This window comes from Archocentrus centrarchus, chromosome 14 (genome assembly GCF_007364275.1).
Source record: "Archocentrus centrarchus isolate MPI-CPG fArcCen1 chromosome 14, fArcCen1, whole genome shotgun sequence".
Taxonomy (NCBI): Eukaryota; Metazoa; Chordata; class Actinopteri; order Cichliformes; family Cichlidae; genus Archocentrus; species Archocentrus centrarchus.
In genome coordinates this window covers 21,763,432-21,907,610 of record NC_044359.1, presented here as the reverse complement: position 1 = coordinate 21,907,610, position 144,179 = coordinate 21,763,432, and the positions used below count along the sequence as shown (strand labels likewise).

The following is a 144,179-nucleotide window of genomic DNA, read 5'->3' as shown; positions in this document are numbered from 1 at the left end:
TTCACTGAAACTCTTTCTATAAAAGCAGAGCGAATGTCTCCTGACTTTCAGCCCTTGTTACACTGCTGCTTCTCACTCGACTCATCCTTGAATTTATGGTTAGCGGTGGCTCCATTTCCTTCCAAAGGTCAAGTTAAATTACTCGGCAATATTTGCAACCAGTGCAGGTTATTTGTGAGGTGAGCGGCGCAGTAATTTGACAAGGGTGTTTATTTACCTGCTTTCTTTTCTTTTTTTCTTCTACACCCACAGGGTAGGAGTACTTCAGAGGAGTCCGCAGCTTTTAACAATAAGAATCAAACTGTCTTTAGTATATTTCTGTGATCACTTGCCACTTTGTTTGAGGCAAAGATCAAATACGAAATGTTACTGAAAGTTAGTTTTTTTATGGTTCAAAGAGATGCGCGTGATGATGCTAAAGTGCAATTTCATGTATTATGAATAGCAATAAACTGTGGCAGCTTTGGACTGTATGCGTTTTATTTTGTTTGTTTGGTGTGTGGTTCAAATTTAAGGACATCATAAATTATTTGTATTTTTTCTGGCAGCGGAAGGTTTTCTTGTATCTGTTTGTAATACTTCCTGATGCGCCCTACAGCCAGTCCTTATGTAAACTACATTAAGTGCTGGTGGCTGTGGCTTCATATTTCCTAAGCACATAAACGTGACATTACTCTTTTCATCAAACTATCAATAAGAAAGCTAATAAGCAGATCTGCACATGTATTTGATGGTCAAATGCTCAAGGGGTTCTCATTTTCTATTTATTAAATGCAACAGTGTGTAAACACTCCCAGCTTCTAATTTGGTGTCATCCAATTATCATCCCCAGTGATACAGTTTTCCTCCCAGCAGTGTGCATGAAGCACTAAGGTGATTCTCTTTCTCTTCACACGTGTTACCTTTTGTTACTGAGGTTCTGTTGTAAGCCATTGTTCCCTCAGTAAATACAGTTTGTGTTTGCACCCAAACATAAAGCAAAGATGATTATTTGGTAAAATCATAAATGGAACACCCTGGTGTTGTTTTTTGTGGGCATCTGTGTTGCTGTTCCAGGCTCTCAAGCACTAGTAGTGGAATCCATATTTTCCACCCTGCACAACAGTGTCCCGACTTCAAATGTATGTCATGTTGCAAACAGCACTCTCTCGTCTTCTCCCAGCTTTATGAATCTTACATTTTATCCCTTCTACTTTTTCCTCAGTACTTTTTTTTTTTTTTTTTTTGGAGCCGGTTTCATTGGAATAAGTCAATCTTTTATGATGGGCACGCACTCATCTATAGTGGCTGATGTAACATGAAACTTTAATTACTCATACATGACATCCAGTCCTTTTTTTTTTTTTTAAGATGAGAATGCATCAACTTTGGCATCTGGGCTAAGGGAGGGACTTGAGCTGTTTCATCAGCAATGAGGGATTGCCTATTTTTATTTTATATGTTAACAAATTGTGTCAGTGTTGCAGTGTAAGTCTATGCAGCTGGCTATTGTCAGTGATGAATCAAAAACTACAAGAGATGATGCTACCCTGGTGGGATGGCCCCCATTTAGTTGCTGGTTCTGCATCTGCTGAGTAAAAAGATGAATTGATAAACAACATGGTTCCTATCAGTACTTGTAAGAACTGACTCAACTGTGGCCGATCAGGTGCTTCTCCTATTTTTAACCTAATTTTAGATGGTTGTGTTAACATTTCAAAGACAAGGGGTCAGTGGCTGTCTTGAAAAATGTGACATAATTCTCAAATCTATAAGGTACACTGATTTTAAAATGAAGGAATTTTCCATATTAATTTTTGATTTATGTTTTTTCTGAATTTTGAGCCATGCATTGAATTTTAGCATTTATTATTTAACATAAACATCCATAAAAATAAAATAAAAAAACAGAGAGAGAGAGAAAGATGTACTGGCAGAAAATTACCAGGAGATTTTCCATTTTTTTTTATGGATTTCTTATTTACAGTGTAGATATTCAGCGGCAGCAGCAGGCTAGCTTCACTTTAGTACAAAGCCTGGAGCAGTAGTTTTCTGGAGTCTACACAGTGGCTGACAGTTTGCAAAATAATTTTCTACAGTTTGGTTTTATACCGACTAAATGCAACATGTCTTTTAGGGGAGCTTGAGAGAGAGAGAGAGAGAGAGAGAGAGAGAGAGAGAGAGAGAGAGAGGGGTGCTGGAAAGAATATTTTGTTACTTCTGAAAAGAGCCAGAGTAGCCATTTTCCACCTGTTTCCGCACTATGTGGTAAGATAAGTTAGCTGGCTGCTGGCAGGAGTTTCATATTTACCGTAAAGACATGAGAGTGCTATCAATCTTCTCATCTCACTCTCAGCAAGAAAGCAAATAGGCAAAGCATTTCCCAAAGCACTGAACTCCTCCTTTAATGCAGCTGCACTGGGACTTTGGTATGCATTCTGTTAAATGAAAAATATTTTAGAGAAAAACATGTTTATACTCCTCAAACAGAAATATTGACAAATACGTCATTCTGGATTTTGGACCAACCTGAGCTTTCACATTGGCTCCTTTTCAGCCGAGAAAGATTTGCTATTGAGTTTTTGTTTCTGTGTATTTTGCTTTCCCTGTATTTGTGGAATGCTTTTTTAGTTCAGCTGCAAGCTCAAGAGTTATAATCACCACCCTCATCAACATCTGCATCCACGCAACGGTCACCCTTGCCGTTAGGCATATACTCTTCATCATCAACAAGACCGTCATTATCCTCATCTTCATCAACCACTTGATCCTCTTGTTGACCATTCACTCATATCTCTGGCGTCAGCTGTTATCCCCACGATTTATATGTTGCATAATTCAAAGAGATGCATAAACCTTCCCAATTTCTGCAGTGCAAAAAAATGAGATATTTGTGGCTGCTTGTTCACACTGTGCGCTGCGCGAGCCGCTTTTATCTGACATGAAAGCAACCTTTTGAAAATATTGATTTTAATTGTAAATATTCCACAGAAACAATCAAGCCACTTTTGTAACATTTATAGTCATAGTCATGCTGTTGCTGTGCCCTTATTTTTCTTCACAATCTGCCAATTTGTCTTGCTGGGAAAGCTCTTAGAGACACAGGCCTAAAGAGAAAAAAAACCTGTGTTTTTACTGCACCTTTAGATTTAAGTGTGATAAATATGAGCAGATATGGGCCTTTGGCTTGAACAACACTCAGGTAGAACAACCAATTTAAGGTATCTATCTACCTGCTGGAGCACTATGTAGGCCATACATACTGGGTGCGTGTCAGCCGAGCATTAGTTTCCCCTTGTCTCAGTAGAACAGGGCCTGTAGCAGATGACATTTTCACAAACCAGCAAGCCAGGTAATTAGGTAACTAACTATGTAACACTAGCTACAAGCATAAACATGGTACTCTTCACAGTACCCTCATTAAGCAAATGTAAATGTACTGTAGGCGTAGTAAGGATAAAATCCATGCACATCTGCTTGCTCCACTGCTGTAACTGTAATGCCATTTGAAATGCTTTCCTCAGAGATGCAATTTGCTTGGATTTCCACAGCAAGAAAAAAAAAATGTGATTTAAATGACAGGACAGCAGGCATATTCCAGCTTATTCGCTTACATGCAGCAAATGAGCCTGCATCACTGTCTCCGTCTAACCAAGCAGGATCAGAGCAACACCTTTATCACACACTAAGGTGGAGGTTGGGTCATGGCTATGAGAGGCTCAGCTCAGGCAAGACTCCAGAACATCATTAGACAGATTTTCGTCCTGACATTTCTTCTGTCAACATTCAGTTCTTTCACTTATATCTCAGTTTTTGGAGAGAAATGGCAGTTCCATATAAGACTGTCTCAGAACAGACCTATTTGTTTTAAGCTCTATTTTATTAAAAAGACTGAAATTCTCCACTCGCCACCCACTCCACGCCAGTCTGAGCATACAATGACATGAGTGATGTGTGTGGACGAGCAAAGAATGGCATAGAGCGCCATTTAGTCAGATGCCGTCAATCTCACACAGGTAAGCTAAAGTATAAATGAGTGGGAAAAAAATTTCAGCTTATTCTGATTGAAGTATTTGATTTTCCTGTGATAGTTTAATCTCTCCCTGTTCTGACATTTTAGGAAAATGGTTGACGTCTGAGCCAGTGTCGAGAACAAAAAAATCTGTCCCGCATTAAAATAATGTAAGGGCACGTGTTGGTGAGGATGTGTTTGGATTTCTGTGATAACGGTGCATATATATATTTTTTTTTTACTCCAGCTGAACATGGAAATTTTAAAGACACCAACAAAGGCAAAGTGGCTCAAACTAAAGGTAGCAGGAGCTCAGAACCGGCCACAAGCCAGCAGCCTCGGTATGAGCAAAGCATCAAAACAGTTAGGAGAAAAATTACAGAGACGATTAGAAAAGATGAAAGGATGAATGTCCTGTTATCTGGTGAAGTTATAAACATACTGGAAAATGATGTAAGTAACCAACATTTGTTTTGTTATATAAATCTGTTGCACCTGGTTTTGTTTGCTAATGTAAAATATGTCAGTTAAAGGTTTGTATACAGCAGCTCAATTTCAGTTAATTACTTAGTACCACTTTCCAGAAGTAGAGTTTTTTATTTTCAGTTGTTTGTATATGCTGGAAACTACAGTTCTTAGAAAGAAATCGGCAAAAATCAGCAGGTCACACTTTGAAAAAATTTTTTTTCCTCCATCATCGATGGAGAAAATTGCAATCAGTGCGTCTCTATATTTTAAAATTCTGGATAATACTCAAAAAACAACAACAACATAAGCTGCAGCCTACGAAGAAATACTCCTAACCTCTGCAAATGAAAACATTTCTGTGGCCAAAATAATTGGACTGACAAACTGTATTTTCTATGAAGCTATACCAGCACTGGTGATAAAGGGCAGCACCATGAATTTATATAATAAAAAACTATTAAATTAAACAATTGCCTTGTTGATTAACATGTTCCAAAGCAAAAAAAAAAAAAAAATCTAAATCAAAATACTGACAGCATTCAGTCATTTTTCACCAACGTGCTAACAAAGAATAAGATCTCACTGGGGAATACCAGAGCTTTCTAAAAGCTGAACTTTAATTTAATGTGCCCAAACTTACACTGATCCAAAAGCAGTGAAGATAAAATACACTGTCAAGGAGTTAACAGATACGACACAAATATCAAAGTCCTTACTGTGCAACTTCATGAATTTCCCCATCTTTCTGGAGTGCCTCTTCAAGACTCTGGATATGCAAATACTCTTAAACACAACCCTCATGAAAGTAACCCCAGAGATCTTTATTATAAATGACGGACCTTCCCTCTCAACTCTGAAGGAAGACTTAATTTGCCGTCGAGATTTGGTCCTCTAGTGGAACACTGTGTAAAAATGTAGGTTGTGTAACTTAGCTCCTCATAAAGACACTTCCTGAAATATATGCACAAAAAAATTTAATGAGACAGCGAAGTCCCTCCTGTGTTTCAGTGACATTACCAGGAGCCATCATTCAGCACTGCACTTGCTTGTGGAGCTCAACCATTTATACAGCATACTACTAATGATGAAAATGTTTGCCCTTGAAATCGCAGTTAATAAGCAGCTATACTATGACATCCGTGATTAGATCATCCAGTGCTGTCACATCTCATCCTGAGAATGATGCCACCAGACAAAATGGAGAGTGGGAGCAAGAAAGGCTCCTACTCACTGATTCTAACCTTTTACACGCACACACACACACACACACACACACACACACCTCTCTTCTTCACCAGCTATGCAGCAGAGCAACCTGGGTTAAACTTGGGTAACAGCTTCTTGGCCAGGATCAGAAAGCTCCACTAAGACCCAATGAGTGCTGACACTGATGTGGCATGGAGCTTCCTCATACAGGTAGGACGCAAGAGACAAACTCTTTTATAGAAGAAGGTGCCTCGGGCAAGGATAAGATTGATTTTGCAATGCAGCATTAGATGAGATTTCCGATGCATACTATAACAAATTAGCATGAATCTGTTCCTCATGAGAGACGCCCGAAGACACAGATTGAATTGAAATAAATGACTGTCCCGGTGTTTACCACACCATCCCTGATGCTGCAGTCCGCTGGTCATCTAAGTGTGACAGACCTGGTTCGGGCACAGCAGAGATCAGCGTGATGGATGGACAGTCAGGCCGCTGATCAATTGCCTCCACATAAATCTGTCATCCACCTTAATGTGAGATGATAAGGAAGGAGAAACGAAAGCTTGCAGGACTTTGCTCTTTTAACCTGAACTCTTACAATGCAATTTACTATGGTTGGCCAGGTTTCCTGCTCTTATTTTACCCCATACATAAGCTACCTTTCATCATGAGTGCTCACAGGCCTTCCAAGCTAGAGTCCTGTGGATATTAGCTTGAAAAGATTAATGCTTGTGCTGGTGAGAGTAATGTCTGGTATGAAAGAGAAAGATTCATTGAGCAATCTGAAACTAAGACAGTATAAGACCTCAGCAACCCCATCAGACGTCTCTGGCAACAGATCTGATACAAGTTCAATCAAAACATTTCAGTTTGCTATACTGTAGTGTTTTTTTTTTCTATTCTCAGTTTCAAAGTTACAGGCTGGTGCAGTGATGAAGATAATGTGTATTACTGTACCAGACTGACAGTCAGCCAAGGTGAATGTTTGACCTTCCACATGTCATCACTGTTTTAGTGGAAGAAACTGGCTTCCGCACACACTTCTTTAAAGATGGCACTGATGTAGTGTAAAAGCAGCTAACCCAGTGAGCTCATGAATAATGCATGTCATAATCCAGTCTGTTGTTGGGCCTTTGATTTATTTTTTTTCTTTGACATTCATTACTAAAGCATTTAAGAATGCAAAACCGAATATGAAACTTGTCAAAGTAAAAGATCACACTAGTTTACAATATAACAATATGCAGAAATGTGATCATATTCGAGGAATTACTGGCTCTTTGCAATAAATAAAAGATCCACAGTTTGGGGACACTGGACTGTAAATACATTGTTATTTCAGGATTAGGAAAACATAGACCCCTCTAATAATATTTCAATATGCCTGCTAAACAGCCAAACATCATGTTAGATAGAAAATGCAGATTTGAAATGATACAGTAACTAGAACACAGAGCATAGTTTTTTTTCTTTGCTCTAGATTTCAGCAGGATCTTGTTGCATTGCTGTTTTTTTGAGCACCGTAACTGCATCATGTACTGGCGGGGTGATATTGTGTTTTATATCTCAAAGGGCACTGATTATGCTGCCTGGGCACATTTTGGTTAACAGTGCAGTTTCCTTTTCTCATGCTGTCACACAGTAGCAACGATGGACGAGCTGAAATACATTTGCAATGTAATGCAACACTCCTGAACATGCAGAAGACACCTGAAAGGAGCAGCATAGCAATCCTACTTTCTTCACCTCATGGCTCATGTATCCTAAGTTTAACTTATAAATATCACCTTCAGGGATTTTTATATGCACTCCAAGAACTCATTATTCTTTATGCCATTTTCATTTGCCAAATTACTACAGTGCCATGCAAAGTTAAACTGCGAGATTCTGAACACTTACTTCGTTTCTGTTTTCCTCTGCTATTACTGCAATACAATAGCCTCTTAATCAAGGCCAGAGGCTGATTGGAGACTGTGGTGTCAACCTTAGGAGCTCATTAATTACAAAAGTTGTCTGCTCCATGGGGTGGGAGGAAGTACTTTTGTACAGGAACATCATCATTTAAGTAGCAGAAAATGTGCCAATATTCCGAAATGTGCTGCTATTTCAAGAGACAGTCTAGACTTCATAACTGATCGCATCATAAGTTTGAGGTTTCCCCATTCTTCTCCCTGAGCTGTTAATCCCCCTAAAACAGCATATAAGCATTTTAAAATTCATTATTTCTTAACGCATGGCTAAAAAAAAAAAACTGATTTCAATCTCACAGCATTTAATTAATGAGAAATAACAGCAAGAAACACACAGCAAATGTCATTCCTTCTCCATAATGGCTGCACCGTCTTGCTAAAATTTGATCTGGTGCTTTTTTGTCATGCACATATTTAATGAATTACAGCTGAGCTATTCAGAAAACATTTTTGTCACAGCGCCTCCCAGTATGACAGGCCCCAGCGTACCAACCTTTTCTGATTCCTGAGTAGCATTCTGCTTACAGAAAATTACAGACCACCTTCCGCTCCATTCCACCTACTGTACCACCTGTGGTGAAAATAACGGGCAATTTCACTGTCACTTATTTCACAGATATATAACAAGACTAATCAAGCTTTCTAAATCAGTTGCCACCGTATATGCAGATTATTATTTTTCTTTTCAAAATTTCAGTGTCCATATCTGGACTTTAATAGTGTCTTGCAGCTACTCTTTAAAACAAGTGGCACAATGACCCAGATTGTAACTTAACCAACAGTGCTGCCGGTGCCACAACTCTGGCTATAGGACCCCTGGCTATATGGCTTGTATTGTGTGTAGGATTTTAGTTATTTTAAACATTTTGTTTCAGTTATTGGAGCAAAGTTTGTTAAATATAATGCACAAATAATTAAATAACCCAAACTCCCCAAAGGTGTAGAGAGACAAAGATCTCAACTGTGACCTTTTTTTTGTCTTCACCATCCAGGGACATAATCCCTGTTTGGCTGCGCAGCTGGCATGCAACTGAGTCACGCGTCAGCCCTGATTAGAAGCAGCAGTGGTCCGCGGGCCCCGTTCCTCTGCCAGAGCCAGAAGTGGAAAAGGCCAGGGCCACCACTTTCAGTCTGTGGATGTGACCTTGATGGGGTATGATAGAGAGGAAGCGACACGATTCGCAATGCCGCACAATATCTGTAAACTTCCACTTCCCCAGTATGCATGCTGAAGCTATTGAGCTGTGACACACACACACACACACACACGCACACACACACAATGTCAACTCTGCCCTGTTGTTATTTCAAGCAGTCTCCTCCTTCACGTCACCCAGTCATCCATCTCTCTTTGCATATTGGCTGGTGCTTTAGGCATGACATCTTAATTCTAAATTTCCTTTTCATACTTAGCCGCCGCCATGCTAATGTAAAAAAAAATTCAAATAAGTGGAGCTTTAACAGATAATGGCTCAAATAAATTCAAGCATTAAGCTTAAATGTGAAGTAATGTGATGCAGCTTAATACTATTAAGAGCTATAAAATAATTTCTGATATTATTTTCAATTAAATGAACACTGGTTGTATTATGTGTGTCTTAGCAGCAGTGACGTCAATTTTTAATATTAACTCTGTCCAAACCCTCAAGTCTCACCGGAAGCAGCAATGGAGACAGATGTCTTGTGAACCAGATCATAGCAACAAGAGTGGGGTAAAGATGACACTGAAGGCCAAAAAAATATATATTATACTAAATGATGAGCAAAATATTGCCAGTGGCATATCCTGTGTCAAAACAGAGCTGATAACTTATTAAAAATAAACACAGGAAATTTGCTGTGAGCTGCAAATACAAAAGATGAAAAAGGGAAATTAAAACGGAAAACAAAAAGGCAAGACTGTGACACACCCTGCTGTTGCTGCCTGGACATATCATCACAAAAAACACCATATACACAAAAAGTCATGCTCTGCATTGCATAAGTCCATTGTTCATGTTTGGAGCACTGCAAACCAAGCCTTCTTTGTTATCAACAAAGCTCTCATTTAAGAAAACCAAGTGGCTTACTAAAGAATAACATAGCATTAAAAATGAGTCTGTCAGCCAAAGCAGCAGGGATTTAAAAGCGTTGATGAGAAAATGTGCAATCTGAGATGCAACACTTGTGCGCTGTCCACAAGCAGGTGCTAAAAGATTGCATGCAACCATAATCAAACAGAGATGGTCACTTACTTTAAGTGTAAAGGGATTTTTGAGGCAGCGTCCTGATTTGCAAACACCGAGATTTTAGAGAACTAAGTAACAAAATGGGTTGGATTACAGGTGGAGTAGAATTTGCAAAGCAAATTGGTTTCCAGGGTGCAGGGAGGGCAGCAGCACTCCTGTGAAATGTGCAGCAGTGTAGCTGAGAATCTCGGGCACCTCCCCTCTTTTTTTTTTGATAAATTAATCTAATTACTGGGGCTAATATCCAGCTGTGACCTAGACTCGTTACCATTTTAAGCAATGGCACTGAAGACACTCAAAAAAACAGAACGATGATGTAATTAAACTGAATTACAACACTAAGATTTTAAACTACACCAATTTATGCAATCCAGTGAACAATAGATGATGATTAAGTAGTGTCTCGTTCTGTTCATTCACATTCATCCAAGTAATATATGCAGTGTTGTACATTAGTAGTGATGATTTACTGACAATTGTGTAAAGGATATTTTATATATATATATATATATATATATATATATATATATAATTTTTTTTTAAAACAGGTTCCAAATTGAACCACACCGCCTCATCAGCGGCCAACCCTTATTAATTGGAACTACATAACCTGCTGTGTGGCGGCTGCAGATTCCCGTGGGAGCATAAATAGGCCTAAAGGGCTACAGGTTTTAAGAAGCACTATCTGATCTCACAGATTAAAAAATAATTTGCAGTTCACAACTTTCTCAGATTTTAAAGATAATATGCCCGTGTTGCAAATGATGTGACAGCTGCTTTACTCCACTCCACCCCCCCTCCTGTCTGTCTCTCCTTCTCCTATCTTTAAACTGGCCAGTCCTCTGGCACAGAACATGAAATCCCTCTCAATAATAAATAGGCTACCTCAAGCATTTCGGAGACAAGGGCCCTGCGTGCTGCATGACTCAAAGACCACCTTAACTTCACTTTTTATATAAAAAATTAATACCTAGCCATCCCGGCATGTGGCATCTCGCGAAATTAAACAATAGCTTGTGTGTGCGTGTTGTGCAGCCTTTATTCAAAGGAAAAGCCCCCACTGCATGTGCTGTAGCCTAACCACAGGGCATGTCTGCCGGCACGCAATTAAGCGACCTCAACCGCAACCGTGTTGAATTTGGAAACCATACCTCTCCTCCACCCACCCTCAACTGACTGTAAACACTGATTAAAAAAAAAAAAAAAAAAAAAAGCAGCTTGGTTATCTTTCGTTGCTTTAAGTGAAATCTCCAAAAAGAAACCTCAGGAGAAGTGTCCGTAATTGGTGAGCAGCAGCCCAACATCATCCGAATTGAAATGCAAACAATTCCAGACCACTGACATTGGGGGAAAAAAGACACACACACACGCACACACACGCACACACACACACACACACACACACACACACACACACACACACACTGATACAGCGCGTCTTATCTTGTAGCTTTCTACTGCAGCACGCTTTAAAGCCAATTATCGCCGTCCATAAGGTCGTTTCTGTGTAGGAGGTGTGCGGTGTCATTTAGCCTACCTGTGCATCATCCAGCGATCCGACACATGGATACAGGGAGGGTTTGATTATTCCAGCCAGGCACAAGAGAGGGAGAGATAAGAGGAGGGGGGGAAAAATCCTAAATTGAGCAGAGATGAATGCGGCAGATGAATAAGCGACCTCTGTCTTCAGAAAGGATATTCTTATCTTCAGATGTTGCTGTGTCGATGGAGGCAGGCAGGCAGGGAAGCCCAGAGCTTCTCTGTACAAACAAAGATGCTTTCTCTCCTCCGCCGCACCGAGGGCAGCAGCAGCAGCAGCGGCAGCAGCAGCAAACCCGTCATTCCCCCGACACTTGATGGTAATAGTTTGGTAGGTAGCTTATATGGGTTGAGGGCGCGGTCAGCTGCTGTTGACCAATCCTGCTTCCCATCAAACTAACAGCAGCGTTGCCATGGAGGATTAAACGGCGTTTAACCACAGAAATGTAACCTGTGGTATTTAAAGCAGGTAAATTTGAATTTCCATCACAAGTATCATATTAAATGGAATATCTCAAGAAAGGAGTGGCATCCTATGTAAGGAGGCAGTTCAAATTATCAACCAGGACCCTGCCTCAGGTCTCCTCATGCTGCCAGAGTGTCCTTGAGCAAGACAAATGATGGGGATTGTGTTCAAACCCCCCCCCACGGGTTTTGCGGACAAATCCTTCATTCTGTAAAAACTAATATGGCTACAAAAAGTAGTTCCCCTGCTCCATTCTAGTGTTTACAGTTCCATGTGTGTCTTAATGAGTTGCTTACTCATCCAGTTGCCATCTTTGTTTCATATCATGTAACAAAACACACCCTCGTGTCATTCCTACAGTAGCAGCCCCCTCCATATTCAATCTGTCCAACTGAGCATTTCAAGCAGGAAAACTTCCACAGCTCTGCAGAAAAGTGCTCAAGTCTCAGCATGCATTCTGTTTGAAGTTGAACAAAATATAATTTATCTGACCCCCGTAACTTTTTAGAAAAGATTCTCCAAAATTAACAGTGACACCACTGTACAGTCTGGAGTATAATACTTCCAGCTGCCATCATCACTGTAGCAAGTAAGTGAGTATGGATGTGAGCTTCATTTAAGCTGCATATCTTAGTTCTGCTCAATTCATGTTAAATTGATGGCAGGAAAGAGAACAAAGGGGAGTTCTGAACTTATGAATGGTAAAAGTTAGAATAACAGTTTAACTTTTGAAGTTCATTTTTTGTTTAAAATTATACAAAAAGGTAGCCGAATACATTTGATGCACAAAGGAAAGTCAACTTGCTTTATGTAAGAAACACAACGACCCCCCCTCCCAAAAAAAAAAACAAACAAAAAAAAAAAAACAAAAGAAAAGAAAAAAAAACAGAAATAAATTGGAAAGACTCCACATAGGTTTATAGAAGTCTTGTGATGGAGAAAATCAACATTTAACCTCACTGTGTTGGACTGAGATGTACATTTTCTGGATGATACTTCAAGCTCTTTTGTTTAATCGTGCTGGTTTTCCGTGCTGGAATTGGATTCTGGGAACCTGAGAACATGTGCATTTGTGTAGTAAGAACTGTTGAGCTCATCTCACTCATATGATCTTTCAGTGCCTACTGATTCTGTATTTACTGTCCTATATAAGGTCTATGCAGCATGCTGTAAAGTGTAGAATATCTGACTTATTGGTGACGGCTGACTCACCCATTTAAAACTCTAAAAGCCTGTTAAGGTGAGCCAGTATGGGACTAAGCCTTCCTTTTGAGGCAGATCAAATCAAACCAATCTTGAATCTGAGGATGACGAATGAATGTGCTGAGATGTTTTTACCTGTAATACAATGCAGTCCTACTGAGTAAATGGGATTGAATATTTTTACAGTTGCATTTCAAAAAACCCTTACTGCTAAAATCAACAATATAGTGTTCATAATTTAACACAGAGTGAGTATATATATATATATATATATATATATATATATATGGAAATCTTGGATTGCATTCTCAACCCATTTTGACCTCAGGACTTCCAGGCCACCACATTCGGCACAGATGTAGTATGCCAGCCACTTGGTCATGGTGTTCCATGTTCCCTGCCTGCTAGCATCTTGCAGACTCACTCACTCACTCACTCACTCACACACATATATAATACAGAGAGAGATAACACTCATGTTATGTGAAACCTTGATTTATGTTGAATTTATGGTTTTCTGTAGGATTTAATCATCTGTATGATTTAATCATCAACTTAATGACTGCAAGGTGCCTGTGGCTGCGCAACAAGCCCAAATAATCACCACCACCCCCCCTTCCCACCACCACCACCACCACCACCACCACCATGCTTCAAGTGTTTGTGCTGGTATGCTGTGTTTGGTTTTCGCCAAACGTGGCACTGTGAATTATGGCCAAATATCTCCATTTTGGTCTTGTCTGTCCAAAAGACATTGTTCCAGAAGTCTTGTGGTTTGTTCAGTTGCAACTTTGTTGCTGCCGTGTTCTTTTTAGAGAGAAGATGCTTTCTCATGGCAACACTTCCAAACAAGCCACATATGCTTTGCTTTTCTGCAGTTTCTCTGAACACTGAATGGTCTGACCTTGGGTTAATTCACCAGGATGTCCACTCCTGGGAAGACTGGAAACTGTCTTGAATGTTTTCCACTTGTGAATAATCTTTTCCACTATAGAATGATAGATTTAAACTTGTTTGAAAATGGCCTTATAACATTTTCCAGATTGATGGGCAGCAACAATTGCTTTTCTCTCTTGTTTCCCCTTGGCATTGCGTTAGCGCACACCTCAAGGCTCCAGAAACTGCCTAAACTTCTGCATTTATAGAGGTGCTCACACTTGCTGAAGATCAATAAATGAAGTGCTTTTGATTAGCAGCATCTGGCTGCTATTTACTCTCTTAATTCCTGTGGAGGGAGTAAGGGTGGACTTAGTTTTTCATTCACTGCTTCAGCATTTTGGCTTAATGTTTGCTAAATAAATAATGAGACGGTGTAATAAGTCATGTGCTGTTGTACATCTGAGGATGTATTTAAATAATGTCAGAACCCTGTAAGGATGATGGTTTTTTATGTCCCACTACACAAAACCTTAGCATTGGAGGAGGGTGCATTTTCTTTTCGTATATATCAATGTATTAAAAAAATAATGGATATCTTGATGAAAAATACCCAGAATAAAGCAAATGCAGCTTAACTAAATCTGAATTAAAAGCATGGCCACATGTCACCACAACACATCTGCCTGCCAGTCACATAGTCAAGATGGTGCACTGCAATCCAAACAATGTCCTCATCAGAGGTCTGATTGTTTCGAATCCTCTTTTGAAGAACAAAGTTCACTTACGTTTTGGAGGTGAAGCGTCCACGGATCATTTGCTGCTTCTACATGCACGTGGCACAGCAGCTGACCAAAAATATCCATCTTGTTATCTTCCTGTATTACCTTCAGCATATCTTCTTAGCCTTTTTAGATCCTGGATATGACTTTTTTTTTTTAGCACTGCAGGGACTTTTCTTGGCAGCTATCGTTTATGCTTTGAGTTGCTGCTTTGAGTTTAGTGGCATGGCTGGAGACATGTTGTTTTTGCAGCAGGAAACATAGTAAGTCTTATTTTACTTTATTACAGTAAATCATTTTTCTGTATTATCATCAAGCTGCTATCTGTCTTTCCCCTATTTCTGAGACATAATCAGTGTCTGATCAATAGAGGCTTTTATTGTAAACATCTGTGGTATTTCTGTCTGCAGCACACCTTAGCAAACAGCGGTGTATATTTTAGTGACCCGTCAAAGGCAATTATTGATTTTTGTTCTGGTCTAAGGCAGAGTGAAGCTCTGTGGCCTCGATGAGGAAATGGAGGTGCGCATCTCTTGTGCAAAGAGCTACAACTGCAATGAAATATTGAGCAACTTTCATAGGAGAAAGCCCTCAGGGTTTAAGTAAAGTATGCATATTACTGATCCTGCTTTCTGGGAGTCAGCTGCAAACTAAAAGTTTATTTATTTATTTATCTGTCTTTTTTTATTTGAAGAATGCTCATACACTGGCTCACAACATTCCTGTGGCTTGTGCGATCCTTGTGATACACCGTGGTGCAGTTTAAGTACTTTTCTTCAAATAAGCAGTAAATATTCAAAACAAGCCAGACAGCCGACTCTCATAAAAAAGTGTGGTGCAAGTACAGTTAACAAGGCCTCCTAGTAAGTGGTAAAGTAGCCAGCCAATTAAAAGCTGCAGTGTATCTAAACTGTTTTGCAATAGTGCATAATATTCATTATGTATTAGAAGACATATTAATAGATAATGAGCCATTATGCTAAATTTGTGAAGCAGGTCAAATTTTAAGTAATACCAATGCATAGCATTATTTGTATTATCATAATGCACGAACAACAGTATTATTACCAACTCGGCTCATTGCTTTGGAATTGTTATGGGATAATATGACATGCCAGATACAAAGACAGGAAATCAATAGGCCGTTTCACAGAGGACATTTTGACATGCCACAGTTGGAAAATTACAGGTGTGAATGATATAATTAATGATGGCTGAATTCTGTTTAGCAGCTTCATTCTCAGGTCCCGGTGTGCTGGCACTTTGACTCACTGTTCAAGGCTTTATCAATTTATTAAAATCTGGACTTGTACGGCAAGAAGGAAAAACAGATTTTTATTTTACTTTTTTTTTGTTAGAACAAGTAAAAAAAAAAAAAAAAAAAAAAAATTGAATATTAAGCAGTAGACCTATGCGGTCCTAACATTGTTGGAATATTGTTAAATGTTCCTCAGGGGAACTTGTACTAATAATCTTCGCATACCAATGTGTGATTATTCTCAGTAGCAAGTCTAGGCAAAATTTCACAGGGGGGCACTTTGAACCAGTGCACACATTTATTTAATAGATAATGTGACACCAACAAGGACAACAACAGTTCTAAAAAACTGAGAGGTAAAAGAATATTCTAGATATGGCAAAGACTATGTTTAATTCAGTAATAGACCAAGATGACTGGTTATATAGTGTCAGTTCTGTAACTACAAGCTTCTACATTTCTTCATCCTGGTAGCTATGCCAACAAGTCGACTGTGTACACTTGAGTCACTCACACTAGGGCACACCAGGCTGCTCTGCTAGCAAAGTTAACTTGTGTTAAATGTGAAAGTAAGCAAAATAAATAATGTGAGGCTGCTGAGCGTCTCTCCCAATATTTAAGGCTAGGCTGTGGCTCAGGTGGTAGAGCGGGTTGTCTACCACTGGGAAGGTTGGTGGATCAATCCCTGATTCCTTTATTCCTCCAGCTGAAGTATCCTTGGGCAAGACACTGAACACCAGTTTGCCCCTGATGCATCCACTGGAGCGCGTGTGAGTGATGTTAGAAAGCACTTAGGCACAGATAAATTTGTGTGATTGGGCGAATCAGACTTGTAGCAGAAAGTGGTTTGAATGCTCAACTGAGTGGAAAGGTGCTATATAAATACCAGCGTATTTACCGTCTTCTTTGTCTTTTTTCACTCCCAGAAGGAAAACTCTTTATTTCCGTTGAGTGGCTTTTGTTGTTGCCATTAGGTGTGTTTAAAGGAATCACGCACGCCACTTGCAAAGAGAGTGAGTGAAGTCCAGAGGTGGCAAAAGTACTGACATTCTGTACTTAAGTAGAAGTACAAGTACTTGTGTTCAAAAATACTTTGGTAAAAGTCGAAGTACTGGTTCAACTTCTTTACTTAAGTAAAAGTAAAAAAGTACAGGCTCTGAAATGTACTCAATGTAAGAAAGTAAAAGTAGTTCTTTGGCAGACATTTCTACCTGCTATTTTTGTGTAAAGCTAAACAAACCTCATTATTATATATTATTGTAATTATATAAAATAAACATGAGAACACAAATGTTATTCTAGTCTAAATTTTAATCCTAATGAATGCACTCAGCTTGAATCTGTTATGTAGGACACAAACTGTGAAAGGCAATTTAAACACAGCTCTATTCTCATAGTAGAGGGTGACTGTGTCTCCACCTAAACACAAACATGAGGATACTCAGGGGTTACAGTGGGATTCAGAAGGTGGAGGAACCCTAAGATCAGCTGTAGTGGCTCTGCATGGGGAGAAGAATCACAACTTTCTATTGTGAGCTGCAGTAAATGATGTTGGTGTGCAGGCTGTGATCAGCTGACCTGCTGCTGCTGCTCCGAGGTTTACTGCTCTGTGTGGATGAACTGAATTCACAAAGATGTAACCCAGTATTTCACAGCTATCTGAGCTGATCTCCATTCCTATTAATGTTGGATTCAGTGAATGAATCTCAGCATCAGCAGCTTTGATTCAAACTCATCTCTGCTACACTGATGTAACCTGTAACTCTGACCACGAACACAGCCTCTGTGCACCAACACAGAGCTTTACTGTAAATACAGTACAACACGCTAACCTGTTTATCACACACTAAACTGCAGTATTTTCATACAATATTTGAATTACACAAAGTCAGGAGTGCAAAACAAACTCAGTTTGTTTTGACTCCTTACCTTTAAATCTAACCTCTCTTCTTCCTCTCCTGTCCTCTTTCTCCATCTCTGAGTGAACTTCTCTCTCTTTGCTCTCCCTGTAAATACAGCAGCTCTTCTTTTAGCTAGCAGACACACTGTGTGACAAACTGCACACACTTTGTGTGTTTGCTGATATTTGTTGAGCATTTAGAAACGTTGCATTTACTTGCCACACGTTACTCCCTTTATGCTCGCTCCTCTTCTGTAGCGCTAGCTAAGCTGTTTATGTGCCGCGAGCACAACTTACGGACTCGGTCCGGCCCCTGATTATAGGGCTATAAATGAGACATTAATTATATGGGTTTACGTATTTAATCTCTTTGTACCCGATAAGCCCCGGGGATGGAGGATACGCCAGTACGATTGTCTCTTATCTGTTATTATTCCTCCGTTTAGCCTCAGATCGTTTGTTTGACTGCGCACTGACTGGAAATGCAAACTTCTCCCTGACGTGTTAAAAAGCAGTCCCGTCGCCAGATCTCAGTCTTAAGGGGGGCTTATGAAGTCCAACAGGGGGGCACCACTATTATTAGCTTGATTAGTGATCTGGCTTGGGTGGGCGGGCCAGGGCGGGCCCAAGTGTATCAGTGGGCGGGCACGGCCCCCTAGGGCCCGCCCATAGCGACGGGTCTGTTAAAAAGTAACGAGTCTGTTTGAAAATGTAAGAAGTAGAAAGTACAGATACTTGTGTAACAATGTAGGGAGTAAAAGTAAAAAGTACTGAGAAAAATAAATACTCAAGTAAAGTACAGATACCTAAAAAATCTACTTAAGTACAGTAACGAAGTATTTGTACTTCGTTACTTCCCACCTCTGGTGAAGTCAGATGGAGCCCCCTTAGGGAGATCAGGTGTCACTGCAAACTTTTCACATTCTCGCTACTGTAGTTTAAAGTTTGTCAGGCCTTTCTTGCTTGGGGTCCCACTGGCCTGGGACCCCAAGCAGTTGCCTGCTCTGCCTAGTGGCAAGCGGCACCTCTGATTATTCTGCATGAGTAGACATCCACTCAGTTTGACAAAGGGTGGAGCTTTATTGCAATATATGCGATCAGGGTGCAAGCTGGAGTTCCTGCCTTTACAAGTACACCAGGTGAGCAAAGGAGCTGTCAGTCAAGCAGTGTGAACATGCTCTCACAGTCCAGGTGAAGGACTTCAAAGAGAAGACGAACCAAAAAAAACAAAAACAAAAAAAAAACACCTGGGTGTGAATCATGGCTGTAATTTTTCTAAAACCAACTTAATACATTTTAATACCGTCATCAAATATTGCCTCCACATCCAATAAATCTTTCCAGGTGTTATTGAAAGGTGTATGTAGTGTGTAAGACAACTTTTTCTTTTTTTCTTTTTTTTTTTTATCATCACAGACTGGGATAAACACCCAAAATCCTGATTCCTACCCTATAGCAAATGATGTTTTCTCCTTGTGGGATCCAGCAATAGATCTGTTTTTCACACCTTTTTGATGAACAAACTGAACCAGCTCTCCATTAATTCATCAGGACTTTTTTTTTCTGGTTTTGTTTTATTTTGTTATTCTTTGTTTTATTATATTTAGCTGTTTTCACTGCCTTAAGGCATCGTAAACCTACACTGCTTTTATGCTGTTATCGTCTGTGTTAAGCGCATTGATTTTGCATGTAATGAAATGTGATATATAAATGAGATTGCCATTACCACTTTTCCATGTGTTGTGTGGGAGATATATATATATATATAATGAGCTGATAATGCTCGCTCCACATTCATAGGTGCAGTTGCTGATACTGCCAGGTCCTCTCCACACTACTCACTATGACATTACCAGATTTACCACCAGATGACACTATTCCTTCTGTTCTGTCCCGGCCTCATGCTGACAAGTTCACGAATGAACAAGGGGCGGAGGGGCGGGAGAGAAAAAAAGCATTTCACCTGAGTAAAACACTTAGCAACTTAACAACGTCCCCTATGAACCCACTCTCTCGTGATTCATTGCCAGCAGGGCAAATCAGATGATTGGTGTTCCATTTTAACGCAGCACAACAGATATGCTCAGTGTGTATGCAATTAAACGTCTTTTCAGCCATCTGAGATAAAACTGTTTTTCACACACACGCACGCACGCGCGCGCGCGCGCACACACACACACACACACACACCCAAGTACTTATCTTGCCTGGCACTATTAAAAATCATTGCAGGAAGACTGGAGATAAATGATGTATGAAAATTAATTGAGCAAGTTCAGATTTTACAGTTTAGCAGAACATATTTTAAACTACGTAACTTAATTAAAGTCAATGCATTATAATAACAAAACCCTGAGGCCTAGTAAGGATTGCTGGTTGCAGTCTTGTGTGCGAAAAATGACGGTGTGCCAAGTAGTAGGTGTTGTCCTTAATTTTCGGTGAGATGTAAACAAAGATGCTTACGCTCACCAGGCTACCACGGACTCAGTTTAACAATCTGGATGTAAGTGTGTGAATGGGGCAAGAGAGTGAATAATGGAGACTCACAGCCAGATTAACATCAGGTTTTTCATATAAACTATTTGGCTGTTTAACTGCTGATTTGGGCGGCAGGGGTGGTGAATGTAGACATGCAAAAAGCATTATACAAAAAGCAACATTTTAACTGGAACACTGCAGTACCCCCTGCTACCCATTACTCATTCATTTTCTCTGTGCACTGAACTAATGCAGTCTCTGGTGAACGCAAATCTTTAATGCGAGATTCTGATAAATCTCATATTAAAAGTTTGTGAAAATGGAAAAAAAAAAAGTGCTTAACCTAGAAGAGGAGAAGTCAGGCAAATGCAGAAATATAAGAAACACAAAGGTGCAAGACACAGATTGCAACTGAAAATGTATCCTATCGTTCTTTGTGAAAGTGTTCAGGCATATTTATAACTGTGTGAAGAAAGGTTTTCTTGCATTGTCAGCTCAGACTTTCGAAAAATAAAGTGAAAAAACAGCAATCCCCAGGAGCTATCAGAGCCAAAAGGAGAGACTTAATCTGTGGATGATGATGGTCATAAAACATTATTTGAAATGTGTTTTAAGAAATCAGTTAACATTAACTGGTAAACCTTAAATCAGACACATTTTAATATTAGTGCTGCTGATTCCAATTGCTGAAGTCAGTGTTGCTCTCAGCAGTCACTCCATTAGCTGCCTCACTTGAAGGTTTGTCAAACACCCTAATAGCTGCAGGTGCTGCTGGCCAATCAGAGCTTTCATTAAGATCAGATTTAACTCACTTAATATTTCCAGTGGAATAATATTTTTATTTTAAGCTAATTAAATGTTCACATGCCTGATTATTACATGGTGGGGAAATCATAAATAACAGCTGAAAAACTAACAGATTTCGAGGAGCTTTTTAATTTTATTTATCTTTTTTTTTTTTTTTTTTAATGCTCATGCTTTGCTGCCACGTGGACCTGTTTCCGTAGCAGACTCAGTGCAAAGCGAAGGCATTTGCTGTTGAAAATTTGGCTTCTCATCAAAAAAGTCAGCACATTCATTCAGTTTAGTCTTGAAATGCTTGATGTACCATTTGACAGAAAAGCCAGTAGACATGCAAGAACATAATTTGCTCATCATTGTGGATAAATCAGGGGTGCGCCAGCTTCAATCTGTCAGCTGCTTTGTCATGTTCTGGCGGGGTCATCTGACATATAGGAACATTAAAATGGAAACAGCAGATGTAGACAGCATTTACTGTATACTGTATGCTGTGTGTGTGTGTGTGTGTCTGTCTGTCTGTTTGTGTGTGTTCTGAAAATTCTTCAGTTGATGCAGAAACGACCATGAAGCACTGCCAAGCAACTCAACTACCACCTGCAACTTGATTTCTATTTAGCTGCTGTCTAACTGCTGTTGTGCTTGACAGCAACAACAGCACCTTTTTTTCCCCTTTCTTTCTCTCTGCATCTAGTCCAATCAGTCGACAGAGTGGGGAATGGTAAGAAAGACAAGATAATTTAATTTTATTCCCAATACTTTTCCTGTCAACATTCATCCAATGTGCAGTTCAATTCGGTACAACTTGACACTGAAATAGGAGTTACTCTTTCATCCAGCTTTTAAACAATTTTAGTCCACAGGCAGAAGCCCTCTTTTAACAAGATGATGATAATCATGCAGCACCGCATCCCACTGAAAACAGCTTAGCAAACATTGCTTTCCCCCCTTTATGCTGTGGTCCATCTACTAGCAATATAGCAGTGTTGTCTACTTGGTCTTGCTGACATTAACAGGATACGCCTTTCAAATATCATGGCCTTTGGGACTGGGTCAGAGTTGCTATTTATAGAAGGTCAAGACTTTATGATAGCTTGGCAAGCTAGAGTGATAACTGAAAATAGAGTGGGTTTTAGTTGCTTCTCTGCAGCTGATTTTGTGTCTGTTATTGCTTTAGGCTTTGGAACAGATGTGACCTACACATGCATGCACTGGATTACTGGTTTGTAACAACTAACAGTGCAAATATGTACAGTAGTTTGAAATGACAGAGCAGCGGGACAATTTTAAACTTTGCAACAGAGCAAAGTGGAGAGACAAACTGCAAGTGAGGCGACATCCAGTGTCCAAAATACCCTGTAAACTGCCCTTTATTGCAGCAGCTGTTAAATAGAGTGTCACCCCACGGTGTGATTATTAACACACTTTGCAGTGCTTTGCTTTCAAAGTGTCACAACAAACTTTTCCTGAAAAATATCCTGTGCTAGCCAAACAATTTTGTATTCGGTCTAAATATGGGGAAAATAAGCGAGCTACAGGAGGTGCGGAGGTTATCGGTAAGGGGTTCTCAAAGTTTTGATGCCTGAATCCATATTTAGAGAGACAACATTTGATTCAGGGCTGCACAAATTAAATTCATTTTGTTTTTGTAATGTGCCTGGGTGGTAATTTATGTTGCTGCTCTGATGGTTAGAATAGGAAAAATATTATGGTAGAGAATGCTCCTCTGCTTTGTTCTGTGCTGCTATATCATAGTATGACCTGAACTGTGGATTCCCAGGATGCTTGCGGGGCGCCCAAGATGTTACCAAGGGCCTCAGCCTGTGGGCTGCACTTTGAGATCCTTGAACATAATACTAGGCCAATACTTTACAGCTAGGCAATTTAAAATAAAAATAAAAATGAACAAATATGAACTAGGAACAGATACTATCCTGATTTTATGATGTTGGATCAGAACATTAAAAGCAAACATGTCAGAGAGTAGATTATTTGTACAGCTTATTTAAAATTATTTGATCATTTTGACTGGAAAGTATTCATTTTGTGAGTGTAACCTTAGTAAAAAAACATTGCTCAGTTAGTTAATTACCATACTATAGTGTAAACAACACTGATTTCTATAATGATGCCAGCAGCACATACAGTAATAGATCCCAAATGGGACACTTAGTTATCCATGATTGACATAACTGAGAAGTGACATCCTCTGTCCTCAGCATATGCTCCACCCTTTTACTTTAAACAGGCACTCTGCTCCACCCTCTGCTTAATATTTATAGCTACGTCTTTAAAATGGTGAACACAGGGGCTGTGGTTTGGGTGCCTCTCTTGTTGTGTGCCTGGGACTGGTGGTGTACACCTGCTGTCAAACTGTTTACATTCTTCCAGTTTCAGAGCCCTGAGCTGCGACCACTTGCGCCACCATGTCTAAACCCTTGTCTGACCATGACAGAAAGAAACAGATTTCAGTGCGAGGCCTTGCTGGCGTCGAAAACGTTGCAGATCTGAAGCAAAACTTCAACAGGCATCTCCACTTTACTCTGGTCAAGGACAGAAATGTGGCAACCAGAAGGGATTACTACTTTGCGCTTGCCCACACGGTGCGCGACCACTTGATTGGCAGGTGGATCAGAACCCAGCAGCACTACTATGAGAAAGATCCCAAAGTAAGTTCTAATAGCTCTAGGTATGACGGCATCAGAGACACATGATTTAAACAAACGTGAACTACTGTTAATATGTATAATCACCTAAAAATAAATCAACAAATTAGAAGCTGCTGTCTTTATAATGGCCATATCAGTATCAACTGTATTGCATCTTACATTTTTGAGTGGTTATAGAGTAAGAATGGTATAAGGGAAATTCTGGCTTCCAAAGATGTTTTGGGAAGTCTGTTTCATTAGGATCATTACAGTTACTCTGGATCTTATACTGTCTTACAGATTAACAGATTATTTTGCATATATTAAAGTAAACAGTGGTGCAAAGTACTTACAGATATTTACCCAAGTTTATTTATAGTAAACACCTGTTGAAGGTGTAAACAAATAACATAATCCAATATTTCATTAAAAAAAAGCAAAGATTAGAATTTTTTTAAAATCCTTTGTTTCCTCTTTCCTTTCACATTGGTCTTAATTGCTCGATCTCTCAAAACTGATCTCGTGATCCTTGAAAGGAGCCTGATGCCTTTGTTGGGAAATTCTGGTAAAATCCACTATTATTATATACAGTTAAAACTCAACCTGCTTCTATGCTGATGCATTAATATAAGCAATCCAATGTATGTATCTATAAAGTAAATATATCAGTCAAAAGGACCACTTTTCTATGGAATGAGCACCTTTTTAAAAAAAAAAAATTTGATATTATGATGTTTCCATTTCCTAAAATCATCACTCCATTGCATTAGCACTTTTATTATGTAGTAGGAATGTAAATACTTCTTCCTCCGCTGTGAGCCAAAGCTTTATATTCTCCAACTGTACCTTCAGCAGCTTGATATCGGTGTAATGCCAAGTCATGACATTTAAACTTCACTGGGGGTTCTTAGCACTCTGCTGGTATGCTGCAGTGCTTATAGTGTGTTGAAACATGAAACCACCCCAAGACCTTCTGTTCCCTTCCTGTCTGACCGTAGAGCACATGTGTCATATGAGCAAATGCCTCTGAGGATGTTTGAGTTCACTTAAAAGCAGTTACAGTGAAGCTGTATCTCAGCAACTCTGCTATTATTAACCAAAAGCTGTAGAAAGAGCCTTAGAAGAACAATATGAAGCTGCCATTACCAGAATATAGTGGCAAGACTGCAGACTACACCACATTATTGCTTGAAAATGTCACACCAAACTGTGTGTAATTACAACAGAGGGTTCAGAAGCAGAGCAAAACTCAACTCCAATTTAATTTACTTAGTGGGAAAAAATATTTCTGGTAAAATTATTAATAATCCTACTGAAGGAAGGAGATAATTTTTCCTTAATAGAGTTAAGAAAATTTCCCTGTACGCCATGGCTTACACTGCATGGGTTGAGTTTATAACATGCTGCTTCTCACAATAAGTTGATCGACTGGGTGTTCGAACGTATAAACCAGCTGAAACCTCTTTCTGGTGCTCTACATTGAAAGGTCAAAGGTGAACCTTTTAAAGGTCTTGCAGAAGGCGGGAGGACATCCAAGCTTGGGAGCAAGCATGGCTTTGTGCAAAGATCATGTCCTGCAGAGTTACTATTACTACAGGATTGCTATTTAAACACTAATAATATTAATTCTAGGAAAACCAGAGCCAATCAGCACAAGGATATGAAACAAAGATAAGATCTGGAACACATTCATATATAATTCAAGAGATCCTGTTAGCTCCTCGGTGACACAGCTCTGTCAGTTGTATTCATTATTATTTTACACATCCATCTGAAACACTTCTCCTATTTCTCCAGACTTGAACTCCACAATGAAAGGTTATCAGCTTGGGCTGACCTTTACAGTGACCTCTACAGGAGCTATTTTTGCCCGAGCCCAAAATGTTGGTGTTACGTAATATCCAAAGCAATCTGTCCCCCCGCTGCCCCTACTCCTGCCTCCCGTCCCCCTGCTTTACCTCTATAGCCTGTGTCCACCCTTCCATATCAGAGAGAGAGAGGAAAAAAAAGCACACAACTAAATGGCAAAGGCTAAACAGGGGCTCAGGTGGCATATTTCTACGCACTCTCAACCATGAAGTCAAATGATGAGACTCACAGATTTCTTTGACAGTCTGGGGTGGGTGTTATTGGGACCTTTCCGCCACCATGATCGTAGAATGCCACTCAAGTATCTCTGCTAGTGTTCACAAGACAATTTTGGGCCATTCTATTGTTAAATGTGACACCGATTATTTCTCCTTTTCTTTTCCACAATGTAGCGTGTGTACTACCTCTCCCTTGAGTTCTACATGGGCCGCACCCTCCAAAACACCATGGTGAACCTCGGACTGGAGAATGCCTGCGATGAGGCCATGTACCAGGTGAGACAAACAAGCTTATTTTAATCCTCTTTTAAGTGTGAAATTTCTGCTTTCAAATACTGTGACAGCGGGGGAGCATCCTCAAGTCACTGGTTTGCTGTTGTATTCTTTTGTCTCCTTCAGTTGGGTCTGGACATGGAGGAGCTGGAGGACATGGAGGAAGATGCTGGTTTGGGTAATGGTGGCCTGGGCCGCCTTGCAGGTCAGCATCTTTTCATGCTTCATATTTAATAAATTCAAAGATTTTTTTGTTGGCTGTTGGCTGAGTTAAATAATACATTTCTTTCTTTTTTCCCTTGCTTTTTTTTTTTTTTTTTTTTTTACTAGAGCTATGATATTGTTTAACCTTTTATCATGTGCTGCCTCCGGTTTTCAGCCTGTTTCCTGGATTCCATGGCTTCACTGGGCCTGGCTGCCTATGGTTATGGTATTCGCTATGAATTTGGTATCTTCAATCAAAAGATTGTCAATGGCTGGCAGGTTAGAAGTTCAAACAATAAATCCCTTTCAGTGAGTGAGAACAGCTGCTTTTTTTTTCTTTAAATAAAACCAGCTTTGATTCACATCTGCTAGAGGAGCTTCCTTTTTCATTATCCTGATCTGGTGTCCCTTTATACCCGGCTCAGCTCAAAAGCCACCAGCTAATGAGTATTTTTCTGCCTCTATATAAATGTATGGCATTATCTAGGTTGAGGAGGCTGATGATTGGCTGCGCTATGGCAACCCCTGGGAAAAAGCACGTCCGGAGTACATGCGCCCAGTTCACTTCTATGGTAGGACTGAGCATTCCCCTGATGGCGTCAAATGGGTCGACACTCAGGTGAAAAATGTGAACTAAAGTAAATAAAACTGAGAGATCTTTGCGTTGATGGCATAGAGTTTTAAATCGTCATGTTACGGTACTGGCAGGTAGTGCTGGCTCTACCGTATGACACCCCCGTCCCAGGCTACAGAAACAACACTGTCAACACCATGAGGCTGTGGTCTGCAAAGGCACCGTGCGAGTTTAACCTGAAAGACTGTATGTATCCAGCAGAAATCACATATTTTAAAAGAATACACCTGTTAAATAACAATTAAAATAACTAAAATAATTATTGCTTTTTTCCCTCATAGTCAACATTGGTGGCTACATTCAGGCTGTTTTGGACAGAAACCTGGCTGAGAACATCTCCCGTGTGCTGTATCCCAATGACAACGTGAGGAAATATGGTTATATTACCTTTTAATCCACCACCGCTGCACACCCAGCATACAGATACTGTATGAACTTGGATCAGAGGAACTAGATGAATGTGAATATCAAAGCGATCTGTGTATGACTGGATAGACTTTAGCTCAGCTCAGCTGAGTGATGGAAGTCCATAATTTGGACTTCTCCTGATGTCCTTTCTGTTCAGCTAGAGCCAGCTTACTCTGAAGCTGTTTTTTAAATCTGACAAAAGATCTGACCAACAAGCGCCAACTTCTCAAAGGCTCCAGGAGGAGGATTTAGGAGATAGCCATCTAGCTTGAGTTATAGCTCATGCCAAGTGTGGTAATTTATGTCTGTGCATTTCAGAACAGTAAGTGTGGTGGATGGACTTCACAGTATAGTTAGTGCTGTTTGATTTGTGCTAATAATATCAGGTATATATATATATATAATTATTCCAAACTGCTTTTATGAACTAATCTGCCTAAAAATGTCTTTCCAAATCTTCTATGTTTGATAAATCAGTATTGCACATATACAGTATTTTCTCTTTCACTCTCTCAAAAGCTCATTCTAATATTCATAGCCAGCAACACTGCTGGGAATACACTGGCTTTTGTCTCTACTTCTTTGTTGGAGGCATAAAAAGTGTGAAATTAAACAGAAAAGCTGAAAAAAGAAAGGCTTTTCCATATTCAAGGAAGATCTGATTTAAACGCTGATTAACTGCACGGTGGACAGCTTCCTTAATGTAATTGGAAATGCACATTTATACACATGCAGTACACTTGGCTATTAGCATAACATTTCTGCTTAAGATATCAGAAACAGATCTATTAAAGCTGCACTAAATCGTTTCACACATGGCTAATATGTGATTGTTAAATTAAAATATTTTAGAGGTCTATGAAATAATTCACTGACTGATATACAAAAGGCTATGTTTAATGAATAATAATAAAAAAAAAAATCATCTTTGACTGCAGAACAGAAAAAGACAAATATGTGTCTTTACCCACAGTTCTTTGAAGGAAAGGAGCTCCGTCTGAAGCAGGAATACTTTGTGGTGTCTGCCACCCTGCAAGACATCATCCGCCGTTTCAAGGTCTCTAAGTTTGGCTCCAGGGAGATTGCTCGCACAGACTTCAGCAAACTGCCTGACAAGGTGAAGTGAAAAACTCAACAAAATAGTTTCTGTCAAAAATGAAAAGATTTCCTTATGATGTTCTCCCAGGGTCTTCATTAAATTGCCTCTGTCAGTTTTTTGAACAGGTTGTAGGTGGGTTTTATTGTACCTTAGGAGAATAGTTAAAAAGAATCATATCTACAAAGCACTCTGTGGCCTATTCGAATTCTGTTTTGACTTTCTTTAATGTTTTTGCATATTCAGGTTGCCATCCAGCTGAATGACACTCACCCAGCCTTGGCTATTCCTGAGCTGATAAGGGTTCTTGTTGATGAAGAGAAGCTAAACTGGGAAATGGTGAGGAAAAGCAACACAGCCCCAAACAGGTCTTAAAGGTTTATGTTTGCTTTATGTTGATTCAGAGCTATAATTTATCACAATTGAGTCATTTTATTGCACAGTATAATTGTTCTAGAATAATGACACAATTGTATCAAAATTCGCTCACTGTAGGCCTAACTTTCTGGATGCTACCAGGATAGAAATCTTCCAAGATGAAGGTTTGAATGCATAAAACAGGATAGCACTTCTGTTTTTCCCAGTAGCTTTCCCTGGGCAGCTGAAATGCTGGACACTAGCATAGCTGCAGTAACTGTGGACACTCTTCCAAGCAAAAGAAACAGAGTTCAGTTGCTGGAAGGGCATCAAACAAAAGTGAAGCTCAGAAGGCCTTTCAGTCAGTTTGGAGATCTCTGCAACCTGAGAGAGTTCAGAAGCAACTGTTGATTGATTAGATCACAAAACCTGGATCTTTAAAAAGGAAAGTGACCTGGTCTTTCAACAGGGAGCTGGGGTTTAATGGTTGTCTATTGTCACTTTAAAGTCTGAGACTTTTGTCACTTTAATAATGATGGAGGGCTGCAGGGACATGATAATGATAGAAAACAGCACAAAACTGTATGTCTTCTCCTGCTGTTGGTTAGGCCTGGGATATCTGTGTGAAAACCTGCGCCTACACCAATCACACGGTTCTCCCTGAAGCTCTGGAGCGCTGGCCAGTCGAACTGTTTGCTCATCTGCTGCCCCGTCATCTGGAAATAGTCTATGAAATCAACCGCCGCCACCTGGAGGTTAGTTCTGCACATTGCAACATGTCATAATATGTGGTGTGCTGGATGCACAAACCCTCATGGCTCTGAATTACTAAAATAACACAGGAAGGACACACTGCCAGTGTCCTCTGTGGTTACATACAAATATAGTTCGTGGATTGGCATTGAATATATCTTTGGATTTGAATCTGCCTGTTAGAGAAGATAAGGCACAAGTTAAGGAAGACATATAATACATTTATGGCATAAATATAGCATGAAATTAAAAACCTGAAAAGGTAAAGAAGCAGAAAAAATGAAACAATTATTTTTTTATAATTTTGTTTTAATCATGAATTTTAGCTTGCTACTGTGGAACGAGACAAAGGAAAACCTTATTAAAATACATGGAAAGACTTCAAAGATTGAAAATGCTGTAATGTAAAAGTCAAAGGAGAAAATGATCCTGACTGGCTTTTAATTGCAGCATCTGTCAGAATGGACTCCCTCATTCTTCGTGAACAGAGGGAGACTTATTTCTGACATAAAGTGGTCGGCAGATTTTCATGAGCTTTTGCTCAACCAGATAACACACAGACTTTCATCTACTTAAATCCTGACTGAAATTGTTCTACTGGTAGTTTGATATAATTTTAGAATAGCTGTATTGACCCTGCTGTGACAAGTGTGACAATTAAAATCAAATTCAGCAAGTGAAATAAAGAAAAATGACCTATGACTTATTTTATTTTTGCTTCTCATGCGCCTTTTAATTTTGCAGAGAGTTGCTGCTAAGTATCCCGGCGATGTTGATCGTCTTCGCCGCATGTCCCTCATTGAAGAGGGCGGACAGAAGAGGATTAACATGGCCCATCTGTGCATTGTGGGTTCCCATGCTGTCAACGGCGTGGCTCAGATACACTCGGACATCCTCAAAGCTACAGTGTATGTCCCTAAAATAAAAACTAATCTTCCAGAAGTCCTTTGTAGCAGTAAATCATAATTAATGTCGCACACAGATGCACAAGTATGTGCAGTATCTGTATTGCTGTCTGTTTCATAAATCCCAATCCTCTGTCATTTCAAGGGCTGCACATCATCTCTGTGTTCTGATATATGTTATGCTTCCCTGCAGCTTCAAGGACTTCTATGAAATGGAGCCACATAAGTTCCAAAACAAGACCAACGGCATTACTCCTCGCCGCTGGCTGGTTATGTGCAACCCTGGGCTGGCTGAGGTCATTGCAGAGGTAAGCTGTGTTTCAAACACACCAATAACACAAAGCTTAAATTTAGAATATACTTTAAAGGGAACAGTGGATTCATTTTATTTGCTCATTTATTCATTCACTTATTTTTTGCTCATCAGAAAATCGGGGAGGACTTCATCCGTGACCTTGACCAGCTTAGGGATCTCCACAAGTTTGTGAATGATGAGGCCTTCATTCGTGATATTGCCAAAGTGAAACAGGCAAGTAATGTGTTATTTTGTCTAATATAGATCTATTATTGTGCTCAAAAAGGTACAAGAGTGCTTGTGAATATATATAATTATGTCTGATGATGGCTGGAAACTGAAATCCTGCAAAGAAGTGGCAAATATATTTCCCATTAAGCAATCTGTGCCCATTTCAGATTGCATGCACAAACATTTCCATAAAATATGATGATGAAACATCCTTTTTTCAGACAGCCAACCCGCTGAACTATTTGTTCCTCTGAGATCAGTGTCAAAGCTTGCATTAACAACGTTAACTGCAGCATCTACAGTCAACAAATACTGTGGTTTACCACTTCAGTCTGGGAAAAATGCCATTTTATGAATACACTCCAACCCTAGATGGCTGTTGTCCTTGGGGCTTTCAGAGTGTGGTACTGTGCATAAACAGTAATAGCACCAGGATAGAGAGAGGCCTGGCTGTCAGTTCGGCATGAGTCAGTAGGCTTACCTCAAGGCCTTAGGCACAGTGCTCCATGGCTTCTGACACACGCGAGATTCAACAAGCGACGTTCCCCTTGTGTTTGAGCTCACAACACTGGACCACTGGACCATGCCTTCAGTTCATTTGGTTGCATAACAAAGACAATATTTTACAGCAAATAGTTTCACAAAGGGGAATGAGTTCTAGGAAAAAAAACAAACACTGACAAGATAACTGATAAAGACATTCCAAAGATCCACCTCTCTACTCTGACACGTGACAATTCATTTCAGTTTTTTTATATATAGTCCCAAATCACAACAGTCACCTCAAAGAGCTTTATATTGTAAGGTAAAGACCCTACAATAATTACAGAGAAAACCTATCTGTCAAAATGATCCCATATGAGCAAACACTTGCCAGCAGTGGAAAGGAAAAACTCCTTCTTAACCGAAGAAACCTCCGGCAGAACCAGGCTCAGGCGCACTCAGTCATCTGCCACGACTGGTTGGGGTTGAGGCAAGGGAGACAGGAAAAAAGACATGCTGTGGAAGAGAGCCAGAGATTAATAATAACTAATGATGAAATACAGAGTGGTCTATAATCAGAGTAAAAAGGAGGTGAATGAAAAGAAAAATGTGCATCATGGGAACCCCCCAGCAGCCTAGGTCTATTGCAGCATAACTAAGGGATGGTTCAGCATCATCTGATCCAGTCCTAACTATAAGCTTTATCAAAAAAGGAAAGTTTTAAGCTTAATCTTAAAAATAGAGAGGGTGTCTGTCTCCTGAATCAAAGCTGGGAGCTGGTTCCACAGAAGAGGGGCCTGAAAGCTGAAGGCTCTGCCTCCCATTCTACTCTTAAGCATCCTAGGAACCACAAGTAAGCCAGCAGAGAGAAGTGAGAGTGAAGTGCTCTATTGGGGTGATACGGTACTATGAGATCTTTAAGATAAGATGGGGCCTGATTATTACCTTGTTTGTGAGGAGAAGAATTTAAATTTCAATTCTGGGAGTAGGGAGCCAATGAAGAGAAGCCAATATGGGAGAAATCTGCTCTCTCTTTCTAGTCCCTGTCAGTACTCTAGCTGCAGCATTTTGGATCAGCTGAAGGCTTTTCAGGGAGCTTTTAGGACAGCCTGATAATAATGAATTACAATAGTCCAGCCTAGAAGCACAAAAGGCATGAATTAGCTTTGCAGCATCACTCTGAGACAGGATGTTTCTAATTTTAGAAATATTGTGCAAATGATAAAAAGAAGTTCTATATATTTGCTTAATATGTGCATTGAAGGACATATCCTGGTCAAAAATGAAAAGATTTCTTACAGTGTTAGTGGAGGCCAAAGTAATGCCATGCAGAGTAAATATCTGGTTAGATGCCATGTTTCTAAGTTTTGTGGGGCCGAGTACAAGAACTTCAGTTTTATCTGAATTTAGAAGCAGGAAATTAGAGGTCATCATTCTAATTGACAAATAAAATTCAATTCAGTTTAATTCACTTTTATTTATACAGCACCAAATCACCACAAACAGTCACCTCAAGACCCTAAAATGAATACATCCTTAGCCCTCAAACCTCAAGGCTTATAGTAGTGAAAGCCTATGGCCACAACAGCATTCATGGCAGTCAGTGTTTTTTTTTTGTTTCATGTATCTTGTAGCGTGGGTTACCTAAAGCAGTGAATATGCATTTTCACAGCATACAAATAACTACAAGTTCTAGTATAACTTGTTTTCTTTTTTGTACTTAAATAAATGTTTTGAACATGTAGGAAAACAAAATGAAGTTTGCTGTACACCTGGAGGAGCACTACAAGGTGAAGATAAACCCCAACTCCATGTTTGACATTCAAGTCAAGAGAATCCACGAATACAAGAGACAGCTGCTCAACTGCCTGCACATCATCACTTATTACAACCGTAAGTATGCATTTAAAAGCCTCTGCCATTTTCATTTGATCTGACATTTTCTCAAAACCAAATAATCTGTTACTCCAGCTCTTCACAGACTGTGTGTCACAGCCTGAAAAGGATTTTGCTGCGCACCTCAGTTTTGTCTCTTTATATCTCTGCCAGGCATCAGGAAGGAGCCCAACAAGCAGTGGACTCCAAGAACTGTCATGATTGGAGGAAAGGTTTGTATTTCAATTGAATGGGTTCAAATTTATGTAACAGTTCAGCACCACTAGTTATGTAGGATTAAATCCATTTAATGTTTTATCTCTAACTGTGCCTCGTTTTGCAGGCTGCTCCTGGATACCACACTGCCAAGATGATTATCCGTCTGATCACGGCTATCGGCGAGGTGGTCAACAATGATCCTGTGGTCGGAGACCGTCTGAAAGTAATCTTTTTGGAGAACTACAGAGTCACACTGGCAGAGAAAGGTAATTGCCAAATCACTGCAGAGCAATGAAAAATCTTTATTCATATTTCTTCTAATAGTTCTCAATCCCCTACTTCTGTCATTTTTTTAAGCCATCCCTGCTGCTGACCTATCACAGCAGATCTCCACAGCAGGAACCGAGGCCTCTGGTACCGGCAACATGAAGTTCATGTTGAACGGCGCTCTGACCATTGGCACCATGGACGGGGCCAACGTTGAGATGGCAGAGGAGGCCGGTGAAGAAAACCTCTTCATCTTTGGCATGAGGGTGGAGGATGTTGATGCACTTGACAAGACAGGGTAAAGAGAGACTTACCATTACTTACTTACCATTCCTTGCCTTGCATTTGTGTCTAAATCAAGCCTTTTTTGTGTGTGTAGCCAGTTGGATCTTTTCACCACCCATCTTTCACATCACAGTAAATTGAGAGAGCCAAAAATATTTTCCTACAGCCTCAAAAATAATTTGATCTTGACATAATCCCATTGGGGGAAACACAAGAAAGCAGAGGCAGGATCCGTGTTCATCCGTGTCTTTTTAATTTGTGTAACTACTGTGTGTAATATATTGCCAAATCTGTTGGACAAATATCTCCAAGGTAGACCAACTGTCAAGATTTTTTGGTGTTAAAACAATGTGTACCCACGCTCTGACAATCCTTCGTGCAGTCTACCAGAGACTGAAATGTGTCCAAACACTCTTATGTTTTCCACATTAAAAGGTGTGGCCTTGGGGAACCTGCTCATATTTTGTATAGGCACTAACTACTATTCCCTCGTGAATGAGCCAGTTACTACAGCAACAAGCTGGTCCTTCTGTTTTTCTGAATGTGTTTATTATTTATTTTCTTTCCTGCATAGATACCACGCTGAAGAGTACTACAACCGTCTGCCTGAGCTGAAACAGGCTATTGACCAGATTGCTGGAGGCTTCTTCAGCCCAAAGCAGCCTGACCTGTTTAAAGAAATAGTCAACATGCTGATGCATCACGACAGGTAGAGACATATCTACAGTAACATTAGACGCCTGAGGCACAGGCGTGCATACACACATACAAATAATGTGTATGAACTTGCATGTTGATGCTGGCGCATGCAGTATTCAGTACATCTACATGTGCATTCATTCACACCATGTGCAGTTATATTGTGTTATTCACCTGTTGTGCATGTATTTTTTTTTTTTATTTAGCTAACGGCATTATTTTCTGCATAGGTTTAAGGTCTTTGCTGACTATGAAGACTACATTAAATGTCAGGAGAAAGTCAATGCTCTTTACAAGGTATGCATTAAATACAAAAAAAAAACATTATCGTCAACATAAAAGTTTAGCTATTGCTGGCTTATGTTACTGCCTGCTTATCAACAATATTTATACTTCCATCAGAATCCCAAGGAATGGACCAAGAAGGTGATCTACAACATTGCTGGATGTGGCAAGTTCTCTAGTGATCGCACCATTGCCCAGTATGCTCGTGAGATCTGGGGTGTGGAGCCCACGCTTGAGAAACTCCCTGCCCCTGATGACAAACATTAAAATGTCTACGTGGCAGCCAACACCACAGCTTGCCCAATAGGCTCAAATCCCACATGTCTTGCCAAAGCCCCCACAAACCTTTGTCCACAGCCATTTATCTGTGTCGCATATAAGCTCACGTTTACATTTTTCATACCTGCATATTCACAGTCCAGGTTACAGGCTGGTGAAGTAGAACCACTGCAGCTGTCATCAGGGAAGCAGAAACTGCCCTTTAGCTGTTGTAAAGTGGATAAAAGAGGTTTGTGTTGAGGTTTGCTGAGTTATTAGTGGTATTTTTTGTATTCCAAAATATAAAGTCTTGTATTTCCACTCAGACCCATTTAAATAAAAATTGTCTTAAAAGCCATAAAAATCTGACTCTTTTGTTCAGCTGTTTCAGCCATGATTTGTAATTGCAATACAGAATAAATCTGCACATGCATTTAGCTGCAAAGATTATTATTATTATTGTAAAACACTTTTATTTTCATCACACTCATGCAATGTTTGCTTCATTTGTAGAGTAAATGTATTGTAATAACTGTCAGACAAAAATGTTCTTTTCTTGCAACCACTGACACATACAGTGGCAGAAAAAAATGAGATTCTGGACATTTGTTAGAGGTATGTTAAAGGCTACATTTACCTTCAACTGTGAACCTACAGCTGTCTACTGTTATCTTTTGTGACTCTACAAAAGATCCCAGAATCAGCTTTGATAGACACTGAATGCACCAGATGCAAAATAAAAACCTTAACTGATCCGACAACAACAAAAAAAAAAGGCAATGAATTTCTCCAGCCTGTAGTCATGCCATCACCATAATTTTACAGCTCAAAGTGATAGCTGTGATTGTACGCTTACAGCTGTTAAAAGGGGTGGGGGTGGGGGGTGTAACTGATTAATGACAACAGCATCCACTGAAAAACACAAGAGACAGAAGTTTAATTAGATAGTTGTGAATTATAGAGTATCAATCATCCACAAGGCCTAAAAGTCTATAATCTGTAATTTGAAAGAAACGACATCATGCAGCGACGTCACGGTTTTGTTGATGTTTGGGTTGCTGTTTAGAAAGTGCACAAATTGAGACAAGCATTGCATTCTTTTCAGCTCAGTTTTCCGATGTATTTGTGTAGGTGTTGCACTTCAGTGCAAAGGGCAATAAATTGAACTTAAACAAAAATAGGTTAAATATAAACTTTTCAAAATTTTATGTTTGAAATAATTAATGTGTCATGATGTGAATACGTTTGTCATGGCACTGTTTCTTGGGTGAGTTCGACAGGCTTCAGGTACGTAGGTTAAATCAACTAATGATAGCAATGCCTTACACAGATAAGCAGGGTAGCGCAAACACAAAAACAGCGATCAGAGTGTCTGATAAGTCCGAGGGTCTCAGCCCCATGCATGACAATACCAGCACAAGGCCCACTGGCACTATATCAGAGAGGACAGCACTCTGGTGATAGGATGCAGTTAGAGGCTGTAAATTCTCAGTCCAAGCTGTTATCATGGGCTGTTACTGATGACATTTGTTGTAGTGAATAAATCCATTCAAAACCTTTATTCCAAAACAATGAATCAAAGCATCACCATTAAAAACAGCAGCTCTTTACTTGGTGTTGCCAAGAAACCTTTGGCTGCTTTTTCTTTATTTTTTAGATTATTTCAATCATTTCTTTGCACACACTGAGATTGTATTACAATCTATTTGTCAGCTTGTCATGCTGGCTGACAAACTCAAATCTATCACCCGAGAGCATAAATAAAGGGTAATAAATTATCTACCAAATGCTACAGGTGTTTAGGCACAGATGTCTCTCCATGTGTGATGTTTATGTAACGTGTATAAAGCAGTAATACACGCACTCACTACTCTAGATCCTAAAGGAGGAGTATAGGTGAGATGAAATCAGACAATTGCTTGTAAGTAAACAAAGCCGGCATTTATTCAACAACCAAATGAATACCAAAAAAATTAATAATTTCTTTCTTTTCCTGCAACCCTTTGTTTAGTTCAGTTCTTGTAATTCAGTCCTTACACTTTATATATTCACCATGTATTGTCCTTTAAATCCTTCTTTACATTTGTTTCAGTCTTTTACCCAAAAAAAAGAGGATCCAAAAATGGATTATAAAATGTCCACAAAATAATAAAAAAATAGCTCAGAGCTCCAAAAATATAAAACTACCCGGGTAGTGTGATTTTGTGCACAATGGTTCAAGCTTATCTGTCTGGGATGAGGGCTGGAATACGAATGGGTCCACTGTGGAGATATTTTAGGGCATCCAGTACGTCAGCGGCTCGCGGACACAGTCGTGGCTCCACATCTAACCAGTCCCAACTTGAATCAGGTAAACAAAAAAACCAACCTGCACAAGCAGGTGAACATTAACATCAATATCACTCTTTTCAGACAGAAATTAATAACACCAGATCTGGTAAAACTCATTCACAACTGCAATAATCTATGCAGCAGTTTACAGGTCATTACACAGTGTCATACTACTGCATCACGTTGCACACATAGCACTAGCATGTCATGCGGTAGTGTAACTGCCTGCTTATGATCATTTCTTGTCATCAAGTTCTGTCCTACACATAGTTTCACACTTTCTCCGATTGGTTTTAAGTAATCATTTCACAGTATAATGCAGACAAATACAATTACATCAAAACTTGTGGTATGGTGACGCAAGTCACCATAGCATCGCTAGCTTGGTTTAACTAATCGCAGTACTCTGATACACAAGTCATATACAACACTCACCGGAGAACAGAAATCAAAAGAACTGGACAAATCCTCGTTCTTCAGTACCTCTTGGGATCAGGTATGTCATCAAATGCCAAAAACTACCACTCTAATAACATTTTTCTTTACACGATCTCATCTCTCTGTACTCAGTGCTCTCTCCCGTCAGTAATGCGTTGGACTGACGTTTTTCCAAGATGGCGGTAAGTGTGTCAGTAGCACATACATCCCATCTACTGGTGAAACACAGATACTACACCATAAAACAAAGAAAATAACTTTAGACCTACAATGCACTGACTTAGGTGGGTTACATCCTCCCCCCCTAAATCAGCATGCATCCTTGCATGTTGCACACAGCACTATTTTAAAGGGAAAAAGTGTTGATAGCTATTGGGTCAAAATTGAAAGTGTCAGTCAGGGCTTGGTCTAATCCCTGCAAGATTGAATGCATAACAGTCACTAATGGGTTCCCCAGCGTGGGGTAGGTTAGCCTTCGTGGGGCTACTCTTTCTCTGGAAGATCTTCTTAGTTCTGTTTCTGTGTCACAATCACTTTGTGTCAAATCTGCATGCTCATTTCCACTGTCATTTCCACTGGCATCTTCCTTTCCATTTTCCACCCCTTTGCAGTGACTATGATTTTCGCTTGGAGTATTTACCGGCGAATCAGGAAGACTACCATCAGTTAAAATAGTTTGATGGACAGGCGTTGGCTCATTTTGTTCAACTTCTGAAGGTAGCATTGGTTGGAAAATTGTAGCCTCAGGGTTCAATGAAAATGACTGTGAACCTGTGCTTTCAGTTTTACCTTCTGATTGTTCAGGTGTATTCTCTCCATGTAAAGCAGTTTGGGGTGGTATTTCAGAATCTGGATTTTCTGCTAACCCAGCATCCTCCAAAACTGGGTCTCTTGGTTCATAGTTTGTTTGGGTGTTGTTTCTCTCATGCTGGTCATAAGAAGAATAATACTGAATTCCATCCTCAGTATCAGGTGGGTCCAGTTCCTCCTCATACCCCAAATGAACAGGAAGCTGGGACTCTTTTTGTACCACTTTGGGTTTTGAGTTACCAGGGTTCACTTCCTCAAAGGTAGATGGCAAAAATCCACAAGGTAAAAGCAAATCCCGATGAAGGACTCTCTCAGGCCCATTCCCATTCTCGGGGACAACAACATAAACTGGTGAGTCCGGTATCTGCTTAACAACACAGTATATTGTCTCACTCCAGCGATCTGCAATCTTATGTTTGCCTCTGAGGCCAACATTCCTCACAAGGACTCTGTCACCTACAGCCAGAGTGGACTCTCTCACTTTGTTGTCAAACCTTCTTTTGTTTTGTAAGGCTTGCTTTTGGCTATGCTCTGTAGCTAGCCGATAGCTTTCTGTTAGGCTTTCTGTTAGTTTTTTGACATATTCAGAATGGGACACGCTACTACACCGATCTGGGTTTAGCCCAAAGGCTATGTCTATGGGAAGGCGCGGCTGACGACCGAACATAAGCTGATAGGGGGAAAAGCCGGTGGTATCATTTTTAGTGCAGTTGTACGCATGCACAAGAGGCTGCACAAAATCTTTCCACCTAGCTTTGTCTCCCTCTTCTAGTGTTCCCAGCATTTCAAGAAGGGTTCGATTAAACCGCTCCACGGGATTGCCACGTGGATGGTAGGGTGTAGTTCTAGTTTTTTTAACATGGAGCAGCGAACATAAGTCTTTAATGAGAGCGGACTCAAAGTCACGGCCCTGATCACTATGTAAGCGCTCTGGGAATCCATAATGAATGAAGAAATTGTTCCAGAGGGCTTTTGCCACGGTTTTTGCCTTCTGATCTGCTGTCGGGACTGCTACTGCATATTTAGTGAAATGGTCAGTTATGACCAATATATTCTTTGTTCCTTTTCCGTCTGGCTCGAGCGAAAGGTAGTCCATACAGACTAATTCCAAAGGACGACTGGTTTTAATATTTACCAGAGGGGCACTCTTTTCAGCTCGTGCTTTTCTTCGCACACACCTTTCACAGGTCTTGATCTTTGTGTTTACATCCAGAGCCATACGGGGCCAAAAGAACCGGGTGCGGATCAGATCCAATGTTCTATCAACACCCAAATGTCCAACAGCATCATGAAGGTGTTCAAGGGCTTGGTGTCTGAAGTTCATTGGGAGAACGAGCTGATAACAGGGTTTACCCTGATCAAAACGCTTCCTGTACAGAACCTCATTAGTCAACACTAATTGATTCACTGCTCTCAGCAACAACTGAACCTCTCGACTTTCATGTTGCCTCTTTTTGTATGAAAGGCGTTTTCCTGCCTTTACAATGTCAATCACACGGCTTATAACCGGATCGTGTCTCTGTTCACGTGCCCAATCTTCAAGAGACATCTTTGGCAGAGTACAGGATCCAAGTATATCTGTTTGGCAGAACATGTCAGGTAGTGCAGATGCCTCAATGGCTAGGCATTCTACTGGCACAAGTGGCTGTAGCTCTGTTTCTGCATCAGGTCTTGAGTTAAGCTCATGCCTCTGACACAGTGCTTTTACAGCCTCAGCAGGGAAAACGGGATCTTTATCATCCTGCAAGAACTGATCAATGAACCTTTTGATCCGATCATCTTCATCTTGCGAACTGATATCAGGTATGTTAGTGTCTTGTGGGTGTGGACGCCTCGAAAGACCATCTGCGTCTTGGTTCTTTTTGCCAGCTCTATACTGGATGTTAAAATTAAAGCTGGAGAGTGCAGCCAACCAGCGGTGGCCTGCTGCATCAAGTTTGGCAGATGTCAATATATACGTCAGTGGGTTGTTATCTGTCACCACTGTGAATCGCGCTCCATACAAATAATCAAAGAACTTTTCGGTGACGGCCCATTTAAGAGACAGGAATTCTAGTTTGTGAGCAGGATATCTCCGTTCACAGCGTGAGAGTCCTCTGCTTGCATAGGCTATCACCCTCAAGTTGCCCTCTTGCTCCTGATATAATGCTGCACCAAGACCATGCAAGCTGGCATCGGTGTGGACAATGAATGTTTTTTTAGGATCCGCAAATCCAAGAATGGGAGCTGTTGTGAGTTTTTGAATAAGAGTCTTAAAAGCATCCTCACAAGCAGGAGTCCATCTCTCATCAAATGGTTTCTTGAACTCTGCACTGGTGGAGGGCTTAGTGTTGTTAAATGACTTTCTCTTTGGTGGCATATGACCAGCAGTTAAGTCATTAAGAGGTCTTGCAATTTTGGAGTAGTCTTTTATAAACCTCCGATAATATCCAGCAAAGCCAAGAAAAGACTTGAGCTCTTTGATATTATTTGGTCTGGGCCAGGTGGTAAGGGCTGCTATCTTGGCTGGGTCTGTCTCAACCCCTTTTTCGGACACAACATGACCCAGGTATTTGACAGACTTTCTGAAGAACTGGCATTTTTCAGGTGACAGCTTTAAGCCAAATTCTCGGAGCCTATCAAGTACTTTTAGGAGCCGTTGCTCGTGCTCCTCAAGTGTGGCAGAAAAAACAATAAGGTCGTCAAGGAAGACCAAGACCTCACTCAAATTCATGGGTCCCATGCACTTCTCCATGACCCTTTGAAAGGTACTTGGAGCATTCGTAACCCCCTGGGGCATTCTGTTAAACTCCCAGAATCCCATTGGTGTCACAAAAGCAGTTTTGCACTTATCTTCTTCCTCTACTTCCACCTGGTAATATCCAGACTTCAGATCCATAATAGAGAACCATTTAGAACCTGTCAAGACCGAGAAAGCTTCTTCTATGTTAGGCAATGCGTAGGCATCCTTGATTGTTTGGCTGTTTAGCTTGCGGTAATCAACACACAACCTAATGGTGCCATTCTTTTTCTTCACCACAACAATAGGAGAAGCAAATGGGCTCTCTGATTCTCGGATAATGTTAGCATCTTGGAGCTCTTTCAAGTGAAGTCTGACAGCCTCATAGTCAGAAGGATGGATTGGCCGAGGCCTTTGTTTGAATGGAGTAGGGTCGGACAATCTGATTCTGTGTTTGACTTCAGTGGTGTGGCCATAATCAAGGTCATTTAATGCAAAAACGTCTGACATTGAATGGAGTTTCTTGGTAACTCTCTCTTTCCACTCCTCCGGTAGGGGTGAATCAGAGAAATCGAAAGTGAGTTTACAAGAATCAGACGTCTGCATTGAACTGCATGCTGCAAGATTTGGTGCGAAGTGGGGTGATTCATCTGATGTACTCTTAGTGTCACTTACTGGCAGTGGTGTTACAGCCTTTGGAAGTGAGACCTCTGCTATCACGTAGCCCGCAGGCATTCTGATGTCGTGTGCAGTTTCATTTTTGACAAGGACAGGTAACTTGAAGGAGGAACGTGATGGACTTGTCATGATGTAGCTGCAAAACAGGAGACCAGCAGGTAAGTTTGACTGAGGAGGTTCAACTAAGAGAGTGGTACCCTCTGCTACTGGGACCCTTCTTATGTATCCATTTAACACTGCTCTTTCCCCTGCAGGAATTTTAATACACTCTTTGCTTTGCAGCTTGACACTGCCAACAGTCCCATGTCTCTGGTTTATCCTAAACCTATGATACAAATGTCTGGCTAAAGGGGATTCATGACTGCGCTTGGGTGGGTGAGCGATGTGCTCATCCAAGGTCAGTGCATACCTTTCATACAGAGGGTCCAATACGTTCGTGCCTATTAGCAACGGAACGTGCATATTTGATCTGTGGTCAGGAACAACAAGTGCAAGTGTGTCTACTTTGTCTGGTGCTCCTGTGATATTCTCTGGGAAATCAATCGAGACTTGGATATATCCCAGGTAGGGGACTTCCTGACCACCAGCACCTTCAAGATCTAAAAGGTCTTGTATGGGAAAGATGGGCTGGTGTGCAAGATGGTTGTCATGAAATGATTTTGAAATGGTTGTCACCTGGGAACCCGAATCGATTAGGCTGCTGCACTGGACTCCTTCAATAGTCACTGTGGCTATATACTTCGGCCCTACTAATCCTTTTGGAAGTTTACTGTTACATAGCTCAGTCGCAGAGTGACTTTCACAAGTGGCTGGTGTGAAATTTTGGGTTGACAAGGGACATTGTTCTTTATTGGGTGCAGTCAGTCCCTCCACTGCGACCCTTTCCTGTTTAAATGACCATAACGGTTTTGCCATTCATCCTGCCGCTCCTTTAACTCTCTGTACTTTTGGTCCACTAATGACTTGTTAGCTGGGTTTGCACATTCACGAGCAATATGCCCATCATTGCCACATTTGAAACAGAACCATGCTTTTGGTCGTGGTCTAGGCATGATGTGCTGGACTTCAGCCTCAGTTACTCCAACTGGGGATGGTTCAGGCTTTAGGTGTGTTTCTTTAGCACCTTTCTGTTTCCGCTGTTCTCTCTTTTTGGTAAGCTGCATTTTTAGTTCAGCTACCTGTTTCCTTAAGTCCTCTGTCTGTGTGATGTATGTCTGAAGAATACCAGTACTTGGATCACAATTGGGAGTTGTCTCAGGCACCAGCTGCACATTTACAGTTGACTTGGTTTTTGTGCCCCCTAAATGGCGTTGCATACGATCATGCTTTGCAGCTCTCCTGTCTTCTTCTGTTCGCAAGTGCAACAAGAAGTCTGAAAATTTAGGGGGTGTGTCTGATTTGAGCTCTAATTGTAATGCAAGGAGTAGGGACTGATCCCAACATCCCCGCTGAAATTGTCTGATTAAGTGCTTGCTAGCGTCTTTGTGTGTTACTCCACCTCTCTGTATGGCTGTAGTCAGCAGAACTTGCAGTCGCTGTAGAAAGTCAGAGGCCTTCTCACCTGCATTCTGGTGAGTGCTTAGAAAGCGTGCAAAGATCTCTTCTCCATCTTCAACTAGTCCATACGCTGATTCAAGAAGTTTGACATACTCACTGGGGGCTGCATATGGACCAAGCTGTCTCACTAAGTCAGAAGCGGGTGGGAGTAGACTTTCTAGCATTTTTCTTCGTTGCATGTCAACATTTGGGTTATCCTGCATCATAAGTTCAACATGGAGGGACCATGTTTCAAAATCAACCTCATTGGGAGGCTTTGGAAACTTGCCTGAAAAGGGACGAAGCCATTTTGAGCTTTGGCTCTGTGTATTGGAGCTGTCATTCTTAATCACGTGCTCTACAATAATTTTCTGAACTTCAGGAGGGTTAAGAATGTCCTTGTCTGAAGTTTTTTGATCATTCGATGTAGTTGGCTGAATCATGTTTGCCCAAAGTTTTGCCTTTGTTCCAAAATTAGAGGTGTCTTGTTCTGTGAGGTCAATTTTAGTGCGTGTTCTGGGCAGTAAAGGTGTTCTGCTGTCATCAGAATCTGCTTCACTATCTGAGTTTAGGTGGTCTCCATGGCCAAAAGAGGCTGAGGACCCAGCAGGGGTGAACTGCTTAGGGGTCCGATTGCCTTTGTAGACTACATCTACACGCCACATAATATTAGTATTCTCAGTGCTGGGGTAAAGCTGTGGGAGGGTAGGAGCTAATTTTGTAACTGATTCTTCAGATTGAAACTCAACTAAAGCTTTTACACCAGAACTCTGGCCTGTTTGTCTTACCCTCAACACTTTGTTTACTGGCCCAAAAGTTGAACAGAACTCAGAAATCTGTTCATCTGTGTCAGATGCGGCAATACCTTCAACATACACACACTTCTTCATATCCATACCATACTCTGTTTCAAAATCCATGTTTGCATGCAATAAAATGTTTTGTTTCCCAAAAAAAAATATGAACACTTGGACAAGGAAATAAACTGGCAATGTATACCGGCAAAAAAAATAGATTTAGCTTTAACTTCTCATTTTAAATCCACCTACTCCTCCTGGCTGGCTCGCCACAGAAATGGATGTAACCTGTATAAAGCAGTAATACACGCACTCACTACTCTAGATCCTAAAGGAGGAGTATAGGTGAGATGAAATCAGACAATTGCTTGTAAGTAAACAAAGCCGGCATTTATTCAACAACCAAATGAATACCAAAAAAATTAATAATTTCTTTCTTTTCCTGCAACCCTTTGTTTAGTTCAGTTCTTGTAATTCAGTCCTTACACTTTATATATTCACCATGTATTGTCCTTTAAATCCTTCTTTACATTTGTTTCAGTCTTTTACCCAAAAAAAAGAGGATCCAAAAATGGATTATAAAATGTCCACAAAATAATAAAAAAAATAGCTCAGAGCTCCAAAAATATAAAACTACCCGGGTAGTGTGATTTTGTGCACAATGGTTCAAGCTTATCTGTCTGGGATGAGGGCTGGAATACGAATGGGTCCACTGTGGAGATATTTTAGGGCATCCAGTACGTCAGCGGCTCGCGGACACAGTCGTGGCTCCACATCTAACCAGTCCCAACTTGAATCAGGTAAACAAAAAAACCAACCTGCACAAGCAGGTGAACATTAACATCAATATCACTCTTTTCAGACAGAAATTAATAACACCAGATCTGGTAAAACTCATTCACAACTGCAATAATCTATGCAGCAGTTTACAGGTCATTACACAGTGTCATACTACTGCATCACGTTGCACACATAGCACTAGCATGTCATGCGGTAGTGTAACTGCCTGCTTATGATCATTTCTTGTCATCAAGTTCTGTCCTACACATAGTTTCACACTTTCTCCGATTGGTTTTAAGTAATCATTTCACAGTATAATGCAGACAAATACAATTACATCAAAACTTGTGGTATGGTGACGCAAGTCACCATAGCATCGCTAGCTTGGTTTAACTAATCGCAGTACTCTGATACACAAGTCATATACAACACTCACCGGAGAACAGAAATCAAAAGAACTGGACAAATCCTCGTTCTTCAGTACCTCTTGGGATCAGGTATGTCATCAAATGCCAAAAACTACCACTCTAATAACATTTTTCTTTACACGATCTCATCTCTCTGTACTCAGTGCTCTCTCCCGTCAGTAATGCGTTGGACTGACGTTTTTCCAAGATGGCGGTAAGTGTGTCAGTAGCACATACATCCCATCTACTGGTGAAACACAGATACTACACCATAAAACAAAGAAAATAACTTTAGACCTACAATGCACTGACTTAGGTGGGTTACATTTAGGAAGGGATTTTCCAAATCCTTGCTGAAAAATAAATTAAAATAAAAAAATTCTAAATAGTGCCTTCCTCATACATGTCCAATGAAACCCCTGTGACTTCATTTTATTCTTACCATTAGCCACACAGACATAAGGAAACAAGAGAATGCACAGATTCTGCAGCTGTGCATGTATTTTAATGAACTGACATTGCTGTGCATGATAGCTCTGAAGCAGACGTCTCATTTTGTTATATGCTGGCTAACTTACTCTTTTCTCACCTCCACCACCGCCTCAGGTCTCTTTCTCACCTCCACTGCTTGCATCTCAGGTGGCAAAGAATAGGATGAGGAGAGGCGGACATTACAAACTAAGAAACGAGAAGAGCATGTGTGTGTGTGCATGTGTGTGATTTGCAGCTTACACCTGCTGCCAAATCACTTGAGTACATGAGACTAATCCACCAATCAAGCTCCTGCTCTTGACTCCATTGTTCAGTTTGTCAGTGAAGTACCAACACAACAGCCAAGTTCTAGTTCAATAAAATTATCCCTTTGTGTTTTGACCACCTAAGAGCCTTTGTTAGTTCCTGTGCATCAAATCCTTTGTCTAGTACCAGCATGGCCAAGCTTCACATCACCAGCTACCAACCCTGCCTGTCCATCTCTCTTTTTCATATCCATCAGCTGAATTCAAACCAGCTGAGTCCAACCACTGCCAGCTGCAACTCTGAGCAGCTAACTCCTACCCTTGTCATCACTGCAATATCCAAGCTCTTGGATGGAATATCAAAATAAATCCCCCGTGATGATTGCCTGTTTCTGAGTCTGTTTCTGAGTTTTACAAACAAATCTCCAAATCTAATATAGCTCAGTATGGCGGGACATGCCGCAGAGGTAGGCTTATCTCACACTGAGCTATAAAGGTTACATAAAGCAGAAAGATCAATTAGTTATAAACATGTGGTTAAGAAAGAGTGGTTCTTCTAAAAACAGAACAAATGGAAATGAGGGAAAACAGAAACCATTGGAGGAGCTGTGCTGTTGAGTTAATCTGTTTTGATCATCACCACCACCACCATCAACAAGAATAACAACACACTATCAGTCTTCTAGGCCTTTTTAATTTTCTCTACAGACTGTAAAATGTTGACATGAACTTATGCTAGATATGTGTTTGTGGTTACATAACTGATTCCTATGAGCTGAAAAAAATCATATGGTGTAGCAAATCTCAGCAGCCGGGGTCTTTCTGTGTGGAATTTGCATGTTCTCCCCGTGTCTGCGTGGGTTTTCCTCCCACAGTCCAAAGACATGCACATGCAACAAATAAACAAATAAACAAACAAACAAAAGCAAAACAGAACTATCAGAGTTATTGTGGATGTTAAAATTTATAGAAATGTGGTTTCCTGATGAGTGTGGATGCTCTTTTACTGGTGTACCTTATAAAGCTGGACTTATATGAATGTCATAAATGTCAGCAGATATACAGCTACACTGATCAGGATAAAAATAAATCTCTCTGTATTTTACAATAAACAGGACTTTAAATCTGGTGTCTGAGATGCATTGCTAGCATTGAATCTTACACCAACCAGTGACTGGTTTTCTAGAGCTGAAAATGGAAGTAACTGCTGACGCATTAGGCTGAAACAACAAGGAGTTGGGTTAAAAATAATTGCAGAGAAAGAATGAGAATTGTTCTTCTGATAGTAAAGACAAAAAACAAACTTCAGATGAAGTGTTCAGAGGAAGGGTTGCAGTTCAGAAAAGAAAGCGTCATCCTTTAGATATTTACGTCATCATTTACAAAAGACAGAAACAGACAAAAGTTCTGAATTACAGGTTTAAAGTAATGATTACAAAATGATCACTTTGATATCAAAAACCTCAGTTTCTTCTGAGTACTTTCAAACTCTTTATGGGAAATGAAAGGAGAACAGTTTAACTTTTGTTCTGTTTAATGTTAAAACACACAGTTCTTGGGATCATACTTCTGTTAAATTATATTTGCAAACTGACAGAAAGTTAAAGTGTTACATGCCCACCTGTGTATGTTTAACAAGTTTTAACTGTGGAACAGGCACACAAGGAGAAGCTACACGTGCTTTATCACTGCCGTTAGTAATTTTTTTTTTGAGGATGTCACTGATGTAATAAATTCCAAGATAAAAATAAAAATAAAACAGATGTCTTTCCAGGTGTGAGGTTTGAGCCTTTCAGTGCTGCAGTTATTTTCATTGCTTGTAAATAAGTCTTACACTACGGTGGACAAATTTTGAATTTTATAAGGAAAATACTGAACTAAAGATGGTGTTGTCCTGTGAGATGTTATTTAAACGGGTGTTCTGTCATGTAAATTTGGATTAACTGTAATCATCTGGTTATACCTTAACCTTTCGTGTAGTGAACGGAGCAAACTTTTCATTTTTCCTAAGCTGTTGCTTTTATCTATGTGCAAAACTAGGGAGATCAGTCTTAGCGGTGCACATGCAAATCAGCATTAAACTCAAAGTGCCTCACAGAGCTGCAGCATTAATGAAATTAGTTACTGCAGTTGTCATAATTAGAAATTTTGCTTTATATTAAAAAGAAAACCGTTATTACCCAATATGTACTTTGCCTATTTTTTTGTCACATATATAGTGGTTGCACTAAAACCCAGTTTTAGATAAACAAGGATTATTTGGATCTGTGAATCATGCAGTGCTACTTTTGTAGAGTCCAAAAAACAAAATTATGGTGATGTAATTGAGCATAATATGTCCTCACTAAGCTGGAATTGTGCTGCATCAGAAACTCCTAATGTCTTTGTGAACCTCTGCAGAGAAAGGTGAGTATGGGTAGCTGTATGCTGCAGAGGCTCCAGGGCTGACATGCACACCTCTCATCTCAACATGTTATTGTGTTGACCTCTGTTTCAAAGTGTCCTTTCAGCAGGCAGGTATGAAACCAAGATGAAAGTGAATTAATTCAGCTGAACTCTGCATTAAAGAACCAACTCAGTAAGTGACACTGATGTCACAGTGATGTCAGGGACTCACAGTGGTCAGAGTCACAGTTGACAGCTTGGCATTCAGTGTGATATTTAGTTAATTTTCCCATCAAGGCATATTAATATTGTTATTCATATTAATTTCTTCATGTGTTGCCAAGGCCATATATAGATGACATTTGGACGCACACACACACACACACACACACGCACAAACACACACACACACACACACACACACACACACACACACACACACACACACACACACACACACACACACACACACACACCTGAGTCATGTGGGGTATAGTTTGAATATAAGACCGACATACAGTAGCTTGTGATTCTAAAAAAAATGAAGCCTTCTTGGGATCCTTTCAAATATGCTCGAAGCCTGCTGAAAGAGAAGTAGAGCAGGAAGCGAAAGCCACCGAGCAGGAGCTTGAGGAACACATCAAGAATCAGCTAGGCGACCATGAAAAGAACATCCCGCTTGGCTTGCCAGTGCATGTGCCTCGTCCTGCTGAGCCAGCTGTTGAGCTCAACACCACCTAAATGGGCTGAAGTCAAGCTAGTGGTAGACAAAGAAAGGTCAGCCTCTGCACTGGGTCCAAGTGAAGTCCCAAAACATTGCCCCAGAATGGAGTTGAACAGTGACAACCTTCATCACAAAAAAAAATAAAAAAATTCCTGCAACACTGATCAGTTCAGAGGCACTGCCGTTCTGAATTTGGAAGGGAAAATGTTCTCTGTGGTGGCCAAATGTCTACAACTGTTACAATACACTGACACCAGTTGCTATAAGGCAGGCGTCCCAGGGTTCTCCGGTGGTGTAGAACACTTCACCACGATATGGGAGCAGATCCAGACAGCCAAGCATGAAAAACAAGACCTCCATGTAGTCTGCTTGGATGTGGTAAATGCCTATGGCACCAGTCCCCACGAGCTAATCACCTTTGCCCTGGAATTCTTCCATGTGCCACCGAGTATTCAGAACCTCATTTCTAACTACTTTAGGAACTTCATGGTTTGCTACACAATACAGGATGCAGCAACAGGCTGGCACCACCTGGAGAAAGGAATCACAATGGGTTGCTCAGTCTCTCCCATCCTCTTTGCAACAGCCTTTGAAGTCATTCTCATTGGCAGGAAACAGATGGTCTGAGGGGTGAGATCACAACTGCCAGCCCTGCGAAGCTACATGGACAACGTGACAGCCTTTCTCCAAACAGTAGCCTGTACCATCCAGCTCCGGAAAAGGCTTAAAGAACTCCCCAGTTAGGTCAGGATGAGGATAAATCCTTCCAAGGCTCGGAGTCTCTCTATACGGAAAGGTGTCATAAATGGCGACATCTTCATCGTAATGACTAGTGAGAAGACAACATTACTGGCGAAACAACCTGTCCACAGCCTGTACATGGTCAACCCATCAGACCACCACATGAACAATACAGTAATGGCCCAGCTTACTGAAGGCCTGCCTAGGATCAATAGTTTCTCAGATAGGAGAAGGCAAGGCTCGTCCTTGAGCTAAGAGTCAAATCCTTCAGTGCAGAACACCAAAGCACCAGTCTGAACAGGTCGCAAGTGGAGGGGGAGCTAGCAGTCGACCAAACCATCAGCAGGCTGAAAAATCAAGAGGCTGTTGGCAAGACTCAGTCCGGGAGAACTGGCCTGGAGTGGGGGACTGCTCCAAAGACATGGTCCAAAGCCACAAGGAAGGAGAGGAAGGAGCTAGTAATCTCTGAGGTGGTAAGGACCCAGGAGGAACAATATAAGATTGAAGCCCTCAGCCAATGACAGCAAGAGGACCTGGGTAGACATAATTAGCAGGAATGTGGAAGATTCCCCAAGCCAGGCTGAGCTTCCTCTTAAGGTCAACCTACGACATTCTGCCAAGTCCCAGCAACCTCTGCCTGTGGTATGGCTCAGAGGACTACCAACTTTGCAATGCCACAAATTCAAGTCTGCAGCAGATCTTGTAGGATTATCCACCCAGCGCTTTCAGAAGAGTATGGGTGTCACTGGCTCCAAACTCAAAAAGACCCTGAAAGATCGGCTGAGGAAATAGAGCAAGTAAGCTTCTTGCTTTGGCTAAGATGGAAGGATCAGGTGTATGGAAAGCAAGGGTCCTAGGGTTAGCTGCAGGGAGTGGCAGGGAGACGTCCCTACCATTGCTGCACCACTGTGAGATGTTCTAGGATTAATAGAGTGAAACATCAATGAAGAGTGGCTCCTGGCTCATGACCTTGCAGTTACCCACACTTGCCTGTGCTACTACCTATGCCCTATTTATACATTGTGTAGATTATGGTCCCTATTACAGCAAAAAAGAAAGCAGTGTTGCATCTAGTTTTAAAACACCGAGATGATGACAACCAGAATTGAAATTCTTTTTGGAAAACATGGAAGCCATGCCCTCCAGACTAAAGAGACTGTCATCATTGCTCAGTTCAAAAGCCCACATTTCTGATGGTATGGTGGGGCATTAGTGCCTATAGAATTGGCATCTTGCAAATCAGTGTGGCGGGATTTAGAGAAGCATATGCTCCCATACAGATGGTTTCTTTTTCAGGGAAGGCCTTGTATATTTCAGCAAGACAATGTTAAAATGCATATTGCAGCTATTACAACAACATGGCTTCAGAGAACAGTCCAGCTGCTGATCTGGCCTGCCTGCAGTCCAGATCTTTCACCAATTAAAAACTCAGGAAGTGAAAATACACCAAAGAATCCCCAGGATTGTTGAGGAGCTGGAATCCTGTGTCAGACAAAATTCCTCCCCCCAAAATTCAGCAACTGGTCTCCAGATGTTTACAGACTGTTGTTAAATGAAGACGGGATGCTACACAGTGGTAAACATAACCCTGTCCCAACTTTTTTGAGATGTGTTGCTGCCATCGAATTCAAAATTACCTTATTTATTAAATGAGATTTATGAACTTTAAGAGATTTGCAACTCATTGCATTCTGCTTTTATTTACATTGCACACAGCATCCCAACTTTTTTGGAATTGGGGTTGTGATTTGGTGCAAATTAATAAAATCTAAGCATGTAATATGAAATCATTAATCTTCTGAAATATTTCTCCTGCCTTTTTCCCTCTGACTGGTTGTTTACTGAACCACAAACTTACGTAACAGTATTCAGTGATACCATAACCCCCTCCCCAAATCTTCTGCACTGAGTGCCAAGTTTGAGTGGTGCACGTCTTTAGAGCTCAAACCAAATTTACATAAAACACTTAATAAGTGACAGAATAATTCAGTTTCTTTCAGTCTGGTTCCCTTTCAGTCAGTCTGTTTTCCATCCACATGTCAGAGCAGCTTTCTTGTTCCTTTTCTTGTTTCTGTAGGACCTTTAAACCCAGACTGTAATACCTGATAGAATATCTCTGTAAAACATTAAAGCTGAATTTAAAACAGCAGGTTTTAGCTGATTTTACACATACACACGCACGCACGCACGCACACACACACACACACACACACACACACACACACACACACACACACACACACACACACACACACACTTTCTCTCAGTTCCACAGGTCCTGCAGATTGTGTATTTAAGACATTGTTTGAATCTTTTTCTCATTTTTATTTTCAGCTCCTGTGAAAAACCTGCTCAAACAATAAATACATCAAAGAAAGAGGGATCTCAGGACAAATCTTTTCTTGAACACTCTCACAGCTGACAAAATCCAAAGTTTATTGTTTTGCTTTGGTGCACCTGTGACTTCATTCACTTTGACATCTCATGCTGATCCTTACATAAGTGCACACATTCCTCATAACTAATGACCAGGACACAAACCAGGCAGAAATGTCTCAGACAGCAACATCTACTCCATAAGCACAAGACAAATATGAAACACAAATAACTGGAACAGCTTTTTTCTTTTGCCTTTTATAAATGGTTCTGACTGTCAGAACACCTGCAACCTTTGACGATTGAATAGCCGTACATAGTCACTGATTTACTGCAGATTCTATTGTGTAACAAAAGGTTGATGAAGAGCTTTCAAGTAGTTGAATATTTATCAGTATGTTGCAAAAATGTCAAACACTTACTTGCTGTTTTTCTGTTTTTATTTGTCTGAATGTGTCTTCTCTGCTTTTTGTATGTATTAAACTCAGCAAACCTGAGCCCTGGCTTCATTCACAAATGAATCAAAAAGGAAAAAAATGTTTCAAAGTACATGAAAATGAAAAGAAAAACAAATTTAGCAGACCTAACCTGTATGTGCACAGCATGCAATCACACACAAACACACACACACGCATGCTTGTGCATGCACACGTGCGCACACACACACACACTGCCCATCATATTATGTAGTCACTAAAGGGCAGGGAGTGCATCTCAGCACAGAGAGCTGACCATAGTTAAGTGTTCACTCTTGATGCTGGAGCTCAGTTACACTGAAAGACTTCAACAAGATGCTGATACTATACAACAAAGCGTAGTCTACCTCCTTTTGTAGAACGAACTGGTAATACCTCAGGAGGTCACAGTGTACTTCAAGTATTCCAAAGTTCAGGAAAGCCGTTGGAATTTGTGAGCTGATTACTCACTTTTACAAGCTGCAGCAACAAGACGATTTTACTTCTTTCAGCTTTTTAAGCTTTTTTAAGGGCTCTCTCTGGACCAGTTTGCCAGTGTTTTTTTTGAACTGGTGTCTTAATTATTTTAATGGAGGATGCTACAGTAACCAACACAGTCACTGTGCATTCTTTTTCTACATTTGTGTAATTAGAGAAGACAAATTCAGCAGGTAAGTCTATCAAATTCAGAAATATTTAACACTTCTTCTATTCTGTGTTTTTAAATAATGTTTTTTCAATAATGTCACAGGTGCTGGAACAAAATTCTGAGGGAAACAATATTTAGTTCCATTAACATTAAGTCACCTTCTCGTGTCCTGGTTGTACAAAACCATGGGGTTTGGTGACCTCCTTGAACAGGTGGGCAGCACTGGCCGCTTCCAAATCCTGCACGTAATCCTCCTTTGCACACCTATCCTGATGATGGCCAGTCACAACCTGCTGCAAAACTTTGTGGCTGCGGTGCCTCCTCACTACTGTAGCGCTCACTCAAACCTCTCGCAGTCCCAGCTGAGCCCAGAGGAAACTTTGCGGATCACGGTACCACAAGACCAAACAGGGAAACCGCATAGGTGCCAGCGGTATGCTGTTCCACAGTGGCACCTCCTGGCTAATAATGAGACCTCCAATTTAGGGAAGCAGGGAAAGATGCAGGATGATGTGGATGCTGAACTGCAAGGATGCATAGATGGATGGACGTATAACATGACTGAGATGAGCTCCACAATCATATCTGATGTAAAACTGCATTTTTCAGACACTGTTTTTCCAGTTAGATTTTTCATCACAGTGCAGATATTTGTATGAGGTAATGTGTATTAACTTGTGTGCATTTTTTTTTTTTTTTTTTGCTAGTGGCATTTAGTGTGTAACCTGCGCTCCTTGAAGCAAATGGGACAAACCATCTATATGGGAGGGGTGCTTCTGGGAGCTCCTCTCTTGGGAGGCCTTGCAGACAAGTAACTTCAAAAGAAAGCAAACATCTTCTTTAGATCGTAGTATGAGTATGAAACAGCTCATCAACTCAAATAATGATTCACCATCTTCTAGATACGGCCGACGCGCTCTTCTGCTTGTGTCTTACCTGCTGATGGCGATCTCTGGAACCTGTACAGCGTTCTCGACCTCCTTCCCCCTCTTCTGCTTGTTCCGATTTGGCTGTGGCATGGCTCTGTCTGGTGTGGTACTCAACAGCTTCTCTCTCAGTAAGATCTTTAGCTCATCAAATAAGAACAGTTTACTTGACTGGCAGGATGCTGATGACATGGGGTCATAATCTTACTAAAATGTCTCATTTATCTCAAGTTGTCGAGTGGATCCCTACTCGTGTGCGAACTGTGGTGGGTACAATAGTTGGCTACAGTTACACAGTGGGCCAGTTGATCCTGGCGCTCACAGCCTACTTCATCCGGGACTGGAGGTGGTTGACCCTGGCTGTGTCTTTGCCTTTCTATGTGTTCTTCCTCTACGCATGGTGAGATGCCAAGCATTGAACTGAAGGGTTTCAGCTATATTCACTGATGAATGTTAGAAGTTGGAAACATTTCAGTGTTAAAATATGTAGTTGTTGCTCTCACCCAACAAATATTTCTCATAGGTGGTTTCATGAATCTGCAAGATGGTTAGCCTTAAGGAACGAGTCCGATAAAGCTATCAGGAAACTTAAAAGTGTGGCTCGATTTAACGGCCGACGTGAAGAGGGAGAAAAAATTGACACTGAGGTAAGGGAAAGTTTACGCTGCGGTACATTGGTATCTATGTTGTACACGAACAAACTGTGAATTGACAATAGTTTCTCTTTGTGTGCAGATGCTCCAGGAGTCCATGAAGAATGAGCTGTCCTGTTCAAAGGGCTCCTACACTGCCTTGGATCTGTTTCGTACACCCCACATGAGGAGGATGACAGTGTGTCTGTGCGCTGTCTGGTGTGTGTCCTGCTCTAGTTGGAAAACTCATTGACAATTTTACAGCACCTTCTTTAAAACTGCAATGACACCCAGTGTATTTTTATACTCAGGTTATCAACCAGCTTTGCCTACTATGGCCTTTCCATGGATCTGCAAAAGTTCGGAGTGGACATGTACTTAATACAAGTGATCTTCGGAGCGGTTGACATTCCGTCTAAAATTATCATAAATGTGACTATGAGTTATATTGGACGCCGGCCGTCGCAGTGTGGTGCTCTTATCATTGCTGGAATCACTGTCTTGATCAACCTGCTGGTACCTTATGGTATGTTAGAACACAGATATGTAGACAAGAAAAAGGCACATGCAACCACTTTACTATCACCACAGCACTGTGACATACTGCAGAAACAAATGAGTGACGTGATGGATGTTGCACTCTTTCGCAGATAAACAGACCGTACGCACTTGTCTGGCTGTAGTGGGTAAAGGTTGTCTTGCTGCATCCTTCAACTGCTGTTACCTTTACTCTGGAGAACTGTACCCAACCATCATTCGGTAAGTCTCACCTGGCAAAAACATGAAACTGCCGGTATTGCCTTGATTTAACAATTCAATCTAATTTTTGCTGAAGAAATATGAGCTCACTTTTATTCATAAAGGAGCTAGATACATTTCTGTATTGGACTTATTGTAAGTTAGCGTGATTAAATTTTGCTGAACTGGAAAATCCTCCAGTAGCCAGGACCCAGATTATTCATAGGCTAACAGTATAATCAGCCAAAATAAAAGTTTACTGCCTGCAAACCACAGTAAAGATGATATCTGAGCTATGTTTTTATGGCACATTCGTAGTCTGTACAGGCATTTGTTACTCTTATACCCACACTGACACTGACTGTAGATTCTTGACTATCACTGGCTAGCATCCCAAGATGGCTTTGGTTTTTGCAAACAAACCAGGAGCAAACAAATATCCTTCTTAAATATTAGGTGAACAATAAAAGAACACCTCCCTTGACCTCATAGGCTATATGTACTTTACATTAGAAACAAAAAAGCAGTTGCACATGCACATTTTTATTTTTACATCTTCTCTCTTAGTCAGAACGGCATGGGATGGGTGTCCGTGATGGCACGTGTAGGAGCTATGGTGGCCCCCATGGTGCTTCTCACAGGGGAATACATACCTTGGCTACCAGGTTTGATCTATGGAGGGGTGCCAATCCTCAGTGGGGTCGCTGCTATCTTTCTTCCAGAAACACTTGGCATACCCCTCCCTGACACAATACAAGATGTGGAGGACAGGTAAGACTGAGTTCCAGGACGCAGCATGTGTTCCTTTTATTTCATCCCTGCATGCCCCAGAATCAAAACATTCATTTTAGAAACAGTACTCAGGCGGACTCAGGAGGGCAACGTATACAGCAAGAAAACCAAACAGCAAATCATCATGGTTTACTCAAGGAAAAAAAGCACATACAGCTAGTAGAGAGAGAGAGAGAGAGAGAGAGAGAGAGAGAGAGGAAAAAAATTTATATATCCATATTTGCATTTTCTATTTTGAACACAGGGGATCTGGGAAAAGCTCCAAAATGTCACCAAAGGAAACAATAATCTTGGAAGACACCCAGGCAAACCTCCTAAAGCCTGTTGCCTGAGGGCATTTGTGCTGTACTTCTGATGTTCTTGTACTCCACATGTTAATGAAAGTAGAGTGAGTACTGCTTTCATCTCTTCTCTGTTCATTTGATTTCCACAAAGTCTTTGCTTTGCCTTACGATTGCTGGACAAATGCTGTGAATTTATTGTTTTTCTTCTGTACAAATTTGTTATATTACATACAGAACAACACCGTGAAAAGAATACTGTGGACAATCAGACTTGTTTATCTGAAAGTCAGTAGTTTTAGGGACTTTAATCTTACTTTGTAGTTGTTTTTTTTTTTTATTTTGAATATGCAGAAGACCATGCTTTCACAGGCATTTTTTATTACTTTATATTACAAGTCTGTATTTGAAAACAAGGACTATATTTTCAGTTAAATCAAAACTTCTCATAATCCTATTTAAACCTGTCTTTTTTTTTTTAAATGGACTTTTGAACACAAATACTAGCAAAGCTTGTTTGAGTGTATTTTATTTGGCTTGAGTCATTGTCAGCTGAATTAACTAAAACAAGTCAGAACAAGAAATCAAGGATTTCAATTTAAATAAAAGCAGCAGGAGGAGCCACCCAACAGAAGGTACTAAGTACTAAACAGTAGGAAACAGTTTTTTACCGCCTCAGCCTGAACTTATGCATCATGAAAATAAAAAATGTGTACTCCAACCTGATGTCAGCAGATTTCCCATGATTAATGTGAAAATGACCCCCACCCTTTAAAAATGAACTATTCTACCCAATGTTTGCGAGACAGATCAGTGTTTGTGACAGAAACTTTAGATGGGTCACAGAATTTTGTTTTTACTCTTCATAAGCTGTGCTGCAGCAAACATCACACTTTGTCAGATTTTGAAAAATTATTTCACAGCCCACATTGTGAATTTGTTTTTTTTATTTTCATCATGTTGCACACTCTGGATTCAACACAGCTCTCTCTAATCGTTACAGTTACTCTCCAGAAGGGCGCCTTTGCAGTATACATACTGTTTTTTTTTTAAACCGTATTTCATGGTCTTCTTATAATTTTCCAGGAACTGACATCAGTATTTGCGTTTTGGGTTTTTTTTTTTTTTTTTTCTATTGTTTCGGTTAATGGAAGAAAACCACTGTTGCAGACTAACCACTCACACCAAGCAAAAGATAAACTCTTGTGATTTAGAAATTTCTGCATCTTGCTGTTGTGACACCATCTAGTGGTGGATATATGCCAATGCAGGAGATGAAGTTAACGTCAACGGACCGTCTGTACATCTTCATCCTATTAAAATAATGGCCTGTCATTTTTTTTAAACAAAAGTTTTATTTTTGCCTAAATCATCATATTTTCAGTGTTTGATTCAGGTTTTTTTGTCTTTTCTGAAATACATGAAAGGCCGTTATTTTACGATGGTGAAGATATGACAAACAAAGGGGGTAAACTAAAGGTAACATGTGACATGAAGTCTTAGCCAGAGCGAGCCTTTTGTCTTTAAAGATTTAAATAATTTCTCAAAAGATCCGTCTTCACCCTGACATTTATCAGAGGAGAGACGATAATGCTGGAGGAAAAAAAAAATCCAGATTTACAATAAATAGATCCTCAAAAATGTATGTTTTCAATTTAAGGATCACCCCATACTTTCCCCTTTGAAATACTTATCATTCTACAATATCCAGCTCTTACACAAGAAACATGTTTTTATGTGTGTCTGGCACAAACTGCATGAGCCATCACTTTAGAGAGTGAAACTGCTATCGAGAACAGTTTGGTTATAATATATAAACCCACAATCACTGTATTAAACAGATTTTATTTCACTGTCAGGTTTTATGTGTGCACTCCTGAGACACACTGTGTACCTTGTGCATGCCAGACGAGTCCAACCCTAAGCCAAGAAAAAAAAAAAAAAAAAAAGAGAGATGAATCACAATACGGAGCAAAGCGTTCTGCAGAAATGACTACAACATAAAATGATATGAATAAAGATTTATTTTCTCATATGAACAGGTGGATTCATTTTTCATTGTATTTTACAATCTATGACAATCTCGCAGTTTTTTTCTTTTTTCTAGCATATTTCAGGAATGACATGGGGGAAAGGTTCTTTTTTATTGCTGAATGTTAAATGAAATACACTTTCACTGACTGGAAAAGAATTGTCTGCTGCTTTTTTTTTGTGTGTTTTTTTTAAATCTCTTTTTTTTTTTTTAAACCATGCACCCATCTAACCTTGACCACAAGGACATGCAGAGGAGAGGTGTTCAAACATTTCAAGCGAGGGTGGGGTCAGGTGGGGTGGAGGGTCATAAAATTCAACAGAAGAGACTGATAGGACGTGCCCGGTAGCATCTCAAGCGGGTGAGAGGACTGGCAAAGTGAAGGGAGTGTCACATTTAAACTAGAGGAGAAGTCTTCTTTTGCATTTTTTTTTCAAACATACAAAATTAGACCCAGAGGTGAGAAACTCAATGAAATATCTTCAAGGTGTGACTGATGTGTGACCAGAAAACATCCTCTGTTACAGCGCTACTGTGCATTTACCATATACCAGTCAGAATTGCAGATCAATGTTTTAAAGACAGTTTTTTTTTTTAAATCGATAATCACCTGATTATTCAGCATTCCTTTATTTTTTTTCAATGAGGAGCAGAAATATACCAACAGCGATGAAACATCAACTGTCCTTTCTCTCAGAGCCAGGCTAATGGGTGTGACACTGAAATATCTTTTTACTTTCAAAATTATCATTTACAGGCTAAATTTTAAATGACTCAATCTGTCAACAAGACAAAGCAGTACACGTTACTATTAGAGGAGAAACTATTTGGATTCTATTGATATTACTTGGAAGTGTGCACGTAAGATGGAGTGATCTAAACCGAGTGATAAAGTAATTCACAGACACAGTCATTCAGTGGACGTGACATTAAGTGAACAAGAAAGGCTGAAAACATGAAAAATGGCTGCATAATGGCTTTAAAAAAATAACTCAGGTAAATATGCATCTGTATCATGTTATTTCATTCTACACTATAGGCATCAAATAGTTTTTTCACACAACACACTACAGTCACCTCTTAGAAAATGATGTAATCAAACAGCAAAATAGAAAGTTTGCATATTTTTGCATCATATGATCCTCCAAAGTTTCACAGCTATTTCATTAATATTGTCTGGTATGTTCTGTACTATTATCCACTGAGCTGCTTCCACCTGGCTTTTCTTTTCTCCGTATGGTAGTGATCAGGGAACTGGTAGACTGTGTGTTAACATACAGGTCCTCAACATCTGAGAACGTTAGTCTTAGGTAGACCTAAACGTGAGGAAGAGGGCGAGCTTGGGCTTGAGGTGGAGAGGGAAGCATGAGGAAATCCTGAGACACTGTGTGGCCTTTAGCACAAGCCACAAAAACAGAATGGACACATAAGGATGATTAGGTGTGGGAGTTAGGGGCTTGACTGAAAACAGATGTGATCTTTTTGTTTTGCCACTGCCTCTGATGGCAGGGGTCGCCCTGTGCCAAGCGACTCAGTGTTTGTTGGCCACATACCAGGCTAACATGAGGAAAACCTGCTGGGGAAAAAAAAAAAAAAAGGCTGTAACTGGGGCAGGGTGGGGAGGGGCAGAATAGCTGTAAACACATCAAGCAACGACCTGCATAACATACCACCCTACAGCAGCCTTGCCTGCTCACCTACACTGGGGTCACCGTTCTGATAAACCACTTTTCTGCAAACCTCCGAGACACTTCACTCTCCTGAGACACCAGTAGACCCACACATTTGATGTCATCACAACAAACAGTGAAGTTCATCTGACAATCACAAACGTATGCAAGCCAACTGACTGACACACACGCACACACGCACACACACACACACACACACACACACACACACACACACACACACACACACACACACACACAGACATTTATGCACACGCAACACAATCTCTCACTCTGTCACTCTCTTTCTCCTGGTAGACATTAGTTAGTGGGCAAAAAGAATCTGCACTGTACTTATGAGGCGTTCTAATAAATCCCAAATCATATAACCCTACAGGGGAATCATATTATCATATGTAAACATACACTTTATGTTGAAGTGGTTTATATTGTGTGATATGGAAGGGGCTATGCTCCAGTGAGGCTAGACTTCTCAAAGAATGCAATTTGGAAAGAAAATGAAACAGGAAACCAGAGAGGAAAAAAAAAACATAAATGTGTATAAAAAATGAGGCGTCCATATAAGAAAGGCTACAAAAACCTCCACTGGCCCTCTGGTATCGGCATACAGCAAAAGGCACCACAATATTACTCTATTTTTTAACGTTGTGAAAAAACTGGCACATCTTTTTATGCTGTAAATCAAAATGTACATATAAATAGAGTTTTCCCTATAAAAAAGTCTTTGCTGTTAGCTAGTAGACAACGTTTTGCTAAAATGAAAATAAATATTTCATTTGTTTAGAATATCTGTCAGTTATATAAAATAAAAATATTTCTTATAGATGCAGGTCTATACTATATTGATTTTTGTTGGTTCATTATCACTCTTTAGTGTGGTGTACTGTCCGGCTTGGAGCGTGACTGTGTGAGTCTCGTATGCATGTTCCCATGCCCACTGTGCCGCCCCGACGAGTGAGAAGTCCGACTGTCCGCCGGCCTGTAGATGGTGGAAGGCTCGGCATTCATGTTCTGCATACTGAGGAAGGGCGTGCTCTCGCCGTCCTCCTCTGACTCACTATCTGTTAGGCAGCTTCGAGACCCATAGTCCCGAGATGCCTCATATCCTCGTGGGGCCACGTGGCCATTCAGTCTGGATCTCCGCCAGCGCCGACTACCAGTTCCACTGGACCCACTTCTCTTTGGTTGCTCCCGAGAGGACAGATACTCCTGGGTGGTCTCATAGTCTTCATCCTCAGCCAGCCGGTAGGGGCTGGAGGGAAGGCTTCCCCTGCTGTCATTTAGATAGGTTCGACGCTGCTGCCGGTAAGGCTCCTGGCAATGAGCATCGTGTAGGGGCACCTGGTAGCGGCGCAGTAGAGGCTGGTCATCCTCCAGAGGGTAGGGATTGTGGACAGCGGGAGGGAGCGACATGGCATGGCTGGCATTGGGGGATGTGATCTGGAAGGTAGGCACCTGCGGGGGTAATGAGTAATGGAAATCCACTGGGGATAGGCGGGCTGGTGTTGTCAGGGCTGACACGTATCTGTGGTAAATACAGAGAGGAGGAGGTTATAGTTAATTAGAGAAGAACAAAGAGAAGGGCTGAGAAAGAAAGCTGCACACACAGTAAAGAAGTGTGAATGTGTCATAGGTGCTCAGTAAACTGAATCAACATGACGCCTCTCAAGCTGCACGTGGACTTAAATATGTAGTCAAAATTATTACTTTTCTACAAAGACATTTAGTTTAGATTTTCACCTGAGCTGCACTGCTCGCTGCTGCAGGTGGAACATTGGGTGTTGGTTACAGCTTTTTTTCCAAATGTAAGTGTACTTTAGTTCCAGCAATTCTCTGCAGTCTAGATAATTATATTACTGTTATATTTGGTACTCTATTACTGCTCAGACTGCGTTTCTTTTTGTATGGAGAACTGAAATGCCTCTAATGGGAAATTAATGTCTCTATTCGCAAAAGCATCATGCAGTCTCCTCTGTGATCTATTCTGGATCCCGTTCTTTTATTAATGCTGTTGGATTATATAACCCAACACAAACGCAATACTGCTTCATGTTAAAGATAGCCAAAAGTAAAATCATCATTACTAGCGTATTAATGTTGATACAGAAAGCTTTTATAAGAATATGGCTCAGTATTTAGTACCCAGCCAGTCACTGTTTTACATAGCAGACTGAACAGTTAACATTTGCATTAGTTCTTTGAGAATCTCTTGACTGATACGAGCAGCCAGGCAGCAGCCCTTTGGGCTGGAGAAGGATGAGGACTTACTTCTTTAATGCCCCTAGGCTCTGGATCAACCTGCCCAACAAGCTCACCCAGCTAAATCAGGGTTCTATTCTTTACAACACTCTTCAAAACAAACTCACATTTAGCCATTTAATAAGTATACTAACACCATGCCTGATTGCTGAAACCTATGCAGAGTTTTCTTTCATTTGCAGTATTATAATAACAAAACAACAACAATTCAACCATTCATGAAAGACAGCTTAGAATTAATGTATGACTAGCGGTGACTCACTTGGACCAGAGTGTACAAAGTGTCTTTTTTATTGCCTTTAGGAAACTAGGAAACCTGCTGTGTGAGACACAAGCCCGAGATTCCGCACAACACTACTTATTCAGCTGAGGCACAAACCGCCACCATGATCAAAGCGGTACGGGCTACCTGGAATGACTCTGAGGACGTGGTTAAGTAATCTGGATCTGCATCACAGCTTAGCAGTCATGGCCATATTTAGGCACACATGCTACATGCGGGTATTGTCAAGTACTCGAGCAGATAAAAGGCAGCGCATGGCTTGCTTGGTTAGGCTTTCTTGGGTACTGACAGTTTGCATAGATTCTGTACATATGAGCTGCAGCCTCCTTGATACATTACTTCCATTTTGGCTCAGTGGTAAAGTGGTATAATCCGGCTTTAGTTTCTAATTAGGCCCGACTGCTATGCATTTTAAATGCGGAAAGGTAATTAAACCTTGTTGAGGTAAATCCAGTTGCACCTTTCCTTCAAATGAGTCCCACTAAGCACACTGAGCCATTGGATGCTTCTAGACTGTGCCACTTTGTATGATGCATTTCACTTAGATTAATTTTTTTTTATTTGTGACAGTAAAGATGGCTTCCTGTCTGTGACCTATGTATATATTACACACAAACACTGACACTTGATTTTTTGCAATACTGAATATTACATTTGAGAAATATTTAAAAAAAAAAAAAGTCTATTTAAATATCAGCGTCTGTTTCTTTTTGAACCAGCTAGTTAGCTTGAGCTATCACTATACAGTAGTGTTTTCTAATGCTCACCCATCTGAAAAGGATTAACTGATGGTGAGCATTACCAAGCATGCATAAAGCAAGACACTAGAATTGATGCAGATCCCAAAGACTAAATTATCTTGAATAGTTCAGTTTCAGCTGCAGCTACTTTTGGTAACAGAAAATGCGGTTCACTGTGGAAGGTCACAAATGATCTGTTGCTGTTTTAATAACAAAGTTGGACAATAATTGGCCCTCTTCCATTACAACAGCTGTGATTTTAAACAACACACAGTGAATCAAGTTGGTTACATCATTTACTTAGGTCTCATTTTACATCTCACTGACTGCTCATTTATTATTCCTACCAATATTTCAAACTGAATCACTGCCAAAAAAAAAAAAAAAGGCAAAAATGACACCTCTACAAATCCTGATGCTTTACTGTAGAGATGCTTTGGTGAAAACAGTGCTAAGCATCAAGCTCACTGATAAAAATGTTCCATTTCCTGCAACTTCATCTCAGGAAGAGTCAGCTTTTAATGAGAAGCTATGTTCAGTTTTCATTAGAAGCAACTTAATACAGCTTTTTATTTTCTGGGAATGTTGCTGCCACCCAGCGTATAACACTGCATAAATACAGTGTAAATATTGCAATACTTTTTACAGCAGGCCATAGGCTCAAATCACCATTGTGTCACCAGACTATTAATGACTCAACAGACATTTATTTGAATGAAAATCTTTAAACAAAGGCGAGTAAGTGTTACAACAGGAAAGCAGGACATTCTCATATGGAGCACCCTTTTAAAGCAGGTCTTCCTTACTGTTAGTCACATAAGTAAGCAATAATTTAAAAAAAAAAAAACCCTAAATGTTTTCTTTTTCGCTATGTGAGAGTTGTGTTGATGCGGTAGAAACCAACCATGCTCCCAAATTCCCAAATTTCCTCTCAGCTCACTGCTAATCCCGGCTTGTTGAGGGATGGATTGTCAGCTGTGAATAGTACTCGAAATCAAAACATCAGCAGAGAGCGGGGAGGGCATTTGGGAATTTTGAATGCCACAATCAGGCAATGTAACAATGTAACACTGACTACTATTGAATTACAATACTTAAATAAAGAGTATGACCTAAATACACATCATTTAGATTTAGGTTTTCTGATCTGTCACATGAGAACTTTAATTTCTCTGTGCCTCTGGTACAGACATATTTACATGAAGTAAAGAAAATAATATTACACCGCTGTGGAGGTGATGAAAGGCATATTTCTTCACTTCTGCCAGACTTTCTGATTTTCCTCTTTGTGCTAACTTTCACTAAACCTGTCCTATTTCTGCTGTAGTAGAGTTGAAATTGATGTCTTATCTGACTGTGCAAAATGGCAGACAAGTGTATTTAACAAAATGTCACACCATCCTTAAATAAAATAAAATAAAATTAAAGGGAACAGTAGCCAATTAGAATTGCATACTGGCCTGGGAATAATGTAATATCTGTATGCACAGAGTTCCCATTGAAATGAGCACTGTTTCTCACTCTTGCCTACCTTAGCGTATTTCATCATCATGCCTGCTGTGTGTCAGTTTCCACTGAGTCTCTCAGAGTGCCCTGACTGGCCTCTCGAGGCTGAGAGAGAACCAGCAGAGAGAGGAAACTTCTCAAAATATTCATGACAAACCCAGTGCCATATCAGCCACACAGGTCTGGTTCCCACCTGTCGCTGTGAGGAGAGTCTCCCAGCGAGTCGAAGGAGTCCCCGTACTGCAGCCTCGGCCGATGGGGGTCAGAGTAACCACAGTGTGCAGCTCGCCGTGCTCGAGCCTCCATGCACGCAGGGCTGCTGCATTTACTGGTCCCCACGGATGATGACATCATTCCCGGCGAGTCAGAGAGGATGCTGTCAGAATGTTCCAGGCTCCATGTCCGTTCCTCATGTCTGACAAAAAAAAAAAAAGGTGTTAACATGCACACACCCCACAATACGTCCAAGTTTTTTTTTCTTTAAAGATGCTTAATAACAAATCTGCACCTGTTTCTGGAGGCAGAGCATTTACACAGTTAAACTGTAATTCTATGATCTGTTAGTTAAAAACATACCCAGTCCTATTCCTCTCTAACCTTCATATAAAAACATATCATTCCCTCACAGCTACGCTGTGATCAAAATGCCCACGTTTCTTCTAAAGAGAAGTCCACAAGAACCTTTCAGAAACAACAGAAGAAAACCAAATCTTCAGGAAAAGTTTCTTTTTCAATTGTGCCGTGTAAATAAACTAACTTGATCTGATGAATCAAATTGTTCTATCACTTTGTGATTGACTGGATGCTTCTAAGGTACAGTACTTATGATCACGCATATGGTGGATGCTTACCTGTGAGTTGATGAATGGGCTCGTGTGGAAGAGTTGTGAGATCTGGAAGAGGCGTGACTGGCAGGAAATGAGCCCTCTGTTGCAGGCCGTATAACACGCTCAGTTGCGGGGACGTTCTTTGATATGTACTGTTTTTGGCAGATGGAGCAATGTGGAAAAAAAAAGATTGTAAAGAACAAAATCCTTAGACATACATTAGTCTATGTGCACTGTAATAATAATATTAAGAATCCTCATAAACGTACATCTACCATAGGGATTTCCTCCGGGCCGGGTCCTGGGTGATTGGGTCCGTTAGCTAGGTTACGATTGGGATGTTCTGGACACATGTTTTGTCGCAGATGATTGTGCATCCTGTTTCTTTGTTTCCTGTTGAGAAAACTTTGGTCATTCCTTGTATAGTCAGTTAATGTTAAGCTTTTTCATTTATTGTAATACCTATGAAAACTATTTAAACATACGGAAGAGGATTAGGGCCACTGGAGGAAAAAAATTGGGGGGGGGGGGATATTTAAGAAGGGTTTTTTTTTTTCAGAATTCTGAATTTTGAACAAAAAAAGTCAAAAACACCCCCTTAAATTTTTTTTTTCAGTGACCTTAATCCTCTTCCATATAAACATGTCTAATAATATAAGACATTATAGCTAGAATTTCCACCTGCTGCATATTACAAGGAGTAGACAATAAACTCATATTCTTCTTTTTTCTTTAAATAAAAAGTGTGAGTACATGTTAGAGAATCAGGAGGCGACACATTTATCATCGGGACTTACTTGGTTTTACAGTAGGCAACCACACACACGATGCCCACCACCAACAGAGCCACACAAATACCCGTGATTGTCAGGACTCTTTTCTGGTAGAGTTCCTCTGCCTCTGTCAACATCACACCCACAAATACACAGACACACCCAACCAACCAACCACACACACACACACACACACACACACACACACAACAGAGAGAAATGACAAGGAAAAATTAGCGTCGTCAAGGTAGTTATGGTTCCTACTCTCCCACTGTACATCTACACGTCTTTTTTTTTTTTTACTAAATCCTGAGCAGTATGAAGCTTCATCCGCCCTTCCCTGCACACTTAAAACTCTTCTTTCACATAATCACAAATGCAGCAGATGCTGCTGCTCCCTGCGCTGCAGTGAGGTGGCATATGTGGGGGAGGGGCTTAGTAATATTTAGACTGTTTAATTAAACATCTCTAGTCCCTAACAATCATTTTAAGATTGTACTGTATATGATATTATAATAACAAGAAGAATCAATACTAAATCTTGTTCTTGGTGTCTGTCTGGTTAACAATCTCACTCACTTGTAGAAGTGTTCATCTGCTCAGGCATTCAGTGAAGCGCAATGACGAGATCACAACAATTTTACAAAAAATTTGTAAAACAAGAGAAATTTGAAATGAAATGAAGATGAAATTTGACTGATGCTTTTGCTTTTCCAGAGAAGAGCTTGTTAAAGGTTGAGGTAGATTCTTTGTTTCCCCCCAGGGAACATATTGGAGGCAGTGTAGTCCCCACTAAATAATGTAATGAATTGAATCTGTGCAACTCCTTCCATCTGAGGTTTCCTCCTTTCATTCACCAGCAGCCATTTTGCATCAGCGTACCAATTTGTGTCAAGCTTCTGACGCCATAAATAAATTACTGAAGTCAGTTTATTTTTAGCTGCAAACTCGGTAATATTTCACCAATATTGCCTTTAGCCAATGGTAATGAATTGCAAACAGAGGAAGCGATACTTGTGTTGGTTTAATAACACAGTGATCTTATAGTTTAGTACAAGAATACACTTGTACAGTTGATGCAGTCAGATCTAGCATTAACTCTGTACTCTCAACCACCAAAGGACTTTTCTGGAAAACGTAGCAGAAAACAAAGGCTAACAATAAAAGAGGACGGAAAGAGTGGCCGATAGAAGAGAAAGAGTAGGCTCTAAATATAGCATGGCATGCTCACATCGCAGCATTTGCTCCCTGAAGGATGATTCAAAGCAGAAACTCATCATATTTTATACTCCAACGTTACATTTCAGCTAATAATGAAATGATGTAAGAAGCATGGTCAGGATCACACATAAAAAGAAAGATAGAGGTGGCATATCAAAGAAGAAAGACATGAGACCAAAGGGGTTGAAAAAGATAGATCCAACTATTGAGCAAATACTTCTGGTATAGCTACAAACATGACAGATCATGCTTGTTACAGATGGAATGAGGAACTAAAGTCCAAGGGGAAAATATGCTCTTGTAAGTGAGAGGGAAACTCAGTTAATAGTACTTTTCCACTGCACACGAATGAGAGGTGGAGGCGATTACTTCCATGTTAATGATGTTTGATGGAGGATAAGTTGCATTGACCGAGGGTTTGTCATTGTAATAAGGCATGGTATGATCTTTTTGAAAGATTGATTGGTTAATCGAGGGACGGTATGGTTTACAGTTCACACCACAGACGGAACACGAGCAATGTCAAAATGAACGACAACTTAGTAACTATGCTAGGACTGAGAATCAAAATGGATTGTTCCATACCCATAAATTCAATCCCAAGATGCTCTGCCATTGCAGAGGGTTGAGAGTTGGAAGGGAAAAAAGCAAACAAAAAAACAAAAGACCAGATTAAGAGTGACACCTTCTAATATGTCGTGAACTAATCACAAATTGGCAATACAGAAACTGAGACAACAAACACTTGTTGGTTATTGTCAGAACGACATGGTCAGTATTATCTAACATGAGACACAAGCATGCAACACACACGTATCAGTACTGTAGACTGCAGTTGTGGAGACAACTACTTCTAATTTTAATAAACTTCTACTTACAGTATATCTTTTTTTTTTCTTTTTTTTTTGAGGACTACTTTTGTATCAGCTTGCAGAAAGATTTGGGTTAGCTGACAGTACTTTTGTATTAAGTTTACAAAAGGAATTAAGCTTTACGCTCTTTTTCATACATATTCCCAGGTGGCGTGGTGGTGCAGCTCAGAAATATTGCAGTGCCAGGTAAGGGAAAGTTTCCAGATATGATAAAAGGAGAGATGATGTGGCTCTGTGTGACTCATTTAGTGTTTATTACTAATAAAAAAGGCTGATCTCCGACAGTAGCCAGGTGCTAGTCGTGGGCACAGCTATGGTAGCTTCCTATAGATATATCCACTGTAGTAGGTGTATTCTTATTCAAGCCTGTGGTGCTTTCATGATGGATCTGTTACCAACAGTTGTGACCATTTAAAAACAAACATGACACAGTTGTGATCTTAACAACCAAAGATTGCCTGGAGTCACTATCGCTGTCAGCTTTGTCATCCTTAGTCTCCAATCATAATCACACACACAGAGTCTGCAGTGGCACGTGAGGGAGCTGAATCAGTCCCTCTTATTTTCTTTACAAATGCAATGATGCAGAATGTTGCCCAAGCATGTAGCCACTTCTGAGGGTCTATGACTCTCTTTGCCTTGCACCACAGCTTTATGTTTTACAAGCGATTCTCGAGGTTCAGGTTTTATGGAGTGCTTTGGTTATGCTATTTCAAACAAAATCTCCTAAAAGGGAATGGGATATTAGGTGCATAGCAACTGTTTGGGAAAATATGCGTCATCTACCGAGATTACCTGTGCTTTCAGTTTTTCTGCTTTCTAAAAATGCAACACTGTCAGTTCCAGGACACACCCATCACATGAACAGGCAAGTTAAAAGGAGTGTATGTGCACTGTATTTGGAGTAATCATGAAGAATTATGACTTGACTTTATATTGTATGGCAGATGGAGGCCATAGGGACGCTGTACCAACTAGCGAGTCCATATTTCTGGCTCCTCACTTGCTTTACTTGGGCTAAAGCAATTCCCAGCTGTTCTTATGACAACATGCTCTTATTAATCCAAGCACTTATGGCTAAGGAGAAAAAGCCATCCTCCTTCGTTTTTTTTTTTTTTTTTTTTTTTAATCTCCTGGGAATGGGAGGCGCCCCTTTCAGGAGGCAGATTTTTAACTATGAAATGGACATGTGTGAGCACAAGGGTCTGTTCTTAAACTAAAATTTTAGTTATTCTCCTCAATCGTAAATTCTGAAAGGCAACTTCTTCCCGTGATAGTGTTATAATGGAAAGAGAGTGCAATTTTTTTCTTAACTCTTTTCTCATCTCTCATTGTTTTTACTGTTTTTTTGTTTGTTTGTTTGTTTGTTTTGTTTTAATCTTCTGTCTGGGTTTTTGTTTTTTAAGCTTAGAAATTGTTGCTTGGATGTATAACCATGCAAACCAAATAAGACGAGGCTGGTCTGTGCTCGTGTAGCTGGATGAGAACAGGAAATAAATACTGTCCTTGATGCACAGCTGCACTGAAGTTAAACAGAATGCAGAAAAAGTGAGTGAGTGTAAGGGGAAAAAAAGCTCCCACACAACACTGTCTGCTCTGCCAGAAAAACAAGTAATTTCAGCACAGTGCATTACGACTTAATGTGAGATGAAATTACTTGTACTTAAGAAGGGTTTTTTTGTTTTTTGGGGGTTTTTTTTGCATTGTACTCTGTGCCAATATACAACAAACAGAATGTTGTAAGCTCTAAAAGTCAGACTACAGGGATGAGACTCTGTAGACAGCATTAGGAAACTCCAAAAGCAGATGTAGTGTGTTATTTTCTGAATGCAATGCTACATTGAATTGCAACCATATGGGCTTGCAAAGACACGATGCTCCTATTATCCAGCATAAATGAGAGGCTTTGGATTTAATTCTATATCATTTTTATACTTCAACCTTGTGTATACAGTGCTTTCCTTAGAGAATCAAGCCCAGACTTTATGAAATTTCACTTGTTACATTTCATTAGTGTCAGGTCACTCGCTATACAAGTAATCAACCATAGAGCAATACTGACATTTAAACACTGAAGACCAAATTAGCAAGAATCCGCACCATGTGGATTGTTTTTAAAGCAAAAACCCTGAAGGGTAAGATCTATCAGGCCATAGTCCTCCACAACATGTCCTCTAATCTTAGTGTAATTCTGCAGTTGAAAGATGCCTTTGCTGATGCTTCCTTGTGGGATGGTGCAGGGTTGGGTTCTCTCACCCCAGGCTACTAAAGCTGTTTGACATGGCACCCTGTTGTAGTTTTTGGACTCTACCTGCCGTGAGAGCACCATTTTGTTTCTTTTGAAACGATGTGTTATAGCAGCAAATGTAATTTGCTGAATGTTCTGCTGTGGACCTAACAACGTTTAATGTTTTCTAGAGGCTGGCTGCAATTTGGGACCTCCACGAATTATCAACTGGTCTCAAAGTTACACAAATACTGCTCCTCATTTACCGTGTTGGTCTATGTTGAAGTAATCCGATGCAGATGCTGTAAAGTTTTGCAGTAAGTGGGCCTTTTTGGAACCCCTGATTACCTTCAACATCAGATCAAATTAGTGTGATTTTTCTTATATTTTCATATCTTATATATATACACACATTAATGGTAGTGTTCACAGTTTCACACTAATGTATTATTTCATATCTAATAAAATCCGCTAGTAAAGCAAAAGACACGATAATTTCAGCTTCAGCAGTTTGCAGACTCTCAAGTTATGGCTCTTTGCAAACTTGCTGTCATCAGTTAGTGCTCCACCTGATAGAGTCAGTCATTTGTCATGCCAATTAGTTGTTACTAATTATTTGGGCTTGGCTTTCTGTGCAAGCAAGCTCTGCTAGGGTCATACGTGCTTGCATGTTTCAAGCTGATTGCATGAACAGGCGTCATTAGTAAGCAGACTAAATGTAGTCCTTTTGTAATTACTTTGCCATTAGACTGTGTTGTTACATGCATCTTACTATGTGCAAATCAACTTGCACAAAGCAAACTCACACCCTGACTTGTTGCTATCAGACTCATTATGAGCTCTTATTCTGCGAATGCACATGCAATGCACCATGAGTTAAAGGACACACAGTATTACATGCAGACCAAACACAGTAACAGACTCTACTAATCTATGCCAGCTTGTGAATGAGTCACCAGAGCAGACACAGACAAAACTATTAGGTAATGACAGGAAATTAACGCTGTCTCTACACCCAGCATGCACGCATGACACAAGGACAGACTGACAGTGACAGAAGAGGAAATTGACATACGGTAGAAACTGGCCATAACGTAGGTTTGACAGCGATCACCAGTAAAGTCATTTGGACACCTGATGGAAAGAAACAAAGCCAAAGAAAGAGAGGGAGGAGAAGGGTTGTGAATGAGTGAGAAAAAGAAAGAAAGAAGGGAGAGAGGGCAAAGGTGGAGTGGAAAGGAGAGTATGCATAAGAAAGAAGTGAGAAAGAAGGCGGGGGGAGGGGGGGGGGGCAGAGAGACACAGAATTAGAACAACAGAACATCTACAGACAGCAGAAGCAGAGTGTTCCCTTGGATGACACCATCGTGCACATGGTGTAGTGCACAGCTCAGTGCGTGTTGACCTGAGAAGGAGAAAGAGGAGGAGAAAAGAGGAAGAGATCTTGTGGCGGTGAGGGGGTGGGGTAGGGGGGGCAGCAAGAGTCCACAGAGGTAATCCAGTGACAACTGTGTCTCTGTTCTCAGCTGCTCATATCATTTGAACATACTTTTGAAAGGATTGGGCATGTACACCCGCAGTGGCTCAGTCTGTAAGCATCGAGGGCCGAAGTATCCATCCGGACATCTGGGAAGGAGCAGACAAGTGTTATGGAAAAGAAAAACACAGAGAGTGACGTGCATTCTTGATTTCATGGCTTTGAATCCCTTGGCGCACATTTCTGCAAAGTGTCATGTCACATATAAACACACAGCAAATAATAGAAACAATAAAAGCTGCTAGAAAACTCAGAATAAATTGCAAACAAAACAAGAAGGGCATCCTTTGATGAGGCGCATGCCCTATTTCCCAATTTTAAATTGATCCCAATCTGTAAAAAAAAAAAAAGGTGTAATGTTTAGCACATGGCCCATCTCTCTGAAAAACTAGTAGCTTTTTTTTTTGTAATCTTACAGACAGAGCAGCCTGTGTGCTCACCTTGGCAGAGGAATAAAAGAAGAAGAAGAAAAGTGATGGAGCAATAAAAACATATATGATAACATATAATAACAATAATATGGGCTTTTATAAACAGAGATAAATATGATTCAGAGATTCTGACAGTCCTATGGCTTTCTGAACTCAGCCTGTGGAATAAGAGAAGAGAAACATTCATGAGTGTATGGAGAATACGAATGTAGCTACGGTTAAACAATGTTTTATAGTTAATCAATAAATCAGTCGTTGGAAGGCAGTGAAACAGAGTTGAAAGCTGGAAAATGTTTCTCTTTCTCTTTGAGCCTGCTGGAATCCTGGTGGTTGTATTCATAACCTGCAAACGTGACTGTTTTATAACCAATACCAGAGCACGGTGAGGTAACGTAATCAGATCAGGAAATAAGGAAATAATAATAATAATGTACCCCCCCCCCCCCCCCCCCCACCCCCAAAAAGAGAACTCTGAATGTTTCTCAGTAAACACAAACGACTGATCAATGGCTTTACTTGTGCTTTGAAACAGAAGACCAAGGTTTCTAACTCGCGGCTTTAGATTTTTGTTACTGAAGACAGACTATCATCACCATCGGGAGTGTTGGGGTCAAAACATATTTCCACATTATAATCCCATTCAGACGAGCAGTTGGTCTTTTTAGGGCCACCAACATTCCACTCACAGCCACAACTAGACCACCAATCCAACAAATGTGATTTACTGGTTTCACACAAAGCCTCCCGGGAGCACCATAAATATTCAGCGTTAAATTACTCATCCTGAGTGATGGTCTTTAACTGAGGGGACGGCACCACCTAGACCAAGGAAACTTGGCCGAAAGATGAAAGGACTAAACTGTCACAACAGAGTGTGAAAACCATGGTGGGGCAGAAAATAAACATGTGACATTTAGGAGGCAAACACTTCACAATGTTACGAAATGTGGAGCAGCATCTGTCCATGAAAATGCTCTACAAACTGTACATATGCTGGACTTACTCATCTCATTACCTTTTTTATAAGTCCCACAAAGAAGTGGTAATTATTATTGGGGGGGGGGGGGGGGGAGGGGGGGGGTTAAGACTTTCTTTTCCTGCTGAATAACTTTCATTGTACTTTTATCTTGTATCATTTCTAGAACTGAAACTGTCAATTTATCACATCATGGGAAAACTTCTAATCACTGTGATCCTGTTTTAAATCACTGTAAACTGAATTTCTTTGGATTTGGATTGCTGGTCAGACAATATGAGGCAGACTGAAAAATGTCAATTTAGGAAACTGTGATGAGCATCACCCAGGAGAACTGTGAAACCTCATAAACATGTGGACTATAAGTCCGATTTAAGATAAGTTTCAGTCCAATTTTGAGCACCTTTGTTTGAGTTGTGTCAGTCTACAAAAATATAAAGACCACAAAGTCAGGATCAGCCTGCAATCCACTGCCAGCCCACTTCAGCTGATGGCTCAGCTGATACTCTTTTGCACATCTAATAATCAAATCACATATGGGGCACCTATTTAAGTTGCTTTTGCCTTCCTACAGTTGCCCTGCAGCTGAAAGCTTTACAGGAACCCACCATCCATCCCAACTCCTTGTTTCATGCTGCATCTGACTTAATCAGTGTCACAGCTACTCCCATGGATACCTGCTCTGTCCTGTGCTGGGGTCTTGCTTTATGTTTTCTGTGTGAATGGGCGGAGAAGTCTCAGAATACCACTAATAATTTACTACATACCAGAGATTAGTGCAGCTGGAAATAATAATCTCCATTTGGCTATAGCCCCCCTGATTGAATAAACACAATTAACAAACACATTTCTTTTCTCTCTCTCTTTTTTTTTGCTCATTATTTAAGCTTTACGTGAAAATAACAGCAGGTTTCAACACCTATATTCTTTAGATCATTGGAAGTTTTATTAAGCTTACCTCTGCCTAAAACAAAGTTTATACCTCAAAGTGAAGGAGCTGGAAATAAAAGTAGGACTAGCTGTCTGCAGGACTTGTTTAGCCAGAGAGTAATACCCACTCAAGCCTGGCCTATATTGAATGAGATGGCTGTAGGGTAACAAATCCCTGCAGGCCTTCACTGCATTATCCAACTTTTCTGGACCCATGCCCCAGCCGTGAGTGAATTAGCTGCAGCAATTGAGTTATTGTTGCCTCCAATTTGTACACAGCGTATTGAACGGCTGTTGCAGCCATGTCCTCCTTGCTTGTCGAGCATTCTTCCTTTGGCCAACTGGGCACGGAAGGCTCGCCAGTGTTTCAGCTCTATCACAAATCAGCCAAAGGATTATGTTGACATATGGTTGAAGAGAACATACATTATAATATCTGACAGCCGTGCGAGCAGATGTAATTTGTGTTGTAAGTTTGCAATAAGGTTTCTGACTGTTACAACTTAGGCAACTAATGTTTTTTTCTTTTGATTAACTGATACATATTTGGGTCCAATAAATGTCAGAAAATCTAAATAATAGTCACAATTTCCAAAGGAAAGGTTTTTAAATTGCTTGTTTTGTCTGACCTGCAGCCTAAACTCAAGGATTTTATTTTTAAAATAGCTGCAGACAACCAGACAATATCTATTCCAGAATCTGACAGCAGCCAGGCTTTTATGACTAAAAACGAGTAAGCAATGATGAAAGTCATTTCTGGCGACTATTACTAAATTGAGTAAGTGACTGTTGCAGCTCTGAAAATAGAAAACTGTTAGTCCTCTACAAAGAAAACAACTTGTTTATGTTAACTTCTCATGAAACATGGTTCCGAATAATGTTTCTTGACTTCAAGGCTAATAAAAACTCAAATGTAAATGTCAAACAAAAAAAAAAAAGGTTGTTTCTGTGATAATGTCAACCTGTTTTCCTCCTGAAAAGCCGAGATGCATGGTTCCTCCAGCGCACTTTACACACGGGTCTTGATCCCCTTTGCCAAATGTAAACAATGACTCTATTTACCTCATTGGGGGCCTCTAACAGGCATAAATATTTGCTCACAACTAAACCAGTGACTCATGACATTTTGAAAAGGCTTTTAATGTGCAGCCCTCCTGTACACTAAACATGACTTAAAAGGATGAGCACATCACCGCCTCACTCCATTATTAGTGTTAAAATACACAACAGGTGGGTAGTTAGGCAGACTGTGATGTGTCGCTGCTGCTGCTGCTGCTGCTGAAAGAAAGAAGAAGGGGAATCAAGCCATACCATGAAAACACACAAGCAAGGTAAAAACTTGTAGTTAGAAAGCTGACGATGATTATCAAAGTCAAAGTGTCATCAAAGAGGCTTTAATTTAGACCGTGGAACAAAACATCCATCAAAGAACAACAGCTGAGAATAGAAATAAATTAAAAAATTTTAAAAAAGAAAACAACTAAAAAAAACTAAAAAAACAGAGGCAATTACTCACTTGCAGGAAAGCTGATTTATACCATGGATGAAGTAACAGTCGCCGCCATTCACACAGTAGGCTTTCTCTGTGTCGTTGCATCTTCTGGCATGGCCTGAGCCTGGAGATAGCGTTGTGGTTACTGAGGGAGAGAAAAATGACAAATCACCTCCAGATGACTCAGACGATCTTTTTTCATGTCAGTTGCATTTCCTTTATAGCCCCAGCCAGATGAATAAACAATAATTTACAGTCAAAATGAGGAAATATCATGACGAATGGACATGCTCGGGGTCTTCATTCAATAAGAACTCAGTTGTCATTCGTGTTGTATCAAGACTGCGAGACTAATATGACTATTACATGTGAATCTGTACTATTTGCAGATTTACACTTGTATTTCCACAAGGACTCTTAGTCTTTCATCTACAAATGTAATTGTTTCTCAAAAGCAGTGTTGACATTATCTCAAGAAGTTCTATGAACGAAGATAAATATTTCTCTCACATGGCGTAGGAGTTGTTTATGCCTTGACTCAGGTCCTCGGAACGGCCCAAAATGTTACGTGTCTGCACTTTAATCCCCTTGATTGAATAGATACATGTTTGGGATGGTCTGTTAATCAAAGTCAAAGTAGGGATGCTTGAAGGAATAAGAGAGTTGAGAATGGTGCAGTGTGGCAGGATTGGGCTTGTCAGATGTTGACACGTAATTGAAATTGTGTTCCTGCTATCAGATGGTACATTAGCACCTTGGCTGAATGTGGCTGTTAGGGATAGAGAAGTATCTAACTTGTAAGACTTTTTGCATTGACAATACATCATCTTCAGCAGCCTCACGCTCATGTCACAAAGAAATTCCATAATTCCAGAAATTCCAAGATTTTATCAAGCACGGCCACTAGCTCTGATATGAGTACAATCCTGTTTTCACCAGGCTCTGTGCAGTCCTGTGATAACTACACCCTATAATTCAGTCGCTTGTAGCACCACCTTTATCAGCAATAACTTGAAAGGATTTGTTTTCTGTATGGGATGTTTTTAGTTTTCACAGGACCACATACAGTCCAGCAAAAACGTTCTCCTTCACATGTCTGGGTGGATGTTTTCCATACAGACATACAATACTATCCCCTCTGGCTGGAGGAGTGTGCTGTTTTGTTCAGAAGCTCACCTCCGGTTTGGCTAATACAACAGGGGTTAATTCCCATGCTCATTAGCAAAGCAAACAGCTGTCATCAGTCTGTGCTTCATTGCCAGTATGAGTTAGTGAAGAGTATGAATAAAGCTAAACACTATTATAACAAAAAATGCTGTTTTATGCTTTACAAAATGCAATTTATTGCAATGTACCAAGTAGAGTGTCACTGCTTTGCAACAAAAAGTACTTTCTGACTTCCATAATAAAGTTTTGATAGGGACACAGGTTTACTACAACAAACATTCATCCAAAGAACAAACCAAGACATATTTCTAGTTGGTTAAATTTGTTAAGATGAGCTGATAAAAGCTGTGATTTATAACTGGCATTTCATTTTAGAGGTCAAAATTTATTACGGTACATTGAGTTTAAATCACAAGAGGCCATGCTGTTCTGCCAAAATTCCTTAAAATGATTTAATGCTTCCAAGACAACACAGCACCTATTCACTGTCATAGCTCCATTTTTTTTTTTTTTTTAAATATTTCCAGGTTTACCAGTTAATCAGAACCACTTCATCGTCACCTGACCTCTCGCTTGGAGTACTGGTGTGTAAAACACCTCGTAAAAAGATCAGACAAAGCTGTCAGGAAAACACTGTCAAAACTCCCACGCTCAAAATAGAAACCTTGTGCAGAATTCAAGTGTAAAAAAAAAAAATGTGCAGAAAAACGAGCTGCATAGGGCAGCAACCTTTCCCAGAATGCACTAGTGGAAAGGAGAGGAGCATTGTTGGACAGATCATCAGTCGTCCACGGGACAGGCGAACACCACGATACTCGTACTCTCACATAATCTCCGGTCCACCTGGCTTGCATGTGGGTGGACTGCGGGTGGAAAACAGATGACCCACACAGGGAGGTGGAGAACATGTAAACTTCTCACAGGAACGATCAAGGATGATATCTGAACCGTGGACAAGTACTGCTGTCAAGGTTTATTTTGCTACTGGTCATACCAAATTTGTTTCACAGCAGTCACTTTTTTTCCCTTTGTCATCATTTTCAGTGAAAACGTTCCCTGTCTGTTCCTGGACTTGGTAATTGTGGCACATAATGAGTTAGATCTGTTTGTTGTCGCAGATACATTCTAATTAATCACAGCCTACATTTGTCACTGTTAAGATCAGATTATTTTTATGCTGAATCTCCGTGGGAATTTCTATGACCTCTATGTCCAAAACAGTCCAAGACGTCAACACACTTGGCCGATTAACATGAAATCTCGGAAAAAATTCATTTAATGAACAAGAAGAAGTAAAAAAAAGAAAAGATATATTGATCTCAGGGTAAGGGTAAGAGTGCTGGAATGAGGGCATATTAACAATATACCTTTAATCCAAAATCCTTGTTTTGAATAAAAATCAACAAATAAGTACAGTTTGTGAAGAAGCTTTAAATCTTACCAGCTGTAGCAGAGGGCTTATATTTTTATTGCTATCCAGCTGAATGCTTGCAGGTGGAGACCACACATCTTTCTTCAGCTGACAAGGTTCATTTACCTAAACGACAAACACCACCTGCAGTATTCACGGGCTTCCTAGACGAGCAGAAACATTCCTGTAGACCACATTTTAGACTTATTACAGTAAAAAGAACAGAAAATCTAACTGACACTGAAGGAAGTTACACACCAGCATCTCTGAAAAGATTCATTAAATATAAAATAATCTAGCAAAAAAAAAGCTCCTGGAGTTGGTCCCTCATTTAGAAAACCATTTACTTTACTTACTTTACTAAATCTTTTAAATGCCAAACTGTTTAAAATGAATCTAAATGAATTGTATGTCATATAAAGGTCTTATTTGTATAACTTTAATAAATTCGCTATTTAAATATATATGTACGGGCCTGGAGAAACTGATGCTTTCAAAAGAAAAAGGTCATTTTACATGTTTTTAGCAGGATTCAAGCAAGTAGTGCTGCTTTCAGTGAGCTTCAAAGATTGCAGTTATCCTAATACTAAAAAAAACAATTTTTGGAACATTTATTGTTTTTCAGTCATCAGCATTTAATCTATGGTGCTGCACAGTGTCCCAGTTTCATCCTCCCCTACTCCTTTTCCCTGCTGTCCTCCCTTCTTTCCTTTGTCTCTTCCAGTTACTCCCACATAGCAGACACACTAGGAAGAGTGAAGAAAAGTTCTAGTTTCAGCACACTGTGCGCAGAAAGCTTCAGAATCCTTAATATAAAGTGCACACACACTGTCAGGAGAAACCTTGTTGATGTTTATGGCATATAAGACACATATTTAGTAAAATTCTAATCTGTAAAATAAAGCCAACTCACTACCTATACTTTCATAACAGTTATGGCTCAAGTTTGTCAGGAGGACCGCCTAAATAGGAAAACTTACAATTAATTCCAGACACACACTGAAAAAGTGCTCCAAGAATGATCAAGAAGAAGAAGAGAGTCAGTATTTCAGATTAAAAGTTAGGTTAAAAGTTTAAAGTATATTTTATAACAGCTAAAGGCCAATGCATGGGACCTGAACTGATGCACCGTGTATCTATAAATCATGGGTGCACCCACTTTAGGGTTTATGATAAACTTGTAAACTTGAGAAAAAGTATGTAAAACCCTGCTGAGCAGCAGTAAAATATCAGGTCTAAAAACCCTGAGATGCTGCAGACTTTATTTACAAGGGCCTATTACTTCTTCCTATATACATATGCAGCCAGCAAGCTATAGTGCCAGGCTCAATATGGATATCCTCATAAATATCACATAAATAATTACTTTTTGCCTATTTGCCGGCATTGCTATCATCAGATAGGTTTTGCTTTTATTGCCATTATTATGCTGTCTTTCAATAGTATATACAGTATATTTTTGAGAGAAATTTAATGCGCCTGGAGTCATTCTGTGCGCCACCTTGATATGTTTACAAGGAAAAAGGCTCGAGTCACGTCACACCAATGTCACAGTTTCAGGAAGGGTGTACATCAACTGCAGTAGTGAAAGAAAAATGCAGGAAAAAAATGGCAGAACTTCCATACAAATTTCGTAGGTGATGGTTATCTGACTTAATGGGAAACCCATACAAGGAAATGGTACATGCAGTCTCTGTCCAGAGATGAAAGAAGATCAGTGTTTTCTTTCTAAGATCTAGTTCAGCCAATACAGTGTTTACTCAGGCTGCACCACATGTTTACAGGAGATTAAAACTCATGACAAGACCTAACAATTTATTGACATGGTTAGGGATACACAGTTAAACAACAGGGGAACATCTCATTTAAGGGTGCATGATGCAGATAAAATTACTGTACTGTTGAAATACAGTTAGTATAAGTAACTTTTGATCATACTTTTTGGTAATACATTTTGTCTATAAATAAGAGGAAATGTGTGGTATGGTAACAAACACAGTTCTTCAAATAACTGCAACATGATTGCAAACACACCAATAAATGTTGTCCTTTGATAGGAGAAGATATTCTTTCATTACTCAATAATGATATCCATCCATTCACTTATCCCGTTCAGGGTTGCGGGGGGGGGGGGGGGGGGGGGGCTGGAGCCTATCCCAGGTGACATAGGGCAAGAGGCAGGGTACACCCTGTACAGGTCGCCAGCTTGTCGCAGGGCTAACACAAAGAGACAGACAACATCCACACTCACATTCACACTCTCATTCACACCTATGGGCAATTTAGAGTAGCCAGTTAACCTAACCCCAGTAAGTGCATGTCTTTGGACTGTGGAAGGAAACCCACGCAGACATGGGGAGAACATGCAAACTCCACACAGAAAGAGAGAGAGGCCCGGGCCAAGGTGGAATCGAACCCAGGCCTTCTAGATGGTATTCCAACTGTGAGGGACTGTGCCACTGTGCTGCCCCATAATGATATAATGTACAAAAGTCTTTTTTGAAACTTTCAGGATTTTGAATTAACTGGAGGCGGCAAAAAAAAGTCCTAGTTTGGATCCAGGTTTGGGTCTTTCTTTGTGGAGTCTGCATGTTCTCCCTGTGCTTCCACGGGTCTCACCGGGTACTCCGACTTACTCCCACAGTCCAGAGACATGCATAGTTGGTGATTCTAAATTGGCTGTAGGTGTGAGTGTGAATGGCTGTCTCTTTCTATATGGCAGCTCTGTGACAGACTGGCGGCCAGTCTGGCGTGTACCCTGCCCCTCACCCTATCACAGCTGAGATAGGCTCCAGCCCCACTGTGAGGCAGGACTAGATAAGCAGAAGAATATGAATGGATGGATCAACTAGTTTGATCACCAGCTATAAAATAAGAGTTTAACATTTGATCTTCATGTTTAGTGGACGAATAACAGACACAACTACTGTCTGCAGTGCAGTCATTCTATATTCCATCTAGCTTATCTCAATCTATGTTCGGCAGGACTGAGATGCCTTCTAATGCTCGCTGGCGTTTTTTGTTCCAAGTGTTTCATTGTTTAGTTGCAATAAATCACATCAGTTTTGCATCATTCAACTGTCTGACCTCTAAAGAGCATTCTGTTTGTGTGGACTAAAAAAAAAAAAAGATCCACACAATATTGTGCAAATATATTCAGGGATAAAATAATTACATTCAGCTTCAGGTTACCATTTTATAGTGTGCAAACAGAACCGAATGGCAAAGGCTGATCTGAGGTGGACTCACCTCTACTCAGCGAGTGCGGTTGCTGTGAACAAACCACAGCAATTTTTGTTGACAGTTGGAATAATAGCATGCATCATGAAGGCTGTGTGCGTTCATCACTGCCATGTGGCGCAGCTGTTCAGCTGGGTTAGAGTGCTAGTGTTTTTGCACGTGTCTGTTCAAGAAAATTGACATTGGTAATATATTTTTGTATTTTTATAGAAAGCCACAGCGTTACTCAAACAATCTGTTTCACTGACCACTAAAAACACATTGAAGGCCCCTCTGTTCCACATGCTCCAGTTATTCCTATCAGCTGAAGGGTTGCTTTCTCCAGTGTTTGAAGCGATAATTAATAGAAGCACAACAGTAGGTAGCACTATTAACAAAAAATAATGCTGTCTTGTCATCTGACAGGAAAAGGAGACACTGTAGTGATGAAGCTAAAAATGGTTTATAAAAGGCAGAACTTGGCCTGATCACAGCAATCAGAAACCCTTTTAAGTCTTCTTGCATTAAAGGACAATGCACGAAAAATGCATTTTACTAAACAGAAAAAAAAGAGCTCCATTAATTAATCTTTACAGAAAATCCATAAATACCAAAGTCTAAATTACTCAAAGTTTATCCATTTGTTCTGGTGCATTTTCTTGCCGTGCCATGTGGTGTTGTCTGTCTCCAGCCATTCTACACAATCCCCCGCCTCACAAACGGGACCAGAGTTCAGGTGTATTCGTTAAGGTCGACTCCTGGCTGGATGCCGGAGACAAATTCCTTTAACCCAAGGAGGAGATCAGCTGCTCTGCTAAACACAATTGGGGGCAGAGTTTGTTTATCCGCACTTGTGTAGCCAAGTTTTTGTTAAGTGTGCTTGGTTTTTAACCTCAGGTTTCAACTTTCCTCAGTACTGTAGCCCAGGGGCTGAATTTGAGTTGAAGTAAGTTGAACACAGGTTTCCTCTGGGTTAGTGAGAGCCACAGTGTTTAGCCATCAGCCCTTGCCACTGACTTTGATTAATCCTTCATGGCTCAAGAACTGAAAAGAAAAGCTGGGGGTGCAAGGCGGACCATCTGGAAACCTTCATAAACATGCCTGTCTTTCCACGCTCTCCAAAGGATTCTAGGAAAATCGTAAAAATGAAAAGAGAGGTCCCTTTTGCACAGTTTTGTCCTCTCGAGGCACCCTGTGCATATGCAGCAAACAGAAATGTGCTCATACTGAATCCTAGCCATGCGCTGCACCTCACACCCCGGCCCAAAACACTGAATTATGTAATGAAATACATTTTCAATTGGCCTGCGGTGCAGTTACACACATGTCCCTGTAATTTATGACAAATGGTGATAATTTACTTCAGCTTAGCTTAATCTTTTTCACTTCTGCACTGCAATTGAATGGTAAAGTATCTAAAAACTCAAGGCAGAATCTGATTCTGTGCAGGTAAAAAGCCAAGGCAGTTATTCAACTATCAGTGGACCAGATCCATCTGGACTTGGTTATGATTTTTTTTTTTTTTTGTCTCCACTCTTAAAAGCAATGTTATCAAGATAAAAAGTATAAATTATGTAGCCTATTTGGAAATGTGTCATTGAGTAAGAACAGCATGCGGTCATTCATCTCTGACCATTGCACATTTCTGCTGTAAAGCACCCTAGATGAAGGAGTGCAAAGGTGCAAAACCACTTGTTTTCTACAACTTATCAGCCATTAAAATGGATGAGTATGGTGTCAGTGTAAACATAAGGAACATAAGGAATAAAACGAAATAATGTAAATCTTCATCACAATCCAAACCAGGAGAAACATTCAAGTCAGACCATAAAAATCAGAAGAGAAAGTGAAAAATGCCTTGAATACAGACCCTTCAGCAGACACATAAAGAGGGTGATGGTACTGCATCTGCAATAGCTCTGCCAACCAGACCTGCTTTTCCACAGTTCAGTTTTATGTACCAGAAAAAAAGCTTGGAGTGCCCCGCTCCCCTCACCTCCCAGCTCCTGGCAGGGAATGTCTGACATGTCTCCTGTTAAAGCTGGAACCAAGATCTTTTATCTCAATACCTAAGGCCTGTTCGTATCGCAAGCACTCTTTTCTACACTTGTGCAGAGTACATTTTGCCATGTTCTGCTATTCTGCAATGACTAATTGTCCTAATAGAATGGATAAATAAGATAAATAGATAAGGAGAGGTACAAAGGGAAAAATTGGGAAGCGTGGTTTTAGTTCATTAAAAAGTTGCTGACAGCTGTGTTTGATGTGGCAACAGAAAATGTGCATTGGGGTTTTATGAAAATGCGTGCACGAAAACGGGGGGGTGGGGTGGGCTTTATTTGCCAGGTTTAGCTGTTTACATTGTGGGACATACTGAATAGTGGTATTACACTTCTATAGAAGGTGCAACTGGAGACAGATGACCTTAGGAAGAAAGATAAATGTCTGGACTTTGCAAGAGCTACAGTAAGGCTCTGTTGCATGAATAGATTTCTATAAAAGATTGACACTTTGTTTTTGTTTTGTTTTTCATATTGCTATTTAAATAATAAAAGAAAAATGCATACATGTTTTCACGTTCAGCTTTAGAGCCACAACATATTTTGACAGGAGCTCAAGCCCAGACAAATGTAGCAGCAATGAAAGAAAACAAGAGGCACATGAGAAGGACAAAGAGAGATGGATAAGAGAAGCAGTGCAGGTAAGATGAGAGCATAGAACGAGGAAAGAAGGCTTGTTGACAGAATCATTAGGTGGAAAATATTTCAGCTTGCCAAAACCAACAAAAACCAAGCATGCTACTTCCACACATACAATATAGCCACACCCAATCAGTGCCAATATCAAGCATATGTGCCTTCTAGCACTTTGCACAGAAAATAAGCAAAAAAGATTTCATGTCAAAGGTCCAAAGAGGAATTAAATTACTATTTACTGTAGGCATGATGCACGAAAGAGCCCATTATGAATGGCAGTGCACTTAAAGCTTTTTTTCAATGGAAATTTATCCACAATTCAAACTGCTTCAGTATGAAATGGGAATGTTTAGAAATGAACAAAATGGAGCCTGCCAGGAACATTAATCTACCACCCACTCTCAGCAAGACTGCCACTGCCACAACCAGTGTGTCTTCTTTTATATTCTTGTCTCCTATTACCATTTTTCAGTCACATAGCTGATTTGCCTGGTCTTGCCTGCCTCAATCATCTCAGTTCTGAAGTCAAATCAAAGCACAACCTAGTATGTGATTGCACAACAGCTGCTCACGCACTGCGAAGCAGCAAACTGCTCTTGGGAAAGGCAGGGTATGGTGTGGGTGTGCAAACGGGCGCTGGTATGGTCAGTGGCGGGCACCAGCATGTGCGCAGTTGGCATCAAGGCGACACATGGTGTTTTCCGCGGCACGGTTCAGGACAGAAGTATTCTCTCTCAAGCAGCTCAGAGTCAGGGTGGTGTTCGAGGTGCTTTCACAATCTAAGTGCGAGGATGCCAGTTGCTTTCACTTTTTGCATTCTGACCTGAGGGGCCAGTGTTTACCACATCCCTAAGTTTTCCAGCTGGTAGCCATGGCTACAATGGTCACAAATGAGCATCAAAAGGTGAGGAAGAGCAAGGGGACACCTCTTCAGGAAGCTTTCAGTGCATTTAGTGCAGCAGGGACAAGACTCAGGGGACACCGACTCAAATAAAAAAAATAACTGGTAAAAAAGGAAAAATTCACCACAGGCCTTTAGGGCTCATTGTATATCCATTTTAGAGTCACTAAATCTGGTCGCATCTTTTATTTAAACTCGCCTGACAGGCAGCACCTCTGCTGGTTCACTAAAAGGCAGATTTACAACTTGAAGGCAGCGTGTGAAAAGAGACAAATGAAATTATTTTTAATGAAACAAGACTCAGTTCACTGGGAGCTGCTTATGAAGTTTGAAAAAGGAAACCCGATGAAAAATAATCATCGATCAAATCAATATGATTAAACGTGCACCATAAACAGACATAAAAGCTGCAAGTGGCCAGTTTGGATCAAAGATTTAGTGACCAGTCAGTCCATCGGGAAAGAAAAAAAAAAAGAGGATAGACGCAGAATTTAAATTTCAGAAAACTAATGTATTGGCAATAAATATATATTTAAAAAAATCAGGCAATAACAATTTTAGATATTTTCATAACTTTAAAAGGACACAATGTGAAGTATCCATATGTGTTCCTTGGCCTTCACTTTCAACAGCTGGCCCTCATTTCTGAGGTAGGCCTGTCTTTGCAACGTTGTAGCAGATATAGAAGACGTATACCGCAGCTCCATATTTGGGCCGTGTACTCACAGCTACAGTATTGGCCAGCTGCTAGGACTAAAGGTTTTCCCTCTGTTATTCCCCGAAAGCATTCATAAACACACACACACACACACACCTGCTGTATAGCTTGAAAACAGGCAATGGAGCAAGTGTGTTTTGTTTTAGGCTGCCTCTGTATACTAAAAGATGAGTTCACTGTGAGTGTGTCATTGACTAAAGAGAGGCAATTTCCGTTTACACCTACACTTAGAAGGTAATGGCTCCAACGCTGATGACACTATCACCATACCCACTACTCATACTGTACAGAAACCCAAAAGTTGCTCACCCGGACACGCACATAATTAATACAGTTGCCAAATGTCTAACAAAGGGAAGCAGCATGATGGAGTAATGGGAGGTTTAGGATGAAAGACAGCTGTGGCCACTGAACTATAGTACTGTTATTCTGAGCTTTAAGCAATGGAATGGTAAGTACATGTTCCTCTTGTACTCAAAGAAAACTTTCAAAAGACCAGAAGATGCTCCGAATTAGTCTCGCCCTATTCGGAAAAATGCCAGGTAACAGGAGGAGTGAGGATTTTGTTTGATGTGAATGAACATAGTTGCACAACGGACTTCCAGGCAACTGTCTCATTACTGTCTCAACGCAGCCGAGCTTTTACAATGAAATTCATCATCTTTAGCAATCATTTCTCTATGAAAGTGTTAACACCACAGTCTTCGTTAGTTATTCGGGAAGCCAAAACAGGATGCTGCACAGTCGCCCTGCACAGTTGGGGTCACCATCAGGGGAAAGACCACCAGCACAGCTGAGGAGGTCTGAAAGAGATTCTTTTATTATGCTATCAAATTAAGGCTCAGCTAGGTTTTGTCTTGGGGTGCTGGAAGAGTTAACAAAGCCCCGCACACAGCAAAAACCTTGTGTCACCTCCTGCTCACATCACTCAGCTTTTCAAGTGTAACAGCTGCTTCCTTCCTCACACATAGCAATATCCTCACTCATTCACACTAACGGCTTAACTGTCCCGCATAGCACAATGAGATTACCGGACAGTCTCAGAAGTATGATGTGTTTTGATTTTTAATAACTTAGTTGTTTTTCAAAGATTTGATTGAGGACACCCACTTATCGTGCTGGATCGAGGGGATTAAAGTGATCTGACAGATCAAGCGAAATATAATAAACCATTGAGTGACTTGTAGAAAGTGTTTTATCTAACATATTTTACTCATTTTTCACAGATTCTGAGGATAGGACTCAACAGCTGCCTCTTCTCCAAGACATTAGCACATGGCTCATATGAAAGCCAGTAACTCTCGATCCCTGTCAAAAAGCAATGAATAATTTACATATTAGGGAGTTGATTTATGTTTTAGGGGCGAAACGTAACTTGTCTTCTGTCAGATTAACTTTAGGTTGGTTGAAGGAAAAACCCACAAACATTGTTTAAAACTGATATACTCTAAGATTTGAGTCAGTAAGTGGTATGCTCAGGTGTGCATCTTATGCACAGGTGCCAGAATTTCCAAGAAGTTTCTCAAAACAATATTCACGATAAATTAGTATTGCCCTTTGATTTATGATTCCTTTGGGATTTTACTCGAAGTAGATCTCAAGTCCTCCACTGCAGTACGTATGCAGTGATCCATTCATAACACTGAATGTTATGAATGGCGCATAACATTCGATATTACGTGTGCTTGTGATGCAGAGGCTGTTCACTTAGTCCGGAACTTCCCACCGCACCGGATGCTGTCCACTAATACAGAAAGTCCTTAAATATAAACAAAAACAAACTGCAGCATAGATGAAATGATGATTTTGGGAGTGAAGTAAGAAAACAAGTGACTCATTCAAGCTGTCAAACGTTAAGACATAATGCCAGACAGCAAAACAAACAATCTCATTTTGTTTGACACAACAGGTTTTTTTAACTTGAAAGAGAGGAAATACAGATCCCGATTCCCTTTATATGTTTGGATTAACACCTTTTGTAAATTTGCCTGCAGGCTGCTGCATGCAAAACTACTGACACTGGCTAAACACAACTTAAGAAAGTGCTGTTTGGCTTTCAAAATGATCAAGATCAGGATAGTTTCCTTCCATTTGTTTTCATCTGAGAAAGCCATAAATTCAGCAACGCTTTAAAACCACAGTGGCCTTCTTTACAACAATCTATATGTTAGATTACAACATCCTCTTTGCTCTGCAGAGCCTGGACTTGATTTTGTGGAGATTCTGGCGCAATCAGATGGCCACCTCGGAGGCACGCCTGTCCAGACCCCAGGACTCCTGGATACTTTTTAAAAAAGTGGGTATGACTAATAGCCAAGCAGCTTGATCCACAGAACCTGACATGCTGTTCTCCAGTGGCCTGTAAATACAGAATGCTTGGCAGATGTGAAGGCCTGTTTCCTGCAGACATGGCTGTAGCTTACTCACAGCAATCAATACAACTGACCGACTTACAGATACTCCACATTCATCTGAGGCCACAACTAACATCCTTTAGCGTCACTAGACATGAGTTTATCTTGTCGCTTGCGTAGCAGGATTGAGTAAGTTTTGCTTTTATTACGCCGACGTTTGAGAGACCTAGAAGGAGTGAAGGAAGTTGTTGTTTATCTAGTGCAAAGAGGTATTTACTGAAATGATTCACTTACGTAAAATAGATATTAACTTACTGGAAGAAAACAGAAAAAGCTTTTTTTTTTTGGTCTCATGTTTATTGCTTTGTGTTAATCATGTCCTCTGTAACATGTACCATTTGTTTTACAGTTCTGGAAATCACGGCCTTCCATTCCAAGGAATGGCTTACTAAACATATCATGAACATCATGAATAAAATGTGTTTCATACACTTTGATTTATGTTTTGTATCTCCACCAAGCATTAATAGTGAATGTGAACACGGGATATTGGCTTAGTAAACGTAACCTCTTGATTTTCGGTGTTGATCTTGTTTTCAGTTGTTGCTAAGGTCAAATAACGACCAATGAGAAGCATTGCCGTATGGATCCACAAATATCTGTAATTAAAAAATTAACATATTTTCTGCAGGTGAATTATGTACAATACAGTAAACATGAGATAATAAATTTAGCTTCCTGCAGCAACTTGAGGTCAGATGTGGGATGAATGGGGTGTGACTGATCAGAGTTCTTGAGGCTTTAATGATGCAACAGCCTGTAAATGAAGATTAACACGGGGCGGCAAAGATGCTGAAGTACTCTTTTTGCCTGCTCAACTGTTTAAGTTATTAAGACATTTTTGAGTTAGCCAAACTGCCCCCCCCCCCCCCTCTTGACAGCAAGAAGATGGAGAGAGTAAACATGCAAAACGTGTGTGTGGTTGGGGGAGGGGGAGGGGCTCAGGGGCATCGTGCGTGCATGCGCGAAATTGTTGCTGGTGGGCCTCAGCGTGACTGTTGAGGTTGGAGGAATCATACGTTCAGCTGTGATTTCCATCAACACATTCCTGGACGCTCACACACTCTCTCAGCGGAGCTGCACGCAGCACCCCCCAAGGATGTGACCTGCAGCCTGCAGACACAAATGGCTGTCTCACAAGCGCTTATCACAACACAGCAGCCTGTAGGATAATGGGAGGCCTTAATCTGAAGCCACGTGGAGCTGAGCAAACTTTGACTAGTGTTGCTCCTTCATGCTGGCCCTATAGAAAGCAGTCGATGATATACTACACCGTTCGGCAGTAAGCCAGCAAGTTTCACCATGCCAAACTGATTACAGGATAGAGGTCAGACCACATGGACAACAAATGGTCCCTGACACTCGGGGCTGGGCATAAGGCGGAAAGCAACGCTCTCAAGAAGACAGCAATTGTCACAGAGACTGTATAAAGGATACATGATATTCCAAACTACCAGGAAATGCACAGTTGCTCCTATGCAGTACACTGTTGTGCATTTTGTCGTAAAGCCAAAGTTGGCAAAAATACAAATAATAAAACATGTGGCCTCACAAAAGTATGTAAAAACTGCTCCACAGATTAAATTAATGTTTCAAAATTCCCAGGAAGCTAAACTGGAGTCAAAATGAAGGAGCGAATATTAAATGGGTCTGAAGACCGAAACATTGATAACAAGCAGCTTAAACATTCAACTCAACAGAACCTGCGCTGTACAGTAACTGGCACTTAATCAGCGTGTGTTTCTCTTCTGCTGGTTTAACAAAAAGACACAAGTCCAATCAGTCAACGTTACTGGCAAAGTGCAAGTCTGGCTTGATGCCACAATGTGCTGCATGCCTTCAAATGCATAAAGGGGTTCAGTCTGAGGGAAGGTTCAGCTCCGAACATACTGGCTATTTTTTTTCTACTTACAGCAGTTTCTACACCAGGGCCCTTCAACTCCAGGCCTCGAGGTCCGGTGTCCTGCAGGTTTTAGATGTGTCCCTGATCCAACACACCTGAATCAAATGGCTGAATTACCTCCTCAGTATTCAGTCAAGTTCTCCAGAGTCCTGCTAATGACTTCTATATTTGACTCAGGTGTGTTGAAGCAGAGACACATCTAAAACCTGCAGGACAGGGGCTCTCAAGGCCTGGAGTTGAAGAGCCCTGTTCTACACCATGGTCCACATCTCGACTCAGTTACATTGGTGTTACATTTGTCTTATATTGATATGGGTTATGATGAGTCATGACCAGCTGTCATGTGTAATACAGGAAGAGCTTTTACACTCCTTTCTTTGCAACTGGCAGGGATTCTTCTGAGAAAAATTTTAATTAAACAGAACAATCGCTTTTAACCTTGAATATGCAGGCCAAACCTCAGGATTGCAAGTCATATCCTGGTGCTCTGTTTACATTGATATTTTGCATATTCAGTTCAAACATTGTACCAGTAAAGACTTGTTGATCAAATGTTTTGTTATGTGTAATATGGAAATTTCTTCCGATTAAAACCTTTGTTTTAATCGGAAGAAACACTACACAAAAGCACAAATTCAAAGGAGTTTGAAAGAGACCCTTCATTGACCTGTTTTTTTTTTTGTTTTTTTTAAGATTTTATTTAATATATAACACACAACTGGCACAGAATATGGTGCAGGAGTTACTGTGAGCTGCTGAGCTGAAGATAGGTTGTGGTGGCCTGTGTTCACCATGTGGTGGAGCCGAGTGCTGGTTTCCCAAAGTCTCTATTCACCAGAACAGGCAGCAGGCAGACAAAGCCCGGTGCTACACTGTATCCAAGTGTGAGGGCTAGAATGATGCTCTTGTGCTGAGTTGCTGTTCGACTTTGTTATCTATGCTCTACGGATTTCACTTTCTGTCTTCACCTTGATAAGTTCAAGCAGTGTTTACTTGTTTGCATGCCAGATACGTTTAGAGATACAACACAGGCAGGGAAATACACCTGAATCTAGATGTCAGGTACAGGAGGAATGTACTTAGGACAAAGCTGGAAAGCACCAACTGCATTCTAAAATGGGTGTGAAACCCTCCTCTGCAACAAAGCGGTCTCATGTCTTCCTTCCTCTTCATACTTTTCCCTCGTACTCTCTCCCTCACTGTCTGCCTCTCTTTCCACTGACTGTATCTCCCTCTTGCCCTCTACCCTAATGTCTTTGTCTGCTTTCTGTCATGCATTCCCTCATTTTGCCCCCCCACCCCCACCCCTTTATCCACGCTATCTTCTTCTTTAGCTCACTCTGTCCATCTACATCTGCACCCCTCCTCTCGCTCTCCCTCCCTGGAAGGCACACATACACAGATAATACTGCGGCTACATGCTGCTTCGGCAACATACTGCAGCAGGCAAGCATTCTCCACTGCAGCCCTTTAACACAGTGACCATTTCTCTTATGACCTCACGATGAAAACAGCTCTTGGTCTAAACAGACTGCATGTTCTCTGCATCAAAATCAAAATCACATAGTACATTTGCTTCCAACAGATGTCTTTTAAAAGAAATATGTTTCAAAGAAATTTGCTGCAAATTGCAATATGTCTTTTTTTTTTTCTCTGCATCTGCTAATTTCAGCCTTTCGCTAGCATGATAATCAAAGCAACATGCCCTGTTTGTTGCCAATTCCTTTTAATACCATATGTATTTTCAGTTAAGCCCTCCCAGTGCATATGGATATATCACCCCTGATTCGCCCTGTCTTGCCTTCTCCCCTGAAGCATGACAGAACGAGACGTGCTGTTGTAACACAATGGGACTTTTTTTTTTTTATTGAACCATGAACAAACACATTCACACACAAACAAAACACACAGAGACAGACATCTAGAGATCATGGCACATGAAAGGACATACAGTGATGCCATTGTTGGAATATCCAGGAGTGATTTAAGGAAATGACAAAGCATTGACAGATAGCAACACAAAGAGCACACAGAGATGCTTTTACACAAAGACAAAAGACACACAAAACTGTGGAACGGTGTCTTGAGATTTAAGGCAAGAGCCATAATTATGCAGAAATATGCTTTAACCACAGCTTTGACAGATGCGCCAGCACCAGATGCAGATAATATCATGTGTGTGTGTGGCTTAAGAAACCAGTCATGTTTTATACATTATGACTACTGTGTGTCTCAGCCCACTTGTTCATTGCTTTGTAATATTATATTGCCGTTGATATTTCTGCATTACCAGCTCTTTTGTCTGCTAAGATCATCATATACAGTTTCATGTGCCTCCAGTCCCGTTTGCAAGCTCGGTCAAACAGGTGCTACCACCAGGCATTCCCCAGGGTGTAGAGCACAACTTGACCTTTCTTATTTACTTGCCATTAAACATGATGTAACTCACTGACTACTGTTTATTGAATTAATTTTTCATAAATGTTAGCACAGTATGTCTTGCATGACTGACCCTTTAAATATTGAATGCACATAAGTGAAAAGGAATATATCACTGCACTGGAATAAAGCCAAAGTGTCATAACAAGCATATAGTAAGAGTAACACAATCTGGCTGTAAAACTCCAGTGAAGCCTTTTGGATGTTAGGAAATAAAAACACGTAATATTCAGAGCCATTTAAATACAATATGGAGGGCTTCTTTTCTGCACTGCACAGTGGAAATCAAACTTGCGTGTTGAAACCCCTAAGAATCTCTCTGTTTCCAAACACAATGGGTCCTTTCTTTATCTTAAAAGAGCTGAGACTCTAATAATGCAGCTCAGCTTAAGTCTGCTGACTGTAAACAGTGGCTCTAAAAGGTGGCCTTGACAAATGTAAAGCGAGAAGGTGGAGGTGATTAAGGACAGCGAGTGATGGCTAAACTCCAGTCCCTCCCTTTTCCTCACCACCTACACCTCTGTCAGAGTGAGACATCTACAGAAATCACCCTGCTGTAAGGTCAGCAGTGAGGAGGAGAATATCACCACTGGTGCGGCATGCAGAGCCCTTCTTTTCACTCATTCTCCAGAAATAGTGAACATATGAATGTTGTCATCTCAGACATCTCTCACTTGGAATAACGTGAATACAAATATGCCGTCATGCATGATAGGTTTGATTAAACAATCACTATCTGAACTGAGTTGGTTCACCAACATCACAGGTTCATGCCTGTACAGTATCAAAGTCTTGAGCCATTACTCAGCGCTCTACAGACAAAAAATTCTGGCGAACTCAATGGAGGAAGTTGCGTTTCCTCAAGCACATCCAGCAGTTTCTGACTCTTGCAGGCCAGACAACCGTATAGTTCTTTCACAGTCCAGCACCAGATAACATCAAGTCCGTTCTTGAAAAGATGCAGATGCAGAGCTACATGAATTGTATTAGCTCTCTAAGATCTTTAAAATAAAAACAAATTTTTTTTTTCTTTTTTTGTTGCGCACACATACATAAACAAGCTTTCACTACCTGCACTGCTAGGAACACATTGTCGCCAACCCACTGAATGAAAGCAACTGTTATCAAAGCTCTTTCATCTGATACAATACTTTGCAAAAATCTGCAATGCACACACACACACACACACACACACACACACACCGCTATTGAACAACCCTGTTAGATTCTATCACGCACACTGAAGATAGTTTTTACAACTCTTATATTCTGTCAAGCCATGTTTTAGATCTAAATCTATCGTTTGCTGCTTTTGCTATGTGCCAATAATGGTCAAAGGCACTGTGCAATACAGTTTTGTGGGCTTTTGCATTGCAAGCAAACTGTGGTGAATAAGAAGTGATAACACGGCATACAGGGCATTTAAATTCCATTCACCTCAAAGTCCAATTCAGTTTTCCACTGATTAATAGGCCAAAACCACATGTGTGGACAGTTGTTCTTCATGCATGTTACTCTCCTTGCATGCCTGTTTGTAATGGCTCTTTTGGATCTCTCAATTGGCAAGAGAACAGTCAGAACAACAACAACAACTCCAGTACATCTGTGCCACTTTGCTTGTTGCTTAGGAGTCAGTACTCACTGCTTTGGACGTTAACAGTGCCAGTGGAGTTGTCCTTTCCCAGCGGGTTCTCCACCACACATGTGTAATTCCCAGAATCCTCCAGTTTTGCATTGCTGATCTGGACTCTGGAGTTTTTCCTGTGGGTGACAACGCTCACATAGCTGAGTCAGGGGAATCAGGGCAGGGAGGAAATAGCATGTAAAGGCAAGAACTGGAAACATGAGGGGGTGGGGGTGGGGTGCGTGGCACCAGCTCTGCTGTAATCATAAAACAATATGTTAGAACTAGCTGTTATATTGTTTTGCAGCTTTATTTCATGTCAATATTATTCTATCAGGGTCTCCTTAAGCTTTCACTTTTTGCTCAACAGTAGCCACTGTGGCCACAATGAGTAATTACAGGATAATAACACAGAAAAGTTGTTGCTCTTTTTCTTCATTTAGGTATTTCTTATCTTATCTAATATAGTGTTGAGTCAATAAAAGATAGCGTGATTACAAATAACAGGCCATCAGGCAGCTTTGATGCTAATTTACATCAGGCCACAAAGCATTTTCCCCCACAGGACAGCTATCATGGAAGAGGCACTTGTAAAGCATTCCACAGGACAACTTGAATCATTTGTAGACAAACAGATAAATAAGGGACACCAGTCTTACAGGCTTACAGTCTTGGTTTGCTAATAATAATATATTCTTTGAACAGACGTAGCTCATTCTCAGTTTTAGCTAGTTTATCTGGTTTAGCTGAGTAGAAATCAACGACATCACCCTGTATGTTCAGCTTCACATAAAACATTAGCCCCTGGTTGCACTCCTCCAAGCACACTTGACTAGTGCTAACTTGCCATTCTGCCACATTCAGTGCTTACGTGTGTGATGTATTGCTTCCAAATGCAACTTTTTATTTGAATGAGAAAGTTAAATAAAAGAAGGGATCAAACACTAAATGGATCACTGAGTCATTACAGTGCACTTCAGTAAAGGAATAAGCCTTTATAATCCCAAATATTATTTAAAAAAGAACGAGGAGAACTCCATCAGCCCTGCTGATAATAACTTTACCCTTGGAGAACCTAAAGGAGATCTCTTTTTTTTTTTTTATCATGCACTGCTTGTGTTGGGTTTACAGAACATGGGTGATTTGTACTCACTTGCCGCTCTTTATTTTGACTTTTTTGTTTCTCTTCAGCTCATTGCCATCTTTGAACCATCTGTAGGTAGGGAGAGGGTTTCCTGTGGCCTCACACTTAACTGTGAGCTTGCTTCCCTCATCCACTATTATTGGATTCCTCATCGGTTTTAACTTTGGAGCCGCAGCTAAAAAGACAGAAAGAGGGGGGGAAAAAAAACTGAGTGTTAATATACAGTAAACACACACTTGATTATGGTTTGGTTTGTGTGTAGTTGTGTGTTTTAGGAGAAGACAAAGAGAGTGCAACAGAGCCAGTGATTGTCTCTATGGACTGAGCCAACAACTCTCTCATGTAACCTCCAGATGTTGCCACCAGAGACATGATCAGCTTTACCTCAGACTAATAAACAGGCTGATTTTCACTCTGGCATTGCTGCTATGAAAACACCTGAAGCAATAGTTAGCAAACATCCATTGGCTGATGAAGAAAATCTGCAACCACTAACTCATGTGCAATTAAAGCCAATCTGTACACAAGAAAAGCCAATAACATTATGATTTCATAACAACTGGTCTGTTGGGATGATGGGAACAACAACAACAAGAAAAAAAAAGATTTCATTATAACTCTTTTGTTTGTTACAGAACTTTGCAAAAGGCCAAAACCCTCGTTTTGCTCAGAAACGTTAAACTCTGAGTGAATTTCTTGTGTGTTCATTTCTTTCTGCATGCTCATATCCACCATCAGTGCCTCAGTAGTATACTATGTAATTTCTTACGATACTTTTTTTTTTTTTTCCACAGGGGAGAAAAAAAGCTTTAATTGAAATATGAAAATGATCTGCATCCAAATACACACAAAACACGCAACACACACTCGCACAAACACTTGCCAGCTGACAGCTGCACACATGTTTAGGAGAAAACTCATCCAGGGCGGAGCAAGAGAAAAGAGGTGAACAAGGGTCAGCTGGGGGCTGGCCAAGAGCCACCCCCCACCCCACCCCTCCCCCCAACACACACATACACACACACTTTCCTGTTCCATGTGTAACATTTAAAATTTCATGCATATGCTGAGTTGAGTGGGTCCTACAAATTACAGCTATTTGTGGCGCATCAAAGGATGACATCTGAATAAAGACAAACAAAGCATGACAAGCAAAATGAAGTACACATAGGTATTGACTTCAATTAAACACTGAAATAGCGCTGCACCGAAATTATCCCTTGTTGTCCTCTTTTTTGAGAGACTGTCCTATTTCACTGACCTGGTTAAGCGACATGTCTGCACAGAAAGAAAAACTCTTAATGATGCTGCAGTTTTTATTTTCTTTGTGTGTTTAAGTGGACAGCTGGTGACAGCGATGGACTTTTGGTGCGGCTTGGCTAAATGTGTATATCGCAGCATATTAAATGTGCCATTAATCATGGCACACTTTACAAACATATACCTTAAGTATTGTTAAACAATAACCATCACAAGTTTATGTGCTGCTTTTGAAGGCATTGTTTCTTGTCAGTTCTGCAGAGGTCACTGTTGCTTATTTGTGATCCTACCACAATTTACAGTATTAACCACAATGTAAGACAAGCAGATGCAGTATTCAGGAGCTCCATTGCAGCAGAGCTTGTCAGTATGTCCTACAACTGACAGCGTACCCTCCACTCTACATCCTGACACAAAGTTTCCTGAGCCACTTGGCACTAATTCTCCTGACAGGAGCCAGAGGTCAGTGCTCATAGTCCCAGTCATGGATCTCTGTGGTACCAGACACTGAATGATTTCTCATTTGAAAAAATTACAATGTAGGCAAATTATCCATCCTTATAAATAGAATTTATAAAAGTATTTATTTGCCTTGATTTGGCCAGGATTCTTTGAGAATCCATCCATCCATGTGGCTGCACCCTATGCCAGCTAATACTGGGCGAAAACATCTTTACTGACTTGTTTTTTTGTCAGCTTAAGTAATCATCATAATTGCTTGAGATTGATCAATCTAAGCCTCAGTAACCAGTTTTAAAAACATAAAAGCACGTAATAAAAACACACGATTATTCCACAATAGTGGAATATAATCATGTGTCTATATAATTAGAAAGCTGTGTGTGTGTGATGTACACACTTCTTTTCTATGGAATCAGAGATAGCAAAATGTCAGATTCAAAATAGATCCCAACCAACTGAGATCAATGGAAAATCGAGCATTTTTAGTTCAATAGCAGCCATTTGATACTAAAATTACTCCCGAAAAACAAGGAACTTTTATCTGTGAACAACATCCTGTTGGAAAATGTGAGTGATGATGGTTTTCGGAAAATAAAGACAAAGACTCTTACGCAGCGGAGAGTCGCAGATGTGCCACTGTAAGGTGGCACTCACTAACTTTATTGAGCTTATAGTCTCAATATGGATTTTTGCACTGCAACTGCTCAACACATTCTGTTCAGTTCAATTTTATTCAGTTCAGTTCAGTTATATTCACATAACACCATCTCACAAACACAGTCATATCAGGGCACTTAACACTGTAAGGTAAAGACCTTATGTATATTATAGAGAAAACCCAAAGATCCCCTTTGAGAAAGCACTTGGTGCGACAGTGGTTTGGGACAATAAAACCTCATTTATGCAGCAAGACATAAAGTTGGTTTTGCAGAGTCATAACATTATATAGGCTACACATATTGTATATTACTGTTTAAAATCAACTCTGCAAGTGGCCCTGGTTTATCGACAGCCTGCAGCAAGACCATATACTGAGTGTAAGACTCCTGATGGTCCAGATGTACTTTGTTAAGCATTTATTTATTAAATCTAATATACTATATGGGACTGGAAACTAAATGGAGGTTATGCTTCACAGTGTTCTGTAGCCTCTTAGTACTTGTCATATTGCGAAGCTACTGGAAAATTACCAAAACTGAATCAGTTGCACTGTAACTACATGCCACAGTGATGAATACAGTAAAATGTACACATTGTCATGTTTGATAAGCACCTTGCTCAGACCCTCTCAAGGACTTTTATTTCAATCTAATTGAGAAATTATTCTCTACTTCTCTATCCAGGGACTTACAAGGCTTACAGAATTTACATGCGTCCATGGTCCCAGTTCTACATAAATGAAAATATTGAGCATGATTTCCATACACACTCAACTCTGCCAGACCCAGCACTTTGCCTGGGGACAGCCTTGTCAGTCATAGTCAGGAGCAGGAATGAGGCTGAACCATATAGAAGAATGTTTAGTACTTTGTCCGTCCTTGCCAAGCAAATTAAACAAGCTTTGTCCTTGACTGGAAAACTTACAGAAAAACAGAGCTGCACTTTTCATCAAACAATAAGCCAGATGTGTGAGAGGGAGTGCTCCAACATACAGTGCTAATGAAGACACATGACTCTTTCACTACAGCTTTGATATGCATTTAATGGTAACATTAAACCATGTTAATACAAAGAATGCACTTTGCCTCTGATATAGTTGCTCATTTCTGGAATGACACATGGAAAAACCGCTGCTCAGTCAAAAGTTTGATAGACATTACTTCAGTGCACAGCCAGTACAATAAAGCCTAACATACTTTTCAGAGAGCATGCTCATTTTACCGAGCGCAATTAATGTTTCCCAACAAGATAATAAAGACTCACTATGCTTGAAAATAAAATAATTTCTTTGAGACAAACGCTTGTCTCATTTTCCATTACGGCAGTGGAAAAAGTGTCAGGCAGTAATGATAAACCCTTGCCTCAACAACAGCCTGATTTTCTCTATTTGAAGCACAGGGGCAGCTGCAGATATGGACTATAAAAACCCAATTTGAGAATAGAAGCCTATCCGGTGTGTCAACAGCTCATGTCTTGGGTAACAGTTGGAAACTTCAGCCCACAGAGTTGTTCCGAAGCAAAGTTACTTGATGAATTAACAATACACTGCTCGTATTATTGAGTTAACGATTCTGTTTTACTTCCAGGAGCTTAGAGAAGGAATCTGAGGCATGCCTTTGTGTTTTCCTCTCTAGACAAAGTATCCCTGATTACTCCAGTGTTATGTCACTTCACTGCATGTTGTCAAAAGACAAATTACACAGTGAGACAGCCAGAGAAATGGGCTTTGCATGTGGGAATGGTCTTCAGGCACTGCACTCTAGTCACTGTAATGCAACATCTGTTCAAAGAGATCATTTCAACAGCCTCCCAGCACAACTAGTGCACTTTCACCAAATAATTATCTGGGACATTGTTTATATGTGACCTTTCTCTTACCAACACAGCATGTCAGATTTTAATTGTGACTACTGTTCTGAAATAATGAAAGTTTGACAGAAATGATGATGGCTGCAATTCAAAACTCTTTCAAGTAAATTAATCCAGGGTTTAATCACTTCTCATTTCTAGTAATTTTCCTAGGAATCCAGCACTCGCACTTGAGGTAAATATAGTAGTCAGTCAGTCGTCAACAAGTCTCTAAAGCAGCGCACAAAAATAGACTAAGCATTGTAACTGCAATTGTGAATTCAAAAGGCCTTATCTAGTGCCATCTGTATTTTGTATTATCTCACTGGTTCACTTAGGACCAAAAGATGCTGCACCATTTATGCTTGCTTACAAGAACTCGCTTCTATTTACAGTTTGATGAATGTGCCAAAGCCAAAATTTTTACCAGTTCATGTTTCACAGTGTTTCTCTCCACGCCTGTCAGTCCAGTGATTACAAAACGATACTTGTTTCAGAGCACTGAGGAATGAAATACAAACTGTTTGCAACATTAAAATATATGCAAACAGTTTGTTTGTACATTTTTTGTAAACGGTATTTTACCAAATGATTCAAGCATACAGTAAGTTGACTACTATTTGCTTTTTGCTACACTTTGCTCATAAAAGTTGATCTTCTTCTGTCTTCTTCTTCTGTCTCTATCGCAGACCAGAATCATTTCTTTATGAGATTGTAGTTCTTGAATGGAAGGCGACTTGAATTACCTATCTAAGATAAGTTTTTAGTTACCTACTTTTTGTCATGTTTTACTGATATATATAACTGTTATTTTGTTTTCTGTTTGTTTTTTGCACTGACTTGGCTTTATACATTATTATGTATTTATTATTAAGTGCAAAAATCATTCCCCTCTGAAGTAGTATCATGTAAGCTACTTTTGGCATCTCCCTTATTCACAAGGGGACGCCACATTGGGTAGCTCTGCATGTTTGATTTGGCAGAGGTTTTACACCGGACGTCCTTCCTGACACAACCCCAAAGGGATTAGTGTCTCCTCCTGGCATCAAACCGGAATCTTTCACTTATCAAGCCAATGTGTAAACCTTATGCTTCTCTAGCTCTAAGTAGCATTTATGTTCAGGAAGTTTCCATTGTATAGAACACCCAGTAGTTACTGTTATGCTGAATGTCCCAACTGTGCTAAAAAAAAGCAACTTGCAAATACTTGATATAAATTTGAATAATTCCTGCCATTTACTTCCCAGTAGCTGTCCCCTGATGTGTAATGTAAATATGATGTGGCATAACTAATTTCAATAAAAAATTTGTTTTTTTCCTACTACAGTAAGTAGTGGGAATGGATGTGTAAAGGACACTGCTGATACCATTAAGACTGAACACCTCCTCACGCGGCCCCAGTAAGCTTTCGACCACTTCCAGCCCTTCATTTGTCGCTTTAAACCATGGCTGGGTGTTTTTGGCTCTTGAGTCCCTATCTATAGCTACACCTGAAAGGGTGAGGAAATTTAAAAAAAAGACAGAAAAAAGGTTCAGGGGTAACTGAAGAAAGCTGAACAGCAAAAAAGCAAGAAGGAAGAAAGAAAAGCTTCTCGTGTGTTGGCAGATCAAACAAGGGCAACAGCTGGAAAGAGCAAGAGAGGATTCCAGCAGGATGTCAATGCTACTCTGTTTCTGATAGACGTGTAATACCCTTTCAAATGGCCGTAGGGATTTGACTACGGCCATTTCTGCATCTGCTGTTCTCCTAACCCCAGCTACTGACATTGGTGAATAAACACATTAAGCAAAAAGCTATAATAAAGAGAAAGAGGGACTGAAGGATGAGACGCAGAAGTCTATTATTATGGGATGGTAATTCTGATTTTCTGCAAATTTAAACTTTTTAGCTTAAGTTATTTTTAGGCATTTTCTTTGAGAACACCCTTCTAAGAGACTTTTGCACAGTGACAGTAAACTCAACACAAACACAGGGACGTTGCAATTTTTTTGTGTTCTATCATCTATGATCTGTATTGCTTTACTTATACTATGTTGTCTAAATGAAAAGTAAATTAATAGTTGCTGCTTTTTCTCAATACTTTTCCTTTTTTCAGCAACTGTTTGTACCAACACATTTTTTTAAAGAGCATTAAAGAAGCAAGATCACACCTCCATTGGGAGCTGAGGATGTCTGAGCACTCACCATTAACTCCTCTAATTACTGGTTCTTACAAATTTTAATACTTCTCGTAAACACTGGAATTCTTAAATATAAAGGTGTGGTAGGTGTGAATACATGATACAAAAGCATCTGGCACAAAATGAAGGAACCAGCTCATCACTTCCATAACTAATTATTATCAAATTCAATATGCACGCAAGCCAAACAGAAAGCAGCACGCTGTGTTTTGTCTTGGTATTAGCAGCAGGAGGAAGTTCATGAAAAATAAAAAATTTTTGCAGAGTTTTCCCCTTCATCTGGTGCCTTTGTTAGGACCTGTAGAGGTTCTCTGTTTCCCATCCCAGACCTACTACATTAGAAAACTTGTGCAACTTTCTCCAAAGAGTATCAACTTACATTCACAATACACATAGCTCTCAAAAGAGAGCTGTGAAAGGAAGTCATCGTGTAACTTTGTTGCGGGAGTATTCTCTAAAATCAACACTCCGAAATATTGTCTGGCCCAATTGCTGAAAACAGTAATTCATTAATTACAGCTGAGAAGTACCTGCTGTGAGATTGTATACTTAAAATAAAATGTAAAATTTCATTTTTAGGGAATCTGAGGAATATGAGATATTATTGTCTTGTTAGTTTTTTCCTGTTATGTCTGTGACTGATAATGGACAGTTACACTAAGACCAGCCATTATCCAGCAAAATGTAACCAAAGTCTAGAGAGTGTGTAGGCAGATAGTTAATCTACAACTCAGTCTGAGCCCTTTCCATTACATTACAAGCGTGCTGCTAGTGTGCTGCAAGTTAGCAAGCTAGAACATTTGTGTATTGTATTCTATTTTGAAATAAGCAAAGGCAACTAAGGTAGACATTAATATACAGTTCCGATAATAACAGTGTTATTAAATAGTGGCAAAATTTAATAAAGAATGAGATCAGACTGAGTCAGTGACTAGAAGAAAGGAGTGTGCTTTTCATTTTGGAGCCATGGCTCATAAAACATGCCTTGTACCTGTAGTGCACATACAATAATCATCACCCACGAGCATGCTTTCATTTTGACCTACATTGAAAAAGTTTTACAAGAGGTGAGCACTTAGGGTCACACAGATTCCCCGATTACTGAGTTTTGTGAAAATAAATCAAAATTTTCACTGAGGAAATGATAATTCAAAATCTGGAGGATACATATAACTGACCCGACACATGTATCAACAGACGACAGCTGCAAAAAGACATTTACAGTAACATTAAAGGCTTAGTGCAAAATACCACAATAGGCAAACACAGTTTATTTCCATTAATTTTGTGACAAGCAGAGAAAATAAACCAGAATATACACATTACATGCAGCTGTGCTCTCTCTGGATAGCAGCTGTGCTGCAGATTCACAGACACCAAAAAAAACCCAAAAAAAACCCAAAGAGTACTCTGCGCCAAGTTTCGTTTGGGGAGTTGTTTACCTGACATGTTTATAGATCATAATCGCTCTTGGAATGACGACTGGTAATTATTTATATGATCAGATCTGCATGTGTAATAGAACAATCATATAAACTATGCCAAAAATAGCATATTTAGGATGGAAGAGAGTACAATTTAAAGAACTAAAAGGTGTAAACACACACTATTTTGTTTTTTTGTTTGTTTTTTTTGGGGGGGGGGATCATATGACTAGTCTTGATGATTGTCTGTTGGAAGCTGACAGAACTAACATCAGCAGCATCAAAATGATTATAAAGATGAAGGGATGCAGCCTAAGTTACAGTATCTGATCAAACAGAAGATGACACATAATAGCTACAGTAATAAACAAAATATTATTCTTAGGTGTCACTAAAACGGGAATTGTGCTTCCACATGACCTGAGGTCAGACTACAGTGACATGCTGCAGCTTGTAGGATCCTCCACTGAGCACGTATGTTGCTACTTTAGTGACTCTGAAAGACAAGCAGCTCCCATTTAATTCTAATATCAACCGTGGCTTCTCGCAAAAAAAACAGGCAGACTTTCACACTGAATGATTCACCACAGACTAAAATTATGATGAGCACTGAAAACACGGTTAAACCCTTAAACGATTAACTCGGACTGTGTGATGAAACATGGTTTACATGTACACACACTACTTTTTAAAATAAAACCTGTTTTCCAGATCTGTGACATTTGAACATAACTGTGAACGAACAAAAATCTTAAAAACGTAAAGCAAGTTACAGTCAGTCACTAGTTTTCAGAGAGCTTCTAATATAACTACACTTTGGCACTGTGAGGTCCAGGGCTTATTTGACATGTTATTCTACAAGTCCTTTCATTTGACTTCCATACAATCTTAAAGTGCTGCCAAGACCAGATGTTTCTTTTTCAAGTTGACCACCTGAAAAGATCAATCCATGTGACAACCTAGTGGCAAGCTTTGACAAGCCAAGGGAATACTTACTTTCCCACACTTTCGTAATACAGCAGCCGAACACAAACTCACACACTCTTTTCTGTTTCTCTCTGTCACTCTCACGTTCTCTCAAACACACAGCAAAGCACATGTTACACAGAAATCATCTGTCATTTAATTTTACCTGTAGTGGGATCGCCCTCTTTTTCCTTTTGTCCTTTCTTACCCCCCTTCTTTCTCCCTTTCTTATCTTTCCTCTTTCCGTTCTCCGTCATGCTGTTGGATGAAAGTAAATCCTCAGGAAGAAAAACAGGTAGTCCTTTTGGGAACGTGTGGCAAGTGGGCACCACCAGATTCTGAGCCTGTTAGAGCGTCTCTCCTCCTATATAAACTGGCTCCAATCAAGTACAGCAAGAACCACCACCTACTCACCGCAGGCCAGAAGTAGCGAGAGAGAGGAAGAGAGAGAGGGAGAGAGGGAGGGAGGGAGAGAGTGAGAGAGGGAGAGAGAGGGAGAGGGAGAGGGAGAGAGAGAGAGAGAGAGAGGAGAGAGAGAGGGAGGGGGGGGGGGGGGGAGCAGAGAGAGAAAAGTAGGGAGAGCAGGAGGGGAAAAACTGTAGAAGAAGGGAGGGAAGAAAGGGGGGGGCAAGGAAGGCATTTCCCATTGCTTTAAGGCAATCAACTGTTCTCTTACTGGATGTATCAGATAAGCAGAGGCTCTTCCAGGCCCAGCAGCCAAAACTGAGCAATGAGTGAGAGACCAAAGTCGGCCCATTCACTCTCCATGGCTCTGCTTCTGGCCAACTCTGTTTCTCCTATCCCAGCATCATCTTCTCCATTGTAATGAAGCGTGCAAAAAGTGAAGTGAGACAAGTTAAGCTGTCCCCTTTGCTCTGCTGACCTCAGCCAGATCATTCAGACGCAGATTTGCCCTTGCCAGGTTGATGTTGGGGGTCCCAAAACACTTCACATCTGGTTCACATTTGCTGAGAACAGATTCAGTAGATGCGTGTGAGAGAGCGGTGTGTGAGGTGCCAAATGTCAGATCCCAATCAGTGACAGACTACTTCTTGCAGAACTACACAAAATAGGCTCTGCCGGTCTGCTCCCCTTCCTCTCTTGTCTGTTTGTACCTCTTTCAGTATTACAGGCAAGCTACAGCATGTCTGTAGTTGTCTCTCTGTCTTTCACTGTCACTGTTAGCCGGGTGTCATCAATGTCCATGGATTTTAGAACGCCAACTTTGTAGCCAAAGTAAGTAAAATTTTATTTATACAGCACCCTTCGAGATAAATATCAAGAAATACTAGAACATCACAATAACTGTGTTTATTGTGATGGCACATTCTCAAAGGTGAATGTGCCATTCACCTTTTCATACCTCTGGCACAGTCTATGGGTTTAAATAGTTTTGAAGAATTGAGGAAAACGGAGCGAGAAGAGACACACCAAGTTGAAAGCCAGCAGGGGTACATGTGTGGCTCCAGAAGTGGTAGAAATAAATCTTAAAGGGGCAATCACCTCCCTGCCTGATTCTAATATAAAAAAGGATATTTTTCCAGAAACATTTTGTATATTTGTGTGAAACAGTATTTAATACGAACATAACTACAACATCATTTAATCTGTTATCGTTATTTCACATAGCCCAAACTGTGACTACGTAATCAGAACAGCCTAATTTTAAAGCTGCTTTATCAGAGCAAGGTTTTTCTAATTTCATGCTGACTGAACTCCACTGTCTTGCTAAATGCCAAAAAAAAAAAAAAAAAAACAATAAAAAAAGAAGAATGTTCCATTGAAACAAGAACACAGTGACTCAATGAAACTCGTGTTTAAAAAAAAAAAAAAACTCTGTAGATGAGTCACATGTGGGGCCATCCTAGAGTTTGTCTCAGTCAAGCCCTCAGAGGATTCTTGACGTTGCTTGGGAGTAGGCGGTGGGAGCAGGGATTGAAAGGGGCAGCAGAAGGGTCATGTCTTAACAGGTCAGTACACTCAATGGCATAAGCTTTGGGCAAGAAACCCGGAGGGGTCGAGTCAAGGCTGATGACATGCCAATGACTGTAGTGATTTTCCTAATTCAAACACATATGGCTCTTTCTGCTTTTCTCTCCTTTCATATAACAAGTCAGCAGTTGAAACTGTGGCCTGGCAAGGGGCTGCAGTATGACAGAAAACTGCCCCTGCCACCTTACCGCCCTATCTCCCCCCAATCTCAAAATGCACTTCCTCCACCTCTATTCAACAAGATGAGACTCGCTCGAAGGCCTGCTTGATTGTGGGTGGGATTGCGACTTATGTATCCATCATGTGCATGAGCTTTGATGACGTCAGGACAAAACAAATGTGTCTTTTAGGATGACGTGATACAGATTTGGAAGATTAGTCACTCAAAACATCTAAATTCTAAGATCCTGCAAATATCTTCAAATAGAGCCAAACAAGATGTAAATTAGACAGGCTGACATGATTTATGAGGGTCCACTGTAGTTAACGATAAGGGCATTTGTATCATGTTGATCTTAGACTCAGTATGTATGTACGTATATATGTATATATATGGGGGGGCTTATACTAGACAACACACTGTGAGAAAATTTGGTTGCAATTTTTAATCTACAACCTAAGCTCTGAACAAGGTCTGGCTTGTTGTATATGACCTTGAGGCGTACAACGGGAGTCTGAAATGAACTCACATTTTTCACACCTGAACTCAAATATGGTCATGAACATGAACATGCACATTTCTTCCCTTTTTTTTCCCCACACTACTCGAAAGCATCTGCTGTTTTTCAGCAGCCGTGGGCCATCCTTGGATCAGGGTCTGTAGGTGGAGGGCCACAATGGGCCAGTGTGGGAGTGGCAAAATTTTAAAATCTTGTACACACACACACACAAAAAGAGGAGCCAATCCCTAAAAGTTTATGTATAGATCCTGTACAGTATATGCCCTGCCCATAAATGATTCATAGAGCCCATCTCTGGTTGCCTCCTAACCCCTCCTTGCATCTCCCAGAAAAAGGGAGACAGCTTTCCTGCATGATGGAGCTGAGCGACTAACCTCCTAACAACAGCGTACCTGCACGTCATCACACTGATAGTCCACTGATAATCCTCAACAGCCCTTTCATAAGGAATGTATCATATTAAGCAAAGAGACTGCAGAAAACCCAGGTTTGTCTGCATAAATATAATGTGGTAGATCTAACAGCTGGTGTTTGCGTATATGTTCTATAAATGCCCGTGTAAGTGCATGATGTATGACCAGCAAAAGATGAGAGGGGTTGGGACACTGAAGATTTATGTCACCTAGCAGGCTGCTGAAGCCCACTTTAAGTGGAGACATGACACAAATCAATATCAGTGACATCTGGAGACCCGAGAAAGGGGCTGTTTTCTCAAGGTCATCTCTGCCAAGGTCAACGGAGATTCCAAATCTGAGTGTTACTAATGAGTGTGCTCAGCAACAGCTGGGATCAGGAGCACAGAAAGAGGCCAGAAATCACTTCTGCTGCCTCATTTACAACACAGCAAATGGTTGAATGCATTCAAATTAAGCATGTCTGTTTGGTATTTACAGGGAGCTGCTAGAAACCAAAGGGAAACAACAAGAAAGAATAGAAGTGTTAAAACAAGGAAGTGATCCTGTGTGGATTCAGCTCTTTGACGTTTCCGCAGCACATAGCTGTCACCATGGTAACCACAGCCTTAAAGGTAGCAACTAGAGTATGTGAGCGAGATGTGAAGGGGCAGAGTGAGGATGAGAGAGAGGGAGAGAGAAACCAGAGAGGATGCTAGTGAGGAAGTAGAAGATAATGTGCGAGAAATACAATAGGAGGAAGAGTGAGAGAGGCTGAATTGAAAGACAGGTAAGACGGGGGGGCAAAGAAGAAAGACGGAGCAAAAGCGTGAAACAAAGAAAGGCAGAGAGAGGTATCTTCTGAGCAGCTGCAGCTCGGCCACTGTATCGCTACAAAAGAGAGATGTCCATGAGTAAGCCTGTGCCAAGCCTGCTGGGAAGCACTGCAGTAGCATCTCAGAGAGGGAGAGATGACAAACATCAGCACTGAGCATGCTCCACTCTCAAGGCCACTAAGAAAAATGAGATCTCAGCTCTTTAGCCTCCCAGTTTGTTCAGTTCTTCAGCTCTATACCAGTTTCCATCTGTCACTATTGCTCGCTCTGACAGACACGTGACATTACCAACACCTCTCTCAGATGTGTGGATAAAATTTGACTGATGTGTCTGATAACTGATTGATTTAATGGTAAGAGGCATCCTTCCCACTTATGGCCACACTGACTCATATTGTGACAGATTTGATTGCAGCTGAGAGGAACAAGAGAAGAGCATAGCAACTCATCAGCCAGTGGGGCATGATTCCGCAATAACAGTCCAACCCTGCTGCCAGATTTGATCTCTGTGCCTCCAAACTCTAACTGACTGTCTTCCTAATCTGGACGGTTGCCAGAACGGAAGAGTGAATGGCAGCCATACATTAGTGTCAGACCTACAATTAAGCTGATTTTGATTTATTTTACTTTTTGCAAGCTCTTAATGCTTGTTCTCCAGGCAGACAAACACCTACTCACACAGAAGTACTATGGAGTGTGCTTTTCCTTTGTTTCATGACTGAAACCTGATTCCTTTCTTTGGCCTTGCTCATGGTAATGTGATGAAGTGTGGGGTTATGTGTGCTTGAGCGAGAGACAGACTAAGTTTGTGTGTGCACTGAATGTGTTGCATGTGTGTGCAGGAAACTGTACAGAAAGCTGTAGAGGATGTCAATTGCCTCTCGACTTCCAGTGGGGCTAAACTGGCAAACTCTGTAAAACAATTTTCTGCTCTCTGATGATGCAAATGAATATCAGTCGATGTATTGCATGTTCACTTTCTACATCCTTTCAGTTGGATAATAATAGCTCATTGCTATGATTAAAATAGATCAAATATTTTTTTAATGACAGATGCTGTCTGAGTAGCTGAGTATGACTTTGATCCTCTTAAACAAAAATCTGCTCTATCTTCTTAAGGCTGTCTGATTGCATCTCTCTATCGCTCGTTCTTTTGTATTCTTCCTCCATTTGAACATATTTATTTTCTGAGTCTCTCTGTCTTTCTGTCTGTCTCTTTCTGCCTGTCTCCCTCCCTTCTGCCAAAGGAGAGATAAAGAGGTTTGTGTGACTGTGAGCAGATTGACTTGAAGATAGAGGCTGGAAGCAGATCTCTTCCACCTCCTCATTCTGCTCTATCTCTCCTGCTCTCACCCAGATGAATAGACAAACAGTCTCCCACATGCTCTCACAGTTTATCAAACACACACCCACATAGAATGAGGTCTTCACGCAAACACATATGTGCGCTCTCACCAGAGAGAACAACACACACTCAATCTAAGTGTCCTCAGGCTGACAAAGTATACACTGTCACACTCAAATACAAACAGACCCCCTCAAACACGCTCGTACGCATACGCATACAAACACACAGGTGCATCCACATGTAAATAAAAGATGCACGTGGGTCACTGATGCATTCGAAATTGACCTTTTTCCACTCATAGTGTAGTAAATACAAACCACTTGCATGCACTTTTCTTTAGAAAACTGACTTTTAAGTCATCCCATCTGAATCACAGGACAGTGTGTTTTTTTCCATTGCGCAAATTTTCAGTCTCAAACTAACTGACTAAATGTTTTGTTTTGTTTGGGGGTTTTTTTTCTTGCATCTTGCATGCCATTGTTATATATATATAGAGAGAGAAGCATTAATAGTATAAAAAATTTGTTTCTATAACCATGCAATAATAATGCTGATTCCTTAAACTCTAGTTTTTTTTTGTGTAAAACTCATGACTGCCGACATATTTAACATTTAAATTGTGGACTCAAATAAATCACTTGTAAATATCACTCCACTTGAATCCATCAATTAAGTATTCATACATGGTTTAAACCACAGAAATAAAAATGTACACATGGGAAAACACGGGAAGGTTGTTCTCTTATCAGAACCCCCCCCCCCCCCCCCCCTTAAAAACATACGCTCATCCGTTCTCTGCTTTGCATTCTTGACATCAAATCAAATTCCTTTTGTGCACTGCACTTGTCCTTTATCTCCAGAATGTGCTTTTAGAGAAGCACAAACATGTCACAGTGAGGACACTGTGAGGAGTTTCACACACACTAAGACCAGCTTCTTGGTCAAATCATTTGCATTTCTGTTTTTTGCCTCTCGTGGCTGAGCTTGGGCTTATCAAGCGTCTGTCTTATCTCTTTGTTTGTTTTTCACCAGTGTAGGCTTTTCCTGGAAAACAGGCCACTACGCATGTGTAAACTTAGATCATGCTTTGGCGGCATTAAGCCCAGACCAAGGTGGTCTCAAACTGAGTGAACTTGATAAGTGGACAAGAGAGTGGCCCAGCTGATGGTGCCAGTATGGCCTCACACTGAGCTCTGGCAAGCCAGACGTGGCTGACAGGAGGCCAAGGCTGTGGTTGGATCATCTCGGAGCGACAAGATGACTGCAAAGGCACACAAAAAACCCTCTCTAACTCTCTACAAGCAGTTAAATCCATTGCCAAGCACACCAGCGACTGACAACCTCAGTACCAAAAAGGAGGTCAAAACTAGCTAAAGCTCAAGCTCAAGGCAAGCCACCACCAGCTTAGTGATGGAGGTGCAGTACCAAAGCTTTAGCTTAAAATCTAATAGTTGAGTTTCAGCCAAGAGTATTTATTGTTGCTCAAAAAGCCAAGTAATAATAATAATATCACACTACACCATGTTTAGATGGATAAAAATGAAGTGCTAAGACAGCAGAGCAGGGGTCACGGCTTCACTGACTGCAGTGCAAAACTAAGGTCAAATGGTTAAAAGGACACATAAAAAATTCATCTGTTGAATTATTTTCAAGGTACATTTTGCCTACAGTGGTTTCCTGGCCCATGGCCATTTGCAGCATGATAACTACTTGCTTCTAAGCCTAATGTCATGAAGACAACAAGGGAATGAAAAGAAACATGCCTAGACAATGTGTAGTAAAAGTACACATCCCAACAGATGTGATGGAGAAAAAGCGGAAACCAGGCTACAGGGCTCACACTGCAGGGACTTTCTGTAACAGTGATCTTACTGGCTTTTTACAAGTACAACAGACCTCTGTGAGGAATGCTGTGTTCTCATTTAGGGTAAAACAGCCCCAGAGTTAAGGGGTATCAATATCACAAAGGAGATATTTCCTCTTTTGTCTGCATTTGCTGCAGTGAGGTGATGGTAGTGTGCTGGTCTGTGGGCCAGCTGGGACACATCTGAGTCCCCCCCCCCCCGTGTGCACATACACTACACGCACCCGCGCACACAAATGCACACACACACACTGAAGCTCGCTCTACGCTGCTCGCTATCTTTCAACAACAAGCTGAGCAGGGACCAGACGGAAAGAGGTCCTATTTGTGCAGGAAGATAAATACACTTCTGCACCCAGTCCTGTCCCCTCCAGATTAGAGCAACACAATAATGAGCAGGAGCACTGGTGGAAGGTCAGAAGAATGCAAGGCTAAAGGACAGAGGAACAGCACACCCCCGGCACGCATCATACACGCAGGAGTAATCACGCATACACATGCTTGCTTTTACCTTTTAGAATTTCAGAAATTAATATTTAATAATTACCTAAATTTTCTGCACATAGTTTTAACTACTCAGGTGTGTTATGTCCTTTTAAATATGAGTCAAATGCCTTGGGGGGGTTTACTATCTTTTGCCATACTTCCCAAATCATTTCCCTGGAAAAGCTCCAGGATTTACAACTTGATGGTGTCACAGTTTGTAGGCCAGCTCTCTGACGGCACACAAGGATCGCTTTGTGCGTGGGCGTCAAGTATCTAGGATGATGAAGAATTCAGTAACTGCATACAGTATATATTGTAAATACTGACGAATACAAGCGTTGAACTGTTGACATGTTATTTGTCTGTGAGTCAGCAGTGTCATAATCTTCTATCAACTCCTCCTCTGTATTAGATTCAGTCATAGAGCACAGAATTAGGCAATTTATCTGTCCTCTGCCTATGATGTATATTTTTACTAGTTCTGTTGAGGTAAACCTCTGTCCCAAGTTTGGAGACCCCTACTGAGGGAAACGTTTTTTTTTTTTCTTGGTCCACTTCCAAACAAGCTAACAAGCCATCCCATTCTGTGTAAAGTTGTTTCATGTTAAGACACACATCAATCCACACCTACAACATACCTGAGGAAACAAACCTTCTCTCAGGATATGTACTGTGTGTGTGTGTGGGGTGAACATGGCTGGACACGTCCCTTAAACACACCGGGAGGCGCCCAGCAGGAGTGCCGGCAGCCCCTCTTTTCAACACTTCGGCACGCTGCACACAAACAGTTGCCCTTCCCATGGTCCTTTTGTTCCCTATCATTTTTTTGTTGAAGTTCCTGTCATGGGCACTGTCAGCTTTCTTTGGACATGCATAATCAACAGTCATATTAAACTCTTTTACACAAACAATTTCAGTCTATTAAATTTTACAGAGACTGCATGTCACTGTTCATTCTCGAATCGGTGCACAAATGCAGGCAAGTTTTGAAACTAGCCATCCTACAACCAGCTGACGTAGGAAAGCATGCATATGCTTGCAGACTCAAAATTATAGCAAATGTACTTTAGAGAAATTCAGACAATTATCTAAAGGATAACAAGCACAAGCACTGGCAAGCAACAACATCAAGGTGGGAAATTTTTTTCTAAAACTGCTTGCATTCCTCATAAAACTCAGTGCGAATATTTAGATGAAGAAAGAATTAATCTTCACTTGTGTGTGTACCTTTTAAGAAGGTGGCAACGATTGAAATGTCCTAATTAATAAACAAATAAACTGCTCTGAGGGTAAGTCATGATTCACGATGAACTGCGTACATGGTGCACGTTCCAAGCAACACTCTGTTCAAAACACTATCATCAAATTGTGACTGAATAACACATGCTTGAATCTACCAATAAAACCAGCAGACTACAAGAAACTGATGTGTGATGAGAGAGAAGCAGTAGCCCGGGGCCTATAGTAAAAGACGGCCAGAGAGAGAGAGAGTCTCAGTGAAAGGTTATCATTTGTACTGTCTTTTACTGCCATGTAGTTTCCTGTGAATCTAATTGACAATTTGTTGAGGTGACAGTGTAATGAAGATTCACCCAGAGCTACAAATGGCTAACTGATAAGCAGGTTTCATGTTTAAAAGAAATGCTCCAATAAATCAGCTGTTAAAGCTGTGAATTCTAAACAAACAACAACAACAACAACAAAAAAAAACACAGACACATTACAAATGCAGTCATATTACGTACTGCTTAACGCAGCCTTCTTCTTACTGTTGCCTAATAATACTGAATAATAGTAGTTATAAGCTGTTCTATAGTTCTGCCAACAACTTGGCACTTTATTGATGTTTTTCATTGTCAGTTGATACTACCTCTCACTTTCCTGCCAAAACAAACTGCACTGGCTTCAGGAACACTGAATCATAATTTCCAAAGGAACAGGAAGTGTTACATTTATATTTTCATTATACTGTGGTTGTTGTTTTAGTTTGTTTTTTGTTTTTTAGGAATTAAGTAAGACTGTTTTGACTCCTGACATTTATAATAGCACTTTGTGCAATTTTTTTTTATTATTTCATGTGATTTTGCACTATAAGCTAAAACCGAAGGTACAGATGACACCGAAGATGTTACGCTGTTTACACAAATCTTTGAGACCTTGTGATTGAGGAGCTCTATTCTTACCTATAAACCAGTTTATGGAATATTTATGGAATGTGTTTTCTTCCGTAGTACGCCTGCAGCTACAAAGATCGACAAGCGAAATTTGCGCCTGCCAGCTATATCCTCCTCCTTTGGACTGAGCAACAGTAGACTACTTCTGCAACATGCCAAAGCAGTGTTGATCTCAAGAGTAACTTGCGTGAGCAAAATCATGACCACAAGCCTTTGGTTATGAGCAATTATGATGTTCACTAAAAGTATTCATCCAAAGTGAATCTCACTCACTGTCTGCAGAGACAGCGAGCACCAGACACAGGTACAAAAGGGTTTTACATGCCAGTGTAACCAGTTTAGTATTGGAGCGACCCAAGCAGCTTAACCAGGTTTCAGATCACTGAAAAATGAGCTACCTGTGTTCTTCAGAGTTATGCCATTTACATACACTGATCTAAAGTTAGATTAGTGGGAAAATAATCAGGTTTAATTCTGAAGCTGCTGATCGATGGAAAGAATGTAAAATCTATATGAAACAAGGTTGATAGCCCGGAATTTTTTTTTCCCTGACTTGGTCAGTCTGTTGGATAAAGTGTATGATTTACACTCCTTTTATAACATTTCACACTTAGTGCCATAAATACAGATGGACAACATTGGGTTTTTTGTTTTTTTTTTTATTGTAGTGAATAATTAACATCAGAATCAGAATCAGAATCAGAATCAGAAGGTTTTTATTGCCATATGGGTGAACAGGTTCACAGCATTAGGAAATTGCTGCGGTACTTCGTGCTTACAGAAAAAAACAAATAAGTATAAAAACTATAAGACACATCTTATAGTTTTTATAGCCTCACATCTTTACTGTTCTGTTGTTCTTTGCTTTATACAAAAAGACAAGTCTACAGTCTAATCTTTTTCATACTTAAATTCAATAGAAGACAAAAAAAAATTCATGTTTTCTTTATATTTATGCATGTGCAAAAGTCTTGAGCCACCCAGTGTTTCTTTAAATTTTGCTTCCAAGGAGCCAGACTTTTTTTTTTTTTTTTTTAAGTGGTCTTTGAGCAATACTACTCCAGGCTCTCTGAATGTCTGTTACAGCTTTTCTTTGGACACTGGCTGCTTTTTCTCTCATTTAAAGTTCACTCCGTGTACCTGACCGTGTTCTGAGGAATGTCTTTTTTGTTTGTTAAGCCTCTTAACTCTGACCTTTGAATCATTCAAGCATAAAAAGGCACATAACTCAAGGGATGAACCACTGTTGTGTTGACACGCAACAGACAACTTAGCAAAGAACCACTTTGTTACTAGCAGCCTGTTGCAAAACACAAATAATTAGTCCCCATTTCTTTACTTCAGTGCAGTACCCTTAAAAAGATCTGAAGAAACTGGACAAGTGGGGGACGAAAGAAGAAGCGACAGCCCTAAAAAAAACTATCTACAACAGATGAACAATATCATGTGCCTAAGAAATAGGGAATGATCCCAAACACATTGCCAGTGCAGTAAAAGTATACCTGGATAGCAAGACATTCAATGAAACATTATCAGGCATGGATTGGCCTCTCCAGAGCCCCCACCTCAACATTATTGAAGCAGTGTGGGATCATCCTGACACAGAACAAAACAAAAGGCAGCCAACATCCAAAGTAGAGCTTTGAATGTCCTTCAATATGCCTGGAGAACGATTCCTGGAGACTACTTAAAGAAATTCCAGGAAAGCTGCCTCAGAGTTCAGGCTGTGTTGAAGAATAAAGGCGGTCATACCAAATATTGACTTTCAAGCTTGTTAGAATTTTTTGTTTTTGCCTTATATACTGTAATTTTATGTATGATTGCACATTTAAATAAATCATTGCACCTATTTCATAATGGAATTGAGAGGTGGCTCAGTGCATTTGCACAGTACTGTATGTGCTGTGCACTAAGTGGCTCATGTTTAGACTTCACATTTCATGTCATGATATTATCTCTTTTTATTTACTGATTTCTAATTTAACGATGATACCAGTTGTGAGTTTAAGGGGTTAATTTTGGTGACAGTCTTTCATGGCGTGCAAAGGCGGGGAAAAAAGAAAAAAACATTTTAAATATTTAATTACATCCACTAGCTGCAGCCTGTGAAGGAAGAGTATTGCAGCCCAAGATAGCTGCAAATTACTGAATGATTCAAAAGGCTGTGTAAACTTAAACTGCCTACACAAAGCAGGAAGATACGAGTTATTAATATCAGGCCAATGTAAATGCATTAAATAGTGGTATAAGGTAGGGAAACATGCACTGTAAAGTACGTATGTGTGCTTTTTTATGTTCGTGTTCCCTATTTCACTGGTGATTTTGTGTTTGTTTCTTAGTGATTCCTCTACAGTTTTTTTTCCCTTTTTAAATTTTGCTACATATCTTATTCAGCACTAATTCTAAAGTATTCCTGTAGTAATAGTGTAGTATTTGAAAGAGTTGATTGTTTGTATTTCAGGAATATGCAGCACAGGGCATTCAAGGCTATGTTTTCTACACAACTGTCTGCACAGAGTAACAAGAGGGCATCTTTTTGTCCAGTCTAACACTGCACATGATTGCCTCTCCCTGAGGGACACCATTACAGTTAGTTTAGCCAAAAGAAAACATCCGCTTATAGCTGGCTGCAGAATTAACAGCACCGTTCCAACAACAGAAAAACAGATTCCCTTTGTCATCAAAGTCAAATCCAAATGGCAGTGACTTTCACAGTTGTTATGCTGTTGATATCTTCCGGACTGTGCAGCGACTGTGGCCATTTGAGTGTTTTTGACACTGCTCCAGCTGTAGGGGCAAGGAGCCTAACAACTGCTGTGACATTCCCAACGGACTCATCCCTTTCAACTTTTTGGTGTTTCTCCTGCTTCCTGATCCTGATCATATACTGCCTCATTGTGGTGAAGGCAACATTCTTCAGTGGGTTGAAAAACTCAGTCTAACTGCTGAAAAAGCCATATAGCAGAATGTAAACTGTAATCAGAGTACAAAGCTATTTCCAGCACTTCAATTAGATTGCCATTCTATTTAGTGGTACTTTTTTATTTCTTCTTTTTTAATCTAAAATTACCCTAGTAAGTGTAAATAGATGTATAGATGTTTTGTTACTAAACTGAAGGACAGAAGCTTTAGACAAGCAGTGCAAACAGCCTAATAAGTAAACCCTTACCTAAAGGTGTTTACATGTTCACTATACTTTTCAGAGCTCTCTCCTAATAATATCATCTATCAAGGTCAAATAAAGCTACAGACTGCTTTATAATTATTGACCTACTTATTTTAAATGCATATTCTTAATTTAGACCTAAAAGATGAATCACACACAAACACAAAACTACAAACTGTTGGATTATTACTGACAATGTAGTCAGTAGATTTTTTTTTTTTTTTTAATGCTGATGCTTTAGTGTGGCTTTAAGAGCTTTGGGACATCTGTTGAGGACTGTATTAACATATCCACAAAATAAAAACTTTTTGGACAGTTTTTATTGTGTTTACAACAACTTGACAATTTGAAGTCAACTAAAGCAAGATTATCTTCAGATGTTTCCTCTCAGTTTGAATATGCACCACACACACACACACACACACACACACACACACACACACACACACACACACACACACACACACACACACACACACACACACACACACAGAGTGAAATAGAGCACATGAGAGGAGAGAAAATAATAAGGAATGAACGTAAGGAGTGCAAATCACAAGGGCTGCTCTGAAGTGACCCTGAATCCAATAAGCAGTTAAGAGGCTGGCTGGCTGGCTGGCTGGCTGGCTGGATGGATGCATGGATGGATGGATGCATGGATGGATGGATGGGCTTTACCATCTGAGCAAATAAAATGCCTCATCCACAACTACCATACATGGTATTAAAAACTGGGGTATGCAAATTTTTTGATCAGGGTCATTTGAGTCATTTCTGTTGTCATTATAATTTAAAAAAGGCAAACACAGTTGTTTTTTAATAAAAGTTTTCATCCAACCACTAACAATGAGTGAAAGAAAGGTTTTTGTGTTAGTGTTCATATTCTCTGAAAAATGGCCAAAAAGAATCTGGGTATGTAAACCTTTGAGCACAACTGTATATGCATTATTAGCAAAATTCTATCTGCAAGGTTGGATGATTTGTCTACACTGTATCATTTTCAACCCAGAAATTGTTCAGGGTCTGGTACTGAAGAGATTCATGGCTTTTTTTTCCCGTTGTTTCCTTGGTGGGGTGGGACATGCATTTTCCATAAATGTCACAGACAGTAACATTTAATCTGTTTATGACGCAATCACTTAAGGTGATTAAACAGAAATGGGAAGCTTTAACAAAAGCTTTAGACCAGTGAGGTTGAGATACAGTGCTTACCCTTTGCAAAATCTTTATGCCCTATTACTGTTTTTTGGGGGGGTTGTTTTTGGCTGAGCTGAGGGCCCAGTGCTTAGTCCACTACATAGTCACATTGCACCAAACACTGTGACTATGTAGTGGACATAGTCAAACACTGATCTCATGGGCCCCAAAGTCACAAACACTGCAGTGCCCGGGAGATGCAGCTGTACTGTAAAACAGGTAAAGCAAAAGTAATGACTGCAAATTGCAGCAAAACACAGTAAAGACTGCCATACAAATAAATAATATAAATAATATATTAGCTCTGCGATAGATTGCCCTGAATTGACCCTAAATCGGATAAGCTGTTTAGAGAATGTTTGGCTGGCTGGCTGGCTGGCTGGCTGGATGGATGGATGGATTCCTTGGTGGGGTGGGATATGTATTCACCATAAATGCCACGGACAGTAATATTTAATCTGTTTATGACGCCATCACTTAAGGTGATTAAACAGAAATGGGAAGCTTTAGCAAAAGATTTAAAATGATGAGGTTGAGATATAGCGCTTACCCCTTGATAAATCTTTATGCCCTATCGCTGGGGTTTTTTGGGGGATGGGAGGGCTTTTAGCTGAGCTGAAGGCCCAGCTCTTGGATCACTACATTGTCACAGTACACCATGAGATCCTGCTGGTACTGTGATGCAGGTAAAGAGAAGGAAATGAGATGTATTAGTGGAAGGCGCTTAGTATCAAAAGGCAATGAATCGGGTGAAGGAGGTTTCCGTTTCACGTTCAACCCATGGATCTTTCAACAAAATGCCCCACATATGTGTGTAGTAAACTAATGCCCCATTGAAAAACCATAGAAAACCTTCATTCATCCCTTAAAATGGCCTTTGGCACTAATACTGTACATTAAACTGAGTGCTAGTGTTTTATCAAAAATAACTGTGTCTTCCAGGTTGAATGAGCTGTTTAACTGAATCGCTGATAACATGGAGCTGGATGTTTTCCTCTGAGGTATGTAGTGAGATGTAATAAAGTTAAAGAACAAATGAAGTATTCATACAGAACCTGGATCATTTTATCAGAACACATGAATTTAGGTTGTGTGGCAGCGAGGCAGATCTTTTTTTTTTCTTTCATTTGATATTCTGTTAGTTTCTTGGTTTTTTTTTTTTAATAAAGTTAGATTCCTGTCTTCTTTCAGAGCTTCCTGCTAGCAGCCAGAGGGCACAATTGGGACAATGTGGTTTGGGGTGGTGCAAAATTCTTGTGTGATGGTATTAGGTTGTAATCACTAAGTTTGCATGAGTGCTGCATTCATGTATTGTTCCATATTTTGCTGGAACTTCCATTCATATCTTCGTTGTCCTTGTTGCTTCAGAAGAATCAGAAAACCTTTTTGTAATAATTCACTATCACAATAAAAAAAAAAGACTGTAATAGTATGAGTACTGGATAGTTTTGACTGTTGTTATAGAAATAAAATACAGTGAAAACCCTTCCTGTTAGAGCTATAACACTATAAGATAGACCGTCCTCATGTCCTGCTCTAAATAGTTTTGCCATTTCAAAGGCAGCCTTCAGCCCAGTTTGTGAATTCAAGCAAGCCAGAGATTAATGGAGATTATTGTTTGTGAGATTAGGCTCCAACTGTAAGACTAATCTGCATTCACATCACTAACCAATCCAAATCTGCTTCTCTGTCTGATGGTACATTTCAGCCAGCTGTTTGCAAGCTGCAGCGTTGCAGTACAACAGCCATGATACAAGGACCCATGGTTTTACAATTAAGGTCGGTGCTCTGTATAAAATGTTAATGTTTCTGTAATTATACACAGAAAGTAGTGACCTGTTTGGCAAAGGACTTGCAATGCAAATGCAGGTAGCCCTGCTTGATAAAAGTTGGTAGAAAAGTGCAGCAGAACTTGCAAAACAACTGACTAAATATGGTGACTGAACAGTGATAAGCATATTCTTATGCATATGTTCCATAATCATGTTTAAGCTAAGAAAACAAACATGCAGACAGTCTACCACTTTCCTTTTATTATTGTATCTACTCATATGATATTTTACAGGCTGTTATTTCCCCAGCCTCCCCAGTCTCATGATCTTACTAAATATTTTTAAAGTCTCACTTAAGCAGCTTGCCCTTATGGAAGCATATGATAAATGAGACATAAAACTGAAAGCCTTAAACTGCATGGCATTGCAGACTTGTTTTCATAGTTCTTATCCAGCTGAACTTAGAGTAAGCCCATTATTCTCCATGAGCCCAGACATAATTCTGTATTACTGCATGGAAATTTATAATCATCCAAGGCATTGCTTTGGTGTGTGCGTGTGTGTGAAATCAAAAGGGTATGTTAACACACACTCAGAACTATAGAAAATATCTGTCACACTGGAGCTGTTAAACTGCCTGTAAGTAAATTGGCAGCACTTTTTGGTTAGAGAAGAATTAGGAAGTGATAGCTTCATTTTGTGCTTTGTCCGGAGTTTTCCTTGCATCACTAACAGTGCGTAACCTCAATAACCTATGATACTGTCCGCAGTCTGTTAGCTAATTGACATTCTCTTACATTTGTTGTCTAACAAGCAAGAACCATTTAGGAAGGTGAAAACCCAAAAAGTATATTTTAGCTGGATGTATAATACTTATGGGGTGCTTTCTGTTGTTCTGACCAGCTTGTGAGCCTGGATAACTGGGAATCTTCACAGAAAACTACAAAGCAGCAGATATGACAATTCTATGAATTTGTCAGCTTGCTGGGATGTTGAACAGTTTCAGTAGGCCCGAAAAAGTCATTTTTGTAATTGTAAGTGACATTAAATCACCTGGTACCAATCAGTGCCCGTTCTAAATTACTGATATTAATTTCATTTGTAAATCTAATACTCTATTTGCAGCTAATAGATCATTTTGGCTTGCTTTGTTACCTTACATATACAAAAATTTCACGAAATTGCTATTCCAACAACATGCAACATTAATGAGAATAAAATTACAGTGTGCAAAAGTCTTGAGCTTGAGATTTTTCTTCCAATGAGACAGAGTTTCTTTTTTAAATGATTTTTTGTGTTTGTTTTGTTTATGTTTTCACCTAACTTAAGGGATGAACCAGTGTTGTGTGTACACATAACAGACAACTTTGTTACTGGCAGCATGTTGCAAAAACACATCACTTGTTCCCATTTCTTTAGTTGAATCTATAAACAATGGATAACACAATTTGACAGACATAAAATAGTATTTTTCTACAGTGGCCCAGAGGTGTCAGGTCAAATACAAAAGCCGCAACACAAATACAAAAGCCGCAACACAAATACAAAAGCTACAACACAAATACAAAAGCTGCAACACAAATACAAAACCCGCAACACAAATACAAAACCCACAACACAAATACAAAAGCCGCAACACAAATACAAAACCCGCAACACAAATACAAAAGCCGCAACACAAATACAAAACCCACAACACAAATTTTGGTTTTGTATTTGTGTTGAGGGTTTTGTATTTGTGTTGTGGCGTTTGTATTTGTGTTGCGGGTTTTGTATTTGTGTTGCAGCTTTTGTATTTGACCTGACACCTCTGTATTTTTCCACCAACAAGGTGATTCCCAAATTGGCATATCTCAGCATGGTGTGCAATGTGTCCTTTAAAAAAACTGAGGAAACTGGACATGCGGAGGACAAAAGAAGAAGTGGCAGATCTAAAAAAACTATTGACAGAAGATGAACAGCATCTGAAAGTCATGTTCTTAAGAAACAGGGAAAAAAAATCCAGCAAAGACCTGACACAGGACCTGAGAGATGCATCTGGTCCTTCAGTTTATCCATCTACTGTTCACTGAAGCCTCATCAGAAATGGTCTCAGTGGAAGGGTGGCTGTCAAGAAGCCATTCTTAAGGAAGGGAAACAGAGAGAAAAGGCCGAGGCATGCCACATTACACCAGAACTGGACTGAAAATCAGTGGCAACAGGTCTAATGGAGTAATGAATCCAAATTTGAAATTTTTGGTTCAAATTGTCATCAGTATGTACAGAGAAGGTCAGGAGAGAGGTACAACAGTGAGTGTCTATCTGTAAAACATGGTGGAGGCTCTGTCATGGCTCTGTCATGTTGGAGATCTTGTCACCATCTGATTGGCAACAGCTTAATTTTTCAGCATGACAATCACACACTGCCAATGCGGTAAAAACATACCTAGATAGAAACACATACAATGGAACACCTCCTCACAGCCTGAACCTCAACATTATTGAAGCAGTGTGGGATCATCCTGACACAGAACAAAAGGCAGCCAACATCCAAAGAAGAGCTTTGAATGTCCTTCAAGAAGCCTGGAGAACGATTCCTGAAGACTACTTAAAGAAATTCCAAGAAAGCTGCCTCAGAGTTCAGGCTGTGCTGAAGAATAAAGGTGATCACACTAAATATTGACTTTCAAGCTCATTAAAACAGTACAAACTCTATTTTTGCCTTATATACTATATGAACATATTTCAATAAATCACTGAACCCTTTTCCATTTTTTCTCTAGCAAAATACAAAGAAATGAGGGGTGGCTTGAGACTTTTACACAGTATCGTATAGGAAGCTGCTTGGTTGCTGTTAAGTCACAAGTACTACTCCAAAATAGCATGTGGCAAAGCAAGGAGTAACACAGAACATTTCAATAACTACCAAAACAGAGACTTATCAGTTAGTGTGGTGGTTGAATCCAAATTGCATATGTTCCACCTATCTTCTGCCACTTGTACAGTTCTGCGTTATGGGGGCTAACACAGAGACAAACATTCACACCTAGAGTTGGTACAGTCTTTTGAACTAGCACTGATTTAAGTCTTTGTGAAAAGATTTTTTTTTTTTTTATAAGGCTGGGCAATGCCAACATAATATTTTGGCTAACTGTTTATTGTGTTATGACTCTGTAGACTCTCCACTTAAAACTATACAGTTTAACATGATTATTGCAAGGCTGCACTGATTTTGAATATTCCAAATTCCAAATAACATTCCTATGGAGCAGAAAATGAATTTATATTCCTCACTGCTGAAACCTCAACAAGCATGATCTTCACTCTTCACACTGTAGTGAACTGAATAAAGTACAGGCTTATTCAGTAATAGTAATAACCAAATCTGTGGCACATGTGTCTCACCAAATAAGGGGAATTAATGCTTTGAATCTTTATTTGTTTCATAACTGCTATTTCTGTTATTGCTGCTTTTTTCTTTTCTTTTTGTCTTGGACAACTCAGTACCATAACATAGAAGAGCAACAGTTGGTCTAAAATATTCCTGATTTTAAATTTTAAGGGTGTAAAGGAAAGGCTCAAAAGACACCACTTACTCACTTGCAATAGCTCTGCTGTGCAAACAGGTACAACCATACAACCCTGACCCAAATCAGAAAACCTCAACTCTACCATGACAACTGCTGTGTTACTGGGACAGTGAGAGTTATGGAGACGCAAAAGATAGATATCCTAAATGCTCACGCTGTCACAATAATGGCTTTTAAAAATCTGTCTTAAGAAATGTGGAACACAAGTGTGAGTGATTGTGAGAAAGTACCTAATGGACAAGAAAATGGGCAGCCAATTACTGAAAATGGTCATGCCCCTTTTTTCACAGATCTTGTGACTATACATCAAGCTATGTTGTCAGTGTAAAATAGCCAAGATGAGATTTAATGGGGCATAAATTCTTCATAAATGACCAAGTAAAAAAAAAACATTTCCCCCATACAATCACAAAATATACAGTATATCTCACTCACTTTCAGTTGGGAGACCACAGGACTGACCATTGAAAACGCTTCAGTCATTCTTACCTAAACAAACACACATCCTGTGCACGGCAATAATTTTGCTGGTGAAATACAGTAAACGAACACCTTTGTCACAACTGTTTGCTAAATGGCCCCTGAGACTGACATTGGGGTATAATGACCAACCTGTAGATGCATGTTGATTAATACTGCTGCAAGACAAAATTGGGGGGTGGAAGCAGAACCCAGTATCCATCAGCAGCTGTCATTCTTGTTCTATGTCTGGCTCTTCTAAGGACATCTTCCAATTCACAGAAAGCTATAGCTTGCAGGCAAAACTCTGCCTGTCTACCACCTCAATGCAGCAGCTGTGACCTGCATACAGTTGGACTTCACAGTGACAGATTAATGACAGGGTGTGCATTCACAGCAACAAGTTTACATTGATCTAGTTCAGAAAACCAAACAGCCAGAACATATAAATGCTTAGACAAGCAGCAGTGATATGCATGTTTGATGCATTCTGCAGTACAGTGTGCTACTCTTTAACTCAGAGTACTTTTTGTCATAGGCATTGCACCGATTTGCACTCTATTTTACTGATACAGTGCTCCCACCAATCTGAATACACCCACACACATGCATGCACAAAATACAATTATGTAGGTCTCCTCCATGGGAGTCTATGGATAGACAAAAAGCTGGGGGGTGCTCACCTACCACATTTGTTTCAGTATGCAGGCTTTTGATTTAGGCTTGGCCATGAGGGCCAAAAAAGTATTGTTATGCTAAACAATAATAGCTAACAGGCAGATTTGACATACCCAAAATTACAGTTGAAAGTACAGAAATGTCAGACTCCATTCCAAATGAAACATCCAGTCTCTCTAAGGTAGATGTCATCTTCATCTCATGTCATGATTAAAAAAGTAGTATGCATGACCAGTAACATTTGGCTAGACAGAATAATCATGATATGTGATCTACTCTTCACGTGCCTTTGAAAAAGGCAAATGGATGACACTGTGTGTGCAGAGCAGTCTGCCTCCTGCTTCAGTACATCCGTGCCAAGCCTACAGACACATGCTCAACAAGCTAAAAAAGAGATGTAAACACAAATTGTGCACTGAGCAGTAGGTCACTGTGCCTTATGATGTCATTCCAGTTGTCTGCAGTAATATTGAACATAGTCCACTTTGTATATTTCTTTAATGCAGGTATGTCAGACATGCTTGCGCCTGCCTTACATCTTACGTAAACTTCCATTTAAAGGTGACAACATCAACAGTGACCTGTTGCAGAGCAGCATTAAACTCCAAGGGAATATTGGACATCATGCAGTAATACTAAAAAGCATACCTGACTGAGATGTTTACATGTTGGATAGATGTCTGTGTAACTTTTTTTTTTTTTTTTTTTTAAATACAATAATGTCACAGGTAAAGATGCTGATTCAGTCAGATAGAATATGATCCACTTGAGAACCAGTGTGAGGGCAGCATTTTGATAACTAACATGAACCTGCATTTGGTGCTGATTTCTTCTCTGCTCTGACAGAAAAGCAGAGCAATGAGCTGACTGAGTCCTGTAGAAGTAGTTAACCAGGGGTTAAAACAGGATTGGGCAGGTGAGATCCTGTAGATTCTTCTCTATGTACAGGCTGTGGTCAGCTGACCTCTGGTGCCGTTGTGAGATTCACTGCTCTTTGAGGATTTAGCCAACTGAATTCAACAAGCTCTAAGCAGATGTTACATGAGCTGTCATTCCTGATTTCAAACCACCAGACAATATAAAGTTAGTATAAAAGGCAAATTCCACTGAGTGAATCTTAACAGCATCATCAGCCTAAATTTAAATTAACATATGCTACCCTTCATTTAACCCCACATTGACCATGAACACCACAATCTGCTCTGCACCAGTTCAGCATAGTGCGTCACTGTAAACGTCAGCACAATACTGCAAACTAACAAGTTTAACCTGCACTAAACTGTACTAAACAACCCAGCATTTTCATGCAACCTTTGAATAAGAGAAAATTATGTAATTTTATTTGTTTTGCAACATACTCAACAAAGCACGGATCATGGATAGAGCCAACATCTGATTAGAAACTCTAAAATTAGGACTTTATAAGTAAAATTTTAATTGCCAGTTTATCAAATATCTGCTTAACCTTTACAGAAAATAATCTTTCATCTTCTTCTCCTGTCCAATTTTTCTAACATCATTCTCCATTGTAAATATACAGTAACTGTATATTTAGCTAACAAGACACACTGTGATACAAACTGCACATAAACAGTTTGTGTTTGGTCATATTTATATCATTTATTGTGCTGTGTGAAAATTTGCATTTGTATGGAAGCTTGTTTCTGCCACTGGAAAAAAACAATTTTTTTTTTTTTTTTTTGCCATCCGTACATCAAAATTTCAGGTTATTAGCTCAAAATTTCAAGGTTGATATCTCAAATATTCAACTTGCTTATTCAAACTTATAAGAAAATATTTTAAAATTGAGAAAAGAACTTGAAATTCTGAGTTAATGAGTTTAAATTTTGAGATAATAACATGAAATTTTGACTTATGGATGGCAAAAAAATGCCATCCATTTTTGGGGGGGTTGTCAGTAGCCATCCATTTTTTTTTGGGGGGGGGGGGGGGGGTTGTCAGTAGTGGTAATTTTTTTTTTTTTTAATGGTGGAAAAAAAATGTTTATGAGGAATAAATATAAACAGAGTTCATTCCCAATCCTTTTCTGAAGCACTAGGTAGACACTAAATTTCCAGTGCCACAGTTTATTTTACATCTGTGCCATGAACGCACCTTAGGGATAGGAAGGAAAAGAGGTTGTTTTTAGGGTATAAGCAAGATTATGGGATATCATGTCATTATTTTCTTGTTATTCCATGTCTTCACCTGGAAGGAAGTCCAAGCTGCAGCACAAAAAAAAATTAACTCGCTCGACAGTAACATGTATTATTCTGCCTATCAGATTTAATTATTCATTTACTGAAGGTGGAACAATGCAGTTCTGGATCGTTCCAGCCCACTTTAACCTCTGGTGTTAACTGCTGTGGGTAGCCTAAATTTAAAACAGCCCATAGGAAGTGGAGACAACAACTGTATCACTTAGAAAGTTGTACAGTATGTATGTTCTGTTCCCTGGTTCACACACTAGAGAGCATGTGTATAACTGCAAAAGAGGGATGAATGGCAAGTTTTGGAAGTGTGCTATGAAGACCTGGAATCAATATCTAGTCCCAGACAAGATTGTTTTAAGCCAAAAACACATATTTAGGGGTACTTATATGGCATTAAAAAATAGGCAAAATAAAATGTCAGCAGAAAGTTGTTGATCTTTGGTCCCTGCTGAACAAAATAAGGAACTGAAAGGGTCAAGAGGATATTGTTACTGTTTTTAGGTGAGGAGGAGAGGGGGTCAGAAAATAAACTGTGATGAGATCTGTTAATAAGAAGCACATCATCTTTAATCAGCTACTTTGCTGGGTACTGTGAAATAAATAAAAGGCCAAAGAATTGGGTGTGGTAACTCAATGTGACACAATTTTGATCACATCACTGATGAGCTTTGATAAGCGCCAGAAAAAAATAACAAGGGCTGCTTGGGCTGTTCAAGGAACTCAAAAGGGAATAGGGTCCATTTTGTGTTACCTCTCTAACAAGATGATGAGTTTAAAAGACAAAGTGAGAGGGGAGAATTTGTGTCTCATGAGTACCAACTAAGTGGATTTAAGACAGCAGCAGTACAGGGCATACATCATATTCTAGGCCACAGTACTTCAATGGAAGTGCAAACGCATGCTCTAAACAGTGGAATAAGTGTGGAAGACAAGCTAGCCAGATTGCTACTGAACTGGCCAGCAGAGCACCATAGTCTTAGATACAAGCAAGGGAGTGATAAGAACTATGTGATCTTTAAGTTCAAGTTACAAACACTTGCACTACTTTATAATTAAAGTAGTGGAGGCTCGTTTTACCCTAATGAAGAGCAAGAAGAACACTTGTTCACAGCATTGCTCATACCAGTCAAGTGAAAAAAAATATATATATGTCTATCTACATATGTATACTAATTTATGTATTTGAGGGCAGCCTGTTGCATCACAGTTTCCAATATTGTTCTTACTCAGCAACTTCCACATCCTAAACAAAATGATCAGGCTAGAATATCATTTGTGACATCTTTCAACAAGCTGTGAGGGAAAGAGAGCTTGGGAGAAGGAAAATAAACTTTAATTAATATACTAACATACTGCATTATTACAAACGGAATGCCCCAGATATTGTTTTAAAGTTACTGCCTAAGGTCAGCATCTACAGACCAAAGTCATTTCTTAAACTACCAACAACAAAAAAAAGGGAAAATGCTCAAGTGTGACGCGGTAAAGCTGTTAATTTGACATTTTCAATGAAAGCATCATGTTTCAGCGTACAACTACAACACACTGCTAGCCCTTAACATGTGAGGATGCCTGTCTGCAAACAGTTCTTCTGCTGCTACGCCAAACTGTGGTATTAAAGCATTAAAGCAGGGCGTGAGCCTAAATATAGCCTAGGAACCAATTTGCTTAGGGCAGCGTGATTTTCAACACGTGATACCGGGGATACAGGCCGCTGTCCCTGGTCCTGAAATTGTACTCGCTCCTTTAAATGTTAACTAAGCCAGGAAGATTTTGGAAAACTGCAGTGATTATATGACTCATAAGAAGTAAAATGTGCCTTATAATATGTCTGAAATATCAAAGAATAAAGCAGGTTTGCTGGATGCAGATAGATCAGTACACATAAACTGCAATTCCTCACTAGCAACAGTGCGAGGCGCATGTCTATTGCAGTTCAGGGAGATAGAATAGGAGAGAGAAAGAGAGAAAGAGAGTTTGATTGATCATGTGGGCTATGGGAGCCTGCGAGAGTTGTCGAAAATTGCTGCATAGACGCCCCTTAGGCACCTATCTGGTACCCAGTGACTCCAAGACACGCTGTAGCCATAATAACCACAATTCACCAGAGTGCCTGTTACCAAAAACCCCAAGCCCGGGGCTGTTAATACACCGTTGATTCTTCCGGGTTGGACTTCACCGGTATTCCACAATAGGGCTACATTGACTTACCGCAGTCCTCACATAAGATCCTTCCAACATCCTTTTTTAGGTTCTTTACACTGGTGTCAAGAGGCGCAAACGATGCCTTAAAAACCAAGGGCTCGTCAGTGGGGTCCATGAAAAAAATGTACTTGTGGTTTTTCTTCACTTTGGTGCACGGAGCCTCAGATCCAAATTCCCCCACGGTGACGAGCTGTTCTCGCTCCAGACCCCCGCTGTTTAGGGGCCAAACATCCAGCACTTTGACATTCACACGGTACGGCTCCGCAGAGACGTTCACAGGCGTAGACTGCACCTTGCCCTCGATCACCACGGCGGATTTGTAAGCCTGGTCCTGCAGGGAATTCAAACTCGGGGAGTAGCAGGCGAATGAGACCCCGATGACCAGCATGGATAAATGTACTGAATCAAGCCTCATGCCGCCTGCTTTGGCTCGGTGGTCGCTGGTCGCGTTGCGGCAGGGCTCTTTCGGCTGCGGGGCGATGGCGATGGAGCTGGAGCTGGGTTGAATGAAGAGACAGCAAGTAGGCTCCAGTAGCACGGCAGCGCGGCAGACCTTGCATAAGTGTCCATGCCATCGGGATCCGCTGCTTTTCGAGTGATTTTCAATGGGTAAACAGTAGCTCTGAAACGGAGAAACCGCGGGATGACACTGGGTTTCAAATCCAGTCACTGCTTTCTACTAATAATAAGGCATTGTAGACATGCTAAGCAAGGAATCGACGGATTCACTCCCTCCACTCTATGCTGCCATAGTAGCCTTAACTGCAAGACGACGCCACTCTTATCTTTGCCCAAAAATTGCAGTGGTGGGGTACCGCTATGATGGTTTTCTGTATCATCTGCAGCGGCGAGAAAAGACGCAAAATGCTGCAGTGAACCACAAGTTTGGTAGTCCGCTCGCAAAACAAAAGCCACGTTTCATTCCAAAAAATAAAGCAATTATCTTCTGGTCGGCAGCTATAGCGCTAATACGCCGCCTTCCACCGCGGCTCTCTCTCCGCCTCCCCTACCAGCCACAGACGGAAAGAAAATAATGCCGATTGCCAAGGGGCTCCGTCAACAAAAACGCAGAACTGGAGCTCTAATACAGGCAACCGATGGACCGAAGGGTCGTTCTCCTCACTCCCAAAACCCCGCTACTGTATGTCAATCACTCCATGGTGTTTTATCGGTGGTGACCTCATGTTATAATGAAACAAACGAAATCCAAAATCCATGACTGTCCCTCCTCAAAATCGCATCTTACTGTAGCCAAGGCATCACTCCAAAAATGAAATAGGTTCACACTGACACATACAGTCGCATATAAAGCCCGATGAGCCTAGAGAAATCATATGGCTGCGATGACTAAGGCTGCGAAAGCATTTCAGAGTCTTCAAGAGACTGTTTTGAATGAGTTTTGCGTCTCATCCCATTAAGTCATGCCCTGCATTCAGGTCACATTCGCTGCTCTGCCTTAAAAAAAAAAAAAAAAAACGATGTTGAAGGACCGCATTAAATCTATAGAGCTAAAGAGCTGCAACATCGAGATCCAAACCAGAGAAGAAATATTGTAATCACTCTAGAAGAGCAAATAAATTGGGAAAGTATGCCTCTGTCTGTTTTGTATTTTATTTTTGTTTTGTTAGTTTATTTTTTTATATAATTAAATGTGTTCATATAAGGTAGCACTTTGACAAACATAACGTTACATAACCACACAAATTAACAGAGGAATACTGCTTATCATCACAGCAAATGTAGCTAAAGTTTGCATTTAGGTTAAAACCCAAACTGTAATGGTTTGGGTTTTAGCCTAAATGCCAAATAGAATGCGGATACAGGATGTTAAAGTAACAGCATCACAAAGAGCGACATCTGCTGACCATAGAGTAGTTGGGAGAAGTGACATACTTAATGTAAATGCTGATATTAATCGAACAGCGACATTTCTCCGGGAAAAGCAGCGTACCAAATTTGAATTCTGCTGAAGAAAGTGGACTGAAATACGTCCTTATAGGCAACAAATGCTTATAATAAATCGGGCTAAAGCAGGAAGCCAAGTAGTCTCAGAACGATATTATAACTTCATAAAATACACTTAAAACACCACAACGAAGCTCCTTGTGTTTTCATTGTAGTGCATGTCCTGCGATCTTGAAATAGACCTGGCTGCTCTCCTTGGTGCTGAAATTTGAATTAGGCTTATAGAGTGCTAATGTCAGACACAGGCATAAAATATATTACTGTGTGGACTAAAGTCCTCCTGTCTGTACCAACAAGTGAGAATGTGTTTTTTAAACAACAGTCTTTAGACCAGTGCAGGATAGATGCGCATGATATGGGAATGGGTGGAACAGGCAGTCCCTGAAAGTGATGTTGAGTGAGACAAAGGTCTTAAAATCAACGCAAAACTGTACTCGGATTTCACTTTGTTAGACACTATCCTGCATTACAGTTCCCCGAAATGTTGCCCTACCTGTTAGTCAGAAGACAAGGCTGCAATTCCCCAGTATCACCAAGGAGTGGCGCGCGTGAACCGAGAATCCAACATTGCGTGTTGACATCATGAAACGTGCGGCGTTGAGGCTGTGCGTGTGTCGCTCTCCGTGCCACGACTCGCCGTTCCTTGTCCATCTTGTGAAGCAAGCAGGAGCAGTCCGTGCCGCTGTCATATAGGAGTCTGAGCGTATTCACATGTGTCTTTTGTCTCGTCTCGTCATCCGCGGCAGGCCGTCGAGGTTTTAAGGCGCTCCGCCTGCAGACTGAGCGGGGTAAGGTAGGTTATGGAATCTCGCTCGGTGGAATGACGCTTTATTTACAAGTCATTTGGATTGTTGCTGTGCTGTAAGTGTCCTGACGTGCAGCCAAGCATATGACATTGCTTAGCAGAGTTTACAGAAGCATGAATACTACACTGTACGGCCGTTGCGTCTGATCTGATACAAAAATGGAGCTGCCTTTGGAGCGATGCCACCGCTTTCCTATGCTGGGATGTAGGGAAAAACTTTGTGAGGTGATTCCAGCGGCCGCCTTTTACCAACTGCGACAACAACGTTCTGAAGCTGAAAACTGCGATGGATGCGGTGTCGGGATCCGAAAAGACCTGCATGTACTGATCCATGTCCATAATTAAAAATGGTCAGAAAAATAGGCCATGTACCGACTGATGGTGGATTAATCGCTTAACTGATACGTTATTTATCTGTCTAGTGAGTCATCATAAATCAGTGTACAGAGGCAGGGTCTATATAGTGTTTTAGGTGTAAATTTGTCAAAAAGAAAAAGGTAACTTGTCACATAGTAAACGTTTTGATAAGAAAATTGGTTGAAATTCCAAATGAGTGGTTCCATTTCCATGTGAGGCCCACGGAGGCATTTTAAATCGGACATATTATACATAAACCTGGCCTATAACTTTTGAGTGCATTCACTGCTATGGAAATGACCTACCTATTTTCCAGGCATCCAGAGTGGTGTTTATTGCATTCTTCTCTTTAGGAAAAAAAATGAAAAAGAAAGGGCGCATCATTTAAAAAAAAAAAAAATGAGAGCATAAGGCTGACTTCTCTTTACTAAAAACTTCTTTTTAACAGTAGCAATTGAAATAATTAAAAGAAAAAAAAATACAAGCTTGGACTTTTTTTTTGGGAGTGTCAGGGAAATAATTAGAGACGTTCACTGTATTGAGGTGCGGACAAACTTACCAAAAGGCTTACATTCATTTTGGCATAGAAAACAAACAGGCCAACATCATGGTGAACATCACGATGATACAAATTACAAATTTGGACTTGTAATTTTTCATTAGTTTAATCCTCAGCCAAATGATAGGTTTCTAACCACAATTTATTTTTATTTTTTAAAGTGACATTTATTGTGGAGGTAATCACCTTTGCTATCTTTGAGAGGAACAATAGGTCGTCATATTTGAATATATATACATATATAAAGAAAGAGAGAGAGAGAGAGAGAGAGAAAGCAAGCACGTGTTAAAGGAGAAAGTCAGTATTGTAAAGTATCAGTATCTTAAAGCTCCCGTGCGCCTCTCCCCTCACATGCAGCTGACAGCAGCTCTAATATACACTAGTGCAGACAGAGTAACAGAGGAACCTAAATTCTGGTCCAGACGATTTTTTTTTGGACTATTTTTTTCTAAGTGAATGCCACTAATCTCTTTACGTGTTTAGGATTTTTCAGCGTCTTAGGGCTTCAAAGTGTTATTTTTTTCAATATATTATCTTTTCAATATTTGTAAGTTTTTTTAATTCAACGAGTATGTTTTTTAACACACTATATTAAAAACAATATGCATTTAAAATTATTACCATACACGTACAGTTTAACATTTATGATGCAAATTATTTAAAATTACTGCTTTAATATTTAAACCGTGAGAAATCAAGTAGTATCTGTAAGTCAAAAGGCATACATGTATTTAATTCGTTTTTTGCTTGTTTGTTTTCTGGGCTACATTACCTTTGTATGACTGACTTCAGTCAGGCCTTCAAACCGTCTTGTTGAAAAGTGCAGATGAAATGTCAAATTTGAAAGCAAATTTATTCACAAATGTAATCTTAACGGTTCTGTGAACTCAGTGGATTTTTTTTTATTAAAAACAAGATAATACAGTTCATTTAAAAAAAATTATAATATGGGCACAATACCTAAAAAACAAAAGGTCAAATTGGCCCGACTGTCACTGAGTAATCGACTTGTTAAAACCTTAATAAAAGTTCTAGGTTCAGCCTTTTACAGTGAATGTTTGTGAAGTGAATAACGATTAATGACTAAAGGTTAAACTTGGTTAAGCTTCTTACCATTTATTTTATTTAGACTTTAAAGACGCGAGTGCGCAGCGACACATTAAGCAGTCTTCGACACACAGCGGAAGGGAGAAATTATGTTTTAGATTCTGGGCTTATAGGTGAGGCCCAGGACAGCTGTCTCACAGTGCCTGACAGAAAACTAAATTCTTCTATTCTTACAATCAGGTTCTTATACTAAATCTTTCTAGCGCACTCACATAAAACTCTGGAATCATCATTTAAGCGATTTTTTTAAATTAAAAAAAAAATAGACACGTTTATCCTGTTGTTGTAAAAATGATTTGCAGGGGATATAAAATAGTTTGAGGTCAATATGAAAACGGTCAGAAATTATATGCGGGGATTACAGAAGATTTATGCTCAGTTTAAACTATAGATATGTGATACAGGCATAGATGCCTTGACTTTGCAGCCTTTGGAGTTTTTTGTTTGTTTGTTTTGGTTTGTTTGTGTTTTTTTAATCCTTTTCCAGATGAAATTCTTCAAGAAACAAAAAAGGTCCAGTCGCCGTTTTTCAAGCTCCACAGAATAAAGTAAGATCCTTCGCAAAAACTCATCGCCAGCATGGATTTTTTTTTTCTTAATTCCAGATGAGATATGCATGTTATTTATATTTTTATTGTTTATTTATTTGGGGTTTTATTATAACTTATTTTTACGCTCTAATTGAACTACAGTAGATCATCGTCTATATGGTCTAATCACCAATAGTCTGTCAATGTCTAGGCCCAAATGGGCATGCCATGATCTTTTCATACAGTAGCAATCTCTGCAGCAGTTTTACTTGAAATATGCTAAATAATGAGCCGGACTATGCTTAACCCAGGTCTCCCCATCACGCATTTATATCAGTTATGCTCCAATATGAAAAAAATGAAAAAAGAAGAAAAGGCTTTGACCAGTTAGCACAGATAATGCACTGATGAACAGCTGAAGAGAGGCAGGCCCCAGTACGGGGAAGGCCTGTGAGCTGCGCGGCGCTCCGCTGCGACACAGCGTTTACACCGTGTTTGGACACCTGGGAGACGCATTTCAATCTTATGCCGTGAACACGTGGGTAAGATCGCTTTAGAAATAGTCGCCATTCTTAAACGAATTGTGGGATTGCTACGGTTTCACGTCTTATGTGTGCTGGCCTTCATTTGGGCAACTGTTTCGCATCAGGCATACTGAGCACGTTCCGTGGATCTTTTTATACATTTGTTTTTACCTTTGGAAAAATTCCTCACCTTTAAAGACTTCAAACTGACCACAGCCAAGTTCCGTGAGGAAAGACTGGTGATATTAAAACGATTCATGTCGTCTTTTATCTAACCAGAAGTAAGTAGCCTCCAGAATAGGCAAACTTGGCTGTCACTACATCAGTAGGCAATTTTGGGAGTCTCACTTCTACTTATATTATTCCCAAACAGTTAACATGGGGGCTCTCGCTCTCTCCCTTCCCGACGTGATTTGGTATCACAGCGCCAAAGGTCTCAGCGACAAATTAAAACAGGAATCGGAAAACAATTCTTCCGCGGAATAATTAATTTTTTTTTTCAATTATTTTTCAGCTATACATAGGATACATTTTTGAAATAAACTTTTTAAGTAATTCATTATTCTAATGCTGACATCAGTGTGTGTTATTTAGCAGTTTACAGACGATAAATTCCAATATAGTGTTTTAAAAGTAAGATGGACCATGTGTATGTGACTACCGTGTAGAGTGAAAACTAATTATTCGATATAGGCTATTAATTTTATCAATCTCAGTAGTATTTTTATTACTAGCAATGCAGTCCTGTTAAATAATAAAATATATATTGACCGATTTTCTTGTGACTTGTAAATCAGAGATTTTGTGTCCATTTTTTTTTAAATCCTCATTCTTTGACCAGTCTGTAAACTCATTAGCACATAACATGCACATACACAGACACCTGTGATGTGAAGCCGGACGTGCTTTAGAAGGAGTATTTTCTATTATAAAATCGAGGGCAAGCTTGGGTCTTTCCAGGTTGGAAAAGCACCTGAGGTTTCAGGAGCTGTACAGACAAATCGAAACTTAAGGGGGGCGGGAGACGCGTTTCTTCTAAACAACCGTAAGTTTCGCTTTCAGTATTAGTGCTCGTGGATGGCGTTAGTCGTGCGGTGTGGCAGAAAAAGACATTTAAACATACGGCAATCCTTCTGCGTTAAGCGTCCTTCTCGTTTTTTTTATACCTTTTGTGTAGATCTCGCGAGAGCTCCGGCTCGCAGTGGCTGTGCAGCAGACAGAGGGAGAAGGCAGGCAGCATCATGGCGGACAGAGACAGTGGAAGTGAGCAGGGAGGAGCAGCCACGGGCCCAGGCTTCGGTTCCATGCACCTAGCGACAGGAGGGGCGGGCTCGGCCTCCGGGCTCCAGCATGAGACCCAAGAGCTGGCGTCGAAGAGGGTTGACATCCAAAACAAACGCTTCTATTTGGACGTTAAGCAGAACGCGAAAGGCCGCTTCTTAAAGATAGCAGAAGTCGGGGCCGGTGGAAACAAGAGCCGCCTCACTCTCTCCATGTCCGTGGCGGTTGAGTTCCGTGACTACTTGGGGGACTTCATCGAACATTATGCCCAGCTGGGTCCGAGCAACCCGGGGATGGTACAAGACGAACCCAGGCGAGCCCTCAAAAGCGAGTTCTTGGTCCGAGAAAATCGGAAATACTATATGGATCTGAAAGAGAACCAGCGGGGACGGTTTCTGAGGATTCGACAGACCGTTAACCGGGGGCCCGGTTTGGGATTCACGCAAGGCCAGACGATTGCTCTGCCTGCCCAGGGACTTATTGAGTTTCGTGACGCTTTGGCTAAACTTATTGACGATTATGGTGTAGAGGACGAACCTGCAGAGTTGCCCGAAGGGTCATCGTTGACTGTGGACAACAAACGGTTTTTCTTCGACGTCGGATCCAATAAGTATGGTGTGTTTATGAGGGTAAGCGAGGTGAAGCCAACGTACCGCAACTCAATTACAGTGCCCTACAAAGTGTGGTCCAAATTTGGGAATACTTTCTGTAAATATGCCGAGGAGATGAAGAAGATCCAGGAGAAACAGCGGGAGAAAAGGGCATGCGAGCTGCAGCAACAAGAGGAGATGCAGCCGGACGATGGAGACGAGGATTGATATAGACAGCAAAAGAGAGAGAAAAAAAAACATGCCAGAGTAATGAAAAATAACAAGAGAATTATAATTAAAAACACACTCTACTGTATAATGAAAGAAATCTAAAGATTTAACTATTGGTTTAACCAAGGGAGCATCACCCACAATATAAGAAACCTCCACGACCTGACAGTTATGACATGTTGTCACTCATCGCTGGATGTTACCCCACTTAACCACCATTAATACAGTAACAGGCTGCTAAACAAAGTAATAACATTATATTTGAACATTGTTTCCTACTTGACAAACAATATTGAACTGTTTATTTCCCTTATTAACAGAAAACTTTTGTACCAGTTAAAGCTATTGTAAAGGAAAAAAAAGTGTTTGCAATGTTCAAATTGAATTATTGCCGAGTTCAAGAGAAAAAAAAAGTTTCCTTTCATGTGAGCTAAATGACTTCAGCACAAATCAGATGTTTTAGTTTTTAAAACCAAAATTCCAAAACTTTGTAAAAGGTTGTCACATGTACTTGCCATCCTATTTACCTTTACCTGTGAGTAGAGAGGTGTTTACACATAAATCATATGAGGGCTAGGCCTGCTTCGGAAACTGATAAGATTTCATGCAGTATATATTAAAAAAAAAAGGAACGTGTAGGCATTTTCATGAAATGAAATAAGTGCTCTATTTATTGTGCAATATGCATTGCATATAAAGAACTGGTCGTTGGATCCAGAGGCATTCAAAGAAATATTAATATTGTAATTTTTGTTTCAGTTGAAATTGTTGCCATGCAGATGGATATATAATAGACTACCTTTGTGTCTCGTTGTTAATGCAATGTGTTCATTTTAAAGGTACTAAATGTGTATTTGATAGAGGAAATGCAGAGACAACATGTAGCAAATGGCCTGAACTGCAGATTATTTAACAAGGCAAAGACCCTGAATATACTGTGTTGATTGGCATAGAAAAAAAATGAGAAGAGCGTTATCGGTTAGTATATATGAAACAAACCTTTTTGTGATCTTGTTTAGTCATAAAAGTCTAAATGGTGCCAAGGAGTGCTGTTGCTGCATGTTTATCTGCACTACAATTTCGTTGGTCTCCCAAAATATTGGCTCAAGGACCCTTCCATATGTATCTTTATCTGCCTATGTTGTATGAATCTCAAGTTTGAGGACTGGGGGGATTATACCATCCAAAGGCTCGGTGTAGTTCTAGTGGAAGTTGTTTCAAAGCATGATTGTAAAAGCAGCGACCTTATGAACAGTAATCAAAATGTCACCATCACACTATGAGGAGGGCCACTGAGGCGCTTGCCTGGCTTAGCCAAGGTGAAGAGAGCTCAGTTCACCTGTTGGTGAATGTCTAGTATGTCACTGGATGTGCCCGTCCTTTCAAGGTTTAAGCTCTGAGGGTGTGACGTTCAGTGGGGCTACTTTGGATACATTCTCATAGCTCTGCTTTAGATTTGTAAGCCCAAATACCTACCTGGGGTGATGAGATTCTGTTTTGGTCTAATTGTAAATATTTGGGCTGCCACACGGAAAACAACTGGTTCTAATCCAGTTCAGTCGCATCTCATAGATGTGTGATAGCAGTTTTATAAACTCTGTCAGTAAACTCCAGAGAAACTGGCAACAATCAGATAATGTCAGATTTACCTCAGCATTGAATTCAATGATTGCTCCCATGTTTAGATTGACTGGAAACCAGCAAACTAGACTGTCCTTGACCACCTATTTTTGGAGCCTCTGGTATAGCCTAAATGATACCTGATTGGGAGCATCCTCTTCAGCATATAAACAACCTGGTGCCTTACACACTCCGCATGCTTACACGCTGGCCTGGTGCTTTGGATCGCAGTTTTGCTTTTTTTTTTTTTTTACTTCTTCTTTTTTCTTTTTCTTTTTTTTTCTTTTTTTTTTTAATTTCCTCTTCTATTTCTTGTGTCTCAGCCCCCTTGTGTGCTAGCGCACGACTCGTGGTGCTAAAAGGGTTTGTTACAAACTCTTTCGAAAAACAGGAGCAGAATTCTTAACTTTTGTCTGCTGCCTTTCATCTTTCCCAACTTTATTGCCATCCCCATTCCCCAGCCATCCAGGTATCGGCCTACATGTAAACATGGAAGGGGGTGGTCACCTAGATGCAAGATAATGCAGAAGAGTTGGCTCTTCACTAGCCATGTGCATTAGCAGGGAGAGCAGGGGCTGATTGGGAACATCAGTAGTGGCCTGAAATGATATAAATGGTTATCGGTAAGCCCCACCCCACCCCTTGAAATGCTCGTTCTATGGCTTGGGTAGTTATGTGTAAGTTGTAAGTTGCTCAATTAATGGGGAGTAGCAAGCATGTCTTGTTTTGTTTTGTTTTTTGTTTGTTTTTGTTTTATGTAGTTTTACCTTTTCAGCGTTATTCCACATTATTTGTAATTTTGGAATGTTTTCGCCCACAAAAAATATATCTATATATTTTTTTTTTTTCTGTGCAACATTTCATCACTGTGTGCAATATCATATGTGCCAATGGTGGCAGTATATGTATATCAATTAAATATATGATTACTATTTGAAAGCATGTGGCTGAATTCCATGTTTATTTCTCATGAAGGAGTTGTACGCCTTTATTTGCACTCAAAGCTCCATCCTGGAGGATAATATAGTAAAACAAGGTCTTAGTAGCCTGTTGAGTCAAGCCGTTCACGTGCGTACTTTAACTTGAAATCAAACATTGTCACTGCAAGTATGCCCCTCTCAAGGAAAAGGGTAAACTTGGTTAGTGGGTTGTTCAAAGTAGACTGTAAACATACAATGGAGGTTTTTTGTGAAAAGGAAAATTAAAAAAAAAAAAGGAAAAAAAAAACAACTTTAAATCTCCATTTTAGCTTTAAGCTAAGAAAAGGTGCTTCAGTCCAATCCTCATTAAGGTGTATGGTGAACTGTCTTCAGTGGTTGTTGTGTGTAGCACTTTGCTTTTCCAGGTTAATGAAATACCTGACCAATACTTGTTTTCAAACGATCTCAACAAAGAATGTTCTTTTTTTTTTCTTCTTTTTTTTTTTTTAAAGAGGTTATTTGATTTTTTTTTTCATTTGGTTTTGATGCATTAAATATAATTTATGTACATTTGACAAATTAAAAAAGAGAGAATAAATTTAATTTACCCATGAGGGAAAAAAACCTACATTCAAAATGTATGTGTTTTTCATGTTTCATTTCTTGTTGGGGTGGTGGGGGTGGGAGGGGGAATCATTAATGAAAAGTGTGTTTAATTTTGATGTAGTGTTGTCTACGATGTCTGAGTCTACATTTGCAATGATACTAATTGCTAAAGCTTAATTTTACAGCCTCCAAAATGCAAATTTTGCAATGGCAAGTACTCAATGACTCATGTCTTCTTAGCTATTTCTACAGTAGTACTGTATGTGTAATACCAGGCTGTAAAATAAAGCATTACTTTGTTCTCTAACTATCCTGACTATGCAATTTGTGATCATCTGTATGCAACAGTTGCTTTTCTGTGAGTTTTTCTGTTCATCTAAAACTAAAAAATTAGTTTATTGATCATGGCGCAACAGAACCTGCACATCTTTCAGTTGAATCCTTGTCATGACTGGTTTTTTTTTGTTTTTTTTTTAGTTTTGATGTCAGATTTAAGCTTAAAAGTCAAAGTTTAAAAAAAGCTAAAAAAGTTGATTCCCATTGTTTTTAGGTTACTTCTCACTACTCCTGAGTTTATAGATATTTATAAGTAAGACTGATTCCCTGTAACACATTGAATTTTTGGTTTAATGTCTGTTAATAAAATGGAATGACATAGAAAATGTTTATTATTATGTAAATGCTGAAAATTGGCCCAGTCTTATCAGCAGCAGCCTTGGTTTCTAAATCATGGAGCATAGTGACAGATTTTTCCATCAACACTAAGTACTTTTTTTTTTTTGCTTTAACCAGTCCTTTACTGTCTCCTCAGCCACCCATCAGAAGAAACCATATAAGAGTAACTACAGTATAGGACTGAGGCAAGTTTGTCTCTCCTAGCACCATAGACATTCACTTTGCAGCTGGAAGGTCAGAGTGCAAGCTCTGGACATGCCCAAAGGTATTTTTCCAGGATGTATGCTTGTGCTTTGCGTTCGAGCCTGTTGGACGAGATGAAGAGTGAAAAAACTGAAGTGGATGTGCTATACTGAGATGGGCTCAGTCCAGATGCCAGCTGACTTTGCTCTTCATCCAAACCAGGCGAAACTGAATTTGATCAAACCAGAACTAATTTTTTAAAACATAAAATATATTGTAATGTGTTCTGATAGTGTTTAGTCTGGTCCAAGGTGCCACACTGCGTGCTATGAGAGAACCTCTTGATCACATTTTCTTGCTCTTGGAACACGATCATCACCTGAGCACTCTGACACCACTAACTGTAACGAATGGCTGGCTAGAAATGTCCAGCATCCTGCCTCTTTACCTTTTGCGCGCAGGTGTCTGTATGCATGCGCGTGTATTTAAGGTGTATTGCGGTTTTATAGAGCCGTACGGTGGCAGCGTTTTCAATATGCATAAGCAGACATTTTTACTCATTTAGTGCTAAAGTATGAGGCCGTTAAAGCACTGGCTTTGGTGGTGACGTAATCCATGGCGGGCTGCCTTTTCTTAAACAGTCATTACTTTAACCACTAGAGGCCGCTCTTCATCTACAAATGGCTGTCTCGGAAGCAGAGCAGAGAGGAGAAAGAGGAGTCCTGAGAACATTTCCTGACTTGAACGAAACTGCCAGCAGACATCGTGAAGGAAACAGCTACCTGAATAAATGCTAAAAGGCGTGAAACTTTTGGTTAATGTTAAACTTGAAAGTTTACTATTAAGATTTCTTAAGTAAAAGCCATTGTTTAAAGGAAGAAAAATACAGGGAAAAAGGAGGGGGTTTTTTTATATGTAGGATTATATGTGTAAACTAATATGATTTGAAGATCTGTGTGTGTGTGTGTAATATATATATATATATATATATATATATATATATATATATAATTTTTTTTTTTTAAGTGTCTTACTGTAGTCCTATTTTGTCCCACTATTCTGCAGGAAAGGAGCTTTAAAATTTGGGTTTATAGCTGTCTTCCGGTCCTTTTTTTTTAAACTTTTTTAACAGCTTATTTAAATTGTGGCTACATTCAACTTCCTGAGCGCAACTCAGGAAGTTGAATGTAGCCTAATGGGTGTAAAATGTAGCTGTGTGTGTGTGAGAGAGAGAGAGAGAGAGAGAGAGTGAGTGATGGTGAGAGAGGAAGGGAGAGGGAGGTAAAGAGATTATGGAATGTTGTGATGTCATCAGCTCAACCATACACAAAGACGAGGAGGACCCACAGGCGCTGCTGTGACTCCCTCAGCTCAGTTAGCATACTCTGCTGTGGAGCGGCTGTCTACATCCCACTGTGAGTACTTCAGCAGATTCTAACCTTCTCTTACAAACTCCCTTTTGTTTTGTAGCTCTCATTTTCTCCACTCACGTTCCCCTCCGTTTTCTTTTGGTTTCCTTCTCTGCACCCCTGTGGTGCGTTTAGCAGAAACCAATCTGTATTCCACCAGTGTTGATAGTTTTCAGTCTGAGACAAGCTTTC

General features: G+C 40.2%; 5 protein-coding genes across 6 annotated transcripts in view; 4 read left to right on the top strand and 1 right to left on the bottom strand.

The window, feature by feature from the left end:
• The first annotated feature begins 23,592 nt into the window (after positions 1-23,592).
• On the top strand, positions 23,593-35,786 carry pygma (phosphorylase, glycogen, muscle A). The gene is made up of 20 exons (XM_030745936.1): positions 23,593-23,835; positions 26,076-26,177; positions 26,301-26,379; positions 26,554-26,657; positions 26,866-26,997; positions 27,087-27,198; positions 27,294-27,376; positions 28,394-28,537; positions 28,763-28,855; positions 29,482-29,628; positions 30,371-30,534; positions 30,725-30,839; positions 30,959-31,060; positions 33,286-33,433; positions 33,590-33,648; positions 33,759-33,900; positions 33,992-34,199; positions 34,761-34,895; positions 35,116-35,182; positions 35,288-35,786. The coding sequence occupies exons 1-20, from the start codon at positions 23,593-23,595 to the stop codon at positions 35,435-35,437; spliced, it is 2,529 nt and encodes an 842-aa protein (XP_030601796.1). The 3' UTR covers positions 35,438-35,786.
• Positions 35,787-53,674: 17,888 nt separating this feature from the next.
• On the top strand, positions 53,675-59,309 carry slc22a6l (solute carrier family 22 member 6, like). Its single transcript, XM_030746819.1, has 11 exons — positions 53,675-54,013; positions 54,094-54,581; positions 54,699-54,802; positions 54,894-55,048; positions 55,149-55,317; positions 55,441-55,564; positions 55,653-55,768; positions 55,861-56,075; positions 56,200-56,308; positions 56,855-57,058; positions 57,324-59,309. Exons 2-11 carry the CDS (start codon positions 54,177-54,179, stop codon positions 57,409-57,411), a joined length of 1,689 nt encoding a protein of 562 aa, XP_030602679.1. The 5' UTR covers positions 53,675-54,013; positions 54,094-54,176; the 3' UTR covers positions 57,412-59,309.
• A 63-nt stretch (positions 59,310-59,372) lies between these two features.
• Positions 59,373-131,343, bottom strand: nrg2a (neuregulin 2a). Its single transcript, XM_030746818.1, has 11 exons — positions 130,632-131,343; positions 96,803-96,968; positions 95,668-95,786; positions 77,182-77,302; positions 72,867-72,925; positions 69,278-69,301; positions 67,496-67,598; positions 66,968-67,091; positions 66,723-66,850; positions 66,065-66,286; positions 59,373-62,608 (listed from the first exon to the last, which is right to left on the bottom strand). The coding sequence occupies exons 1-11, from the start codon at positions 131,038-131,040 to the stop codon at positions 61,954-61,956; spliced, it is 2,130 nt and encodes a 709-aa protein (XP_030602678.1). The 5' UTR covers positions 131,041-131,343; the 3' UTR covers positions 59,373-61,953.
• Positions 131,344-137,686: 6,343 nt separating this feature from the next.
• Positions 137,687-141,136, top strand: puraa (purine-rich element binding protein Aa). The gene has a single exon (XM_030746820.1). It carries the CDS (start codon positions 137,714-137,716, stop codon positions 138,569-138,571), a length of 858 nt encoding a protein of 285 aa, XP_030602680.1. The 5' UTR covers positions 137,687-137,713; the 3' UTR covers positions 138,572-141,136.
• A 2,728-nt stretch (positions 141,137-143,864) lies between these two features.
• LOC115792707 (SH2 domain-containing protein 4A) overlaps positions 143,865-144,179 on the top strand; it is a 16,304-nt gene continuing 15,989 nt past the window's right edge. For both annotated transcript variants that reach the window (XM_030747342.1, XM_030747341.1), the window contains exon 1: positions 143,865-143,993. The gene's annotated coding sequence lies outside the window, so the exon portion shown is untranslated. The remainder of the gene's footprint in view (positions 143,994-144,179) is intronic.

What these genes read in the sequence shown, in the direction of transcription:
- puraa (XM_030746820.1), top strand. Translation starts at nt 137,714, where the DNA reads ATGGCGGACAGAGACAGTGGAAGTGAGCAGGGAGGAGCAGCCACGGGC.
- nrg2a (XM_030746818.1), bottom strand. Translation starts at nt 131,040, where the DNA reads ATGAGGCTTGATTCAGTACATTTATCCATGCTGGTCATCGGGGTCTCA. An exon ending in TCTTGGGATTGAATTTATGG is followed by an intron (nt 67,599 to 69,277) that starts GTATGGAACAAT and finishes TGATGTTGACAG; the next exon opens with AGGCAGAGGAACTCTACCAG. An exon ending in AGGAAATCCCTATGGTAGAT is followed by an intron (nt 66,851 to 66,967) that starts GTACGTTTATGA and finishes TGCCAAAAACAG; the next exon opens with TACATATCAAAGAACGTCCC.
- slc22a6l (XM_030746819.1), top strand. Translation starts at nt 54,177, where the DNA reads ATGGGGTTTGGTGACCTCCTTGAACAGGTGGGCAGCACTGGCCGCTTC. An exon ending in GTGTGTCTGTGCGCTGTCTG is followed by an intron (nt 55,769 to 55,860) that starts GTGTGTGTCCTG and finishes TTTTATACTCAG; the next exon opens with GTTATCAACCAGCTTTGCCT. An exon ending in CTGTACCCAACCATCATTCG is followed by an intron (nt 56,309 to 56,854) that starts GTAAGTCTCACC and finishes CTTCTCTCTTAG; the next exon opens with TCAGAACGGCATGGGATGGG.
- pygma (XM_030745936.1), top strand. Translation starts at nt 23,593, where the DNA reads ATGTCTAAACCCTTGTCTGACCATGACAGAAAGAAACAGATTTCAGTG. An exon ending in TGCTGTATCCCAATGACAAC is followed by an intron (nt 27,377 to 28,393) that starts GTGAGGAAATAT and finishes CTTTACCCACAG; the next exon opens with TTCTTTGAAGGAAAGGAGCT. An exon ending in TGGCTGAGGTCATTGCAGAG is followed by an intron (nt 30,840 to 30,958) that starts GTAAGCTGTGTT and finishes TTTGCTCATCAG; the next exon opens with AAAATCGGGGAGGACTTCAT.